This window comes from Poecilia formosa, unplaced genomic scaffold (assembly GCF_000485575.1).
Source record: "Poecilia formosa unplaced genomic scaffold, Poecilia_formosa-5.1.2 Scaffold72, whole genome shotgun sequence".
Lineage (NCBI taxonomy): Eukaryota > Metazoa > Chordata > Actinopteri > Cyprinodontiformes > Poeciliidae > Poecilia > Poecilia formosa.
The window spans coordinates 789,433-933,611 of NW_006800011.1; the positions used below are offsets into that span (position 1 = coordinate 789,433).

General features: G+C 38.3%; 1 protein-coding gene across 2 annotated transcripts; it reads left to right on the forward strand.

The window, feature by feature from the left end:
- The first annotated feature begins 1,961 nt into the window (after window positions 1–1,961).
- Window positions 1,962–98,737, forward strand: LOC103140512 (cadherin-18). 2 transcript variants are annotated; one of them, XM_007555690.2, is made up of 11 exons: window positions 1,963–2,528; window positions 21,598–21,892; window positions 28,787–28,906; window positions 45,273–45,440; window positions 46,355–46,542; window positions 48,181–48,434; window positions 57,899–58,035; window positions 71,328–71,449; window positions 73,877–73,994; window positions 87,297–87,548; window positions 97,911–98,737. In XM_007555690.2, the coding sequence occupies exons 1-11, from the start codon at window positions 2,298–2,300 to the stop codon at window positions 98,411–98,413; spliced, it is 2,388 nt and encodes a 795-aa protein (XP_007555752.1). In that variant the 5' UTR covers window positions 1,963–2,297; the 3' UTR covers window positions 98,414–98,737. The 2 variants fall into 2 exon arrangements, with proteins under 2 accessions (XP_016528758.1, XP_007555752.1); XM_016673272.1 differs by lacking the exons at window positions 87,297–87,548; window positions 97,911–98,737 and adding an exon at window positions 76,903–77,181 and having other exon boundaries at window positions 1,962–2,528.
- Window positions 98,738–144,179: the final 45,442 nt, after the last annotated feature.

A 144,179-nucleotide genomic window follows, 5' to 3' on the forward strand; every position in this document is an offset into this window, starting at 1 on the left:
GAGAACTTGTCCTGAATGCTCACCAAGACAGAATTTCAATTGTTCTTCTCATTAGTCTTTAGAAATTTCTCTTTTTTTCTTTTTTTTGTTAATGTCGACTTAAGATGCACTTTTTTTAATCACATTTGAGAAATTTGATACATGTCACTATAGGAAAAGGGTCTATTTCAACCATGCATATACTGCCTATCTAAACTCTTTGTACTCATAGAGAATATTTCTTATATTTGGTCACATTTTGACAAAAAAAAAAACAACTTTGTCCCTGCTATTTGATTTGATGGACCAACACAATGTAGTGAATAATTATGAAGTTGAAGGAAATGACTTTTAAATGCTTTTAGGAGAAATTTTAAATGACCAGCACTAGTACTGGACTCCTTTTATAATTATACCCCTAAATAAAATTAAGTGCGTCTAACTGCTTTCTGAAGTGACCAAAGCACCATTCTGTTGTCCCAAAATATAAATACACTGGCTCAGCTGCAGTCAGGGATGCAAGTTATGGATTATTTTTTAATCTAAAGTTGCTTGAATTTATCAATCGACTAATGATTAAATGAGAAAACCTGAGTTTTCTCTTTTATCAAGACGGCTGATTGTATTTCGATAACATGAAGAGTTATATTTTTGATAATATGCAGAATTTAAAAAAAAGGACACATCAATACATCTTAATTTCTTGAGTCAGCTGTATTCATGTAAAACTTAAGGATCGGACTCTGTTGGGACCGTTTCTCATTCCTATTCTAGTATGGCCCTGCCATCTTTGTTTCTGTAGCAACTGACTCCACTTAAGGATGACCAACAGTGCCCTCTGCTGGAATACAGCCACACTACAACACTGACAGAAGGTCTAAACTGCCATTATAGTTAATCAAAAGGAACTAATTGCTGATAAACTATTAATCATAATTTGATTAATTGTTACATCCCTACTGCAAAGCAATCAAGACATGGCTGTCCACTTAAACTGATAGACTGGGCAAGTAGAGCAATAATGAAAGAAGCAATCAAGAGGCCCACAGTAACTTCAGCAAGTCTTGAACACACTATCCCCACGGTGGTGGCAGTGTCATCATGTGGGGATGGGAGAACATCTGTTAGAGCTGTAAGAGACTTAAAACTAGACCATGAAATGTTATATAATGGAATAGTAATGGAAGGGTTTAAGTTGAAGCATATTCATGTGTGAGAATGGTCCAGTTAAAGTCTGCACCTAAATCCATTGTACAATTTTGGCAAACCTGAAGACAGATTTTTCTCCAGAGGCTCTCCATCCATTATATTTGAGATTTAAATGTTTTGCATGTAATTCTGGGTAGGGTTTATAGTCTCATAGTGTTGCAGACATACCCAAGAAGAGAGTTATTTGCAGAGAATGAAGGCGCTACAGAATATTGACTCAAAGTGATTGAACATAAACGCCAACTCTTGAATTCTTATTGGTAAAAACATAAAAAAGTTAAAAACGATCAGCATTTTCTATTCACTCACTACTCGTGTAATATCCTACTTAAAGGTTTTGCAGCCAATTTGTAAAAACTTACATTTGTATTACTCACCATGCATCAGAAACACACTAATTTTTCTTGTTAAAACGTCCAAATCAAAACACATGGAGTTACTTTTAATAAAATCAAGTCAGGCTTTGAGGCAGATTCCCAAGGCTTCATGGTTGTGACTCATGATGTCGATCTCATCAGGCGATATCAGTGACCAAGCAGACCTCTGACGGTACAGGCTGAGACAACCTTCTTAATAGCAGCTCTACTCTTTAAGTCAGAAGATATTTCCATCATGTGCGTAATGAGAGAAACAGCTGAGATATTGCAGCAGGATTCCTTGTTCCCTTTGTGTGCTCTCTCAGTCAGACAGCTTGACGTGTGTGTCCTCGTCTAGAAGGATTTATGAGCCGCAATTTAATTGGAGGAATTAGTGGACATTTAGACTCTAATATCCATCAAATTAATCTGTGTTTCCTCTGTTTTCTCTTTCAGGACATCCAGAATGGCTTCCTGGAATAACCCCTTCTCTTAGGGAGAGCTACCCAGAAGTTGGCGTTCCTTTGAAAAGTCGATCAGAGTCTGGGAAATTCCATAATGTAAATGTACCTTGGCTTTGGACCATGAACCTTAGAGGATCCCCTTCGAAGATCGTTTCTGTAGTTTGGATTTAAACTGTCGTTTTCTCTGGACCACTGCAGCGGTGGCTGTTGGAGGCGGCTGCTGCGGCAGTGGTGGGAGGACCTCGCCGCCTCGGAGTAAAGGAATACAGCTGCACAGCGCCGTGCCACCATGAGGATACCCACCACCTCTTGCCTCTGTCCCTTCTTGGTTTGCCTCTGCTTCATCCAGAGGTGCTCTGGGACGGGCCATCACGTCCCTACCAAAGTGCCCTCCAAGAACCAGACCAGATTGGCCAACGGGGAGACAGAGGTGCACCACAGACCCAAGCGTGGCTGGATCTGGAACCAATTCTTTGTTTTAGAAGAACACATAGGACCGGATGCACAGTATGTGGGAAAGGTAGGAGTTTCACTGAACAGATTCAGAGTGTAAAAATGAATTATTTCCATCCCATGGAGCCTGCGTTTTGAACAGCTTATTTGGCATTTTTCTCGCTCCTCTTGTTTATTGAGAAATGGGTTACAAACAGAACAAGCTGTTCTGCTGTTTCAGATTATCATGTCAGCATTATGCAAGCTTTTGTTGTCTTGTGATTTGGGTGTTATGTGTGAGCGTTTTTTTTTAAAAGATATTTCTTCTAGTTTAATGGTTCTTTTCTGAAAATGTTTTATTCTGAGTTCTTCAGAAGCACATCCTGGTGTCTCTGTCATTTTAGCTCTTCAAAATGCATTAAATCTGAAAATGGCTTTCCTTATCAAGCCATTTTTCATTTAAGATGCATAATTTGCTCTGTTGAGGGAAAGAAACTAAGATTAGACCATGAAAGCTGCTTGTCACACAATGCTTTCTGTTGGTAAAACCACAAACTTCAACATACTGTATATGAATTTATGTGACTGACCAACAAACTAAAGCATAATTGTGAATTAGAGGGAAAAACATTAGTGGTATTAGAGTATGTTTGAACCTCTTTGCACATTCCTCCTTGCAAACAAACTCAAACTCAGTCAGACTGGATGAAGAGATTTTGTTTTGATAAAAATCAGTTTTCAAGTCTTGTCTAACTGGACCGAGGTCTGATCTGAGCCTTGGGATGAAGCTACACACAGCTTTGGTATTTAAAACAACATTCAGAGGAGACTTGTAGACTGAACAGGATGTGGCTGTTGTTTCTCACTATGACTTGGCCAACCTTGCTGTTTTTCTTCCCTTTACACTCTTTAGGAATGGATCATTGACAGTCAAGTAGAAAATATATAAAAGTCTGGCAAACAGATGAGCTAAGCTAACACCGAGCCTAGCAAAACTTTGTCATACCTTTCTGACCTACTTGAGGAGCTCAAAGTGTAGATATAAAATCCTCCTTCACCAATCTGGAAGGTAGAAAGATTCAGGCCAGACATGGACAACATCTGATCGACCATGAGGAGCAACTTTGATATCATCCTGGGGCTAAATGATTAGTAAATATTGAGATGCTGTTATCAATCACAACAAATCAACATTTTCCTCCACCCTGCATTTCTAATTTGTGCAGCCAGCACATCTTGTCAACTATCAGTAGCTGCATTTCCTGATGCCTTAAATGTGATTCTTAATGGATTCACAGCAGTTTTGAAAAAAAAGAAAGTTTTTTTTTAATCAAGTTCTTGCTTTGGTTTTTCAGTTGTATCAAAATTTGTGTATTTCTCAAAACTGCAGTGGAAAAAGTGTTTTTGCATCACGAGTCACATGATCAACAACCAGATGTTGCTGCCGACAGAAACATGAAGACGGCGACATACAGTGGTGGGAGGATGACGGCGCAGCATGCTGATTGTTGACTTGTTGCAAACCTTTTCATGTGTGACTTCAGTTGTGATTCTAATTTTAACAGAAACACCACAACAGTGAAATTGTGCATTTTTGACATTAGCGGAATATCACCAACATTTTGCACATTTGTAATGGAAACACAGCTCCTGTCAGGTGCAGGCATCCACTGCTGTCCTTCCAACTTGCACTTTCACTCTTGCATGTAATATATTGTGCAAACCTCTAGAAAACAAGGTGATTTCTCCATTTTGTTTATGGGCATCAGAGTAGAAGAAAGTGTCCCACACCATTTTTTTAGGTTTTTATTCGTGAATGTTTTGGAAGCCATGTTTTTACCTGCATTGTGAAAAAAAGTTCAAGGGATAAAAATACTTTTGCAAGGCACTGCTTAGACCTTCAGAGCCTTTTTCAGAGTGACTTATACTCCTTTGGGTCCAAAAAATATGAGTACTGAGACGGCTTCCTGCTGGTGCATGGTACATTGAAGACCAGTTATTGGCTGTTGGTGGTGACTTTTCTGTTAGCTTCACAATAAGCCACAGGGAGCCGGGTAAATCCTCTGCTTGCAGATTGCCTACCCCTTATCTCCTGGAATGTGAAAATGTGGTTCTCTGCTGCAGTGATCATTATTCTAGGCACTCAGGCACAGACTAATCCTCAACTGCACTCAGAGAAAAAAGAATGAGAAGCGCTCAACGCTTCTCTGGCTACACATATGTCTGTATTTTAACTATCATTTGATAGCACCAAAGAGCGAGAGAGAAGGGGAGATGGAGACGATGATCCGCTTGGACATGGGTCCTGGAAAAGAACAGCAAACATCACTTTGCGCTTCAGATGTGTGCTTATTGAATCAACCTGGGGATTTAATCGCATATCGCCTCGTTGGGCTGACAGAGAAATGTTGTTTACTGTTGAAACATGGATAATCTGCCAGTCTTTGATGCAAAAATGAACCATGAAATCTTCCGCGTCAAAAAACAACTGAGCAGGCATTGTGTCCTCGGTGAAAGCTACAACGAGGATGTTCGCAGCATATTCAAAGTGCCAGCTTAGCGATGCCCTGACTGCATAAATATGCAATTATTTATACATTAAATTGTTGGGCTGCTTTGAACTTCATTATGTCAGCTTTGCTGGTTGTGTTGTGCTGGTGCTGCAAACTACCTCAAGGGTTCTGTTGTTCCAAGCGTGCTGTGTGTGTATGGCTGCGTGCGATGGTGCTGCTGATGAAAGCAAAATAAACATAAACAGCTAAGGCTGGATGATAACAAAGCGGTGAAAAGAAATATAAACATTATTAGGAAATCAATTTGACATGCATGTTTAAAGAGATGAGGTCTCCAGATGGCAAGCACAAAGAAACATTTAATTATGTGGGTTGAGATGGGTGTGCAGTGTCCTAATGTGGCCAGGAGACAGAATGACCCTTAATTAGATGAAAATAGCAGAGAGGAAGGAGGAGGAGGATTAATACACTCTGCATGGCCCACACTGTATTTTTTTTTTCCTTCGTCGTCTCTTTGCTTGATTAAAAACTCTGGACATTAGCGAGAAGCAAATGAACGGCTCGACTGCAGGGAATCGCAAACAGCCCCTTCGACGATAATTGGTTCATCAAAAGTTGGAAAGTATAGGAGAAAGTTGGTGATAAGAGGTGAAATGTGGATAACAAATTAAAGAGGTGCTGAGGCATAAAGTGAAAACAATCACATTATAATGTATGAAATGGAAATTGGAAATAGGAGGCACAACGCTATCGATAATTATATTTAAAGTTGTGTGAAAAGCCAGAAGCTATGGAATAATCTTCTATTGCAACATAATCTCACTGTGAAACATTTGGAAAAACCCAAACTTTATTTTAAGTACAGTTATCCAGTTGGGGACATGCCAGTGTTATCAAATACCCAATGGAGTATATTAAATAGAGCTGCCTGATGAATAAACACATCATTACAGTGACATAATTTACTGAATAAAAACCAATTAATGGTGGTTGAAAATATTGATTTTAATGTTTTGACTCAGTGAGTGGGATGAGAGGCCATGATATGTGATGACAGAAATATGAACCTTTGCATCATCAGCACCCATGTACCAAGAGGTACTGTAAAACTCCATAATCAGAACAAGAGCAAGGGCATAAAATTGTCACGAGAATGGAGCCATGAGGAACGCCGCATGTAATCGTTCACCCAGATTGTTTACAGAAAGATCAAACCAACACAGACGTTTAGATCCTTTGCTGTCACGACTGATGTGTCATTCACTTCTTTTGCTGCTGTGGGTTAAAGCCAAAGATCGTTTGCCTTTCCAATAATCTTTGGAAAACATGTTATGTAAGATATGATAATTACTTATAAGTGAAGCATTAGGTTTGATTTTTGCATTTTTCAAGTTCAATGGGAACTGATCTGTGTCAAGAAAAGAATTTACTACAGCATGTCGATGATAACTAAGAGCAGTTTAATAGACTTGGTAACCACAAGATTTGGCTTTTTGTTAGTCAGTAGAAGGTGTTAGCCGTTTTTCTTAAGATCCTCCTTATTAGATCTGGTCATTGGTCCTTTATGATCTTTTTTTGTGACAGAGTTGATTTCATCATCCTTCCTGTAGAAATGATCACATTTAAGCAAATATCTATTTTCTTGTCACCATTTCAGTCTGTCACAACTTATGCTCTCTTCTCTTTCCTGTTTTGAAGAGTGGATAAAAACTGGCATTGTTTCACATGCAAGAATAGGGCTTACATTAAGGATTGACTTTTCAAATCTTTTTAATGTGTGGCATAGTGATACTGCTATAAAAAAACCCTCTATGAACAAGTGAAGAAAAACTTTTCTTCACTTGCCTATAAAGGGTCTTGACTGTGCCGTATTAGTTGCATTTCTGCCAATACTTTCCCACAAACAAAAAATACAAATAAAGTTTTGGAACAAGTGAAGCGGCCAGTCTGTCAAGAACACTTTAATCCCCCTTAGGCTTCTCCTAATCCCTTGTGACACCTTTCTGGTGGGCTGACGCATTGGGGAAATGACAGCTTCGTGCATGAGTGAGACGCAAATGCTCAGTAAAGGACAGGACTTGTCCAGATACCAGACAGCAGACAACCCATTCTCCCAATGGGAGGTATGAATGTCTCTGTGTCAATCAGCTCAGCATGCTGTTTTGAAGTAGTCAGAGAACAGATTGGATGGTAATTTTGGATGATGCAAATACCCACACCCTGGAAGACGGTGTGCTGCTGTGAACTAGCAGCAGGATGAGGTTGAATGTTTGGAGAAGAGGAACTTGGCTGTTGGGCAGAAAACATTGATATATCTCTGGATATCATTCTGCTACTGAACAAGACAGTAAGCTGTACGATATATGACAGAATGGGTGCTTCAGCTCGGACTTGGAGTAATGCTCCTTGTCTTATGTTGTGTTCATTTGCATAACAAACCCGCAGTTTTGAAGAAAGGTGCCTGAATGTTTTATTCACGCATCTGAAAATGGGTTGCTCTGTGACAGAATCAGGCAACAACGTTGTGTGTGTGTAGTAAGATCTGAACAATAGGAAGGAAAAGTCATGTGCTTCTCAAAGCACTTTTCTTCCTGAACCCGCAGTTCATGCAACAAGTCCCTGCAAACTGGACCGTTTGGAAGTGTGACAAGGAACAATTCACAACCTGAACCACGATAATTAACAGCATGGATGGAATAGGAAACCATACAAAACACACAGAAACTTTTAATGTCTTTAAGACTGGAATTTAAAGGTTGCAACGGGAAAGTTAAAATAACCAACACCTCATGCTGCAGCAAGGATTTGCTGCCTTACATATTTGATCTGTTTTTGCTTTTTTATCACATTCATGTGCTTTAAGTCATCAGATTTTCATACCAAGCAAAGATAACCTGATTACAGTGAACCATAATCTGTAAACACTCATCACTTCCTATTTTAATGGTTTTACACACCAGATATATCTTGATATGCATTAATACACACATTGGAAACCATCTTAGCACTACTGCAGAAACTAATATCTCTATCCTTCCTTATCTCTCCTCTTTGGTACCACCAGTCAGCACCAGAGAGAATAAATGGCACTTCTGGATGGACGGCTTCGCAAACGTCAAGTAGTTTAGCTTCCCAGGATGCATTTCATTTGTTTCTTTGAATAATTTTTATTTCCATTCCACAGAGAAATGTGAGTATATGCAAATCTGTGAAATCTGAACCACGAACAGGTGGAGGTTCTCTGTGTACATCTGAGGTCAGAATTATTAGCCCTGATAAAATTACATAAGACTCTTCATGTTTTTATGGAAATTACCATAAGAAAAACTGTTCATGCAAAGAAAAACCTCCATATGCTTTGATCAGCACATTTTATTCATGTGCTGAATTGTAACAAGAAAACTGAACAATGACAAGATTTAAGTTCTTTCCCAAGTCTGGATAGGTATGAAAAATATACATTTCTAGTCTGTATTACAGTTGCACCGTCTGAACTTTCCATCCATTCGTTTGTCTATATTTCTTTCACTTCACAGATTTTATCTGCATTTATTTTTATGGTATAATTTTGAAAATGGAAAGTTATGATTGAGACTTCTAGGATGTTAACTGTACAAAAGTATGTATAATGAACCCTTGTTTTCCAAATACAATAAAGATTTACAGTTAATTTGTTTTTTTCAGCTTTACTCAGATTTTTAAATATGGTCTTAATTCCTAAAGAGCCTCTGGGAATCATTTTGGTGAAATAGAAGCTGCTTATTCCATGCCCACTTTGTTGCTGTGACTACAGGCTAAAACAGAAAACAAAATTGTTCTTTTATACATTTACAGCAATAAAATGTATTGGTTTAAATAATCATGGATGGATTTGAAAGAATTAAATGAAAATCAGATGCTAACTTCAGCATCAGTGCCTGAGTTGTTGGCCTTTAGCCGTGCATGTCGCTGCCCGTCTTTCCTAAAAGTCTTCAAACAACCTTTTTGTCTCCTGTGCTACCAAGCATTGCTATGCAAACTAAAATGTGGGCTTCCTAAGTGGTAATTTAGCCTAAAATACTTCAGCTAAAGGCTTCAGGAGAACGATGACTCATAACTGTCGTTCTTTTGGTGCATGTATTCTCTTTTGGGTCGATATTTCTCATTGTTTGAGGTCACTGCTTCTGCACTTTTAAGCATGCTTTTATTTGTCTCCGTCTATTTTTCCTTGTATTTTGCTCCTTGATCTCAGTCTGTGATTTTTCTGAAGCCTTGGATATTATGAATTTTGCCAAGCCCTCCAGGTTTGGAGGGAGCTTAGCCAAGGTGCTGGACTGCTCATTTCAATTTTTCTGGCCTTTGCTTAGACACAGAATCAGAACAGGAAGGGGAAATTGAAATACAAAAAGGATATAAATGCAACACAGCACTGCAAAAACACAAATCTTACCAGTTCATTTTGGTTTAATTCCCAATATAAATATCTTACTACACTTAAAAAAAAAAAAGACTTAAAATTAACTTTTTCAGCAAGAAATATGAGTTTGTTTTAAATAGTTAATATTGGTGAAAAGGTGCTTATTAGACTTGCAGATGTTTTTTGCAGATTTACCCATATTATATATGAAATAATCTGTCAATGGAGCAAGTACTTTTTCATCAATATTAATTATTTAAAATAAGCAATTGAAAAATTGTTTCAAGACTAAATTAAATCCTAGTATTTTGTAAATAGGATATTTACAAAATTACTGAAAAAGGAAGGGCAAAAATAACTGTTAAACTTTTATTGTTGTTTGATTTGATTCAAAATCAAATATTAATTTAGGCTGTATCTTTGATTTAGTCCAGATTAGCTAAATCTGTGTAACGGAAACTATAATGTATAATTTCAAAAGTGATTTGCTCTGTTTTTTTTATGTGCAACAGAAAAACAAGCTCCACTTTGACACTTAAGACAATTTCTCTTTGCCTCTGACTCCGCATGAGGTAACAACCTCTGATCTGGCAGCTTGATTTTTACAGTGTGCTAAACTTCAGCAGCTGCTACCAAGTTGCTCCCAGGACTCAGAGCATCTCATCAGCATAAATAAATATAACAATCCTCCCTGTTGGGGAAAACAGCAACTCGTTTCCATTTTTCCTCTCAGATGTCAAAATAGAGGACAACTGTTGGGGCGGATCGGCGCGATGTGCATTAACGGCGTGTCTTCAGCACGCCCCTCATCACTTCCTCTTGATGTATGGTCATTAGGCAGGCGCTCCGTCATCAGGGCTCGCTGTGACTGTTGCAAATCAATCAAAGCGAAGGGGCGCTCACAGGAGTTGATTGGAAGGGAGTATGGCCGAAAGGTGGTGATAATCAGTCAATCAAGCACACCCACATAAGAAAGAAATAGATTAAGTCCCCTTGAGTTAAGTATGGGAGCCCGGATTTAATCAACAACAAACCCTCCCCTTTAAAACGAGAAGCCAAGAAACGGATCATCACATTTGGTTGGATGTTCAGTCGTCTTTTTATTTCTCCCTCCCGTCTGCTACCTGGCCCAGCGTGTGCTGCTGGAATACCAAGATTTCCACTTTTAACGTTTCAATTCTAGACAAAAGCTTTAAAGAGACGTTCAGATTCTGTGTTTAAAGATTTACAAAGTTGCAATAAACAAACCTGTAGAGTAGGTGGGTAATAGTAATGTTTATTTAAAAAGTCTTGCAGCAAATTTTTCGGACCAAAGTTGAAATTATGTAATTGTGCAAAGACAATGTGCTTACATATTATCATGTTGTATAATTCTCAAAAACTCATGAAAGTTGTGCATATAGTGGATTTGTTCATGTTTCATCCTCATTAAAAAAGCCTCAGTTTCCTGTTAGTTGACAGAAATGGATCTGTGTGTTTTACCTTCGTTATGATTAACAGGTAATTGAGTTAATGTAGCCCTTCTGTAACCTCAAGCCAACCTACTCTGTGTCCTCTGACCACTCAGAGCATTTTAGCCTGTATACTGTAAACCTGACATGGTTGAGTGAAAATCACCAGTTTCTGAAATACTTCACTGTCATTTAACTCTCCGTTCCAATCCATCCGGATGCTTCATTTGAACTTCAGGAAGTCTTTCTTAAGTCTAGAAGCCTGAAATGATCAATAATATATTGACTGTGGCTGTCATAATAAGTAAAAAGTGCATGTTTCTCTTTTATTATAGTAAATTAAGGTGAAATTTGACTAAAATGCTCCATATATCAGACAAAATCCCCACCTAGTCCAAGTAGACGTAATGAGGAGGAATGTATTAATGTTTAGCTCTAAAACAGTTTGAAATATTGGCTTGTTCCACCTTAAATGTTGCTCAGGATTGTAACCCTAATTGGATCATGAAACAAACATGAAGTCCAGGATCTCTGTGGGTATAACTGCTGCAAAATCGATTAGAAATCAATACAGGTTTGATTAGGAAAGGCATTGCCAATGTAATGTAATTTCTTTTTCATCTCAGATTCTGCTTTCACCAGCATTTTTTTCCTGCATAATATTCTAGTTCTCTCTCTTATATTCCAGCAGTAAAGGAAGCGCCTCTTTAAATTAACACAAAGCAAACAATCCAAGGCAGGCGCACACGCCGAGCGTCGTACGCCCAGTTCAGCCAAGTCGTTACAAAGAACGTCCACCAGTAAAGCAGTCCAACAATTCAGGGTCTGTACAACAGGAAGCACAAAGCCAGGGCGGTTGAAAACAGAAACGGAGTGTAAAAGAGAATTCATGGCACCTAAACACATTTATATGATCCTCCACAGAGCATTTTTACACCAGTCTGCTGGATTCTAAAGACTATATTATGTGCGGTGAGTCTCTTTTAAACAGCTATTCTTCATATTCCAATAAAATTTTCAGTCAGACTAAGTAATTTCCTTGACTTCACCTGAAATGGCTGCTGTGTCTCTTTGAATTGCTGCCACTCCTAAAGCTTTTGGCTGATGGCTCCAGAGGCAGGTGGCCACTCAGCCTTATATTTGTTCAGCAGACAAATTGGCAGGAATAGCATAATTGGCATGGTGCTTATGTCTGAAGTAAGATTAAATGCTGGAAATGTGCAGCCGGCTCTCTTTGTGCATAAACAGAGAATTTTATCCGTTATGTTTTATTGTCGAATAGGGTTGTTGGTAGACGCCGCCCCCACCGGCTGCACACTTTTTATTTTTTTTCCTTCTGAGGATGTTCATAACAAATGGTGCTTTTTTTTTAATTTACTGGTAGGAAGATGGAGGTATTGATGGTTCTTTGTAATGGAATCCATTTCAACGTATAGTGATGAAAAGACTGAATGACTCAGTGATTATTCTGTTGGCAGAATTCATATCTGGCTCTTTACACCGAGTGTGTCATCACTTTTCTTAAACTTTTACAGTCAGGTGGAAATCTAATAAAGATGCATTCTTCTGCTGCCTCGTATGGGAATGTTTCAGATCATACAAAGAGATTCCAGAAAGAAGAATAAAAACATTCAACACATCCAACCTGGCCTTATGTAACATCTAATATACAATACTGCACTTAACAGGGCAAGCAATTACTAGAATTTGATTTATTGGTATTCAGATGCAATAAAATAGAGATAGCCTTTATCAGAGAGTCGTTACGTTTCTGAATTAAGGATTTAAAGGAAAATACCAGCACCGACCGGCTCTGCTGTGGCTCTTGTGTCTAAGAGTTCTTTGAGGGGATTACCCAAACCCTTCAAAGTGTGAGGAAATTTACATATTTATGTCTAAATGTGCTGCATAAGACTAAATGTGCTTTAGTGTTGGTGCTTTTTGAGCGAGAACCCACACAGGAAGCATGACATGCATGTTTCTCATCTCTGCACTTTTCCAATAATACCAGCCCTAGATTATAACTAAAAGTCCACATGCATGGAGAGAGGCATTGCTACGTAAAGGCAGCAGCAGCTAAGCAGCATGGTGAACATGCACACGTAAAACAGGAACAACTCGCCAGAGCAGAAATGGAGAAAAAAAAGATAAAACTACGTTGACTTTTCTTCTTTCGCAAAATATACCATTTGCGGTTATGCAGAATCCACCCTGTGCTTTATATTTTAGTTTGGCATGTTTTAAAATGATAAACTTTGTGTTTGAATTCAGCTTGTTCAGCTTAATATACCATTTTTTTATTTTTTTGACTATTCACGCGCTTTTATTGGTTTCGTCCAGAAAGTCACTATCTTCAAGTAAACACCTGGATCATCAACATGTGATTAATTCAGGCCCCCTGCCCGTCACCTGGCCACGCAAACTGAGCTCCATTGTATTGTTCAATGGCTGCTGGAAAAGTTATTAAAGTCTGCTTTCTTGTTGGTTGTGCAGGCGGCTCTACTTTTGCTTTTCAAAGATGTATGATTGCATAGCTGCACATGGGTTTGCATCCATTTTCACATGAGAGTGTAAATGTTGAGCTGGGGGCGTGGCCAGCAGCAGTTAATCTGAATTTAGAGTTGATTAAACTCATCCTGAAAGGAGATTAAAAAAGGCAGAACTGACAGAATAAAATCTGATAATCTAAGAATAATTTTGTGCAAAATATCTAATGAATATTTTTTGTGTAGCCCATAGACCTATTATTTTTAACAATAAAAGATGTGATTAATGCAGATGACAAATATTTAAAAGATTGAACAAAACTCTGTAATATATGTTTAGATTCATTTAGAATCAATATTAAGCAGCAATAATCAATTCAGCCATTAAAGATTACTCTAATTCTTCCTCTCTGAAATTGTATTTTTTTCATTTTGACCTCGGTTGTGATGAGATGTGACATCCACTGATTGGCTGTGCAGCTGTAATCACAAGAGCCAGCTTAAGTTTCATTATCAAAATGAGCAGAATTACCGCTTTGCCTTGCAGAAGTAACATTATTCGCACAGATTTCTGTCGGGTTTGATTTCTCCCTCAAATCTGTTGCCTTCCTGTAATTGACTTAGGCACCTGACAAGTGGCACTGGCAGTAAGCCGTTTGGTTGCAAGTACCGATTAGCTTGTGAACACAAACAATGTAAGTCTAGTTGTTGGCAAAGACTTTGCTGAATCTTCACTGTGAGAGAGGGAGAGAGGCGAAGATGAAAACTTTTGGGCCTGCTGCTTTGAGCTTGGAGTGCTCTTTTTCTGTCATGTGGCCTTGGAACCTCATACTCTGCTGATTACTTTTATCTCCACAGAAATGCATTTCCACCTGCCAGCTGCCAGCCTCATACCAGTCACCTATCCCACTAGTCTTTAATAAAGTCGCCCATAGAGACCTGGAGATAAACACAATCCCTTGTTTTGATGCCCTGTAGATGAAATGGATTTCTCAAAGTCTTTGTGTAGATATGACAACACAACATGGTGGCAGAGGTTATATATCAAGTTCATTATAAAGCTGCGATGCCTCTGCTCTCACCAGCATGAATATGATTCTCAGAAATTCTCATGTATTATTTACAGCATAACGTCATTATCTTAGTTTTGTTTTTTTACTCCCCATCTTTTCCACTGTCCTGCACTTAGTCCTGATGTATGTTAAACTTACATCAGTTCAGCTGTGTAGCTTAAAAAACTGACTCTAACTGGGGTAAAGCTTTCTACCAGGAAATTTTCTGTGTGGCTAAAATGAACTTTGATTAAATAAAACATTGTGGTGGCGCTGTGTGAAGATAAATGGACATTTTTCTGCAGCTGTTCAGATGTGTTTTATTGTTAAAGCAGGAATGTGGATTATATTTATTATTAATACCTGCTGTAATGTGATTATCCCCCAATAATCTAACTTTTAGAAGCAGCCATTTTACATTAAAAATATTTTATTGCACTTCAATACTACCCAAAAAAGTCTCCAGATGTTAGCTTCTGCAGTATTGCTAAGATGGTTTCCTCTCTGCGCATCAATGCACATTAAGGTATATCTGATGTTTGAAATATTAAAATAAGCCGTTATGAACTTCAGCTGTTTGCAGGCGACTGTTTAACATACAACTAACAATTAATGTTTAATTTATGTTTATTTTCTAGAAAAGGCTTGAGTGACTAATTGGCACTGGGGATCTTGTTGAAGACAATCATGTCTTACGGTGGGATTTTCTCCACATGGCGCTCAGATTAAACATGCAGTTTTTAAAAATGTTTTTAGTGAGATTATTTTTGCTGCAATAAATGGTTTACTTTAAGGGTTTTAACAAATCTCTGTGTACCGAATGTGGTGTGAACTAAATGGACGCTGTTGTGAAAATAAGAAATCCTCAGGCTATATTTAAAGACGGGTGTTATTTCCATCAAAAGATTGCAGACTTGAATCACAAAACTTGCATGCACACACACAAAGAATCTGAAATGTTAATGTACTCATACGTGGAAAACCAACTGTGTTTTCATTTTGCATCCAGATCCCTGCAGTGCAAATGAGGGAACAGCATCCAGGTTAAATTGACTCCTCTCCAGTTCTTCTGCCGACTCCTTCAGAAATGCTTCCCTTTGCCGTAGGAATCCCTAGAATTACATTTGCATTATTTTTTACTTCAGATTGGGTAGTAAAACTATTGCTTAAAATAACTTTTGTTTATTTTCACCACTTATAAAATCCTTCTCTAAAAGCAATAAAATCAGGAAATGTTTCTAGGACCTAACATTTGATTTAAAAAATATCATTTTTAGACTCACACAGTCACCATGCACCCAGGCTGATGTGTGTGCTGTAAATGCAGAGCAATGTAAACTAGGATAAAATGTATTGTTTGTGTAACATTGTGAACAATCAAATAGAAATGCTCTGAGAAAAATTCAGTGGTATATTTACAACGCAATGCAATTTGCTCATTTTTTGCACAAACTTGATGCTTTAATTTTGCTCTGGATTCTCCAACTACATGCAGAAACAAACACATTCCAACTCCAGCACATGTGCATCTGTCTTTGGATCCAGTTACAGTTTTTTTTTTCAAATAGATAAGAGAAAAAAATATATTTTTGTCCTAACAAATACTTAAAACTGTACAAACTGTACAAGTTAGACTGTTTTAGTCTAATCCATACTGTTGTAGCTTCATATTAGAAATTGATTTATTTAAAACTAGCAACTAATGCTCATTTTTTTAACATAGCTGCAGAGTGGGAATGATATACTCCTTTGACTCACTAAAAAGGAAGTGTATTTAGTAAAAAAATATACATATGTAATTATTATATTTAGACATTGCAATAATATGCTTCAACAATTAGTGATATAAAGTTAAACTGGAACATCAATGCTTGTGTTTTCTTCACATTTTTACAGCCTCTTAATTTTACTCAGTAACAGAAAAACTTAACTTATTTAGATCAAGTTTCTCCAGAACACTTCAGCCAGATTGTGTGATGAAAAGTAAAACAAAAACAAAACAATAAAAACCAAAAACAGAACTTTAACACAGATTTTGATAACTTTTTTGATGCAGTAATTAATTTTGAAGAACTATTAAACTCTGATCACTCGGTATGATGAACAGTTTCAGCAGGCATTAGGTGTTTCATGCTGATGGTGTCATAAACAGCGCTGGTCTTTCATAATAGCATGCTGCTTCCTTTGGGTTTAAGTTTTACAAGAGCTTTCTGAGTAAATTGGACAATTTCTGAATCCTCTCAGCTATTGTTGAAACACAAGGATTTATTTGCTGTGAAAGGAGAAACAAAGACTGAGAGAATTTGTCAATAAAAATGCTGAAAAGATTACTAGCTTCGGCTAGTTTTTTCTCCAAAATTTTTACTATTTCATAATTCTGCTTAATGTACATAAAAACGGAGATTCCCCAAAATACATCAGTTGTACTTCTGTTACTGGAGAGTGATTAGATTTGCTTTTTAGCAATGCTTTAAGGTTTATGTTGATTTGTATTCTTTGCATTTCTGAATTAGACAGTGTGTTGTTATGCAAAGTCTTTGTAAATTAAAAAAAGTTGATTGGAAAAATTCCTCTAAACTCTGTTCCTGATGGAATTTGTCTATAAATTGCTTGGACTCCTGTAAAAGTGATTTATTCATCTTTTTAAATAAGCTCTTGGTATAATGGCACAAACTGACATATTTGAGTCTAATCCAGTTTTTCCTAGTGTAAACAAAGCCACACACAGATTCATCACAATGCCTGCACTGCCTTACATTAAGCCTGTAACATTTATGTAATAGCATGCAACCTGTTGACTCTTTTATCACCAATAGATTTGGGAAGGCAATAGCCTGTGAATACATCATTGGTTCGAATTTTGCGGTTCATGATTTATTGACTCTTGCAAAGGAAGTCAATAGCTAAATTAGCAGTCTGTCTGAAGGCAAAATTACATTTATGAGGTGGAGTGGAGGCTGCTGAGCTGAAGTGGATATATGCTTTTAGCAGGTATGGATTTGGATTGTTGTTAAGTAATAACTCTAATTCTTTGACCTGAAATCATAAATTTAGAGTTGGGAATTGATTATCCAACTCAAGCCAGCGGTGGAACATGAATTTTTCTGCGAAAGTGACAATAAATCAAAAGAGAGTAGGCAGTAGGCATTCACAGGCTGCAGTCCACCAACAAAGCAACAGGGTAATGGGGCTCTCCCTCACTGCTGCTGTATGCAAACAATGTCCAATTCATTTTCCCTTGCACTCTGTAAGTTGTGTTTCTTATTAGTTATATCTAGCCTCTAATTAAATACCTGATTCATCGGGATCTATGACTCCTTATCTAATTACAGGCTGGATATTTACAACAGGAAGGACAGCCGGCTCATCAGGAGTCAGGCCCAGAATACACAGCAGCTCTCTAATTGGAAATTCATTTAGTAGTTCAGGTTTTGATTGGAAGTGGCCCTCAGACCTTTCGATATGTTAAGTACCCACTGTCTGTGCATTGAAATAGATATTGAGTTTAGTCTGTTATTAAACATCCACCTAGATGCACTTTAATGCGTTTTTTTAATATTTACTCATCAGCCAGGAGAAACGTTCATGACGTGGATCTGCAGAGGAAGTTATCAGTGTTTCCATGCAGTTTGGGGATTTATGGAAAAGCATAACATGTTAAGGTTTACAGGTCTGGATAAGTATGAAAAATAAAAGGAAATATTTGTATTTCCTTTTTTCTCCAAATTTTTTACTATTTCATAATTCTGCTTAATGTACATAAAAACATTATGTTTTATGTACAACATACATATATTTGCAAATATATATATTTCCATCCATCCATCCATCCATCCATTCTGGCTGCGCAATATATCGTAAATATAACGTCATCACAGTATTAGTGTCTGATTAGGACTATTTTGACTATTTGGAGTGTTAGCTAATATATTTCAACTGTTATGAACTTGTATTTAATGCTGATGCTAAGCTAAGCCTGTTGGACCAGACCTCATGGCTGAACATTTGCATTCTTTGTTTGAAATGGACAAAATGAATCAAACTCCTGGGTTCAGCTCCCGGTCTCAGGCTGTTGGTGCATGTCTACTCCTCCTCTGTCTTCCCCATAGTCTGCCTTTTCAATGTTCAATAAAGCCCACAAGTACAGAAAAAAAATCTTACAACAACAATGAAAAAATACTACCATGATCAGTTTTACTGCTGCTCTTCATTGTACAATGGCTGCTGGAAAAGACGTGCGTTTTGTTGTTGACTTACGATTCAGAAACTATCTACTTCAATCTTGTTGGTTGTGTAGGAGGCTCCACTTCTGCTTTTTAAAGATGTACGGTTGTATAATTGCAGCCATTTTCATGTGTGAGTGTAAACGTACTTCTTCAAAGAAGCATAATGGGTCACCTGTAGCAAGAGTCAAGCTGTTGTGTTAGAGCCTCGCCGTATGGTGCAACTATATCAACATCTCTGTACGCTTGTAATATTAATATTGCAAAGGATTGCTTGAAATGGAGTAATTGCTGAGTAAGATACTACAGCTGCAATGAGGTCACATTTTTCTTTCCACTGTAATCATGGGAATGTTAAATAGAGCTTCACAGCAGTAGATTTCCCAACCGGACATAGATTACAGACATGGCTGAAAAGGAAAGTATATGGGACACAGAAGCAGTGGGGAAATTTTGAATTTATGGCCATCACAATTATTTCCAAATATATCTTCATTATGTAATTTCCTTACATTATGCAGCCATATTTGTAGTCGTAAAACTAACAGCCACAGTAGCAGATGGAGGTCAAGCTAAGGAAATGCTAAACATGAAACAATGAGAGCGGAGAAAAGCTCCTGCACAAAGCTTCATTATAACAGGGTGGTCTCTTTAAGACTGTCACACTGGACCAGTACCCCATAATGATAGATAGCCTCTATATTTAGATTACTGTGAAAGTAGACTGTCTTGTCCTTCGCTCTATCCTGGGCTCTAAAATATTGTCCCAATTTGAACAGTGCCCTGATTACAGAAACAAATTTAAAAAGATCAAGAAACTATCAGAATGAAATTTTGAGACATAATAAATGAAAGACGTTCAAACTTTGTGTCTCCATTTGTTACAGTTTTCCAGCCATTTTAGATCCTCTAATGTCATAAAACCAACCACATGTTCAATTTCAATAGTATTTATTTAATTAAATTAAGTATTAAATAACAACAAATACCACGTAGCTAATTTGCACAGTTGGTCTTCTGGTTATATAAAACAAAAACATTGTACAAAATCTTGTCTGATGCAGAATGTCTTTTTTTAGAGCCGTTCAGCTTCATTATGCATTTCAGGGAATTAGTCTAACTGCTCCTAATTTACAATAATCACTCGCTCAGCAGGGCTGCACAGTGGTTAGACAGTTAGCACAATCACCTGAAGATCAACAAGATCTAGATTTAGTTTCAGATTTTCTCTGTGCATGTGGAGCTTTTAGGTGCTCTTGAACTTTTAAGTGAGTTTATTTTTTTGCTACCCTAATGGGTTTGTGTAACCATTATGGATGGCCCAGTTACAGGAGAGAAACACACGGACTTCATGGAATTACAGTGTTAAAATGTAAGTTTTTTTTAACAAAAATGTACAATTAAAAAGAAAATCAGTGCAACTTTTATTACTGCTAAAAGACACATCTCAAACTATAGCATAACATAAATTATAATAATTTCAGGAGTTTGATTGTTTATGCATGTTTTCTACCCCACTGTTTTTGCTAAGTACCATTAAAACACAGGAGCTGATGATTGTCAGGTATTTAGCATTTGTAGCTAGCTTTCAGTGGGTTGTTTATTTTACCAATAGACTCTAACTCATATATTATTCCAAAGGTTGTTTGATTGACAGTGATTTTTTTGCTGCAACGTTTCACTCAGTTAATAAAATACTTCTTATATTTAATAGTATTAGCATGCCACCTTTATTTTGAAATTCAGCTTCACTGGAAAAATGTAAAACTGCTTCCCTGCTGAGCTTTTGGCATAAAAGTCTTAATCCTCTTGGTATCAATTATGGCTGAACCAATGGTTTAGCTTCTGCTTTATTCCTGTGGGTTCTGGTTAGAGAAAAAAGGGAACACTTGTAAGGATTTCCTTCAAACCTTTAATCTCTAAAGATGCGGTTCTACAGGGATGCTTGGGTATAGTAGCGCCTGAGAGAGGTATATTGAATAATGTGATGCCTGAGTTTGATGTCTGACCGATTTTTAAAGGGGAGGAATGTGGGCCAGAGACCACCATGCAGTGAATTAATCCTGTAAAGCCTACTACTCTACGGAGTTCAGAGCCTCTACATAAAGTACAGCTTATTGAGATGCAACTCATAGCCTTTTTCTCTTCATTAGTTTCTGTCCTGAGGAGGAAAATGCCCATGGCTCTCCCAATTTTTCTAAGTGGTGAATAAATGATAAATGTTTTGTATTCTAAGTAGCTTTAAATGTCCATTGCAAAAATGTTTATACTTCTTGAATGTTTAGAGCTCTTTTAGATCCATTAACTAACAATAGAAAGATGGATGGAAAACCTGTACAGGCTGCAAAAAAACTGCTGTCTGGGGTAAAGGTTTACCTTCCAGCTGAACAACAACCCAAACATACAGCCAGAGTTATAATGTAATGGTGTAGCTAAGTGTTTCTTTACCCAGAGTTCCTCTTGTTTTACATGCTCCATCACGCCTGGTTCGAAACACCCAAGTCTTGTTAGTTGGTCCTTTCAGTATGCAGACATAAATCCACTGGGAATCAGGCATACAACTTATAGACCTGTGTGAATAAATGGTTTCTATAGAATATGACTGAGATTTGAAAGAAAGGAGATAAATTCAAGGTTTGTTGTGTGCAAAGCTGGTAGAGACATCAGCATGAAAAGTTCTTCTGTAATTACTGCGAAACCCGATTCTACAAGGTATCGAGTCGGGAGCGTCGAATGCAAACGCATGATATACTGTTTACATTTTATTTATGAAAGATTTGAAACCCATGTGACTTTTTTTTGTGCTCTACTATTATGCTCTACATTTTGTTGGTCTGTGTTTAAAAACCTACTAAACAACATGGATGTTTGTAGTTGTCTCATTAAAAAGTGAAAGGCGTGTGAAGACTTTTACAAGCTGCTGTATTTTCCATCGCAACATTTCAGTTGATTTAAAAAAATAAAAGCATTTAAATGTTTTAGGAACATCTTGTCCTCCACATTCTTACACCCTTTCTTTGTCTGCTTTCCATGCAGCTTCACTCAAACTCAGATAAAGGCGATGGATCCGTCCGATACATTCTGAGTGGAGAGGGAGCCGGGTCTATATTCATCATCGACGAGGTGACGGGTGATATTCATGCCACCAAGAGCCTGGATCGAGAGAGGAAAGGACATTATGTCCTGCATGCTCAAGCCTTGGACCGCAACACGCAGGAGGCCCTGGAACCGATGTCGGAATTCATCATCAAAGTCCAAGACATCAACGACAACGCACCTCAGTTTCCAGATGGACCCTTTGTAGCTACGGTGCCCGAGATGTCTGAAGTGGGTGAGTAGTGCAGCTTAATAACCTGGAGCTCTACATGATTGTCCTCTCTTGTCAATTGCCATAAGTCAGAGAGAGAGAATGGAAAAGACAGTCAGAAATGAACTTGAGTGGTTTTATTTGCTACTTTTTATGTAACACTCATGCCATCATTACGTTTGTGCTCTGCAGTAAAAAGGGAAAATATCAAGGGAGGACCTTTGGCTTCACCCTTGTGTATAATTTAAAACTACTCAGAGTAAAATGCCCCAGTGGAAAAGACGGTATTAATGTGAAAAAGTGCAATCAAACATTTACCCTGTGCTGCATTCTGGTTTGACAATCTTCTCCAGTATGTTTGATCTTTTCTAAGCCCGAGTCCTCTTTTTCATCTCTCTCTCTCTCTCTCTTGGGTGGGCAGGTCTTTATGAGCACTCAATAGTGCCTCCACCATCACCACTGTAGAGTTACCCCACACTACGGAGGAATGTAAAGCCTCCAACCTCTTTCGCTGAGACAGCCACTCTTCTCATGCCCTAGCATCATGTGGCCAAACATCCATGTTTTATTTCTTTTTTTTTCTGCTTCCTTTTATAGCTCTGGTGAACAAAAGCTGCTGCTTTTTTTTTTGTTTTGTTTTGTTTTTCTCAGTCCAGTGGATTTTGCCTCACGGCGCAACAGCTTTAAAGTATGACGCTCTAATACTTTAAAATGATATGTTGCTGGCCCAAACTGCAGCCAAACTGCTGTCAGAGTGATTTTGCTTCAAATGCAACATAAAGAAGCAGGTTTGTGGAACTGACAGTGAGGTGGAAGCATCCCGTTTATTTCTGTCCTGTATAAAATCACCCACAGAAATATATCAGAGGATGAACGGCTTCATCTGGGTCGGAGGAGATGCAGGAATCCGATTAAACATGCAGAGCTCGACAGGTCTGTCAGAGCCCTCTTTATATACGGTCAATATCTCGATGGTTGCTGTCATGAATATTCATGAGCAGGCCAGACCTGATGCACACAGAGCTCTGCTTGTTACTGTGTAGGTTTCTGACTAAAGCATGTCAAATAAATGTTTCATAATCGCAGGTGATAAATATTTAGGTGTTGGTTTAGGGATAAATGTGTTGGGTACTACCAGGGGAGAGAATCATACATTTTTAACCAACTGTGAAGGAGTTTAATTTTTCTATCCTGACCTCTAGATTGAATGGAAAGCAAAGTGGCTGTGTTATGCAAAAGTATTTATACCGTCTCTGCTTTATTACATACATGATGATGTCGGAACTACAAATTTACAAGTACAGTGCTGGAAAACAATAGTTAGACCACTTAAATATTTATTCAGTTTTGGGGGTTTTTTGGTCACAGTTCAGATTATTAAACTGATTTTAATAGCCGATAACTAGAATGGATACATTCACCATCAGGTGAATTAATTAGAGGTTATTTAATTAAGAAGTCAAGCATAACCAAGGACTGCATATTCTTAGACCTGTTGAACCAAGACTGATTTAAATCAGGATTTCTGCAGGTTTTACTAACTCAAATTTAAGACTTTTTAAGACCGCTATGAATGAAATGTAAAACTTGTATCACAACAGAAATCTACAAAAGAAAACCGCAAAATTGTATATTTCAGTAGTGCCTGGCTTTTTAGTAAGGAATGCATGTAGAGTTGTATGGGTTGGAAACAACAGAGGCAGAGAAGAATGTCATCCAGCCAATTAAAACTATTTATCTAGCTAACAAGGGTTTATTAGCTGCTAGTTAGCAATAGCCACAACCGACTGTGAAGATGTCTGTGCGTGACTCAAACGTTTGCTTGACAGAAAAGTCCTGTGAGAAAAATAAACTATGTAGAGTGCAAGGTTAAATAGTCTGTTGAGTTTTTCTTAAACTCAACAGTTTGGTTTTATAATTTCAGCCACTTGGTGTGAACACATACTGGGAGAGCTTGTGTGAGATTTAAATGCTAACTTCCCAAATTCTTTGTTCACATAGACGCATGCAGTCACAGCAGTCTCACAGCACGCTCAGAACAGTGGCACAAATGTAATACCATAAAGTTTTTTTTAACTAAATGCATAAAACGTGAGGGTGTTTAATCCTGTCACCGGGAAAAGTGAAGGGTGTTAAAACACGGATGTGACGTCCGTGTGAAGGTGACACCGACGACTCAACTGGCGTTACCTTAAAAAAGACGTGTCTGCTTCAAAACCATCCAATATGGCTGAAATGAAACAATTCTGCAAAGACAAGAGGGTAAAATTTATCCTCCGTCATGTAAGAAACACTTGATGGCAGGTGATGTTCAGAGGACAATTACCTGTTTGTGCATTCAGGTTCTTTGATGCAAACATTTTGCGCCCTGAAAAACATGCAAGTGTGACAAACGATAGCTGCAGATTGTTTTCACTTTGCAGGATTCCCTTTCAAACTATGTTAAAGTTTAAGGTTGTGGGTGTCAATACTTCAGAATGTCTGTTTTCTTGAGTTAATCTCTCAGTTTTCATCCTTACCTATTCCAAGGTTTTGGCACAAACTCAATCATCAGTTGCATGTGATAAAATCAATCACCACTGACATCCCAAAGAAATAAGTCATTTTTACCCACTGATGGGTAAAGCAATTATCCTTTTTGCCCGCCCCCATTATACTTTTGCCCATGGTCATTAAAGTAAATCGGCTTCAGCCGAGTGTCTTCAGCGTCAAATCGGCTGTAACAATCAACTGTCCTCACACTCCACAGCACTAATCCCCCCTCCACATTTGTCAATACTAAATCTCCTAAGTGTAGGAATGGTCTGTGTTGGACTGTGGCAGCTAATTGCTTGTGATGTTCCTTTTCCCCCGTCTTAAGTGATTAGCTGGGTACATGTCAGGTAGTTCAGCTGCATGATCTTTACTATATTCACTGGGGACATAGTATTGTAGTGAGTGCTGGTTTAAAGGGGATCAAGTCAGCAGTAGTTGTTTTCCAGCAGTGGTTTAAAGATGCATTTAGCTTCTGTGACAAGATGAAGAACTACTGAAGGATCATAAGATCGAGGGAGAACAATCTGTGTCAAGAATTTCAATCAGAAATGTTGATGCACTTGTTGGATTTAAGCTTGTGGGTGGGAATGAAAACTTCAAAACACAAAGGAAGATCTTGAGCACGGCTAAAGGAGTGCTAGGCACATGAATATATTCTTCCTAACCAGCTGCGTGTTATTTGGCACTCTTTTGCTGCAAGCATTAACTTTTTTAGCATATATTTGAAGTTTGTTGGAAACAGAATCATTATATATTAATGGTGTTTAAAGAAAACATATTAAACATAATCTAGTTGGGTCTGAGCCCCACTTTGGATATCTGTCAGCTTGGTAATATTTGAATGTTTTTTCTAAAGTGGAAGTTGTTGAAGATCCTCTTGACTAGAGCAGTGGTGTCCAAGGGCAACTGTCCTGCATGTTTTAGGTGATTTCCTGGTTCAACAAAAGTGAACTTAATGAGTGATTAACTAGTAAGCCTCTGCAGACCTCAGTGACATACTGAGGGGGTAAATTGAATTTGAATTAGATGTGTTGGAGGAGGCACAAATCTAACGATGCAGGATGTTGACAGGACATATTAACGACTCATAAACTCTCCGCTGAGCCCGACCACCAGAAATCTTTAAGGTGTCTTTAGTATCACAATACATTCATCTGAAGTAAGTTAAAAGATTTAGAAGTGTTTCCATGCTGGCACTCATCGTAAAACCCAAAATAGGACTTGTCTGTTTATATTTCAGTTATGAAATATAAATGGAAAAATAACTGAAGGCAGATCTCTCCAAAAGAACAGCTGTTTCCTTTGTAAATACACATTTTATCTTATCAAAATGACACCTAGTTTTGACCTATAAAGTCTCAAATAACATCTCACTGGGAGTTCATGTCAGTGCAGCAGATTTTAAAAAAATTCAAGCTTGATGCCTTGATTCTGGTTGCAGAAGGATGATAAGAACCCGCGATCCATTTTCAGAGACCAGCTTTGATCTTTTAAAAGGCCATTATGCATCTCTGTGCGACTGCTGACTTTAGTAAGTGCTGAAGAAGTGGATAAATTGATGTTTGTCAGTAGGTGTGATAAGTGGATGTAAAAATGTGCCGAATTAAATGGACATTTAAAATACATTTTTGAAAGAAATTAAGAAAAGATCATTCTGATTTTTACAGCAGTTTGGCTTTAAAACCTGCTATTGACCACATTATTTACTTTTCTTTGCAATATTACAGTTCAAGGGCTGAGTAGATCATTGAACAAGTCAATGTGTGAATGTGCTTTCTCCAGCTGAAAAAGACCCAAAACTGACATTTTTTGTACAAAAAGATTAAAGATCAATAGTCAACTTGCAGCTTCAGCCATCACTGCCAGAAACTCCTGATCAGGCCTGAAATCTGGGTGTAGTCATGGACTTAGATCTCTGCATCCAGAGAGAAAAAGACAAACACATAAGGCACAAAATACAATGACATGGAAAGTCTTACACGTACTTAAAACACCCAGCAGGACTTGGATTTATCTTTATTATAAAATAAGGTTTATTTCCTCATGTTCTAGCCAATTTACGTGTCGACATGAGACACAGTTTGTTGGCATCTTTATCTCTGAAAACACTCTAAGATTCTACAACATTGTGTGTTTCTGTTTCCTTACACTTGACGCTGCTCAGAGTAAAACCTGCAACTACAAACGCTTCCATTTTTAATCCCATCCAATCTAAACTCCAAAGCAGAGAGTAAACAGGCTCCTCACGATGAGTCACTGATAATGATGTTGTTGGAAAATGTTCTGAAAATTCCCAAATGAAGGCCTGTTTAATTCGCCGCAACTAAAAATAAGCACAGAAAATACTACATTCATTTTATTCACATAAACACTGATTTTCCTCTTTGGGCTGAGTGTGCTTCTATTGAAAAGAACAAAAACATGTTTGTTGGCTTTTGCTTTGTGTCTCACCCAGAGACTGTAAAAGGATGTTTTAATGAGGTGAAAAGTTGATTGTTTTTCATTATGATGCACCAAGGTTTTCCTCATCCCTCCTTCTTTTGTTATTTAGCTTTATTTTTGAATAATAGTTTATAAAAACAGGCACACAGAACATTGAGTTTAATGACTACAAACCTTTTATTATCACCATCTTGTTGACTGTAAATATAAAGCGCTATGGCTGATTTCACATTTCCATTTAAACCTGCAGTATGTAACATTTATAAGCAATGCTTCACAAGTAACCTGTCAAAAAAATCAAGCTCATCTACCTCCTCCCTGTGGTCTGAAGAAGTGCACCGCTCCCGGTCAGAAACGGCCAGTCAGAGTCAGGAGGAAGGTCTTGGCGCTGGCAATCAACCTCATGTATACGCTGCACCTGTACTGATGGCAGAGAAACGACTTACTGTTCCAGGAAAACCATTTATCCACTGTCATCGGTGGTCATGCTAACTAGCTGTAGCGTAGCAGAGAGTAAGGGGAAGGATGGTGTGAGTAGCGCATACACAGGAGTAATTAACAGCACTAAGACCCACCTCCTGGCTCTGATTGGTTGTTTCTCATTGTGTATTTCTGTAGATGTCAGTAGAGCTACATGTAGAAAGCTGAGGAGCATGATTTTTACTTTTTTACAAACATAGCAACAGTTTTAACAAATTTGTAAAAACATTGTCTATAAAAGTTGTACACTGCAGCTTTAAGTCTAAGTGTGAATATCTAATGAATGCACTGTTATCTTATGCAGCCTGCACAGATACTGTTCATTAAAGATGAATTCATAAAAGCAGGAGTAAAGCTGTCTGTGTTAAATATTGGATTCTAACTTTTATTCATTTAGAACATATTTAGATTGCAAAGCAATAAAGGAGTTGATGGTTTCCACTAAAACCATCCCTGCATGGCTGCTTGCATTCACAGCTAACCGGCATGCTGTGTACTGTTTATGATTTATGGTGGCTGACATTGCACTCTGCTCCACCGGGTAACTGAAAAAAGGGAAAAAAATCACATCTGGTAGGACTCAGAGGAGTTTCACTGTGTGATTTCCTAAGAAGCTCAGGAAAGCAAGGCGAGAGTCCAGGCAGCTGCAGGATGCATCATTCTGCTTACGTCAGATCGCACCGTCGTGCTTCCATATATAAATACAGCAGTGCATCAAATAAGCCAGTTGTGCAATTACAGCGCACTCATCATGTGATTAAAAGGGGTCAATGAAGCCTGTAATGCCATGTGAGCAACACTTGGTGTGTAAAATTGAACCTCAATTGCTTTTACAATGAGCTGCTAAGTAAAAGGTCAGCATTAGTTCAGCTTTTTAATCACGTGTCTTTGTTTTATGGTGCTTTTTTAATTCATTAAAGCAATTGCATTCATAATATTTTCTCATTTGGAAAAGGCTGTTAAAAACATTCTCAACAACTTGCATGTGATGGAGGTCATGCACAGTACAAAACGATTTTTTAAATGTTCCCATTACATTTGTTGCACAGACTGAAAAATCTGTTTTTTCTTTCTTGATGATTATTCATAAGCTCTGACTATTTAGTATATTTTTTTCTTTGCATCTTGCATCTCCACCACAGACTCACTGCAGGCATCAAAGAACCTCAGAGGATTTTTCCAGCCATATGTTAACCAGGGCTGAAACATGCTAAATCAGCTCCTTGTTTCCTTACATTACACAGGGTGACTTTGTTTAAAGTCTGACTAGTATTTAAACTGTTCTTCTGTTTCCAGCCATGTGACCTTAAATCTTCTGGGATCTTAATGTTCTAGAAGTGGTTGCTAGGAGATTTCAAACCAACGCACAATTATACACGAGTGTCCCTACGTTGCCATTCGAAAACCTTTTTACAAAGAAAGCAGGAAATCACTTCTGCTTCTCTTTTCTTCTATTTTTAGGTACGTCCGTGTTGCAAGTCACAGCGACAGATGCTGACGACCCAACCTACGGAAACAGCGCCAGGATAGTCTACAGTATTTTACAAGGACAGCCATATTTCTCCGTGGATCCCAAAACAGGTGCCGTATTCCTGCTTGCTGGGGATAAAATGTTGCAGTAAACGCCTATTTGCATAGAAGCACTAAAAACAATGTTCAAAAGTATTATCACTCCTTGAACTTCTTTACATTTTGGCAACTACAAACCTGAATGTTTTTACTGGGACATTGACAAAAGGAACAGGTGACTTTCAAAGATCTTTCTGACTTGACAAGCATATTTTTTCTTCAGCTCCCGTTACTCTGATGCTTCTGAATAAAATCCAATGAGCAGCTAAGAGGCTGTGTTACATTCATAGCTCAGGTGGACGAATATGCAGATGAGATCATTATTAGTTTGCTATCTAAAAATCTGGAAAATTTCACTGTTGTCACTTTTCAGAGATTTTTCAGTAGATTATATATAAAATATTCAAAAGAAGCCACTTGACATGCTACTGGTTAGCATTTGCAAATCAGACAATCTAGTTGATTAAATGCAGGAGCAGAAATAAGGAAAACTGCAGATATGAGATTCCGTGGTGCCATTACGGTTTCTAACATGGACATTGTGTATATTAATGTTTTAACTTAAAATAGGCAGTTCTAGTCGTTTTTAGAGGAGGCCTGAAGGTAATTGAAGTTGATGGAAGATGACTCTTGATCCCCTCACAGGTCCACTGCACATTTTGTTGTTCTATCATCTAAAATTGTAGTAAAATACAACATAGATTGCTGTCTTAATGTAACCCAGTGATTGTTGGGTAAAAATGCTCTTGCAAGGTATTGTTCAACTATTGTTGTTTATCTCTTAAAGTGTGAGAAATCTTTGCTGTGGACGTTCTGGTGCTATTTTCACCACATCTGACATCATAAAAGTTAAAGCTACAGTTATGGCTGAGTCATGTTGTGCAGCACGCGAACCTCACTGTGGACCATAAGTAAGTTCTCCTGGGACCAAGCAGACATTTGCAGAACTCTCTCCAGAAAGCCATTGTTTCCTGCTCAGCGGTGCTCAGTCTTTTAAAGTTCATCCTTTGTTTGAGAGGCGTCTTCTATAATCTATTAAACATTAATAAGCCTTCTAAGGTACAACACATATAACTTTTATATGATGTAAAAAATGCAACATTTTCAGCGTGTATAGGTCTTTTTTATTTCTTATCTCTGAACCTTACACGGTCATTTGTCCTGGCGCTGCTCTTGCATCTAAAGTTTGCGCTGCTGTTGGGTAACCTGAACAACTCGTCTCTTGTATGACTTGATTCATTGCCGTCTGGGACACACTGCCACCTCCGGAGAGACCGCACCGCCCATGTGAAACGGGAATTTTCATGCTGAATGAATAATACAAATGAACAGCTGTACGATTTGACTTTACCATGAGGAAAAGAAAGACGATTGGGAATTAATGAAACCGTTCCACAGCGGCAGATTTTTAGAGTGAATACACATCCTGTGTTTTGTTATTGCAGTGGAAACCCAATGTTTTCACACACTTCAACACATTGTTCACTTTAACATCCCATACTTTCTGTCCTCTTGAGGCACTTTTCAGTTCAATCACACAAACATTTCAAACGGTACATTTAGTTCACTTCATTATTCAAATCAGTTTAAAAGGTTTGTTTCTGAGGAAGCCCAGCTGATTGCATCAAGTTTTTGCCTTTTTGACTTAATACAAAGTTATTAATTCAACTTTTTTGTAACTTTATGTAACATATTTCTACAATATAAAACTTGCAAAGATATGGATGGTTGGTTGGTTGGTTGGTTGGTTGGTTGGTTAGTTGGTTGGTTGGAGCCTGTCGCAATCAGCAATAAATCAATTAATCAATTAATCATATGATAAATTAAAATGAGCTCAATAATATCCATTTGCATAATTTACTTCACTCGGGTGTTTTGGTCTCATTTAGCCCCGTTTTTGTTTACAGACACTTTATAATTCATTTTATTTGTTGCTTTTTTCATTTATTTTGGAGATTGAAAAGCCCCTCCAGTTCCAGTGTTAAACGTTCAGGTGTACTTGGACTATTATACATATTACTTGAAAATGGTCTCAAAACAACAATATTAATATTGTCTTTGAAGTTATTGCAATAACTTCAATAACTTCACCCAGCAAAATGTGTTATTGTGGCAAGCCGACTTGTAACCTGATGTTTTTTAATCATTCTTTATGGAGATAAAAGGATGATATGTGCAGTTTTTCCCTCCGTTTGCCCATAAACTGAGACCTTCTGGATGAATCCGATGCCTCACTTTGCCTGAGCTGACGCTGCAGCTTGTCTGACTTCTAATTGGGCGTGGGGCGTGCAGAGGATGGGGACGTGATGGAAGGCCTCAGCCAGTTGCTCTCTCCACACAGCACTACTCCACCCACACATATTAATTTATACAAGTAGGCCTGCTGCCTTTTTTTTGTCACTGGCACACCGGCCTTGTCTCTAAAATTAGCAGCCGGACTCCTGTTGGTCAGCGGAGGACGCACGCATGCGGCGAGCTGCACTTTGGTTTGATGCTTTACACGCTCGGCTCGGGTATTAAAGCGGTTGTGCTGGCGCAGCGCCACGTTCCAGCCCCCCGCCGGAGAGATGAAGCCACTTCTGCAGATGTCTCACGGTGCATTAGCATGCTTACACGTCCTCACATCCTCCTGTACTCGGCGTCCATTATGCTTAACCTGCAAAGACACCTTCATGGGAAATTCACAGACTATTCGGGGGGCGCTATATGAGCGCTCACACATGCAACGTATTCCCCTCTGAGCAAAGGCTGGCATCCTGACATAGAAGTGACTGAAGATTATTTAAGCACAGAAGGTAATCATGGCATTTGGCACACACACATGGCGCTGAAGAAAGACATAAGGGATTTCCTCGGACTTGACCCAAATCCTCAGCAGGAGTCAAAGTGACCACTTTCACTCAGTTTTGTTTCTCCTGCCCTGGCTGGTGTGATAACATCCCCTCAGATCCAAGAATGACTGGAGAAGCAGAAGCAGACGTGTCTGACTGCTGACAAACTGCATGAAACGGCAGAGATCTCTTCAACATGGGAAGATGTCACAAATAGAGATGGAGTTATCTCCAAAGCAATCATGAACGTTTATTACAGCTCTGGAAATGCTCACTAAATATGGCTTTAATATCCGTAATGGCTTGCAGCTGCTTAATGAAGTTAAGCTATTGCAGCTAAGAGCCAATGCAGATGCTACTGTAACTCTGATTCATTCTTCAGTTTACATATGTGAGCTTTTCAGCTGTTTAGGCTTATAATTCAGAGTAGCTGGAAATTAAAATTCAACACATCTGTCTTGACATATGTACCAAAACATGCTGCTTCTCACAATCAAGAGCAAAATGAGTCCAGGCTTCTTACGAGGTGGAATTTGGTTGAAGTGCGTTTTGTTTTTACTTTGCTCTGAGTAGTCCATGTGTGTTGGGATCAAGGATGTTAAACTTAATGTTCTTCATCATCTGGACAAGATATGTTAGTTTTTTTCATGACGTCACTTTCTTCATTTATGAATACAGTCAGTTTCAGTTTCAAGCATGTGGTTTGTTGAAGGAATGAAGGAATCTTGATAGTCCAGACAGCACTGGATGCTGTGAGAATAATCCATGTTATTGTTGGGTCACTGCGTCGTCATGGAGTTTTTCCAACGTGTCCTAAAAATCTGTGGCAGGTTTTGTTTGCTTACAGTTTAAGCTGCATGATAAGGTGATGCTGCAGCATGTTTTCTGGCATCATGTCATCCAACATTATTATTGCACAAGGCAGATGGACTATAGTGTGAAACTCCCTGAAGTTATCAACTGTAAATCTTTTCTTCCCAGTGGAAATGTGGAATCTCTGCTTACACAACCCACACCTGTTATGGTCACACTATAAATGAAATTAACATAGAAAACAGCTTAATCCCTGGCAGTAACGTTGAACTGTTTAATCAGAATTGATTTTGTGTGTGTGGACGAAGTCTGTCCCTGTAGAGCCATTCTTTCCTCTGCGTGTCCCAGGCAAGGCGTACTGTTTAATTACGCCTTGCCTCATGTACACTTTGCTTTGCATACAGTGTCTCCAGGTTGACCGTCAAGGCTGTTGACTTAGCTGTCCATACGGACGCATGCATTTACAGTGCAAACACTGGGTGTTTGTTTTTTGTTGAAGGAATTGAACCCACATATGTCTGAGGCAGCAAGCATCAATAAAAACAATATTTTTTTCTTTCCTCCTGCTGCATGCTGACATTATGCACAGTGTTGGGATTAATGCTGCACCATCAGCAGCTCAAGGTGTTTTTTTTTTTTTATTTGTTTTGTTCCCATTGCATGCCAGGAACCAGCTGCAGTCAAGGTTGCAACGCTTTCATGTTCATTTAAAGCACAAAGCACCTGTCTGCACCCAGATATTCATTCACACTTTCCCTCCTGGATGCTGTGAAATGACAATATATTGTAAGGGAACTTTCTCAATGCCATTTTAAAACACTGCATATACTGAATATATTTTCTCACACTTGCTGCAAATTAGAGCCCACGGAATAAAAAGGTTCCACGTTCAGTCAGTGTTTTCAGAAGGCTGCTCACTTCAGAAAATGAACAAAGACAAACTTTGAAAGAAATTGGACCAAAATGGTATTTTTGTTCACAATTTTGTGTAGCAGTGGTAAATTGTGACATTATATGATGTGCCCATTATCTATTGTTTGAAATAAAAAATATGTTTTCAGAATGCGTTGAGCTAATAATAATTTTTGCCTCAGTTTGATTAGCAGACATTAATTGTGTAACAGTCAAACGGGCCTATTTGCTAAATCAAAGGCTAATTCTTTTAGACGGTTGACATCTCAAAGTCACTTACAGATGTGCTAAAGGGTGAGAAGAAATGAGTTCATACTTCTTTATAATTACGGCTGAAATCACACGGAGGCATTTTCTCATCCCTACAAGAAAAAGAACCAAAGCCATGATGGAATCACAACTGACAGGACTGTGATGGTTTCATCTAAAATGCAGAAACAGGCGGAAACTTGGGATACGATTGAATTTGTTATGGACCTAAGTGAAGATGGCACAGACCTTCAGCTGGCGTGTAGCCAGTGATGCTTGTATTGGAAATTATTGAGGAGCCAAGAGGGGAAAGTATAGTCCTTTGACTTGAGACTGTCAGAACATATACGGCTGTGGACTTTTAAAAAAACAATTTACGCTGGCCTCTGTTCACTGCAGAAAGCATTCACAATATTTGAGGCGCTCTATTGATTCATATATACACACCCACAGGGAGGAGAGGAAGAGTCCACTCAGGAAGACCCCTGGCCAGGATTCAAACCCAGGACTTTTGCTTTCAAACTGCTGTGATTCTTCATAACAGATTCAACAATGTGTCTGAAAAATTACTCACACTTTTTATTCCTGATTTTTAAAAAAATTTACATAAAAAGGTTTAGGTTAATTGTTTTCCAGCTTCTTTCTCCAGACTATTTTTTTTTTCTTGTCATCTCTTCTTGGTAACATGGTTCACTTATTTACACAGACATCTACTTCTGAGTAAGAACTTTTATTTGATCAAATTTACATAGTTATGAAAATACAAGTACTTTTTTATATGAAAAGGAAGGCCTCACCTGTTCAAAAAGAGGAAATTTGTCCTAAAAGGGACCCACTGTCGACAAAACGCTTGTGCAATTTTAAACCTTTCTCTCTCCTCTTCTAATGAATAAACATGTAAAGTGCTAGATGATATTAAACTACTTCAGGGAGAGTCAGCCTTGCAGCTTGACCAAACATCATCATCTGCATTAGAACAGGGGACTGAACAGGATTTGGTCTTTTCTGCAGTCCCAGCATAAATCCAGTGTCCCAACACCTAAAAAAAGCTCACTGAGGAAACACACCGATTTGCACAAATACAGTGTCAGCACTGCGCTTCAAACGGCTGCAGCTAAATTCACAGAAAAATAAAAACAAAAACCAGTCACTATAACTGGCCAAACTGGTGACTTGTAATCACCAGCGAGTCAACATAAAACACCGGGAGCCATGACAGCAAGCTGCTCACATGAAACCACAGCCACCCTGACAGACAGATTAGCTGCACTTCTCTGCAGCAGGTGCAGCTGATTGTTGGCGCCTGATTAGAGCCCGGTACTGTGACTCGGGTCCAATCAGTCATGCTGGTAGGCAGGATGTGGTGCGAGCGAAGGCAGCGGTCCTGAACGTTGGTTTGCACATGCTGATTTGCATTCGAGAAAGACTCCCAAAAACCCGACTGGGGAAGAGAAAAGTGGGCGAGGCAGAGGTGACAGCCGAGCAGGGAACTCAACTCCTTCAGTCAGTGCTAATGAACAGTTTCAGCTTCCAGTTTCTCTGTTTGGCTGCCTGAACTACATTTGAAACCACACGTTAACTTACAGTGTATGAAAAAACAAACATTTTTAGATATGCTTTAAGGAAACGTCCCAAATAAACATTCCTTGTGTGACATCATCAGTCAACATGTCAGGAAGAGAACCAAGCCGATCCGCCTTTTATTTTCCAAAAGCTTAATGGGAGTATGATAATCCATAATCAGGAACAGATTTTTGTTTCAGAGATGAGCAAAGTGTGCATTTCAACCCCAGAACAAAAGCAAGACTCATGTGTAAACCCTGGACTGGGAAGGCGGTCCCACACAGGATGTGGCCATTGCTCAAAAACCAACAAACTCTTACACCAAATGCATGTATGGAGAAAACCCTGAATTAAAAAAATAAATAAATTCAATTCTGAGGTGTGATAAAACATAAGTTGAATTGTTTTGTCATACAGCAATCTCCAACCTATTCACAATTTGATTTCTCTGTGGAAAGTAACACCAAATTATTCACAGAAAATTTGTTAATTTCTTTATTTGTATTTTTTTCATTCTGTTGAGCATATCTATAATATGCAGAAGACAACGCAGTTTGGGATGGTGGAATAAAAAAGTGCAATGCTACTTGACATGCTATTGGCTGGCATTGCAGGGATTGCTGTTTGTTTTCCTTAGGAATCATCATTGGAAAGTAAATCAAATCATTTAGTTTACTTCATTTGGTGCTTCAGTTTTGGAAAAAACACCAAATATTACTCAGTATTTGGTCCAGTTTTTAGTGTAAATATCTTAGTACACTTGAAATAAGACTAAACTGACTTATATGTACATTTTCAGCATCATATAGGAGCTTGTTATAAGTCATTAGTTCCTTAATATTGATGAAAAGTTGCTAGTTCCTCTGGAAATTGTTTCACTTTCAAAAAGGCATTTTTTCATGTTCAGGTGAAGTAATCTGTCAGTGGAACTAATAGTTTTTCAATAATATTAGGGAATTGCTGACTTAAAACAAACTCCCATTTCTTGCTTAAGTTACTTTCAAGTTGCCTTATTTCAAATGCACTAAGATATTTGCTCAAGAAACTAGACCAATACTTGGTAAAAGTTTGTTTTTTTTGCATATTCAATCAGGGTAGTTTTGAAAAACGGTTAAAAATCATCATTTTGGGTGAAGATCCATAAACTTGCCGCCTGCAGTACATGTTGAGACTCATCGCGACGCACAAGGAGAGCAGAGAATTAGTGACGACCAACGAATGCAAACCAGTCCAGAGGAAATATTGTATTTGCAAATATAACTGGGCTGTTGTAGCAAGATTAGTGACATTCAAACTGTGTTCAACAACATTCACTGCAGAGGATTTACTTGATTACATGGTTTGCAAATCTCAAAACTGCAAGCCAGCGGAATTTGGTGAAGCACTTTCTATATCTCAGCTGAAAGCACATCTGAGACGTGGTGCTGCATTCATCCTTTTTATAGTTTGGCCATAACTCCTGTCTTCCCCTTCACCACTGTGCATCTGTCACTTACCCGCCGAGACATCAAGGCTGTTCCTCTCAAGACTCACGCTCGAATACCCCTTAACCGCGCTTCACATCTGTACTCCATCACACACACCCGCGCATGCAAAGACTCTCTACATTACCGAAGCCCAGAGTCCCCTTTCAATCCTAAATAGGCTAATTTGACTGCTGATCTGGGATTTGTGAGTGTTTGAGTTTATTGAAGGAGCTGACACAGATCAGGATGTTTCTGCACTTAGTGGATTAAGCGTTTGCTCTGGTTAAATCAAGGAAAATCTTTCCCGACGCCAATCATTGGTGATGTAGTCCAAGCAGTTCCTTCCAAGACTTATTACTACTAAAATATATTTTACCCATTACAGGTTTATTTTGTTTTAAAATTTTAATCACATCAGCACTTTCAAATTATAAAAAGAATAAAAGTAATCCTAAACAACCCGGCTTGATTTGAAAACTGAATTGTCCTTTAAACCCAGAAACTAACTGTACCTCTCTTGGTAGCAGTAGCAAAACTTTAAGTGTTTACAGTAACCAGCTATGCGTCTTTAACATAACTGTGGAGGAATTTATTTTATTTTCTAGAATTGCTTAAAGGGTTTAAAGGTATTAGGATGGCACATTATCCACAGTTAAAACCATAAGTTTGCATAAACCCAACAGAACAACACACCTTTTATCCTCACCGTCTGATCAGACCAAACGTGTTGGTCAGTCAGTATTTGGTAGAATTGCCTTCAACATGTCAAACATTTTGGGTTTTCTTCCACAGACTTCTCATAGTAATGTCCCTGCATTCTGTTTGGCTGTGATGCTTTCTTGGAGGTTCTAGCTGCGAACAACTAAACCTTCTCCCTCTCCTGTTATTAGCATTTTACTTTCCATTAACATAGAAACTACCACCATCAGTTATTCTGTTTTTTGAGTATCTGCTGTCTTCTCTAACCCCCTGTCAGACGTGGCAGACGGTTGCTGACACGTAGCCAGGTTCTGGTTCTTCTTCAGGTTTCTTCCTGTGTGAGGGGAGTTTTTCCTCCCCACTGTCACCACATGCTTTAATATAAAAGATCTCTCTAAAGTCAATGACACGATGCAATCGATTATATACTGTCTCGTGTCCAGGAAGAATAAATGGCACAAGTCAAGGACTTGATGCAATCCAGGGATAGAAAACCTTTTAAACAAATTTGAATAAACTGAATTAAATGCAATGTTTGAGAACTAAGATTATTTAGAGTATTTGGTCGATTTAATTGAAATTGTTTATAAAGTGATTCCAGACGACATTTGCACTTTGATGAACAGAGAGGGATGGACGGTCCGGTCGTCCATCTTGATGTGGATTTTACTGTAAAAAATCGACCTTTTTCTAAGTAGTTTGTCTCTCTGATGACAAAGTATATAAATAAAGTAATTAAATAAATAAACTGATTTCTTTAGATACTAATAAATAAATATCTGACATTTACTTTTTCTCATTAGCAAATTGAAATAATTGTAGTAATTTTAACAAATCTAAAAGAGAAGTTTGGTTGATTTAACTTTGGACAGTGAGGGAAAAAGTGTCTTTTTATTTGGTGTACATCCTTGTTTCCTTTTTTTAATGGTTTCTTTTTTCAATGGTATTTCACTTTGAATAGGCAACTGAACCTTATTTCTGCACATTGTACATGAAATATTCTTTTGAAAAAGTGCAGTTTGTAGTTCATTTAATCCTAACTCGGATCAAATTTTCTCTGCAGTCATTTATAGATTATTTATAGATGAACATAATTGCATGTGCAAGCTTATTATTTTATTTATATTCAGTCATTTGAAATACTTGCGTCACTCTTAGGTATATGTATGTATTTCACCAATTTCATCGCTTATTATATTTGTATTATTAATATTTAACACCTAGCTTAACTAGTAAATGATTTATTATTGGAGATCAATATTCTATTCTATTCTATTTTAAACATTTAAGTGTGATGTAAAAGCCAAAAAAGAGGAATAAATCTTCAGAGACTCTCACTTCTCCTGGCTTTGTATTTATATAATAACTGTATAAAAATGTCTTTATTGTACCTGTTAGGAGGAGAATGCTCTCATGACTTCTTAAATTCAGCTGCTGCTTTCATCCAACATTTTCCCCTCAAACTCCAACTGTACTCGCATGAAGACTGTATTAGATGAGCCAAAAAACCAAGATTCCTAGAGCTGGAGATTGAAGAGTGCTTTAGTAATCTCCTATAATCCTTTTTGTTCACTTGGGAGATTGTTCTCCTTTAGAAGTTTCCCGCCAGACAAAGAGGTGGATAGTGCGATAGTATCGACTATAATAGACTGAGGAGGTTGAGGAAAAGGCTAACCACCTCACCGTGTCAGATGAGGCCAGGTTCATGGAAGTCGGCTCTTTCTCAATTATTTTCTGAATTAACGTTGGGGCACCGTAGAGATTTAGGAGAGACGGTCTGAGGCGATGCGGCTCAGAGCTGAGCTGGGAAGAGAGATCAGAGGTCTGATCTTTGTGTCAGAACACTGATGTGTGTTTCCTGCTTCCTTCCTAAGAATGCCCCAGTGACTTTTTCAGTGTTGGAAGATAATTTGATTTACGAATGAAGAGGCTGCAGAGAAAACTTTGCAACCAAACCTTGATGACATTTTTACAGTGTTAAAAGTATTCAAACCCCTTGAACTTCAGTGTCATTTGCATTTTCTGTGACACACCAACACCAATCAATCAGTCTTTTCCAAAGTGTGAAAGGTGCTTTTGTATTCAGACCCCTGAGTCAATACTTTACACAAGCATTACAGCTACAAGTCCTTTCAGGTATGGAGCCTGAATTATCTGCTTACACTGCAAAAACACAAAATCTTATCAAGTATTTTTGGTTCACTTGAAATGAGACACAACTGTCTTCAAGTCGATATTCCTTACATGTTGATGAAAAGCTCCACTGGCAGAATATTTCACTTGTAAAATGAGAAAATGCCTTAATGTATTTAATGAAAGTTATGTAAAACGAGCTCCTATATCTAGCTGAAAAATTTCCTGTCAATTAGTTTTGTCTTATTTCAAGTGTATTAAGATATTTGTACTAGAAACCAGATGAAAACACTTCATATCATTGAATACAATAGTAATATTGCACGGTAAAAAATATGATATACTTTATTACATCCAGAATGTTGGATTTAATTTAACTGCAGTGGATTCTCATACTCGACACACATAATTGTACCAAACACATTAAAGGACACAGAGAGTGATGCCAATGTTATAATCATAGATGTGAAAGAATGTAATATGAGCACCTCGTAGTATTTTTTTATTTTTCAATTGTTGCAACACTTGTTTTGGGAAATATGCAGTTTAATATATCCACCACACAAACCAAACATGGTAGATTTGAGTCTCATCTAATGAGAGAAACCTTTTCTACATTTTTAGCTTGTGGTGTTTTCGTCTTGCAATGTTTTTCCTCCTAACCAAAAACTCTTAGACGTCCCGTCAGTAGACTCTCCACCTGCGATGTTGTTTTAAAAACATCTCTAATTCGAGCGTCTCCTCATCTTTCTCCCTGACCTGCTGTGCTGCTGATCTTCTAGATTCTCAGTGTACATTTTGGGATTCAACATGGAAAAAAGTCTGAAAAAGTCTGAAGGTGTGAAAACCTTTAAGACTATTTGTTTTACTTTGTGTGACTCACAGTTGGTCATTCTCTCTGCTGGTGGATAAAAGCAAAATTCTCGTAGCCACAGAAAGAAAATCTCTTTTTTTTTTTTTGTATGTGCTTATTGGTTTGGTTCCAGCTGTGAAATATTGTTCAGGAATGTCACACCTTTATGAACAAAGAGGTAATATGAAATTTGAAAGGTCAGGTCGTCCATCTTAGAGTGGATTTTACTCAAAAAGTTTGACCACTTTCCAAGTAGTGTGTCTCAAGGACTTAAGGTCAAATGTTGCTAAGGCTGAGGGTAATAACTAGGGACTCTCAGTGCAGTTTGCAGGGCTTGTATCATTACAGGAAAGTTGTTAGCAGCACTTTGATTAGTTTTTGGAACAAAGAACAGCAGCAGATCCCTGCTGAGACCTGGCATTTCAGCAGAACGCTTTGACGCCAATACGCTACTCAGGTTGTGAGTCTTGAAAATGTTTGGTTGAAAATGTGTTTTCATTCCCTGTGGGAGTTGGAAAAACTGCATTGTATTATATAAAGCATTGCATCTTTTCTTTTTCTTAGAAGCCATTACCCTTTCAGTCTGTCAGTTTATCAAAGTCTTGAACGTATGACAGAATTTCATGATGTCTTTTCGCATTATTGAACTTTACCAGCAGTAATAATTTGCTGTTTTTATGTGTCATTAAAGGATGGGTTGTGTCTTCAGACTTTCCTTCTATAAACTAATGAAATCATCATTTTTCATCAATATTAAGGAATTATTTACTTAAAATAAGCTCCTATGTCTGGTTGAAAAGTTACTTTAAAGTTAGTTTTGTTTTATTTCACATGTACTTGATATTTTCGCTGGAAACTAACTAGACCAAAATTAGTTGGTAAAATGTCATGTTTTTGCAATGTATGTCCACATCTTGGAGGGTACGACACCATTTTTGTTATGTTCTGGGAACATAATGAAAATGAAGCATAGAAAAGTTTAATGTCTTATCCTCAGCTCAGGTTTAAGATCATCTCTGGATGGAGCGTTCTGTCTTTTCCATGGCTGCCTCTTGTCTTGGATCCTTTATGAAGTTCATTAACAGGATTTTAGGGTGTAGTTGTAAAAGTTAGGATGTCTGATTTGGAAATGTCAAGGTCTTTTTTTCTTTCAATCTCTTTAGTTTTCTGTTTTCTGTTTGTAAGCTTGACCTAAATGCTTGGTAAGTTTGTGTTTGTCTTGCAGTGTGAATCAGAAAGTAAAATGGATCTGCAGTTGACTACAAAAATCAACCTTCGTTAGTGAGGATTCTCCTTGTAGGCCAAAGTAAATTAAATTCTGTCACATGCCTTGAAATAAAAGCAGCTTCCTTTGCTGCCCTACTTATTGCTGTATCTTCTCAAGCAGAGGTAATATGCACAGAACCACACTGTTAAAGCAGTTGTTGCTACTTGAGAATGAACTGCCACCATATAGTTCCATGGACTTTATTAAGAGCGAAAGTGGTTCAACCTATTATTCCTTTATTTTACACAACGCAGCCTCTGGTTCTACTTGTGGCCTTGAGGTAGAAGTTTATGAATGGAGTGTTTTGTCTCATTTTATATTGAAAACTTGTCTTTTTCATCAGCTGCACTCCAGTCCCCCTTTTTATTGTATCATAAAGAGGATGAATCCTTATTCGTACTAATACAAGAGTAGAAAATTCTGTTTACTGCTCACTTGCTGGAATATCTTCAACTTGACAGGTTTATATTTGAAAGGTTACATTAAAATTGCAAATTCATCTGACAGGTGAAATCTTGATTACAGCTTTCTAAGTTTTCTGTTTAGACAGACCTACATCCACCACCTATATTTAGCCCTTTCTGTTGATTACCTCCTGGTAAATCCAGGTTCACTATCAGTGGCCTGGACGTCAGCCAGCCTCACCGTGACGGATGATGTGTAACCTCAGATCTTAATACTGTTGCCTGCCTGGCTTCTTGACCCACTTTTAATGATTATTCAGCCTGATGCGAAAGGATTACTTTCTGTCTATAGAGTCCTGAAAGCACAAGAGAGGAAAATGATCTATTGTGTAACACGCCAATGTCTGGCTCTTTTGTGAAGTACAGGAAATAATAAAACTGAATCCATTAACTCCTAAATGGGGTTTGGTGAAATTCAAGCTGCTTGGATTGAAACGGAGAACCATGAAATAGTTTGAGTTTTAGCTTGACAGAGTATTTCAAAGACATCTTAATAAATTTGATGTACTTTCATTTTATTGTAAAAAAAAAAAAAAGAATAATTGCAAATGCTGTAAATGATTATGACCTAAACAAGGCCACAAAAATGTATTTACTATTTTGACTAACCAATATTATACAAGTGCAGAAATTGTGTAAGGTGTGAATAATGGTATGAATAATCAGCTTGATTTCTCAAATATATCAAACGTATTGTCAAAACTGACAGGCTCAAAAAAGACCAGCGTTAATCAGAAAAAAGCCAAGTTGAATATGAAAACTCTGGAGGACCTGAAGTGATCTACAGCTCAGGATGGACAACGGCTGGTTGTAAGCTCTACCGTTACTACTACACACAGAAATCCTTAAGAAATCTTACTTAAACTTTGCCTTGAAGCCATTCTGAGAGCCAGCTTAGATGGGACAAAACGTGGTTGAGTCAGGTGGAACCGAAATGTAGAGAATATTTGAACTGTGTGGTTTTTGGTTGTAACAAGTTCAAGACATTGCAAACTGGGCTGTATATAAAACATCAGAGCATTACTTTTGGGGAACAAGTCATAACATCCCTTTGCAATGTTCTGCTCTGAGTTCTAAATATTATGCCTCAAGATCAATCAATCAATCAATCAATTCAGTGTATTTGTGCAGCACATTCGAGTTCCAAGGCACTTCAAAGTGTTTTACTTCATAAAACCACAACAGTACAAAGTCATAAAACATCATACAGTCACCATAATATTTCAGGATTCTTAGGGCCAAGATAGAGTCACAGAATGTTTGGGATAATTATTCTCACATAATTATCAACATACCAATAAGAAAAGAATTATGGTCTATAGTTTTTTACACGTTTTGGTGCGCTGACATCCATTTAGTCATTGTATCCGTGTTTTGTTTACCTCAAGGTCTCAATGTTTCTGTATAATCTCTAAATCTGTTGCAGGCACAAGGTCAGCGGTGACCACAATGTCCTGGCGCCAGTCAAAAACACAATTTACAACAAAACAAGTGTGAACATATGGATTCTTGTCCTATGTGGTGTTTTTTTTTCTTTCTTTTTTTGTGCAAAAGCCAAGGCTGTAAATTCCCCTGTTAACAGTTGTTGGAAGACATAAAGTAGCACACATTGACCTTATAAGATCCTGCTGCACCTCTGCCCATTTCCTGTCTGGTTTCTGCAAATAGAGGCCACTCGTGCCACAAAACCCTTATTTAAAAAGTCAACACAGGGAGCAAACTCATCTTTTGTTTTAGGCTCCTGCTGTGTCGCAGGGACGGTTTCTTTTTAGTCAGAGATCCAATCGTATATCATATTATGAAGGTTCACGGCTGAGCATCCTGTTTTCTGCATTATGAATAAATGTGATAGTGCAAGAGCCTCAGGGTGTTACAGTATAATATGATTGAAGATTGCAAAGCATATTTAGCTGTAATAGAATCGGAAGGAAAAGGCGATCAAGGATCTACAGAATTAAAGATGAAAGAGGCTCATTATTACATTCAGTACTATGAAATAAACCTGAAAATTTGGGAGGAAAGAAATATCTGTCTTACGAACAATATTATTTACAAAATGTGAAGTATATATACAGTCAGTATATTAACACATATATTTTATTATTCTTTTATGATAATAAAAATAATATTCTTATTCATCAAAAAAAGAAGATACCCCCAGTATCAATTTGATAGTTTTAGTATATAAATGATCCATTAGCATTCTGTTAAAACCTGAATGTAAAGTTTGAATTTTGTTTTTATTTTTTTATATGTACCAAAAATCTTCTCCTAAAATACAGCAGCTTCTCTGCTGCTGTCACCAGGTTTTTACTACATTTTAATTCTACAATAGGCAAGGGGTTTTATTTGTATTGCACATGTCAATAAAGCAAATTAAATTGATTTGCATGATGAAAACATAAAACGGCAAACAAGCATGAAACATTACACTGCAGTGGAAAAATAAAGGGAAGTGACGAAAAGATGGAATACAGTTATGGATGAGTTTTATTAACCTGTTACCAGATTATGTGTTGATCATATTCTGAGCAGTAACACAGTGTTAATCACTGTATAGTAACTTATTCAATACATTTGATGATTCGAAAATCATAGTTTGTGAAAATGTACACCCCAAAACTTGTAGATAGATGCAAAATGCACAAAGCTCCGACGTTTAACCGTCTTATTTTGTGTTCAGTCTGGATGGTAATTATGAAAATGAACCTTTTAACTTTATCTAGACTCTCTAAAGCATGGCCCAGTTTTTCATTCACTCTGTTCTATTACAGAATCTTTTGGGTCCGTTTTTTGTTTCCTTTGTGGGAAATGTGTGAAACGAGGCTTTAGTTGATCTCAGATACTCTATTTACAAAAAAGTAATTATTTTTTCTTCCTCGACTCTTGAAGTGACTCAGGTTTTCTCTTCTTTTGAATGGGAGTCAGACTGTAGTGCATGGATCCTCATGACCTGACATAAATGAACAAATTCATATCACATAAGCAGAGTTTAAGCTGTAACCTCCTTCATAAGAACCAGAATGGGGGTGCATTGGTCTTGCAATTTTCAAACAACAAATGAATGTTTAGATGTTCCACATGTTATCTTTATCATCTTAAATTGCTTTTTTGCATTAAATTTGCAGGAATTGTCAGAACCGCCTTACCAAAAATGGACAGAGAAGCCAAAGAACACTATACGGTTGTGATTCAAGCCAAAGACATGGCAGGCCAAGTTGGAGGGCTCTCTGGCTCCACCACCATCAACGTCACCCTGACAGACGTCAATGACAACCCACCCAAGTTTCCCCAAAGTAAGTACTGTAACAGTGGAGTTATCAACAAAAAAAGCAGATTTCTCTATACGTGGCTTACCAAACTTGAAGAAATTGTCCCATTTAGGTTGGATATGTGAAGCTTATGGTTGAGCTGAAGTATTTTCTGCTTTTCCCTTCCTGCTTAAAATCATTTTTCAAAGCCATGCTTGTTGTCAAACCGAGCACGGCACCGCTCTGAAACATCTCCAGCCTTGAGCTGAAAGAAGTTTTCAACAAGAATTACCTGGTGCAGTTTTATAACCTAAAAAGTATTTTTACAAACCGTGCAATCCTTTCATCGGTAAAAGATGAAAGGATCGCCTCTGAAATAAAAAGTTTAAAAATTAATTTAAGCAAGAAACAAGCTCCAGTAATAGGGACAGAGTGACTAGCAGCTTTTTGCTGAAGAACATGAACATTAATGAATAATATCAGTCAGTAATTCTTATTGTAATTTATCAAAACTTTTGAACTCAGAAGTCTAAATTTATTTTGTTTTCTATAATTTGCAAAACCAGATGAATATTGCTCAAACCACTCTGTTTTCCAGGCTGAATTCTCTCGATTATAATGAAAAATGTAAGTAACGACAGAGCATCATCAAGAATATTGCCCTTCAGCAACGAGCTTCCCATTTATTCTGCAGCAAAGAACCATCAACATTTCCCTGAATAAATATCTGCTTCATTGCAGTGCTATCAACCACAGTTTAGCGCTTAATGTCAATTGAAGCACTGCAGAGTATTTTTAATGACATTCCCTCAGGAACAAATAGTGACAGAGTCAAACTGCTTAGCCAAGCTTTTCGGTAAACAGTCAGATAGATATTCAACTGTTTGGTGCAGTAGAGATTTTTAAGTTGATTTGTTTTTTCTTTCTCTAAGTGAATATAAATGGATGTTCATTCACAGAAAATTACCAGCTGTATGTCCCAGAATCTGCTCAAGTTGGGAAACCAGTGGGGAAGATCAAAGCCAACGATGAAGACCTCGGTGTTAACGCGGACATTAGGTACAGCATCGTCAACTCGGAGGGCGCCAACATGTTCTCCATATCCACAGACAGAGACACAAAGGAGGGAATCATCAGCCTGAGAAAGGTAAGCGGCTGGTGTCCATGGTTTGTTCACAGGCATCAAATGAAAGGAAGTTTTTATGGAGATACAAATACCTGGAGGGATAATTTGACCCAGAACCATAAAGTTTTAGCCTTCAGTATCTGTGCTGACTTTAAAGTCAGGCCCATCATGTCAGGACAGGCTGTATGTACAGTTTGGGTTCTTTTTTTTACTCTGACGTCTAATAAAAATGTACTGTGGCTATTTGTACTTGGATGGTAAAAGAAATTTTATCAGATTTTTGAAATGAAAAGTTGCTTAAATACTCTGTAGTGTAAGATTTTTGACCACAAGAAGAAAGTAGTAATTTTTTTTACAAGAGTCTTGGAGATATACTTTTACATTTTAATTAAATGTTCTCGTTTTGTATGTTGGATCCCCGTTTATTTGTGGTTCAGTATTTGTAGAGTCACTTATTTGTGGATTTCTTGTATTAGGATATCTAAAATTTTCAAATGAAATACCTGGGTCCAATGCTACTTGACTCTATAGGACCATTTACTGCTGATTAAGTGGACCTGGGAAAACAAGAATTTAGCTTGTGCAGTAGTGTTCACATGGTTTCCATAGAGGGTATTAATGCTTACTGGGGGATATTTGGTGTTTGAACTATTAAAATAGCCGGAAGCGTTTTAAGAGGGGGTTTCACATATCCCCAGATTTCAGCCATTCATCTGTGGCTTTGTCCCTCAGCCACACAAACACCGGCTGCTCTCCGAATCCATCTGTCTGTCCATCAGTTTTCCAAACCAGTTCTGTCAAGTTCAAGGAGAAAGTATTTCTCAGAATTTCAGAGCACATGATGAACAATTTTGACTTAGAAATGAATGTTCCCAGGTGGTGCTCTTGGTATATGAGTTTTTTTTGTTGTTTTTTTCATTTAGTTTTGACCAATAGCGCCTTGTTAAGAATCCTCACCATGGTGAGGTCCTCATATTGTGCTTATCAAATGTTCTTGGATCCGACATGCTTTATAAGACACCTACAATGTTCACACAGCGAATGAAATACTCTTTAAAGGTTATTTTGATGAAATATCATCCTGAGTGGCAGCCATTTTACAAAAGAAATATGTACACTTCAATCAGTTTATTCACTTGAATACAACACATTTCATTATTAATTTAATCTACATTCTCTTACATTTACCATTTAATCTTGAATCAACCTGTGTCTTCCTCAATTGTAAAATAAAAAAAATGTGTAAATTAAAATATGAGTTGCAAACAGTAGATCATTCTCATTTTACCTCAAAAGTGTTTGACTTAAGCATTTTTTCCTCATAAAGTGTTTTGAATTGATTTATGGTAGAACATTTTCAACTCATCATTCAAAAAATCCATAATTTTACTCCATGCACTAAAATGCACATTTGTTTTAAAGCAGGTTTGCTTTGAAATCACATTTCCTTCCTTTATTTCTGTCACTTGAGCTTAAGGCAGAACTTTTGTCAATTAATTGCCAATAGTCTCTTTCTGTCTTTACCAAATCACTTAGTTTCAAGGTATTTGATTGAGTTGACAGTTTGTTTGTTCTCTTGCATTCATTTTTATACAGAATTCTCACAGCTTTCTTTTGTGCCACAAACAAAGGTTTAGTGTCGTTTTATTTTCCCTGCAGCCCCTGAACTATGAGAGGAAGAAGACCTACATGCTGCACATCGAAGGAGTGAATACACATGTGGATCCACGGTTTTCCTACCTGGGCGCTTTCAAAGACACGGCTACCCTTAAAATCACAGTGGGCGATGTGGACGAAGCCCCCGTCTTCTCTATGGATTATTATATCCTGGATGTTTACGAGAACTCACCGAGTGGAACTGAAGTGGGATCGGTTACGGCCCGGGATCCAGACAGCAGACACAGTCCTGTAAGGTAGGAGACTCGGTCACATTAAATCTGAACGTACAGTCTGAGCAAAAACTTCTGAAAAATTTATTGTTTGTTCCTTTAGACTTACACACTGCAAACGCAAAGAAAGCCCAGCCTTGATAAAGCAGTTTGGTTATTTTGAGGCTCAGCACTTTTTCTGCTGACTTGCAGCAGATAAACAGCATTTGGGTGATTTGATTTTAAATCAAAAGGTGTTTTGTATTTGCAGATTGGAGGATATGTGAACCAAACAGATTATTTTTATCTCAAAAATAGTTTTATATAACCAAAGCTCACACTTGCAGGATGTTTTCAGCAATGGACGATTTTTAAAAAATCCCAGCTCCCCAGAATATATATACACATAAATACACACTCTCAAATACAAACATGGGTACACAATATGTATGTATACATCATAACAGTATAAACATTTATAATTCAACATTTTAAGGCTCTTTTAAAGCTCACTAACAAAAGCACCTAATTTGAGATCATCATTCCGTTTATTCCACTGAAACATCCACATTTTAATTGACATCTTAATAATTTCTGAATACAAAATTATTCATTGAAGCCTTTTACATCAACGTATAAAGCATTAGGATTATTGTCATATTCAGTGACTTTAGATTTTAAAATATTACTCTAATTTAAAAGTGTATTAGTTGGTTCCTGATATTCCACTTTATTAATAAGCCTTATAGCTTTTTTTTTGTAGCTTATGTAAAATGTGAATAGACGTTTTATTCTCTTCAGTCTTACAAGGTGTTCTGCATCAGTTGTTCTCCAGATGATGAATTTCAGAGAAGTAAATGAGTCGGGAACAAAACAGGAATTGTCTGTCTTGGAAAAACATTTCTAGTTTCTGAAAATCATTTTTAAAAAACAGAACATAGGTGTGACACAGTACCTGACAGTTTCATCATCCTTTGATAGTCTACTCCTGTACGCCATGTTTTCAGTGACTTTGACATTAAAATTGTACTTTCTCCTCCAAACTGTGCTTCCCTTTGTATTTTTTGATAAATTCAAGCTGGTGACATCATCTTGGCTTCGCACAGGATCTTCTTTTTGACAGGTTCTAAATTTGTCATTGTTTTTCAGTGAAGTAAAACTTGTAATGTTATAAAATAAATTCTTTACTGTTATATTCCCTTTTATTTAACTTCCAGATCATCCAGAGGGTTCACAGGGAGTTCTGCAGTGTTCCCTGTAAATCATGTTAGTTTTTTGGCTTCACCAGGAATCTGCTTATTTTTCCTGCAAGCTTGAGAAGTAACCTGAGGCAAGACAATTACTCTGCACATTTATATGCACTCTAAACAGATGCTTGTATGCTGGTGGGAAATGGGGGGAGGAAAAAATAAAAATTCATGCTAGCCTTAGGCAGCGTGCTGAACAGGTGCCTTGTTCCTTGGCAGTACACTCCAGCAACTACAGCGCCTGTAATGATTTGAATTTGCTTCATGTTCTTGACAAAATTGATGGAATAGTTGTGAACCTGATACTCCTTAAGAGGTAATGCATTGGTCTTATATCAATAAGAAACAGTCTTCTGTTGCTGCAGCGTGTAATGGGAGATTATTTGGTATGTTTAGCGGTGCTGCAGAGGCCAGAGGGTCCATAAAAAGCATTTAAGATTTATGAACAGAAAGACATAACCTGTTGGTGGTTGATGTATCATTGGGTTATTTGCAAGAAAATATACCCACTGTCATTCCATAACGGGATTCTCTTTATTATTCGATTGCTGCAGCAGAAAATAGCAACATAAAAACTTTGCTTCCAGAAGTGTTCGCCTCCCAGATCCTGGTGTTGCTTCATAGCATTTGTGTCAAAGTCAAGCTCGGGGGCCAAATTCTGCCTGCAGTCTAATCCTAATTGACCTTCACATTATTTTTAAGAGTCTAATATAGCTAGTTTGCTAACAGACACCTGAAAACTGCTATTGCAGATCTGAGAATGCTCTGCTGGTACAGGGTAGAGTCCACCAAAATGGTCAAGCAGAAGTTGGAAAGCAGAATCTTTCTGGACCAGTGGGAAGCCATCTGCAGTGGACACCCAGTGTTTACAGGAGGCAAACCAATAATTAAAATGAATAGTTAATAACACTAATATTTTGCATTAATGCTCACAGTGGAGACTATCTTAGCAGAATCTACAGACAACAGTCAGTCAGCAGCATGGAAAATGCAGCTCTTTTTGGATTGGCTGCTTATCAAATGCCAGCCAGTAGTATGATATTATATATGCTCCATAAAAAGCATATGTCTAGATTTGTCTTCATTTCGGCACATTGAGTTTGATTCTCTTGCTCAATAGTAAGAAATAACTTGACTTTAATGCAACTTTTGTGACCTTTATGAACAGGAATCAGAAGGGAGATGTAGGAAACCAGAAGGATGGAAGACATGCAGCTAAGGTCTTCAGGTCAGGACTTGACCCCATAGTAACCTCTGCATACGTGGCACCGGTTGGACCCAGCATGCACAACATGCCCCTCCATAATGGAAGATCTTTCTAAATAACACACATTAACAAACACAGGTGTAAAGCTTGTACCTTGTGACAAAATGTTGTGAACATAAACAGCCTGGCAGCCACAGGAGTCCGGCGGGACCCAGAACTTCCTGGAGCTCTGTATGGCGGTCTGTGTCGCTCACGCTGTGGTAGTGGATGTTTCTGAAACGCTGAGGGCAGTGAAAGTGTGTGACAGGTAGCATGACAGCTAGTGGCACCGTCAGCCAAGTCAGGCATTTATCCTTCTGCTTTTTGAGCTGCCGTAACACCAAGAAATCACAACTATGTGAAGCAACAGGTGGAAGCCTCTGTACCAGGCGGTTAACTCCCACTTCCATTAAACAAGGAGCATTTTATCACGCTGAGTTCAAACATGTTTGAGGGTGTTTTTGACAGATCATTCCTTCTGTAACTGACAGGCAGCTTGGGACAAATAAAAGGAAAACATCATAGAGGCATAAAGGGAAAAGGCAGGGATCACAAGATCGGCATAGTCTAGTTTAAGAAGCTCAGTATTAAAAAATGTCACAATTTCATGTTTCTTCAGTAACAAAATGTGCTTATTGCTACTAGTGTTTTGATTTATTTTGCATATACAGTAGACATGTTGGGATGAAAGTGTCATTTTAATACCATCATTCTTTTTTTTCTACATACACAGGAGAAAAAAATACAAATGTACCTATTTTAGTGGTAGTTTTTATTTATGTATTGTTTAAAATGGAACTTAAATAATTAGTATAATAAATCATATTTATGTAATATGAGTTATATAATTTATAAATTGAGTTTGTGGATGTTAAGATTACTCATTCTGTCAAATTAAGTACACAATCAAAGACTACTCATCTGTTGGCCTAAAGTGTATTTCCTTGTGAATTAATTAATAAAAATTTAAACAAATGAGGTAATAAAACTAAGCGAAGGTAGTTTTAGGAATAAAAAACTACCTCCTGATAATATTCAGAATATTATCTAAGGTGACTACAGGTTTCTCAAAACTTTTCTTGGTCTTCTCTGAAGTTTAAAGAAGTCCAGACTAATTCTGAGTTATAATATCGAACTGTAATTTCAGGGTTCATGAGTGGAGAAAATAAAGAAAGGAAAGTTTCAGGAAGCGCCTGCCTGGGCGTTCATCGAACTCAACCGGAACCTCAGAGAAAGATCAGGAATACTGTGGGTCAAACGAAGCTGGTTATTGATTTGGAACCACTTAAATATCTGCTTTGTTGTTCTGCCAACTTGAGAGTGACTTTGGCCTCAGCAGAGGTTCAGTCGGCCCTGAGGTCGCTCCTTGCGGGACCAGTTACCTGACCTCTTCTGGCTTTTGCTTTGGGTTGCCTCCCTTTGGATTTGGAGCAGCAGTAAATATAACAGAAATGTTCCGTAAGAATGTCACTGAGGAATGTCAAAGACGTACCGATAAAAGGAAACTACTCTCAGGAACTTCATATTAAAGTAAGCAAACTGACAAAAACATTGTGTCTCCCACCAGAATGGGTGCAGTTTACCAGGCTTGGTTTCAGATTATTTTGTAGCAACCCTGCTGTTTGCCTTCAGCTTCTCTGCTCCTCACTGAGTCGGGACACTCGGGTCAGCTGCTGGGTGCTGGAGATCCTGGAGTTTCTGCAAAACTGTTTAATCAGGAAAGGATATGTGACCATGTTACATTGTACAACCAGTTATTCAGATGTTTAAGCTAAAGAGAGAGCAGAAAGGGTTAAACAAACATCACCAGGTAAAGAGATACATGAAAACTTTTGGCTTTGCTGTTGGAGGTTTTGTTGAATAAAACGTCAGGCTGATATTGACCCTCTAATACGTTAATTACTGTTTAAAATTAGCTAAACGTGAATCATTTGCAAAAGCTTTTTTAAATTTTTAAATTAGAAAAGTAATTACATGAAAGATCCTTTGCCGCCTGTTATTTTGAGCAGAACAAATCTGTCACAACATTTGAGATTCAGGACATCAATAATGGAAGCCGAGGACAAAATTGCATAAATGACTCGACGTCTGCCTGCCTTTTCGAACATTTTCATCGTGTTGGTTAATTAATGTGACTCCATTCACAGCACATACACGCCTCAGACTTCCATCAAACATGTGATCTTAGAAGTTAGAAGTGAATTTCTATAAACTTTTAAAATTAATTGGAGTACTAACCAGGCGTTTGTGGCCAGTTTTCAACGTCCTGCTCTGCGACGTTTGACCTGCCAGCACTACTGAATCTAATTTATTTCTCTTTTTAAAAAATAGATAATAAATAATATTCAGAATATTATTTTCAGTCATTCCTCTTATGAGCATTAAGCTGTTTATGTTATGAACAATTTTACCAGTATTTGTAAACAAAGGCAACATTATATTTGGACTTTTTGGCATATTAAGTAGTGCTTTCGGTTAGCTGTACAGTGGACCTGCCTCTTTCACTTCAGTATTTTTCTGTTGACCATAACTATATTGTTTGTGAAAAATTCACCTATTTTTAGATTTTTGCATATTCGCAGTTATTTTAGCCTTTTCTGATTCAACAAGTAAGTAAACTCGTCATGTTGTCTGAGATTTAACTGTAATGATACACGACTGTATAAACACAGTTCAACTAAATATTGACTGAAATATTCAGAAAATAAGTACCACTTCCATTCTTCGCCCACTTAAAGCATTTACCATAATGGGAATCTTCATCAGTGCCGACAGAGTTTCTGCATAGCACAGCATGAAATGAGCAAACGTTTATATCTGGTCGTTGCCGAGGCGTTTAAATGAACCTTTTTGTTCAAAACCTTAGATTTGGTCTATACACATTTTATATTGTGTCTCTGAATTGCAGTAAAGCCAAATACTGTTTTAAAATACCCCAAAATCTATGGCAATGTGGCTTAGTTATTACACAAAATTCACATTTGTACTTTTTGTTCTTCCATTTGGGTTTTCTGCTACTTATAAAAACAGCCCAAGCGCTTAAAAAACCCACCCAGCTGTTTTTTGCCGACAAGTTAATGTTTTCTGGTGTCAATAACAGATTTGCGTCCCAAAATGATGATTACACAAAGCTGGTTTTGGTTTGCAGTTTTCACCACAGAACATTTCTGCTTGGTTGACTCTCACAGATTTGATATCTACTGTTGTTTCTGTTTCACTTTTTATCTCTGTTGTAGTAAAATTAGCTGCCATTTCTGTCTGCTTTATGGAGTGGGCGGCAGCAGCACAAGCTGTGGCGAGGGAGAAAACTTGCAAGTGAAAAAAGAAAAAAGCAGTAAACAGAAAATATATAGATTTCTTTTGCAAGAGTCGACTTTGGGAGGACATGTGAAACACTCGGCCCAGCTCTGAATAAAGATATAATGTTGTTTTATCTTTTCTGTTGTTGTTTTGCCACCCTAACCTTTGACCTCTTTATATTGAAGAGATAAAAAACCCTGCAGGACTAACGGCGCCATGTGTTTGTGGGTCAAAAGCTGGATTAGTATTAGGCCTTTAGGACATTTACTTTGTTTCTGTCTTCTCCTGAATCTCCTAACCTGAGCATGTGAGGATGGAATGCATGAATGTGGAAGGTTTAAGTCCATACACATATTTTTTTATGCTTTATCTCCCCTTTTCTGTTTTATAAAGATATTTTCTTTCAGAGGAGAAATAAATTCAAACGGTTCTGCTCGCTGTCAGATAAACCTTTGCTGTGTGTATATCTCTTCCCACTCAGACTGCAGACCTCCTTTTGTTTTCTCTCTGTGCCTCGAAGAAACGCGATGACTTGCAGAATCACAGCGTCTCATTGTTTACAATTTAGCTACTTTGTCTGTTTTCAGCATCTGACTTGAAATCCATTAATGTGCAGGACAAGCTATAAAAGCCCTCTCTGAGAATGAGGGGGTAAAAAAACAAAGTCCATAAAATGCAGGGACTGACTGGCTTTTCCTCCTTTATCTCAGTTTGCTCTGCAGAGCAGCCGAGTCCTGATAGGTGGGTTATGAAGTGCGCATATGAACCAACTTTCTGAAAATCATTTTATACGCAAATTCAGCTGCTGGTTTGGTGATTTCTATCAGACGCTGCCTCGTTTGTAAAATCAGTCACTGCCGAGTTTTGCGTTGTCTCTAAGGAAGGAGGCTGCATTTCATTTCCGTTACTATTTTAGGCCTGTTTAAAATCCTGAAAACAAACACAGACAAAACAAAGTAAGCATGACTTCAGTGAGAAATTAATATTTTATATTAGTATCGGTGAAACCCATTGGACTTTTACACAGTATAATAATGAAAAACAAAGAGATTTTACAAAGAAAAACAAACTCTTGTCCAGAATTTCACAGCTGTGGAGTTAACTGGAGCTGTACAATTTATGAATCTTTTGCACAGATCAGCTGCACACTCTTTTGTTTTCATATATTACATAAAATCTATATAAAATAATTAAGATTTTAGGTGAGAAATGTTGAAGGGGGGTGAATGTTTCTGCAGGGTTCTGTGTTAGAGGTCAGAGTTGAACTGAAGCAGTTATTAAAACTCAAACTTTTCTTGCGTCTTGCTCCAGAAGATAATATTTGTCTGTATAAATATGGCTACTGAAAATGTCCTCACATGTTAATAACGTCTGTTTGTTCCTTAACATGGAGCAACAAACACTCCTCCAGATTTACACATGCCTCTTACAAACCAACACTTTGTGCTTTAACAACATTTTTATATTCCACGCGTTCAGTTTTCCTGCAGTCTTGAAGCGAAACCCATTTCCCTGAGTTAGAATCAAATCATTTGTGCGTCTGGTTGCACTGTTGAGCTCATTCACTTCACCTGACTTTTACTGCGCCTGTGAAATGCCCTGTGGTTGTTGTGGCCTTTTAAAACCGGACGGAGGCTGGTGCTGAACGCGGCGTGACAACAGGACAGTATAATTGCCTGAGACCACAGATATTTGTCCTGCAGTTCTGTTGAGTGAGACTATTGTCAGGCAGCAGAGCTGCCCAGCTCAACATGCATTTCACATGTTTGTTAAAGCTTTTACTAGTCAACACTGATTGTAACCAATTCTGATTTCACTTTTAAAACTTTAGCTTCTTACTGTTTCAATATAGGCTGCATACTTTTATTGTATATATTAAAAATTAGAAACTATAACATAAAATAGCTGTTTGGACTTTTATTGCCAAAGTCTAAATTAAGGAGAAATGTTACATTTTAATGTAAATCAAGCAATGAATGAAACATTTGGTGCATTAAAACACCTTTATATCTGAAATCCATGGATACATCAAACCCCCCACTAAAAATGCATTTAGCTATTAAAATATGTCAATTTTAGCAGTTCAAACCCCAAATACACCCAAACATGCATAAATACACACAGAGGAAACCCCATTAGAAGCTAACTACTGTCTTTCTTATCTCTATGGGGGCACAGCCAATCAGCACCAAGGAAAATAAATGGCGTTCCTGGATTGGCTGCTTTGCAAACAGCAGCCAATAGCATGTCAAGTAGCTTTGTGCAAAAGTGTTTCAGGACTTGTCCGGCACAACGCCATAAAGTTAATGAGGAGTTCTCCCTGAGGTACATGAGGGAGACGTGAGACCGTGTGTGAAAATATAAAGCAGTGAGATGCTTTGTCATTTACTTTGTTGTTGAGCCAGGCTGAAGTCACCTCACAGCATCTGAGGGAGTTTTTGTTTGGCCTTGGACTTTCCTTTTCTTAATCCTCAGCCTCTCTTTGGTGGGTTAGTTGATCTGTTTTCGGATATCGTAATGTTTCAGGGTCCAGTTCTTCTTTCTCTACAGAGAGTTTCACATTTTCCCCAAACAGCCTTTGGAAGCAGGAAAACTTTCCCACTCATCTGACCAACATCAGAGAAGCTGAAAATACCATATTTTAATCAAATGATTGTAGGTCCTCCTTGATAATAAGGTTATTTTTGATACTTACTTATAAATTAATTAGATTCTTATGAGATGAAAAAACATAACCACTGAAAAAAGAAGAGAAAAAAGTTGATCTCTCATATGCTCATGTTCATGAGAGAATAATGGGAAATTAAATGAGATATATTTAATTTTTCTTCTGTGAGTTTTTGGATAACATCATCAGATATATTTGGTGTTTTCAGAAAGTTGGACTTTATTTTTCCACAGCCGTTTTAATGGTCTGAATTTGTGACTTCAAAAAGCATTTGGTGTGTGTGGTATTCATGTGTTTGAATGTTTTTTGTTTTTGTTTTTTGTTTTTTCCATCAAACCAAAGACTTAACGAAGTATCTTAACATTACTACGCTTTGCTAAATATCCATAAAACTCCAAATTATAGAAAAGTGTGTGATGCAGATTTTTAATTACACTATATGTGTAATAATATATGAGATTTTGTTACTATATTAGCAGATTATTGTTGAAGCATTAGGAATTTAATTGAATGTTTATGAAAGCCAGAAGAGAGCAATCACAGCAATAATCATAGACATTGTGGTTTTAATTAAACACAACTTTATTAGATTTTTAGTTTGTGTAAATACTTTCATACTATGAACTTGTGGTAATTTTACTCAGCAGTCATGCTGTCAGATCGTTGCTTCGTCTGGACCAGCCTCTCTGTCAAACCTTTCAACCTGAGACTGAGAGCAGAAAACCGCAACCAGATACTTCTGAGACAAAGCAGACATAGAGATTTGTTTGGTTTTAATGAGCATTATTAATCACTGTGTATTATTTAATATCATCAGCAGCTCTAAGGAGCGCTTCCCAGAGGTAATGACTCAAAGAAAGCACAGCATTTATATATATTTATATATATGTATGTGTATGCATTTTGCACTTTGGCACATATGTTTACGCTCAAATGAATCTGTGTACGCCTCTTTTTTTTAATCTTTGGGACAATGACTGCCTGATGCGTATGTACACCTAAATGCTTTTTAATTCAGTACCTGAAAATGCATTTATCTTTTTGACAGATATTACTTGGACAGCAAAGAGGACGGAGTGAGATACTTCCGGATTGATGAAAGCAGCGGAGTCATACGTACAACACAGCCTCTGGATAGAGAAGACATACCTTGGCACAACATCACTGTAATGGCCTCGGAGGTTGGTAGGTACCCAGGTGTATGAAAAACATATTGCACTGACTTACTCATAAACATCTAGACTGCATCTTTGTGCTGGTCTAGAAATTGGCTGATATTTCCTAAGAACAGCTTTATTCTTCCTCTAAGCGTCTGCAGACATGCTTAACTCCCGTTTAGCTTCCTTCACAATGGATTAAATGTCCTGTGATCTTCAGGATATTCAAGTTGCTGCTTTTCAATCTGAACCTTTACTATTGGTGCCAGATTTTACCAAGAATCTTTGCTGAAATTCTTCAGAATCTCCTCGTAAATGTTGAGGTCGTTTCTGCATCTCTGCAAAACCTTTAGCAGAAAGAAAACGGTGCTTCTACTACTTCAGTTTCCTTGATTAACTTGGTGAGTAAGAATAAAAAATACCCCCAAATGATTGATGATCTCACAATAGCAACTTTTTCTAGAGACCCTACATTTATCCTGATGATTGTCCTGAAAACTAGAATTTATAAAAATAAGCAAAATGAGGAGGAATGAATCTGAGTTTTGAAGGTGATTACTACATGCTTTTCTGTTTCCCATGCAGTGTTTACATCTTTTTCTTCAGAGATGCTTTCAAATAGAAGTCCTTCACCATGGCAGCATGATTTAGATAGAAACAATTAAGTGGAAAAAGGCCCTGCCTATTGCTCTGCCTCTTTTTTCTCTCTCCCTCTAGATAACAGGACACCCTGAGGGGATCGTATAGTCAGAGGGCAGCGCGGGTTCAAATTCATAGAGAGTAACACAGGAGTCAGAATCAATATCAATAAAAGAGGGGATCCATAAAAAGCAATGAGTACATGAATCAGCAGCACACATGCTCCCCTCAGCTACAGAATCAAATCTGTTGCACATCGTATAAGTACAGAGCACTTGATAGTGTTTGTGTTATTTAAAGACACTCTGGTTAGATTGCATGCTGACAGATGTAGCATCTTTGGAAAGAACATGCTTAATCATACCATAATCAGCTCCCATGAACACCTGTTGTGACCCGTTTTCCCATGTTAATGGAGCTTGGCAGGTTTGATTTGTGGACGCTCTGGACAGGCGATTAAAAAAATCTAACTGTGGTGCAGTAAAGATGAAAGATGGTGCAGTATTTGTGACTGAAAATGACAAAACCAGGAACAAGTCTCCCCGGGGGCATTTTGAGTTATTTATGGATTCTGAAAGTGACGGGTTTAAGCGCTCTAATGAAGTCAAACACACAGAAATAAAAGTAAAATGAAAAAGAAGATTCAAAACATCCATTTTTTAAAATACATATTTTAGCTTTAAAATAGTTTGGCAGAAGCAAACATCCTCTTCTGCATCATTAAATATAAGAATTATCCTCCGCTCTTCTGCATTGTATTTATTTGGCAGTAAAATAAATACAATTTTAAATGACATAAAATAGTAACATCTATTGGTGTGTGTGCAGAACATTAACACCGAGCTGAGTCATAAAAAACAAAGAACAGTTCTCACTGGCTGAGACTCAACTCCTGTTGTTCAGTCTAAAGAGCCGTTCAGAAGAATCGGATCGCTCATGAACGTCAGTGCTACTCTCAACAGGTGTGACTTGTCTTATCTAGTGAGAAATATATATTTCCAGACGTTTTCAGGTTTTGTTCCATTTTCCAACCAGGCTGACAGCGACCGTCTTGTGAAACGTCTTGTGAGTTCAGATTTACTCTAAAAACAGGCTGAATTCAGACACAAAGTTTGTCATTTTAAAACTATTTAAAGCATCGAGTCCCTTCTTCATAGCTTCAGCAAGTACATTTTGCAAAAAAACAAGAAACTCATCATTCTCTCAGTAATTGCTGGCCTTTATCGTGTCACATCAGTTTACATAAATGTCCAGTTGCAAGTAAAATTATACATTTAAAGCATTGTATAGTTCACATATTTATGAAGATATTAGGTAAAGAAAGTATTGGGTTGATTTAATTTGCACATTGTTTATCCTGTATTTATACATGTTGCAGGTCATTTCTCTTGGATTGCCTATAAAATCGAACCGGTCTCTACTGTTCAAATGTCCTTTCCTAGTCTGGTAACTAATTAAATCAGCGAAGCCCCCTAACCTCCGGTGAGTTGGATCATTTGTAATCACAATTAGGCAAATCTCCAGCCAATGGTCATGCATGCTAATGTTTCTTTATCTCTTCATCTCTCTTTAGTGTTCAGCAATATAAGCCCAGGCACAGTAATGCAGCTACATTAAGAAAACCAAGACAGTTTCCGTTATGTTGCAAACTGTCTTATAGAGGTTAGAAGTTCATAGACGAAGACAGAAGTGGAAAAGGAATTAGAGAGTTTAAATTTAGGTCATTGCTAAAGAAGATGCTGGTTCACAGAGTCTTTTATTGAGGCATGTTATTGGAAAGTTGAATCAGAAAATCCTGGTGTGAAAACAGATGCAGAAGCAGCAGGAATAACCATGAGTTGGAGAAGAAAACTCCTTTTAGAGTCTGAAGGGAATTCACAATGTTTGCAGTTTTACCTTGGATAAATTATTGACGCATTTAATTTTAATATTGAAGAACATTGAACTTATTTCAATCTAAAATATAAATATAGAATATGTAGAAATTAATTATTTTCCTCTTTTATTTGTTATTTGTGTTCAATGCTTCTGGATCCCCATTGCAGACATTGAACTGTGAAAACAGCAGATCCTATTTTAAATATTTATTAGACTTTGGAGAAAAAAAAGAGACACACACACACGCACACACACGCATATATGTATATATATATATATATATATATATATATATATATATATAGATATAGATATCTGTATATGTTTTTCAGCCTAGGATTTCTAGCTTCAGGGTGATTCAGCAGCTGAGATTGAGTCCAAAATCCGATGCGAGATTCATCGATGCTGCAGAGAATCCGTCTCTCTTTAAAGGAAGCTCTTTGATTGTGACTCTGTGGCACGCAGCAGATAAGCTAAAAGAGTTACTGTGAGATGATGTGGGGCCTACAATATTCCAGCCCTATGCTGTGCGGACAGCATAGGGTTCACCTTCTCCTAAGATGACCTGCCTTGGAGCTAATGCCTTGGAACAGTTGTAGCTAATTAACAGCCCAACTTCACATTCTAGCTGTGGGGGGATCCCATTCACTATTACCTTGAGATGATCCCATTGCCTTGCCATTTCACAGGAAGGAATGTGAGAGCAGTTAACCAGTATACAGTCTTTAGTGTAAGCAGGAGGGAGTTAAATTATGTCTGAAGAGTTGTATCCTCTCACCTTGAGACCTGAGACACGCTCGCTTGGCACAACTGCATCCTTACCAAGCATTGTAGTAAGTTTTAACCTTATTGGGGTTGCGTTAGTTTTGAGAGCGTTAGACACATCACAGTCAATGAACACTGTATCACTTTGGGTGTCCAAGAGTGCATAAACAAGCCTTTCTTTACTTGGTTGTTGCTCTGAAGAAACCCATACTGGTACGATCATAGAGGTGCTTATACATTGTTCATTGGTTCTTGCATTGAGAGACAGGGTTGTTGCAGTCTGTTCCGTGCTCATTTGAAATTGGTTTGTCTGTGATTTGTTGTTGTCATAGTTAAAGTCATGCAGGCAGGTAGGGTGTTTTTTCTTGCATATTTCACATACATGTCTGTAACAACAGTCCTTTAAACCCAGACACGGCGCAAGACACCCATGACAAAGTCTTTTGTCTCTTATGTATTTCCTTCGTTCCTCGAGTGGTTTGTCTTTGAACTGAGGGCAACTGTGAAGTTTGTGTCCTTGACAGAGCATGCATGTTGGTTTAACATTTGACCTTTGTTTTGTGCCTTCTGTTTCTGTTACCACTTGCATATGGAGAACACTGGAGATGGGCCTTTTTTCTTTCTGGTTAACTTTGCTGGTTATTTTGGTGAAGTCTGTTGAGTGAAAAGCCTGAAATGACGTAATTGGATTACACACAATCTCAGCTTCAGTGGACATGAACTCAGTAAAGTGCCTTAAACTTGGAAAGTTCCCATTTTCTTTCATGTACTGAGTAGCCTGACGATTCCACCTTGCAGCTGCCCAGTTTGGTAATACAGTGTAATGCGAACACAACAGGGCTGGAACCGTACCATTCCGTGCAAAAGCGCCTTTAGTGGTTTTAACCTTTTACCTTAACCTATAAACCTTACTTTATGTAATAACATTAAATTTACAATGCATGTATTTAATTAACTAACATTTCTATATTACAAATTAACTAAAATGTATTCCAACTGTTTCAACTGTTCGACAGTTAATCAAATATTAACACCATTTCATATTGAAACATAAACATCACATTTAATAAACACAATACTCTCAAATCATTAGAACTTAACTTAACAAGTGGAGTGATAATGATTTCTTATAGTTAAACAGTCTCTAATACCGTGTATCCCCGATAGTAAGACACCCCCAATTGTAAGACGTATCGGGGGCTTCAGGGGGGTCGGCTAATATAAGCCGTACCCCCAAAGTAAGACATATGTCTTACTTTTCGGGGAAACACCTCTCATCTAGCTGCGTGCCGCCTCCCGCCCACTTCCGCGCCGCCCCCCCTCCATACGTCACCGTGTCTGCCGCCTCCGTCTGATCCAAATGAGCGCCGCCTCCTGCCCACGCCTGCGCCGTCCCCCTCTCCATACATCACCGCGCCGTTTTGTGGTGAATACAATACTGTTCAGGTTGTTAATAAATGTTAATTTTATGGCTAAAACAAAAAATTCAACAATTCTTTTCCAATATAAGACATACCCCGAAAGTAAGACATAGTGGGGCTTTTGGGGATAAAAAGAAAGTAAGATACTGTCTTACTTTCGGTAGTAGAACCAGTTTCTGCACTGGACGTTCCACTATAGAAGCTTTGCTGGAACATTGTCCTTTCTCCATCTTCCGTTCTCCAAAACGAATCTTCGCTTTTCTTACAAGTCCGTCCTTATCAGTTACTGTGCTTATCACACGTGCTAATCTCCATTCATTACGAGGTAAGTCATCCGTCTCCTCCATGACAACATCTCTGACCTTCAAGTTTCTTCTTGGAGTGTGCCATTTCTGCCTTGTTGCAATGTTGGATAGATACTCCCTTTTCCAACTTGACCAAAACTGCTCTGCTAAATATTGCATCCGCCGCCACCTTTTCCGTGCATAAATGTCTTCTTTGATGAATTTACCTGGAGGAGGCAGGGCTACCTTTGACTTCATAGTGAGCAAGTGATTTGGAGTCAATGGATCGGGACTGTTTGGGTCACTGAGGTTATCCACTGTAAGAGGTCTGCTGTTCACAATCAACATTGCTTCATAAAAGAATGTCCTTAAAGATGCATCGTCCATCCTGTCTGAAGAAAGTGAAGCTGTTGAGCGTAGAATATTTCGAACAGTTCTGATTTGTGTGCATTTTGAAGTCACACTGCTTTTCGGCTAGAAATGTGGTAATGCGGTTAGAGTCCAGTTGTTTTAAAGCTTTCTGCAGTTCATTTTTAGCTCCAACGAAGTTGCTTCCTTGATCACACCTTATCTCACTGACTGTTCCTCTTATGGCTATAAAACAACAGAGCGCGTTGATAAACGCGATTGTAGTCAAGTCGTCTAGCATTTCTATATGTATCGCTCTGCAACATAGACAAGTAAGAAGTAATCCATAACGTTTATGCACCTTTCGAGCTTGTTTGGTTATAAAAGGACCAAAAGAATCCATTCCACAGAATTTAAACGGTCGCGATGGCTCTAAGCGTGTTGTTGGTAGATCAGACATTTTCTGTTGTTCTATTCCTCTTCTGAGTCTGCGACACTTTACACATTGGTGTATAAACTTTGCTACGGCTTTGTTGATGCCTGGAATCCAAATTCCATTTGATCTGATCTCATTAATTGTCAGTCCTTTCCCTTGATGTTGCACTTTATCGTGGAAATGAGCAATTAGAAGCTGAGTGACATGGTGACCTTTTGGAACTATTATTGGATGTTTCAGTGAGGAAGAGAAAGAAGCATCCTTTAACCTTCCTCCCACCTTAAGGAGTCCGTCACTATCGAGAAAAGTGTCCATTTGAAACAGTTTGTTTTTATGATGAGGAAGAGCCTTTCCATGTTTCAGCATCCTTATTTCCTTGGCGTATTCTTTTACTTGTACGTCCTTTAGAATAACACTTTGATCGTTTTGCCTCTCTTGTACTGTGCTATGACTCGTTGTTTTATCTCCTTGGGCGCAACGAATCAGTCTAGCAGTGACTTGGGTGGCTTTGTACCAAGAAGAAAACTTTAACTTGTCTGCCAAACCCTTTTTTTCTGTTTTGAAGGTGCTTAGTACTTGTGCCTTTTTAACTTCTGGATCTCCAAGTGGCAAGTTTACATCTATCTTTGCAGATGGAGGAATTTCTTTGTCCCACAGAATCTGTGGCCCTTTGAACCAGTCAGATGAAATGAGCTCACTTGCACTTGAGCCTCGGGAGGCAATATCTGCTGGGTTTTGTTCAGAAGAGACATATCTCCACTGCTGGGGTGTGCTATTGAGCCTTATTCTTTGAACTCGATTTGAAACAAAGGTATGAAAACGGCGTGCCTCACAATTGATGTAGCCTAAAACTGGAGTCTGTCCAGAAATATTAATTAATCTGTGTCAATCCAAGCTCATCATTTAATACGTTGCTCGCAGTAATGGAGATCACAGCGGCTGTCAATTCGAGTCTGGGTATTGTTGTTACTTTAATAGGAGCAACTCTGGTCTTTCCTGTTACCAAAACACAATGCACCTTAGCATCTTCGTTTGTATATCTTAAATACGAACACTGACCATAACCATATGAACTGGCATCAGAAAAGTGATGTAACTCAATTTTTACTATTTGGCCAAAGTCTTTAGGAACATAACAGGGTGGTATTGTTATTTTCTCCAAGTTCCTTAAGTCATCCTTCCATTTATTCCACATTGGCTTTAGTTTACTGGGAAGGGGATTGTCCCAGCTTGTACCTTGTTTGCATGTCTCTTGAAGCACTCTTTTACCTGTGAGCACAAAAGGGGAGATGAATCCTAACGGGTCGTACAACGATGCAACTATAGAACTATAGAATGCCACGCCTTGTATCAGGTTGGTTGTTGGGGCGAAAGCGAAACCATAAAGTGTCTGAGTCAATGTGCCAGTGAATACCTAGCACTCTCTCAAGTTTAGAGTCATTAAACGCTAGGTCACATGCTTGCTGTGGAGAGGCCCGTTCAGATGGTGGAATGCTTTCTAACACTGTTTTGTCATTGCTTACAAACTTGTGGAGTCTGAGGCCACCTGAAGCACAAAGTGTCTGAGTTTCCTGGATGAGCTTAATAGCTTCCTTGATGCTTGTAGTACTTGTTACACCATCATCCACATAGAAATATTTCATTATGAACTGAGATGCAAGGGGAAACTGAGTCTTGTTTTCATTTGCAAGATGTTTTAGTCCATAATTTGCACATCCTGGTGAAGATGTGGCTCCGAAGAGATGTACCTTCATTTGAAACTCTTGGGGTTCCGTGTCTAAGTTTTTCCACCATAAAAATCTTAAATAGTCTCTATCTGCTTCGTGCACATGAAATTGATGGAACATTTTTTCAATGTCGCATAGTAATGCAACTCGATGTCGTCGAAATCTCATTAGAACACCAATTAGATTGTTCAGCAAATCTGGGCCTGACATTAAATGATCATTGAGACTGTTTCCTTTGTATTTTTGATGAGGCGTCAAAGACTACTCTGAGTTTGTCTGGTTTTTGAGGATGATATATTCTGTGATGAGGAATATACCACTTTTCTCCTTCTTCTGCTTCATTGTGAACTTCCTCTGCCTCACCCTTCTCTATGACTTTGTCCATAAACTTTACATATTGTTCCTTGTATCTTTGGTCTTTTGACAGTTTGTTTTTGAGGCTTTACAGTCATACAGTGGCCATTTTTTTATTGTCTGGTAACAGAGGTCTTTCCTTAAATGGAAGTGGCATTTCATAATGTCCTTCATAGTTTTTATAAATGCCTTGCTCTAGTGTATTCAGAAAGAGAATGTCATCTTGAGACACTGATTTGTTATCCTTGTTATCATCCTTAAAGTCAGACTAGAGAACCTTGAGTCCGTCAGCGGGTGTCATTAAGTCAAATGGGTCTGAAAACTCTCAGCAAACTTCCCCGGCTGGGAAAGTTTACGGTGAGTCCTGCGCCGGAACAGCCAGTGCTCTTATATTATGTCTGTGGTGCTGAGGCTGCCGTTAGCTGAAACTAAAAAGCTGAATCTCCCATAAAATCATATCTTACTGCTGTTCCTGGGTGTTGCACAACGTGGTGAGAGATTATTTTTTTGTCATCTGTTCTAAACGGGCGCTTGGTGAATTTGCTAGAGCTAATTAGCCAAATGCTAGCTGTTGTATTTGAATGTCGGTGTTTATTTACAAAATGTTCTAAGAGTAAACTTGGCTTTATAACCGGCTAGTCAAGCTTGCAAGGCAGAGCCTGGAAACTTTATGCCCAGCTCCTCTATTGTTTATGTTTCCGCACTGTACAGAACAAATGTGTTTGAGTGGGTCGTTTACAACCCATCAAATATGGAGCGGCAACTCCATTTCTTTGGGATCATACTTTAATCTATTTTTATGCTAACATGCAAAATTATGAAACCAAAATTATTTCTTTGTAGTTCTTCTCCAAACAGGCAAAATTTCTTGTCACAGCAAATGTTTGTACATTGCATTTAATTTTACGTTTAAGATATTTTTAAGTCAAGTATGATTCAAAATTTTAAACTTGATAGAATGATGAAAAATACTACTTAACTTAATGGTTTTAATATATCATTGTCAATCTAAACTTAATATTTAACCATTAAAATCCCTGTTTTAATCCCTAGCCTCCTGAAATATACCCTTCTGAAGTCCGTCATGGCGCCCGAATGATTAAGTGATGCAGTTGCAAAGGGCTAATAGTTTGAGTCATGCAGAACTGGTTTGACCGTTTCCATAGCAACGATCAGAAGCAAGACATTCCCCCAGAACTACAGTGACTCATTGTAGCTATGACCTCATCTATGACATAGATCAAAGAACATCTGAGGTTATGAATACTTGGATCTCAAAACAGGAGGTTATATCCAAGCCTCTCTTTGACTCTTATCTCTGTGTTTTTTAGCGATTTTACGGATGGAACAGGTTGTAGCTACCGTGTTTTTCCCCTTGACTTTTAGTGCAGGATATTTGATCACCACAGGAGTGAGGAAGATCTTTAATAAGATCCTTCCTGGCGTAACTTTCGATATTAGTAGCTACAAGGATGAGTCCATTGAGTACGACGAATTCGACGCCTATCTTTTCAACCCTTCCCCGACCGTGACACAAACTTCCCCGAAGAGCCAAAAGTCACAGCAAACTTCCCCGGCTGGGAAAGTTTGCTGTGGCCCATCAGGCCATTGCGGGAGTTTAAAGTCAAATGGGTCTGAAAACTCTCAGCAAACTTCTCCGGCTGGAAAGGTTTGCGGTGAGTCAGACCATCGTGGGAGTTTTCAGACCAGTCACTCAGATCGGTCTGAAAACTCATTTCAGACGGCTGTGTCTGAAAACTCATTTCAGACGGCTGTGTCTGAAATGAGTTTTCAGACAGATCTGTCCCCGGCTGGGGAAGTTAGCGGTACAGAGGAGGCCGTTGAGTCTAAAAGCTCAACCTCTGCACTGACAAAAGCGGCGTTGGAAGACCGGACTCAAGAGAGAGCTGTCGTAGGGGAAGATCTGGCCAATCTTCCAAAACAGCAAACGTCCTCGGCTGAGGACGTTTGCTCTGGAAAGAGGAGACCAGACTACCAGACATTAACTTCTGTGCTCCAAAAAAGGGCAAAAGAAGAGGACATCTATGGTGTTCGTGCTCTTAATAAGTCAAAGTACGCCGCCTGCAGAACTTGCGAAGAGAGGGCTAAGTATCAGTCCAAACGCCAAGTTAGAAATCATTGTTGTTCGTTATCGTGATAACTTGAGCGAGATTTAGTCCACGAGATTTAGTCGGCGTCCCCATGTTAATTTTGAGGTGGACTGATTTAAAAATAGGATGGCGGATTTAGCTTTGTTAAATTTATAACCAAAATTATAACCAAACGCGCTAATAATTTTAAGTAGTTGAGGGATTGAGCGCTTCAGATTAGACATTAACATAATGTTATCTGAAAACAGTCAAATTTTAGATTCAATACTTTTTATTCTGACATCCCGTATGTTTTGATTGTTCCTTAAGGCAAAACCCAATGGTTCAATTGCCAGAATAACGAAGGGGTGAGAGGGGACACCCTTGACGTGTTCCCCTAGCTAGATTAAATGAATCTGATATAATATTATTCGTTATAACTGAGGCTGTGGGTTTATTATTAATTATTTTAATCCAGGTTATGAAATAACTACCCAAGCCAAATTGAGATAAAACATTGTATAGATAATTATGTTCCACTCTATCGAATGCTTTTTCTGCATCAAGGGAAAGTAAAGCTGTATCGGGATGTTCATATTTAGCATAGATTATATTCAGCACACGACGTACACCACGGTGGGCTTGCCGCCCCTTTATAAATCCGTTCTGATCAGGTTCAGAAAGAGATGGTAAAAATTTCTCAAGCCCAAACACAAATAAATAATGATTACTTTAGATATTATTTTGGCGTCAGAATTTATAAGAGAGATCGGTCGAAAAGATTCGCATCTGGTGCGTGGTTTTCCAGGTTTGGGTAGTACTGTTATGATTGCATTTCGTAGAGAAGGAGGTCATTCTTTAAGGGTATAACTTTCTGCAAGCATTTTTTAGAGGGGCTGTAGTAGTTTGTTTTTAAATATTTTATAGAGGTCCAAAGGGATCCCGTCCGGACCGGGTGTTTTTCCTGATTTTAATTTATCTATTGCATTTGAAATTTCATCTATAGATATCGGGATATCCAGCTCTGATTTAACTGTTTCACTAAGTGTGGGGATATTTATAGAGTTAAAAAAATGAATCAAGTGATATTTGCAGTACGTGTCTTTTAGATGTATATAATTTTGACTAATAATCTTTAAAGGGTTAGGGTATAATTGGGTAATTGTACCATCAATGTGGCCCGTAGAGGGTGGCCAATATGCTGAAGTGGCCCTTGGTGAAATTGAGTTTGACATCCCTGCACTAGAGGGCTCTATAGTTGCTTTGTATCGGTACGTGAATTAACGTGTAGAGGAAGAAAACTGACGGCAGACTAGTAGAGTGCTGAGTATAGACATAATATAAGGATAGACGCCTCATGGACCGCTCTCGCCTATTGTCGCTGACGAGATTTAGGGCGGCCATCTTGGAGCGGTACACCACTCCACTCAGCGTTATGTGTTTAGCAGCACAATGACGTATCAGGGGATTTAATCGATCATAACACACTTTTTTGTTACTGTAAACCATATTTAAACATCTATCAAAGCAACATTTATAAACAATTGTATTTTTTAAGTATTTTTTTTATACATATTTCAGCATATTTAAATATGCTTAGTGGCTATAACAATAGAATAGGAATGGAATATTCTGATATCGATGTATGATGAGCATATTACAAAGCACACAGCCGTTCATAATTTATTTAATAAATTTAATAAATTATTTAGTAACACACACACACACACACACACACACACACACACACAGACACGCACGCATGCACACGCAAACACACATATTCCTAAAGACAAAATAAAAAGTAAACATGTAGAACCAGGAATTCCCTCGGGGATTTGAGCACCTGAAGATAGTTTTTTTTTTTTTTCTTTTTTCTCGTTAGTGATATTTTTCGCTGAGCAAACGCAGTGTTTCACCTCAGCCGTTCTACTGCACACTCATACCGTAAATCATTATCTCTCCTGGAAGCCACCCAGTAAAAGCACTCTGCAGTCCTGGACAGAGGTGCTTCACGGGTCGACAGGCAGCTGCATTCCTCAAGGACCCTTACTTCAGGGCCACAGAAGGTCCTGCATACTCCGAGTTGTTTAAGCAGTTTGTTTGAGTCTACCACAGTCTGCTAGTGATAAAAAGTGAACCTTGCAGTATATCTGATACTGGTTGATTTACTATTACATAATTTGTGGGCAGCTACTGTAAATTAGTGATAATTGTAGGAACCTTTCTTTGAGCCAGGTGAACAGCAGTACCCAGCAACAAGTAGGGGAGGGGCACTGCTAGGTTAATTTTAGGCTTTCTAATTTTAACCAAACGTGAGGAATCTGCTTTGTAACCTTTGAGTTGCCGTCTGTCCTCTGGTGCACAGCAACAAGTCAATAGCACCGGTTACTGCATTACTCATCAATATATTCAAATTCAAGGTCACGTTTGTCAGTCTGGAAGGTGACAAGTTTACTTTAAGAGCCTTTTCTCAATGCAGATAAACTGACACAATTGGTGGAAAATCACTGCAGCTTTGTATTCTTTAATCATACAGTAGATATTTCTACGTAACAAAAAGTCGCTGGCTTATAAGCAACAAGTGAGTGTTTTACTTTGTGTTCATACTTTTCATAAAATAGTAAAACTCAGATGAGTTTAGAAGCTTTATTTTTGTCCAGTTTCAGGAACAAGTGAGAAAGTGGTGTAGCTGAATTACTTAAACTATAATGAAAAACATTAAAACATTTTTAAAATATGAAAAAAATGCTTATTTTGCACATTTTTATGCTTCCAGTTTCAACAGTATCTTAAAAACACCCAGCAATAAGTTGTTCAATTAGTTATTGCTTTTTGGTGTTTCAAAAATGTTCAGTCTCAATTGAGACTGGATCCAGTTAGTTTGGTCAGCTGGTTGTACTGTATGCACTGTACAATGGCTGCTGGAAAAGACACGTGTTTCGTTTTTGACTTACTATTTAGAAACCACTTTCTGTTGGCTGTGCAGGAGTCCTTACTAATGTTTTTCAAGTTTGCAGCCATTTTCACCTGTGGTTGTAAACATTGAGTCGGGGAGTGTGGCCAGCAGCAGCTTATCTGAATTTAAAGAGACAGAATCCATAAAAAGCTCATGTTGAAATGAGCTCAAACTAGGCAGAACTGACCAGACTGAAATCTGATTATCTAACACTGAGTTTGTACAAAAACGTTAATGGACATGTTTTATTTGCCATAGACCTATCTTAACACGTTGAACCAGATATTTGACCCTCAATAGGGCACCTTTAAAGCTTTGGCATTCCTTGTTTCCAGTATCTCTACCTGTTTTTAAAATGTTTACAATGAAAGCCTAAATTTGGCTTCTCTCCCTCTGCCTCCTACTCTCTCTGCTTACAGACAACCCCAGTCTGCTCAGGCACATTCCTGTTACCGTGCAGGTGCTGGACATGAACGACAATCCACCAGAAATAGCAACCAACGAGGAAGTCATTGTGTGCGAGAGCTCAAAGCTCGACCAGGTGAGTGTCTGGAACCCATCTGGGGAAGGAAAAAAATGCTAAACACCCCTTTACAGTTTTTCTCCCTATCTCTGGCCTCACATGTTCAAAACTTCCTTGAACTCAAAAGAAGAAAGTGTGGAGAGCTGCACATTAACCACAGCCGTTTCCCTGACCGCACCTCTTTGTGCTGAACTCTTGTTTCCCTCAGCAATTTTTGAGTTGCTCAGCGAGACCAGAGCTGTAGAGACGGGGCTGCAGAGAAGCTGCTTAATCATCCCTTATACAAAATGAGTATCTCAGCAGCAAACCATGACAGCTCTAAATCGAAGCTTGTTCCAATTTGCTCACAGTAGTCTTTGATTCATTCAAATTAAGAAGGTTGTTGAGATATAGAGCAATCAGCAGCTTGGAAATGGCTGAAAGTGTGGTTTTGCAAAGGATGATGGAGTAAAGCAGCGAAAGACGCAACCAAATACATTTTTAATAGTTAGGAGCTGGTTTAAGATGAGTCTAAAAGAAAGTTTGGATTAAATTTAAATTAAGGTTTGCAAGCTCAGGGTTCCTGCCTCGGAGGATTAAATAGAAAGAATCACAATGTTTTGCATGCAGTAAAACTTTTGCATTCAGCAGGAAATGTGCATGGGGCAACATTATATTCATTTTGTGGTAATTATTTGGAAATGATTCACATTTACATCAGAAAGTGCAACTGAATCAAATATTTTTTGCAAATCTGGAGAAGCTAATTCAAACTATAAAATGCTATTTTAAGGAACTGCTTATGACTTACTAGACTCCAAAACTCCTCCAACCACCTGAGTGTCAGATGTCATGATATTAGACTAACTGTGCATCACTCGATAAATATGAGCAACAATGTATCTGTACACACTGCCTCCACATTAGAGCAAAGTATTTCATAATCTGAATCCTTCACCAAGCATGGATGTGATGTACGGAAACTGAATCTGTCCTTTAGCCTGATAAAGTTCACATTTGACTAATTAAGGGTTAATGTTGTGTACCACTTGGTTGTGTGTTGGATACCTAAACTTTTTATACTACACAAAAATGGGATGCATCATGAATTAAATGTCATTTTTAAAAGTTCTGCAGATAAACAAAAAGGAACTGACTGTCAGACAAAAATGGTTTGGAAATTATAAAATTACCTAAATTTTCTCAAGAAAAATGCTATATTTAGGAATAACCAATTTTATGATGAGGCCAGTCTTTTTCTAATTGTAAGAGTTTGTTAAACCAGATATTTGACCCTCAGTTGTACTAAAAACTTATTTTAGCATTTTAGTTGATGTGACTTAACACATTAAAAAAGTAAAAAATATAAAAACCTTTGCAGTATTATATAAAACAAAAGACATAATTAAAGGATAAACTGAGAAAATGGTAAATCTGTCATGGAATAAACATCTGGAATAATTCAGACAGTCTTCTTCATGAAGATTTAACAGAAAATATGTGCAAAAAAATGTGGCAAACATATGAAACTCAGCTTTGGTTGTTTTTATTCACAGTTTATTGTAAAAGAAAACGTAGAAATCCACCCCGGCTGATGATGTTTAGTCTTTGTTCTTGTTCTATAGTGGGAAAGAAGTAAATGCTGCCCTTTATGTTAAATTGATTCTAAAAAGATGTAGGCGTATCACGCTTATTCTTCTGGCTGCGCTTCGTACTCTATAATTTATATAATTTCCTTCAAATGTATTTCTGTTTGTTTACATTTGCTCAAGTATTCATAGCAATTGAAAAATGAATCCAGTCGTAAATGTTTCAATTACAAAGGTCCACAACTTACGAACGTAGTTATTGGTTGATTTTACAGTCATTGTCCTCATTTAATTATTACAACTGTAAATGTATAGAGTTACTGCCAATCATAAAGCTAATAAAGCCCAATTATCTCCCTAACAACAGAACTCATGCTGTATCACATCCAAATGATTTCAACACCTTTGGGATTTGGGGTTTTATTTCATCTTTTTGAAACTAATCAGTTCATCAACTGCTCCAGGTTGTATAAAAAAATCACCTTGTTGCCACGGTTGCACATCTGAACAACTGTATGAAGGTTAAAACAACAAGCAAGAGCAAAAATCCTTCCAGCTGCACAGCATCCAAAATCACAATTGTGTAAAAAAAATAGATAAAAGCAGAGCCTCAACTGAAAAAAACAAAAGTCTCCAAACAAATCAGAAGTAACATGAGAGCTTCTCCAATCCGCTGCCAGCTTGAGTGGAGCCATTCTAGAGTGTTAAATCGCAGCTTCTTCTTTTTTTTTAATCTTAGATGCTTCAAGCAAAGTGCACAGCTGAAGGAGAATGTTTCATGTGATTTTCTACTTTCCAGGCATGACAAAAAAAAAAAAAAAAAAAAGTAAAAATGTTGTAGTAATGATTTTAAAAGTATGTTCATGTTGTTTCTCAGTTGATCCAGACCGTCACAGCAGTGGACAAGGACGACTTTGCCAATGGACAGAGATTCTCTTTTGCTCTGCCAAGCCAACTGCCAGTTAACCCCAACTTCACCCTAAAGGACAACGGAGGTAACCGAGATGATCTTTACGTTTGTTCGTTTTGTTTCCGGGTTTTTTTTGGCCGTCTGCTCGGGTTTTAAGCATTCAGCAAGTCGTTCTGACGCTCTCGTACCCTTGTGGTGCAGTAAAACCACACGCTTTATAACAAGTGAGCATGGTAAGCTGCAGACTCAGTGGGATCCCCTCTGATTGCGTTAAGCAGAGTCACAGAGCTGTGCCGTGTTTGCGCGTCGTGTTGTCAAATGGATTACCTCGCTCAGCCGCTCCCTGTCGCCGCCTCCTGTGTATAATATCGAGCCTGCCTGTGGCTGGCGAGTGGGCGTTGCTATGGAAACCATTTTCAGTGTCAGGTGAATACCTAGCCCCGGGGTGGTCGGCAATCACAGGGCTTTTATAAGCTCTCAGCCAGAAGATCTCACGGTTACCCACAGAGAAGAGGAGTTCACGGCACTCCGGATGCCATGGAGGAGCATAAAAACAAAGATGAAGGTCACAGTAGCAAGATAAAGAAGAAAAAAAATCCCTGATCATACAAGATAGGTCGTTTTATCTCTTTGTCCAATTCCTTCCCATCATACGCCTGTCTTTGCCTCCCTCGAGTTTCTGAGGCAGGGCTTTTCTGCAGACATCCCTCACCTCTTGACCATCAGCGAGTCTCAAGGTGGAAGAGAATAAAAGCAAAGCCAAGCCTGCAAAGACTCCATGAGAACAAAGAACTACTGACTTTAAACAAACATATGGGACAAGAAGGTTGTTAAGTTCTAGTTTTACTCTTATTAACCCCCCAAAAAACGGAATTCAGTGAAACATCAGAAGTGAAAGAATGAGTGGGAAAAGTAGGGGAGAAGTACTCTAGTTACGTGGTTTTAGTTCTGAGCCATCAGTCTGTACATCAACAAATTCCTCAAAGGAAATTATGGATGTTAATCTAATTTGCAAGAGTAAAAATTTGACAAATTTCTATTACAAAAGGCAAACTGAGCCACAATCTAACAGCTTGAACAACTTCTTTGAACACAAAGCATTTGCAACAAAACAGGATTTAACTGCTTTAATTTAAAAAGGAAAAGAAATAATTTTGTATCTACAGCTACAACAAGATATTATTACAGTCATAAGTGTTGTCTATGGCTTTACCTTATTAGCATCTTGATTAAAAAAATACAGATTTTTACGTAAATATCCACTCGAATGACAGAACTTGAATGAATCAGTGATTATTGTCATGTACAGATGATTTATTTATCAACTAATTCCAGCTAAAGAGGTTTAGAAAAATCAAGAATTAAAGTCTACATCAGTGGGAATAAGCTGTGGAATTTTATTGAGCTATTATCTGGTTAATTAGTTTGGGTACTGATGTAGGTAGCTAGCCTGCAGTCCGATGCTGAACGCCTGCTGCTCTAGCCTTAGCATGCTAATTGTATTGACCATCATGCTAACTCACCTTAGTGATTCAGTTTCCCTTAATTTTTTATGCCAGGACTTTGCAATTAGCTTATTTTTTCTTCTTGTAAACAGAGGACACATGTCGAAGACAATATCCAGTAAAACTGGCAACCAGAGGAAGTTTCAGTGGACAAAACCTCGTCCACTTTGAGACCTTATCTGAAACAATCTATAATCTTTTTAAACATTGGTGTGATGACATTTAGAAGTGCTAATGTGGAAGGATGTTAATGTCTATGTATCAATCACTTTTCAGATTGGTATTTGTTATAAAAACCATTTGAAATCTTTTTTTTTTCTTTTTACTTCATAATTATGCACTGCTTTGCATCACATGAAATCTGAAAACCATCTGAATTTTTTGGTTGAAACATGAAAACAACATAAACAAGGTTAAAGGGAATTGATGCTTTTCTAAGGCTCTCCAGATATTCACACCATGAACTGAATCGATCTCTACTTAACTTTCACCTACTTGAAAAGTGATATTTTGTCTTTTCACCTTGGGTGTGATAATGATGACTGTGCTGTGACAGACATGCTATTTCTTATTTCTTGTCACCAAATTATTTTTATTTTCTGTATGCAGATAATTTTCATGTAATGCTATTTTAAAAGACAGTTGGTCACAAGTTAGCAGTTGTTCAGAGTAAGAATATCTATGAACTTAATATAAAAACTTCTTCCAGGATCATTTATATTTGGTTACCAATGTTTATTTTGTCAAAGGTTTGGTAATACTTGTTATGTTTATAACTTTCCTGAAGTTTTACTTTTGCAAAAGACGAATACATTTTTAAATCAACTGAGCTGGTCTACAGTTGATTTATTTGGTTTAATTTATTATCTTTGTTCTGTTGGAACGAGGTGACTGGACAGGGAATGAACCAGAGGCCACTAATTGGCAAACGCTCCTTTAAAACATGGACAAGATCTGCTTTAAGTGTATACAGGAGAATAAAATTATCCACTTTTTAATATTTTTGTTTTGTAAAATTTAAATCCCTGCTGTAATGTATATTCAAAGCTCTTCTCTTATGAGGGATTAATAACAGATTTTTTTTGATTTAGTGCTGTTTTGAGATACGGTGCCTTTTAATTTGTTCTTTACCTCTTCATGCATGCCAGCCCACAGGCTCTTGTTTTTCTCTGATTAGATTATTTGGTATAATCCTATGTGGGATGGGCAGGATTTCCTTTTTTAATTATTTTTCAGTGTAGATATGAGAGAACAAAAGGGTATTTTGCCCAAACCAATGTACATTGTAGAAGCTTGTGTTGTCGGCATGTTTCATCCAAAACAGCAATACATGGTGTTCTGGTTTACAAAAGTCACAGATTTAATTTGTTTATATCTCATTAACTTTCAAACCCCAACTCTGAATAAATACGGTCAGTAACACAATTAGGACATTTCCTCCAGATATCGTTTCTGTTTAGCACAACCCTCCTGCTTTTCTTGCCAGAGGACTATGAAATAACATGAATATTGGATTTAAAGCAACAGTTCATACATGAGGGAGGAAAACACCAAGGGTTAATGCTACTGCTAGGAGAGAGTCTGAGCAGGGAGTTAAAACCAGACCACTAAGGTGATGTCAGCTGTTTGTGAGCAAAGCTTATCCAGTGGACAAATATAATATGGATCCTCTCTGTGTACAAATAATGATTCTGCATGTTTGGTTATGAGAATCAGCTTACATCTCTCAGTGTCTGAGCCAAATAAAGGAGAACGTATTTGACTGCATCTCAGCAACTTTTCTTTTATCCACTGCATGTGTAGCATTGATTTGATAAAATGTTTAGGATCAAACATATACTGGATGGATATTATATTATCCTCTGATCCCTGAGATCAACTACATGGAAATACAACTATCCTGAATTTTATGACTGAATACATATAAAAAAGACAAGAATTAAGAAAATGAAGATACAGGCACTGAAATTTTACTTTGAAGTGCATTTAAGGCAGTAATGATGACATTCACTGATAGAAAATATGAATCATGTAAACCTACATAATTTATAAGAATGACATGAATTTCATACTTGCAGAGGTTAAACATGCATCGAGTTTGAGAAGTGGAATATTCTTGTTTGAACGGCCCACTGAAATAGTCAGAGTTCTGGCATTCAGTGTAGAAATGCATAACTCTTTCAGAAATGCAATGACAGTAAGTGCAGAAACTTACTGCCCTGAACAAAAGGCATAAAAAAGGAACAGATGAGTAAATCATACCTGTGTGAGTGTTGACTCAGCAGAGATAACAATAAATGGGAAAAGCAGACAGGACCATAAATTCAGCACAGCCCTGAAGCCTTTGCAGCCTAAATGGGTTATGTTCAGGAATTTTATGTTCCCAATTCAAAGAGATTTCCACTTTAAGCTGATGATGAAAGGCTACTAATTGAAAACTATAAATTTAAGGAGAGGGGGGGGGGAAAAATCCCCAAGAAACAAGTATAAAGAAAGAAGACGTTTGATATGAGATGCCGTCTTTGTTCCTCTTGATAAATGTTTTCTTCTAAACATCGGCTCCTCAGGACTCATTGCTGAAGGATTTTTATTCTGGCTGCATTCACACCAGCCTTGTTCTGTCCACTTTAATCAAACTCTAGTTCGTTTGATGTTATGAGGATTTTCTGCTTATAACTAATGAAAATCTGACATTTAGAATTATGTTACATTATATTGCATCAAATCAATAAAAATTATAAAAAATAATAAATAATAATAACATATTGGCTTAATGAAGGTAATATTTAACACTTGCTTATAGAAAAAGGAACCTTATCAGAATGCATATCCTATAACCTACCATCAAAATGTGTTCTCTACTTTGATCAGAGTGTATTTTTGTTTTTGTTACAATCTAAAACATGAAACCAGAATTGTTAAAGGGCAATTAACATTAATTAATTTAATTAATTAATTAACATTAATTAATTTAACAATTGTTAAATTGTTAAAGGGCCGGTATTGTGTATTTTTTTATGCACATAGTGTTAAAAAGTTGTTAAACAGTTAAACACCTGTTTCAGTTGTTAAACAATATATGCTTTACATATCAAATATGACTTAAAAGAAATTTAACTTCACAATTTAATGCCTGGAAATTGGGCCTCTGTCTCTTTAAGAACTCCTGCCCTTTCTGAAACCTCATCACATCGTTCCTTTTTCAACTCTTTAGCAATATTTTTACCAGCTTTGCACTGAGAAGCAGCTTGTATGATGAGCTCAGCGGATGTGCAGTTCCACCAGGTGTTTGCTAGTTGCTGCCACTAGTCTGAAGGAGCTGAGGGAGGGAGATGCGATGGAGGGTTGCTCTATGAGACAGAAACTCTGAAGCGTGAAAACTGCAACTCGAAGGTGGAGCTCAGTCCACCCACAGCTTAATGGTTGCCACGGAGATTAAAGGATTTCTTACACATGCATGTACGGGTCAAGGTAACACTCCAGGTACGTTTTTGATGAAGGGAATAACATTACAACATGATATGAAGCTGAAAAATGTCAATTTTGTTTTATATTTATATTGTTGTATTCACTGCTTACCTATTTACTTTTTCAATAATCCGTGTTCTGGTTGAATTAATGTTACTTATGTATTTGCCTTTTACTCTCTCCGGCTGCCTTATCTACATAAAGCTCCCTGTGAAAAGTTAAGCTGCTGCTCTCAGGCTTTTCCTGATATCAGTCAAATGTGCTCAATTAGAGGCTGCATTCGCACTTGAACTTGGAGAAGAAAAAATCCAGACGGCGCATCGTACTGTTGACTCCTGTGTCTGATAATTCAAGTAAGCTCTTCACACTCGGAGCAGCTTCTTTCACTCCTGTTGTTGCAGACTAACAGTTGGTGGCTTCGCTGTGCCAGGACCTAATACCGCCCTCCGTTGTTGTGCAACTGAAGAAAATCCCTTTCAGTCTCTCACACCAGTAACTCTCTCATGACCTCCTTTTCTTCTCAGTTGCAGTTTGATCATTAAAGTGTTTTCCTGAAACTTGATTCACTGCAGCAGTTTGAACTTTTCTTTTACAATAAAGAGGTAATTAGCTGTAGGTATTGATCGCTGATACCTTTTTATATCGGGAACCATCCGACCTACAGCCGTCTGTACGTCTGACCTCCATCTGTTTTTGGGCAGCTGAAAAAATTACCTTTCATCCACACCAATCGCTTCCTCGTCTCTTATGCATCTCATTTCAGGATCTTTCTGAACTTGACTTTTTGAAGTTTTTTTTTGTTGTTGCTAAATTTACAATTAGATTTTTAATTTGAGGTTCTGCTCATTTAAACCTCTGCAGTTAAATAGTCAATTATACCTGCAGTGGATTCATCCTTTCCTCTCATTTTTTGGTAATTTGACAGTAATGGGTATAAAGAGAGCCTATTAACTAAACTGTTGTGGATTTTTTTCCAGAAAATTTTTATCGCTTATTCATATTAGATTTCTTTCAAGCTATTATCTTATTACAACAGGTTAATTCTTCTGCTACTGAGACCTCTAAGAGAGCCAGCTCTTGTTCACTGAATCAGATAAGTGTAGTGGTTTAGTGCTAAATGTTAGCTTCAAAGAAACTGTAATCTTTGTTAAAATGACGTTTAGGTAGAAAGTTGGAAATCCTTCTGTGGCGAAAATCTGCTTTGGTGAAGTCAATTTAAATACATCAACCTCCCTTATCGTTTACAGTGGCTGAAATTTTGACTGGCTCTTTGATCTGCTTGATATCTGTCTCATTCTATCACATCTCACCTCAACAACCAATTAATGCTGTGATTTATAAATAAGCCTCATGTTTAAACTGATCACTTGATTTCTGACAGCATCGTCTTCCCATGCGCACAGAGAGGATCCTGTGATATTACAGCTAATAGGCCGTATTGAGAGGACGGCTGTCAGATACGTAGGATGTCAATTAGCTTTTATGTCATGCTCATTTTACTCACAGTTGATTTGCCAACACTTGATGATCTATTGAAAGAGTTGGGCTGTGTGGAGCGGCAGAGCTCCAGAGTGATGTTGGTTTTCTCAACATCACACAGGAAATAGTTGCAAATAGAGCACAATAGTTGCCTTCTGCTTAAAGGTCAGGATTATTAACTCAGATTTATGACTCCGTTTCAGAAAATAACTGTGAGTAATAACTAAGCCAGTGTTGTAAAGTGTAATTATTGTTTTCAGAATGTATGCATTCATTTTTTTTTTCTGTTTAATTATAAATTTAGTCATACACACACATGCTATGAATCAATATTAGACTCTTCTCTTCTGACTGAAAACTTACTGAAAACCATCAGGATCCTGACTTTAACTTGTCCTTTTATATCAAAATACAAATTAATGTGAGTTATGTTGATAGCATATGAAAATAATCAAATCTCTGTCCCAAAATATGTTCTTAGGTTTGAGTTTTAAAACTTGCCTGATTGTGCATAAACAATTTAAGCAAAAAAAAAGTCAGAATTCTAAGTTTTGTAAGTAAATATGAATGAAAGGATTAAATTATCGATACTAAAATCAGCTTCCTTTGTGGGATTTTTAATCTGCCACAGGGGAAAGCTTAAGCAACACACAGATTTATACTGTACAGCAGCTGTAAGCCAAAATATAATAGCACATGCAAATGGAAAATTAGAGCATCCAAGCACTGCAGCTGTGTTCATTTTCTGAATTGAAGAGTCCTAAAGAGAACCAAGTGCAAACATCAAAGTTAATATGAGAGAAATAGTTGAATTAAAGTATCAGGGAAAACTGGACTTTATTACTGACAACAAAAAAGACAAAAACAGACAGTTATGGTCCAGTTTCCAGACACCTTCCTCATTAGGGTGTTTGAAGTTTGTGTTGGCTCACAGCTGTAGCTCAAGAGACAAGTAATTGTTTTACTCATAAGAAAAATGAAGAATACTGCAGATATCCATCTGTAGAAAACAAAGGAAGTTTCTGTTCTTGGGTTTGTTTCAGCCTCTGAAGGTATCCAGGTAATTGATCCTCTCTGGGATAAATCCTGTTAGGACGTTCAGGCTGGAAACAGCTGGAGTCATACCAGGTTGGATGCATTTCATCACTTATTTCCATTTCCATAATGAGTATCAGTTATTTTTAAGAAAAGACAGCGATGACTTCAAGCAAATATGTGAACTTGTTTTCTGTTTTTATGTATTTTAAGTTTCCCTTAGTGCTACCTCCTAATTATAAATCCAATTCAAATAGATATTTTGTGGGGTGTTTGATAGAAGTACTATGTAATTAAGCAGAGCCAAACTATAAAGTCTATTTGTCTGAGGAGATGAAGCGTTTCTGCAAATGTGAAGAATATTTGTAAAAGTGGAGACTAAAAATGTAACTGGGTTTTTTTCTTGACAGTCAAACTTTAACTTGGAGAAGAAACAGCCAAAGTTTAACTTATAAACTAGGACACAACAGAGACGTTTCTTCCAGAAAGGGATTTCCACAGCTCCGTTTTTCAAGTGCAAACTGGAGTGCTGCAGATTCCAGTCATTGGCACCTACTCACTCCCACCAACGTTTACAAGAAACGCAACCGAGTGCATGTGTAGGCAACTCCGAATTCTGTAGATACGTTTGTGTCGTGTCTGTGTGCTATTGATTTATTTGACTATTTTTGATACTTTTGGCCTGAAAGTTAACTTTGCAGAAAACAGTTTCAACATTACAGTAAAGTAATTATTTTTTTTAATGAAAAATTCAATCTCAAACCTTAAACCCTGAAGGGAAAACCTAAGATGCATCCCTTGCAACGTTATTCATCTGTTTTATAAACTAGATTGTTAAAGATCTGTTGAGTTTTGTCTACAAGTTTCATCCACTTGTCATATTTTCTCTGCTCTGCCCCTCCTGTCCTGTCATCAATCCCCCTACCACACCTTTGTTCTATCTTGAGTTCCTGATCCTGAACATTACCTTTACCTGCTCCCTGATTGCTCTTACTGTATGTCTGATGTTGCCTTCAACCTCTGCTTCATGTCCCTGGATTACTGTCAAAGGCTGACGGATACTGAATCTGCTCTGCCTCGCCACCCATCTCTGCTGCCGACTTGGAGAGTTTCTGTCTAAGGAAATGCAGCAAGAAGAAACCAGAACCTGGATTAGCAGAATGAGATCGACTGGGGGTTTGAGCCCAATTTACAACAAGAAACAGATTAACTGACTGGGATTATTTTTGATGTTCACAAAAGTAAAAAGTTAACAGCAGGAGAGTGAGAATGATTAGTTGATGGCAGCATCACCAAGCTGACCTTCCTACTGGAGCTTCTGCTCCCCAAGCCTTCTCTCTCTCTCTGTCTCTCTCTCTCTCTCTCTTCTTTTCCTTCTATTTCAGCGTTACTTCCTGGTCTCCTTATCCATCACTCCTCCTATCATGCCTGTCTCCTTTGCTGATCTGAAAGCTCAGCATTTTGCATGTTAGACAAACAATATTTTAAGACTGACCCAACTGGAGAAACTTCTTCCACGTTTCCTGTCTCACCTGAATGACTTTGGCAAACGGCCAGTGGCGTTCCTTGTCTTCTTCCAACAATTTCCTTGTTTCCTCTCAGTGCTTTCATTAAGACCAGATCAGTTCATTCTCCTACGAATGTCAACAGATTCTCCCACCTGAGCTCTGGATCTGTGCATCTTCTTGTTTTTCCTGGTCAGCCTGTCAGTTTAGGTGGAAAACTATATTTAGATGAATCATTTTGGGATGTTTAAAATTTGGGTTCTTGTTTTCAAACTTTTCCTTAACCTGTCTGATGGGTTGCATAGTCTTGAGCTTATTCATGTTGTGAGTTTTTATTATTTTTTAGCTTATTTCTCAGATTTCCACACAAGATGCATGTATATTGAAAAAAGCACTTGGTTGTGCTAAACTTTTATCAGTGCGTCTGAATACGAACACACACCACACTTTTAAAACGTTTATTTTCCAAATATCTTGGACCCTTCCCCGCCTACCTCAGAATAATCTCATAAACTTAGCTGTTGTAACAAGACAAAACTGGGAGCAGCTTTGCAACATTTTGCAATGCACTGTGGGAATATGAAACCTATCCAAGTGGCTCTTGCATTGTGTTGATGGTTTTGGGGAAAAGAACCTGTTTGCCAGCGCCGAGCGGAACCAGAGCGTGAGGAGAGCCTCGCATGCAGTGCATACTAATTACTGTGTTTGTGTCGTGTGGAGGGGAAACTGCTGGGCGGCTTACTAAACTGGACCATTGTATTACCTGGTTTATGCAAAATACATAATTCTAATGATTCCAAATTATTGAACGCTGGTCATTTTTTGCGGTTGCTGCGGTCAAACTTTTGTATTCAGCGTGGTGTCCCGTGTGTGTGTGGATGCAGTTTGGCTGCAGATGGTCTGTCTCGCTGAGGCATTAATCACATTCACTCTGCAATCACACCGCTCTCCTCCTCTCACCTGTGACGAGACATGGGTTCATGTGAATTACCATAGCATAATGGATCTGAGCTTCCTCTGTGTGTTTAGTACAAGGACCTGCGCGTACACACCACACTGATTATTTCTTTTTTTTGTTGTTGAGCCTCCTCTGGTTCAGCCTCGGCTGTCACCCAGCCTGCTCTCTGCTTACTGCTCAGACGTCCAGCCTCTGAATCCCCGTCTCCTCTGTGCCATTTGCGTCTTCTGAAGCCTCCGCCCGTCTGCGTGCTGATGCGGCGGTACACGAGTCCTGGCTTAATAAAGCTTGAAGTACGTGATGTCTTTCCAACTGTCGATCATAATAATTATTCATAGATGGAGTCGAGATTGGAGTGGGAGGCGAGGTCTCAGAGCGGCAGCAGCTCGATAGTACAGCACGGCGGAGGTGTTTTCACCGGGCGGAGGGACAAAGGCTGCCCTGCTGCACGATTCAGCATTTTCAGAACTTAAATAGCGTGAACATCGAGATCAGCGCACAGTGTGTCATCAGTATGCAAACCCAAAGTTAAGTTGTCTTAAGTTTTCACCCACAGTATCTTTAAGGACTCCTGACGTTGTCATACTCCAATGAAAAGATGTGGCACGTTCAATAAACATCTGTAAATGACCTTTCTCATTCGCCGATCAAACCTTTGACAGAATCTGTGTCAAGCTTTGTGATTGCATTTGTAACAAAACAACTTAGGTGCAATTTTCCTGACAAAAACAATGTCTCATTTGAAAAAAGGACAATAGAAAATATATGTTGCACTCATCACTTGATAAATGTTAATTTAAAACTGTACAAAATTATGGATAAAAATAGATAAGGTCAAATTAACTGCTTAGCCATCATTCAGGATGGTGTAATGGGTATAAACTGTTGCTCAGCCTCTTGGTTTTAGTTTTTACAGATCTCAAACGTTTGACTGAAGGCAGGACTCCTGGGTCATGAGACTCAGACTCCCTCCCCCAATTTCAAGGCATCAAATTACAAAGTCAGATTTCTTTGAGTTATTTTTGATACATCGAGCGAGACCCCAGGATTGAACCTTGTGGTTTCCCACATATGACTTCTGTCTGGTCCAATAAGACAGAAAGAAGTCGAGACTCAAATCTGTCAAGCATTTCACCAGAGTCCCAGCTTCAAGCTGCTTTAATACGTCCTGGTCTTTGTTTAGAGGCCATGTAACTGTTAAAATAGCTTCTAAATGGATGTAAATATAAGTGACTTGTAATTAGGTCTGTCATCATTAATGCATGTAATTAATCTGAAAACTGTGTTCATATTACATAATGCAGACTATTTTGACCTAAAAGCCTCTTTCACAGTGTCACCTGGTTCACAGTGGTGTGTTATACAGTCTTGTACTGAGTTTATTCGAAAATGTGCTTATTGACATCACAATTGATTAATCAGATTTTTTTTTTTCTTTTCTAAAACTTGACCGTGCTACTTTGAACAAACTGTCCGTTCCTTTGTGAACAGAGTGTGTTAGTTTAATGAACAAGGCGCTCGGTGAACAAATTTATCCATCTGGTCAGAAGAGGATGTTCTGCACAGCTGGCTGTGATAAATTTGTTGCTCTTTAAATAATTTAGAATTCACCAGCAGAAGGAAAGAAGGCACGGAAATTAATTAGCAGCATTAAAAATACCTTAGTAGTTTAGAAAATATGTAAAATCATGATATTCTTAAAGGATATTTTCTTATTTAAAACAGATGTTTAACCTTCTTGCTTGACTTTGAGAAGTAAAATAAAAATAAGGAATGCTCTCTGTTAGCTTAGCTGAAGTTTTGCCTTCGACACCAAGAACACAGAGACCCCAGTTTTTATATAAGCAGCTAATATGAGCAAATTGTTGAATGAAATATGCCCACATATCCCGACTCTGCAATCAATACAATGAAACCTGCTGACAAATCTTATTTTATTGATTCTTCCTTCCCTTCAGCTCTCCTGTCTCACTGCTTTGCATGTTTTATTAAATTGAGGCTTACTGAGTTAGCCTAATCGTTCTACACTGTAAGAAAAAAAAAGCTGTGCAATTTATATCTGCAAAGTACATTTTTTCTGGAATTGTCTTTCATGGTAAAATGAATCCTACGGAGAGAGGACTTAAAAAAGAGCAAATGTAGGGATAAAACGTTTTAAATTGGCTTTTTAAGAAAATGTTGGCATCTTGTGTGAAAAACAGAGTTTTAAAAACTGTTAGAGAAAAACTGTCGCCACATCTTTATATTTTATATCTTTATATCTTCACTGTTGTTTCCACTGTCATGATAAGTTTTGTTTTTAGCAAAACCCAATATTTTTGGTTTGCAGAGGCATCAAACCTTTTATTTCCCTACTGATAGTTGATTATGAAGTTTCAAATGAGTCTTTGTTCCTTTAAACATTAAGTCTAAAAGCTGCGTTTCAACCCTGGGACTGTTTGTGTCATTTAGTTGTTTAACTTGTTTGACTTGATGTGATTTCTCCAATCTGTTTATGGATTTCTTTAGCTAAAGATTCATTTCTTTAACTTTAACTAAAAAAAACAAAATAAATGTTCATTTACAGTTGATTCAATATTTATTAAGGGCAGCTTGGCTAGGTTGTTCTTAAAATAATAAAATTAATAAAATCGTTGTGCCTAAATGCGGAAACAGTCATTATAAAATAAATATGTTAGTCATTTGAAACTTCAGTGGCTCAATTTAATAAATAAAGTGTGACATGGAACCTGAAGTAGCTCAAAGTTGGTGTTATTTGCCGTTTAGATGTCGGCAACGAACGAGACCGATTCACCTGACAAAGAACAGGAGACACATTTAGCCGCCTTATGAAACTCCTAAATATTATTTAGTTTATTTCTGATCAAATTGAGATCATCTCTGGTCAGGGTTCATTCAGTTTGAAACTCTTGAACTTTGTCAGTACTGTCGTTTTATAGAGTAAAATGGTGAATAATAAATGCTGGTCGTTTAGGCTCAGGTGTGAAATAATTTCCTGCTACAATCACCAAATCAAACCTTTCTCATTAACTTCAGCCCTTATACATTTGCTTGTCTGGGACAAATTGCCGATCTTGTCAGAAAATCTCCAGCGGCTGTCTTGCTCTTTTTTTGCTCCCTATTATTTCTGCTTATTTACGTGGCAATAACAGACGTGTTTGTGCAGAGATCAAGGTAAACTGTTCTTTTGTTGCATATTAGAAGAGTTAAACAAACACCTTTAAAATTAATTAGCCTTGGCAAGCCGAGAAGCTGCAGACACAGTAAATAATTCTGTATTTGGATGCTTTCAGAAGGAAAGCAACAAACAATGCCAAGACTAAGTTTAGCAAACTATTGTCACCAATATAGAAGTAATTGCATATTTCTCTGAAAGAGGTGCACAGTTAGTCTTTCAGCCCAAGGGTATGACCGTTTTTATCATTTTGTCTTTGCAGACAGCACAGCTAACATCATTGCCAGGCGGCGCCGGTTTAACCATCTGACCCAGGAGCTCTATGAGCTTCCCATCGTGGTGTGGGATGGCGGGGAGCCATCGCTCAGTGGCACCAGCACCTTGACCCTGCGGGTGTGCCCATGCCAGCGCCACGGCAAGATCCGGATCTGCCAGGGGGAAGCGTTCTTCTCCTCTGCGGGCCTCAGCACGGGGGCTCTGATCGCCATCCTGCTGTGCATCGTCATCCTGCTGGGTGAGTTGGTGGGCAGGCGCTCTGGGGAGCCGCGGGAGGCTGGGACTTCTGGGGGTTGGGGGGTATCCTGGGGCGATGGATGGAGGAGATGGACCGTGGAGGAGTTAGAGAGTGGGAGGTTGAAGGAGTATGACAAGGGCAGAGATGGGGAGGGGGCTGGATAGATATGGAGAGATATTGGTGGAATTTCAAATGAGTAAGTACAACTCAGGGAGGGTCAAAAAGTATGTGGAGGACTTAAGAGAGTGAAGAGGGAGGAGGCCGGTGGAAAGAGAAGGTTCAGCTGGAGAGTCGGTGCAATCAGGAGGGAAATATATGCAGCTGAAACCGGAGGTGTCCAGTGTTGGTCCTCAGCATCAGTGTCCTGCAGGCTTTGAACAAGTCCTTCCAAGACATTCTCTGAAGTTTCACCCAAACGGCTAAAACATGCAGGACAATGGCTATCAAAAACCAGAACCGGTCAACACCGGCTGAATGGATGCCAGGAACAATCCTACAGCGATGGGATGCTATTTTCTATTCTGTGCACCTGAAACATAAAACATAAGGTGGAAAATGTATTCAGCTGGTCGCCTGCCTGTTCTGGGTGAAACTAGAGGTGGAGATTGTTATCTTCTTTTTTTCTTTTATGCCTGTTTCATCCATCTCATCTTTAGTCTTCTTGGTTTGAATCATTTTCAGGTCACTAAACACAATCATTAGTAAATCCTGCTGGTTTCTATCTTGCATGAACAACATGGTGGCAATGAAGCCATTGCCAGAAAGAATTAAAACTAAATCTCTACCAGGGCTTTTTGAATTTATTCATAAGTACATAAAACATAAATTACAGCGGAATACCACTTGAGTATTGACATATTTTCTGTAGAACGTGACTCCAAATTGTTTGCAGAAAATTCAAATATTCACAGTTTTCCATAGACTATTTAAAACATTTTCAATAAATGCTGTATGTATTATTGCATACCAGGGTATATTTTGCATTTGAACTACTAACATGGGCAGTTAAAAGCTATTTATTGGCAGCTATCCCCTGTAAATACCAAAGGTCAACAGTAATCGGTGGTTTTGCTGTCAAGCAGATGCTAAATTTGGAAGAGATTATTGTTAACCTGGCTAAAATACACAGGTTCAGGATTTATGTAGCTAAATCAGACATAAATTAGACCACTAACTGGTGAGAAAGTGATACTAATATTTTTAGTATGTGTAAAATCTCCATCAACAGGCTTTAGTGGGATTCAAACTATCAACAATAGTCTACAAGAGTGTAAAGGGATAGTTTGGATTATTTTAAGTGAGGTTCTACAGAGTTTATGTATATTTGTACAAAAAATAACAAATGCACATGTATTATTTAAAAGTTTGTTGGCCTCTTATAACAATGAGAGTTACCAAACAGAATTTCATTATATGTGATCACATAAATACAATAAACGATTCTTGATTCATAAAATCCTCAGACCTGAAAAAGTTCTGACATAAAAGGGGCAAGTCCTGATACAACCCCAAAAATAAATTAAATCTTTCATGAACTAAAAGTGACAGTCTTACTGGGTACATCTCTAATCACACATGAATCCCCACAAAAAAGTATATTTAGCTTTAAATTATCCCCAACTCACTGAACACATGAAACATTAGGAGTGTGAATTTCATATCAAATCTTTACAATCTTTACACTAAGCACTAAATGCACAGAGGATTGTCTTATTTATCTAATATCTGCTTCTTCATTTCATCCCCCATACTCCCCACAATCTAGTCAGCAGAACCTTTTGGTTCTGATCCTAAACGGTGTCCAGAACTAAACACAGCTGTCAGAGTGAGACGCCTTAAAAGTGGAAGACAAACAGCCCAGTTGTTCTGCTGGGTTCTTTTCTAAGTTTGAGGTCAGTTTAAATAAACTGGAATGAAATGGAGATGTAAAATAAATACGTTTTTCAAACTGCTCCACAAATACAAATCTGAGATGTTTTGCTCGCTTCACCCCAAGCGTTGTATATAATCCATAAGTGTCACAGGGTGAGGAGGTATTTAATTACAACAATCCATTCAGATGAAACTCATTACTAACCCTGAACATCGCTCTTTCTCAAACGAATCAACATTTTATTTGCACAATTGTTGTTTCTGTTTGAACAAATTAAATCCCAGGAGAGACACAGGGGCTTATTTTGCCTCTTTAACAGTACAATTACATTATAATATCACCAAGAAACTGAATTTCCTAACAATGGACAAGCGAAAACAACAATCATTGAATTTAGCTGCTTATCTGGACTTGAACTAACCCAGTCAAGAAGAAAGTCTTTTGCCCTGAGCTGAGTGAAGAACTAAGACTAATACAAAAAGCACTTGGTATTTCATATATTTTTTGTTGTTTGATTCCAGCCAAATTGCTTGTCAATTGTTTTGATCTCCAAGGCAATAGGTCAGCAAGAAAAAACAAAACTAACATGCTGAAAGGGGCTTATTGACAACTGTTGTAGCAGAGGTCGACACTTTGACCAATAAATCGATTCTGCTGCTTTCAGAGGAGTCCCATTAAACAGCCTACTCCCACTATAACACATCCCACTTTTTACAAGCATGTCTGAAGGTAAAATAACTCTAAAAAAAAAAAAAAAGAAAAGAAAATTTGAGAAAAGAACAAAGTTAGTGGTGTTCAGTTTTTTCATGTTAGGGAAAAGTTATACCTGTGAATGATGATTCATGTTCATGTTTTTTTATTTTTTATTTTATGAGTCTATTCTTCAGCATTAACTGATTATTAATGGCTTCATTCACTCCACATCTACTCAGAAATTAGACCCACTGTCAGTTAGAGCCGTTTGAAAGCCCAAAGTCTGGACTGCAGCAGATCTGAAATCATCTGTTTGGTGAGTTTCCTCCTGCAAAAGTCAACACCACTGCAGGACAGGTTCTCCACAGACAGACATGTTCAAACTCAGTTGAATGTTATTTTTATTAAAGTAAAGCAGTTTCTATCTTTTACATCAATGTGAAAAGATGTACCTGTCCAATGCAAAGACAACTATTTACTAATGTTTTAACAGATTGTTCCGTAAACACATTTTTTTGGACCGTGTCTTTTACAGAAAGAAGTTAAACTGAAGTCCAAACTCTCTCCTTTTTTGTGTCGTGTTTTACAGAAATAGCTTGAAAATATACTTTTTGCATTTGGCTGCATCATCTTCACTCAAAGATGGTAGATGCAGTTTTGTAAACAAATTTAAAATTCAAAAGGACTTATAAAAAATGCATTTTCTTAGTATGACTAATAAAGTTAAGCTAAAAATGTGTAACAGCTGATTGTGCAAATCAGCTGTTCTACACCTTTAACTAAACTAAAAAGAACCACCTTTTTTAGTTTTTTTTATATTTCTAGGCTTGCTTTTAAAAGATGAACACTTTTTCCTGTTGCATTCACAGGAAAGTGCCCAGGATCTCATTATCCAGTGAAAAGCTCAGTTTTACTCTCTTGTGAGCGTGAGACGCTGCGTCCCGTCGGTCGCGCAGCAAACATCAACAACTGACGTGAGGAGCAACACGCCCTCCACTCCTGCTGATTCTGTTTCACATTCCACCGCGAATACAAAAGACCGTCAGAAATCCTGCGAAAACAGAAAACACTTTTTCAGTATTGCTTGTATTAGCAGCCAGACAGCTTTTGCCTTAGTGGGAATTTGTACTGTGTTCCTATGGCAACCCAGATTTCCAGTGACAGCAAATGATTTTTGCTTGAACTTGCAAACACGATCTCGTCTGATGGGTGGACAGTCGGTGTAGCAGGTTAAATTGGAAAAAACCCTGGAAGCGCAGGAAATGTCTACAGAAAGACCGAAATAAAAGTAAAAAAGATGAAAGGCAGCTCATTAAATTTCCACAAGTAAACAATCAGCCATCAGCTCTGTTAGGTGTTACAGCGTCTCCGCATTTGGACGTGATTAGATAAAACTGTCTAATAACTGAGTCTCTCCTCTTCCCTCCTCTCATTACTGATTGTCTGTGGACATTAGCGCGTGAAGGTTATGCGTAATCATACAGACCGTCTTCCTCCTCCAACCCGGAGCTTCTGGCTGAGGAGAACAAAAGGCCATCGCCGCTGTTTGGAGGAAACGGTCGTGGTCACGGATGCCTGCTGAATACCTAAACATCAGCACAATGCAGATATGAGGAAGGCAAACAGACATGTTGAGCCTGAGGAAGTGATAAAATCGGCTTCCTATTTATTTTTTGTAGAGGAAGATTGAATTGTGTTGCCGTTTGCATTCACTGTGTCCTCAGCCATTAAGCATACCGTAACCCCAGAGACCTGAGGCTGTCTGTAAGTGCCAGCCAAATAAATGACCTTCCATATAAGGTAACTGTCAGTAGCGTTGCTGTTATTTCCCATCTGTAAGGTATTTGCAAGAAAAATATTTGCAAATGTGGGTTAGAAAAAAAAAGGTTCATTTTTCTTGATAACTTCATGCACAGGCATTGTTTATTTTGAATGATTCTTTGCAGAGAAAGACTTGGCAGCTTGACTTACAAAATGGAGCTTTCTCAGGGTTTGTTTATGCTTATTGGTGGACATTTGGTGTGTGTGTGTGTGTGTGTGTGTGTGTGTGTGTGTCTCCTTTTAAGAATGTGAACACAGTGTTCCAGCTGCATTATCCCAGACTCAGATTAAACACACTGATTCCTCTGAATGCAGAGCTTAATAACATTTGGGAACACACATTTAGAGGAAAATCAAATGTATTGACAAGATTCTTGCTGCCCTGGATTAGTAATCTGCAACATTGCTCAGTGATCAAAATCCAAATAAGTGAAACTTTGCAAAAAGACAATAATTTGTAAACTAAACATTTAGAAATCCCAAATCATCACATTCTGTTTTTATTCATACACAGGGTCATCGTGGTTTAGTAAGGACCAATTTGTCCAGAAGCTTTTATTTCCTGCCCAATGTCTTAAAATGTTGCTTCAATATTTGCGCATACAGTTCTGTCCTTGCGATGCCATGTGTTTTGAGAGCCTTTGCTGCAGAAGAATAACCCCACAGCATGATGCCACCACCTCCTTACTTCATAGTTGGATGGTTCTATGGGTAATTGTATCTGCCTCATTCAGTTTTGATTTCATCAGATCTCAGGTTCCTGAAGATAAAAGTATTTGTCCAGGAGTGAATTTGTAAACTGTAATCTAACTGACCTAAAAGGAAAAGTTTTCCCTGATTTAATGTGGAACAGTGGGAAAAAAAAAAGTTCTGCATATTTTCATGCAGTGTAAGCATCTGTTTCTGTGTGCACAAGAAACAGACACTGGTGGGTTAACTGGTGAACACTGGGAAGCTTGAATCCTAACTGGGGACAATTTGGTTACCAAATTCACCAAACAAAGGAAAAACTGTTCAATCAGAACTGCTAGTCATGAAAATCACCTTTAAAAATGTGTTTTTCTGATTCTTTTTGAATATCTCACCTTATTGTCCCACCAGATTCAATCACACAATTTTAATTAACTAAAACAGCAAATCAGCCCACCGCAATACCGCATGGCCGTTCGATGGCAGAAAAAGTTGATTTTTTTTTATCGTATTGAGAACAAAAGTGTTACAGCATGAGCATAACATTTCCACAGCTCATACATTCAATCCCCGCTCATGTCTGAGTGTCTCTGTTATTTGTTTATGCCTGATTGTTTTCCATTTGTCTGATTAATGTCCGTGCTTTACCTATGCGCTCACTAATAAGCCGCCTTAATTAAGTCTGTGGCGGACCAGAGAGGAATACTCACTCTGAACGGCTGCGACTCGCCGGATAATGCTTTTATTTCCACGCAACTTAGATAATTTTAATAAGCAGATTCAATTACAAATACTAATTTTGTTTCAGAGAAAATGGTACAGCATCACAGTACTAATTGGTTTCAACCGGCAAATATATTAAACATCTAACCATTTATTCAATTCCAACAATTTATTACAGAGAATGAGTAGTTATGATAACTGCTACAACATTCCTTCATTTCTTTACATTTGTGTAGAAATGCATTAGTCAGTTTAATGTAATTACATTAAAGAGGATTTAAAGTGATTCTGCGCATTTCTTTAAGCCTGTTATGACTTTATCACAGTTGTTCAGATCTTTTCAAGACAGAAACACAATCATTTAAAACTTTAATAAGCTTAATCTGCTGTTTTCACACCGAGTTAAAAGCAATGGAGTAAATGTTTGTTTTCAAGTGGGACAAAAACGCGTCGCCTAAAAGAGCTTGTCTTTTTGCAGAGGCATTTTTATGCCTTCAAAATGGAGCAAAGGGTTGGACCTATATGCTGATGCAAGACTGGAAAACAAATAAAAAGACTCTTGACCAATGACCGCTGGAGACGGGAACCAACACCTTTTGCGACCCCATAAGAATAAGTGGATATAGAAAATGAAAGGAAAGCTAAGATTATTACGTCTGACTTAACTTTGGCCGTCAAGGTTAGGTACAGAATGAAACCCTGTAAAACCCAAATCTTTCATCGACGCTGCTGTTTGATAAATTCCAGTGTTTGATCGGCCTTTTTCTGCTGACAGTTTGAGGTTGTTTGTCTTTTATTCACTGCAGCAAATTCCCCTTTAGAGACGATACATTTTAACTGAACTGAAATAAGTAGGAAGCCAACAGACTTTCAGAGCACTGTTGGAGCAATTTGGACTAAATAAAACCTTTTGGTTTTACATTCAAATCAAACAATTAAGAACCATCAACAACTTGATATCACTAAACAGTCAAAAAGGGGCTGAGGAGAGCGAGCACACGGCTGCTTGGCGGGGAATAGATTTCACTTTGTCATATAAATTCAGTCGAATCCCTTTGGCAAACGTTACAGGAAAGCAAGAACATCCCCTTTAAATTAAAGTCTTATCCATTAGGATTTACAAGAAAACTGGTTTTATTTAAGCTTTTCAGTTTAATTCAAGTTCTGTTTTGTTCCTGTGTAATTTTCCATATCCAGAGGATGCTGCCTAAAAGCGACTTCAGTGATTATTGGCCCTCCTGGTGCTACAACTATTTACATCCCGCTTTAGGGAACGACGGCCCTTATTCTTCTGTGAACATTTTATGAGGCTGAAGCCTGCAGAGAGAGGATCCCTTCATCATTCCCTTCTGTACAACCTGAGCTTACTCTGCAGGTTTTCTGCAGGATTTAAGGCTGTGAACTGAGATGACCGTGGAGGAGAGCCAGTTTAATGACTCCCAAAGCCTTTCTGCATCATTTTTGTCAAATGACTAAAAACTAAGTGAGAGTTCATGATGCCGTGTTGTGGAAAAGTTCCCAGGTTGGGGGAAGAGAGAGAGAGAGAGGCCCACAGCATCATCAGTCTTTCACCGTACTTAAACGTGGGCGTGAGGAGCTTTCCCAAAAAGCACTGAACACCCTGGGTTTGCCGTCATCAGATCAAAACAGCATCAGTGAAGAAGAAGAAGAAGAGGAGGAGACATTTTGTTTCCACGTCCAGTGAAAGTTTCAGTAGCATTTAGCATCGTATACATTTTTCTTTTCCTTTTTTAGGTTTTTCAGAAAACCTTTTGGCTTCCTGTAGTCCGCTCAGCCTGACATGTGTAAGAACCTCAACCACCACACAACGAACGTCTGAATCTTATGTTCTGCAACACAAAGCAGAGTGGATAGAAAAACACAACAAACCGATGAACTGTTAACACTGCAGTCCACTTTGTGAAAACTCAGACCCGGTTTTACCAGGAACACTCTGTCACAGTCAAGTTACTTACTAATATGTGCTAAAGTGCAGATCGGAGAACGAGGAGGTGGAGAAAAACAATGTGTTGTTTCTGAAATCTGCATGATGAAGAAAATAAGGGAACAAAAGTTAAATTTTCCCCAGTGATGACCCAGTTCACCTCACGCAGCCCTACATTTCTGCATTTTGTAATTGGGTGTTTTAAACTAGCAGAGCGATGAGGGCTGTCGGAGACAAATTGCATTTTGTTACCCTCTCTGACCCCACATCGGACGGGCCAATTCAGCAGGAAGAAAGTTGGATATGATTTCTTCCTTCTCCCCACATGTGCAGGTTGTGATATGTTTCCCGAAAACACAAACCTCCAACTTCAATTAATAAATTGCCTCAAATCTAAATGATTAATTTATTTTTCTTGGGGTGCAGTCAACTTATTTATTTTTAATTAAAGCTATAAAGGAAACATTTCTTTGCTGAACTTTGTGTTTAACTTTTAATTGCATCTGTGGAAATACGTCTAAGGGTGCTCTTAAAAAAAGTAAAGAAAAAAATCTGTCATAATTTTGGGGAGTTGAAGCTACAAAACATAAAAATCTGAATTTAAGCCATGGTAAATATACTTAATATGTTAATCTGAATGATAAAAGCTAAAATGTTGTAGTGATGCTGGTTTTTACTTTGCAAAACCTTTAGAGGAAAGTTGAGTAATTGGCTAAACAATGTAATCTAGTTTAAAATCTAAATTCTCTGAATTTTATCTCTGACTATAAAGCCTAAAGCATCTTTTACCCACTTTTTCCATCTACCTGCTCTTTTCTTTCTCACCTGGCTTTAAGTGAACTGGAGAACTTGAAAGTGTTTTGTTGTTTAATAGGTTTCAATAACCACCAGATGAGAGGAATCCTAAAGGAGTTGCCTGGGTACATTTATTAGTCCAAAGCCTCCTTGTTGCTTTAGGTTAAGAGAGCTGAGTCCTATAAGTCCTTCCTCACTCCTCCTCCTTCCAGTCTCACACCTTTTAACAACTAGCAGATATCTCACCCTGACAGAATGCTCTGGCACATGTGCAATTTTCTGTTTATGTCACCTTCCAAGCAGTTTTATCAGTTATATCTCTCTTTATGTTCCTTTGTATCATTATGGGTTTTTTCCTCTTCTTCTTGCACATTTTACGATGCAACTGTGAGGCAACATTACCTCCGTAAAAAAGACGGATATATCCCACTTCTCTCAGCTAATCCTGCAAATGATCTCCTTCTAGACAATTCACCTGTACAAAAGTGTCTTCTTTGTTGCTTTTTTTTGTAAATTGATGTGAGCTTAATCTTTTTCAAAGAGGTTATCATTAGCGTGATGAAGCAGCTCAAAGCAGATCCTAATTAGAACCTGTCATTTGAAAGAAAACTTTAAACTTGGAAAGTTTGTTTTATTCCTCATTAGTCAACTCTTCCTGAGTCTTAAAGATTGATGCGTAAGACACCCAGTTTGGTAAGAAAGGAAATGCAACCTCTTTCTTTTCCCGAGTTTTGAGGGAAAAGACAAGTTGTGCGTGAGGGACTTTGGAACAGCAACTCCTCTAAAAAGGCTTATAACTATTTATTTTAAACATTCAAACACCAAATATACATTTGCACAGAACCAACCATTTTAGCTCTACCACGGATTGCCCAATCAGCACCAAGGAAAATAAATGCTGCTTCTGGATTGGCTGCTTTGTAAATGCTAGCCGCTAGCGTGTCAAGTACTACTGCACCACGGTATTTTAGCAGCGCCTTCTTATAAATATTTTAGTTCTGTTTTATAAAATCAGGGAAATTATTTCTCAAATAACTTGGAGGTAAACTTCAAAGGAAAAATTTTGCAAAATGGTGAGATAAGTGAATCTCTGATGGGTTTCACTGGCAGGATGGTAGCTACCCTCAGTAGTAGATTTCTGTGTGAATTTTGGCCCCGTCTTCTTTTTAACATTACCTCCTCTAGGTTAGCAGACATTTGAGTCTTCCAGCTTAGACATTTAATCAAATTCATGTCTTGTCTTTGAATGGGGCATTGATTCATTTGTTTTGTAGATCTGTTGTTGTGTTTGCGATCACTGTCCTTTGACGGAAATAATCACAGAACTAAGTAGCTGAAATGTTTTACCTTTTGCTACTTTTTTTGCTTTAATTGTGCAGGGATGAGGGACAGAAGTAAAGGATTCTAGAATCTGGTGACGTACATGTTTGTGTTTTTAGTTCCTGGAATGTTAAACCTTCATGTTACATGAGTGGCACCTTGTGTGACCTGAAGTTTACATACTATGTACTATTAAAAAGTTTGCATTGTAACCACAGAAAGCTTAGATTTAAAGAATGCTAATGACAGCCACTGCCTGGTATTGACTTCAATGCTCAACCCATTTCAGAGTCCTGACAGAGTCACATAATCACACTTTAATTGATTGGAGTTCAGAGCAATTTCTTTGTAGTGAAACAACTCAAAGGTCAGCATTTCCTCACATCAATGGAGAAAATAGTCATTCCTGTTGCTGATTGCTCCAAAGTAAATGTTTTCTTTTACCTATAAGGCAGCTTTATCTTTCAATCAATACCAAAAATTGTATTTCTCTGTCTTGCAGCAATCGTGGTTCTCTTTGTTACACTGAAGCGGAGCAAGAAGGAACCCCTCATCATCGCTGAAGAGGACATCAGAGAAAACGTGGTGACGTACGACGACGAGGGCGGAGGAGAGGAGGACACAGAGGCCTTTGACATCATTGCTTTGCGAAATCCAGCTGCTGCCGAGGAGCTCAAGTTCCGACGAGACATTCGCCCAGACGCGAGGAATCACTGTGGCATGCCCCCCTGCAGGAGCCCGACGGTGGAGCTGGACGAGGTGGACGTGCATGAATTCATCAAACAGAGACTAGTGGAGGCGGACATGGACACCAGCGTGCCGCCCTACGACTCGCTCCAGACCTACGCTTACGAGGGGCAGGGCTCGTCCACAGGGTCCATAAGCCCGTTGGACTCTGCCGGCGTGCAGTCGGAGCAGGAGTACACCTACCTGGAGGACTGGGGACCCGAGTTCCAGAAACTAGCAGAACTCTACGAAGAAGCAGAGTCGGATGTGACCACTTAGTCTGTGATTTCACTCCCGTTCAAACCAAATCCGCTCCAAACCTGTTCTTTTTTTCAGATTTTCAATGAATAACACGGACACAGACAGTCTCAGTGGTCCTCAACTTTTACTGGTGAACTAAATCGACTGCTCTATATTTTCTTTTTTGTTTTTTTATTTTGTCACATTGGATCATGGATTATTCGTCTGGAATTGTCAGATTTTAAAAATTAAGAGAAGATCAAATATGAGGAAAAAGGGAAATGATGATATTTTCCTTGGTGTATATTTTTTATTGATCAATAAAGTCCTGAAATCCATTTGAGTGGATATGTGAAAAATTGGTACATTTGTCTTATTCCTGTAAGATGAAATGTTGAGCATCATGGATCATCAGTGCAGAGAGAAAACTTTACTTTGGCCCTTTTTCTTATTTATTTTAACCAGTTTATTTTTTTCCCCAGAGTGGAATGATTGCAGAACAAACATCTGTAATCATTTTTTTTAAATTCACATGGCCTCAAAATTATGCTTACAGGCTCAAATGTCTTCCCATACATCCACTAACCCTGATAGAAATGCCTTACCAAGTTCATCTCAACCACACGTTTCAGAATTAGAAGAACTAAAAGGAAACATATGTTCTGTTGTATTACCATCTGTATGGCTGCATTCACACCAGCCCTGTCCAGTCAGTTTTCATCAGACAGGACCTTGTCTACCTATGAGGTCCAGCTTGATTGGGGAGGTGTGAATATGCGATTGAACTCTGATGCGGACCAAAATGGTGAACTTCGGTCTGTCTAAAAACTGTTGGCTGAGTTGAAGTGAAGTTTGAATGCATGGAAGTGGATTATAGCACAGGGCACTCAGAGATCTTTGTGTTGTTTCCTTTAGTGGTTCATGTTGCAGCGCCCCCACAGGACAAGGGGGGAACAGGTTGCTCAAAGGGTTTGGCTTGTTTGGCACAGAACAGTGTGAAAGCGAACCGCACCAGATGAAAATGTAACAATTTTGGTCGCCAATCGAACCATCATGTGTTAAAACACCTCGTGTTTCATGCGCTAATTCAGTTTGATATAATTTTTTCACTGAAATCTTTGATTGTCTTTAAAACTATGATGATGAATATTTAAGGTCACCCATTTATTCAGTTTGTAATTATCACTGTGAGAGTCCTCTGTCTTTTTATTCATTAATTTCCAGAGCAAAAGGCTGAGAAATCTCACCAGCATGTGCTTTGTGCCTGCGGCTGGCCCACGGCAAAGGTCATTTAAGTTAGCCAATGGCAAGAATGGAAGTTCCCAGACTGCACAATTAGTGTTTGTTTATTTCATCACACTTTACTGAAACACAGGAAGCAGCTTAAACTGCAATAACTGTGTTTGACTTAAAGCCAATATGACTCAATTATCAGGCTAAGGCACTAGTTAATGTCCGTCATGTTTTCCTCTTTTACTTTCACCCTCATGTTCGCTCTTTCCTGGTGTGGTTGCCAAGGATGGTAAAGCCTGCAACACCTCGGTTTACTGATGTCATCCGAGTCAAGATATATTTCTTTAGGCAACAGATGTTCCTGTAACTGCCCCAGAGAGCTGGGTCTGTACACAGACAAGAACTGGAAGTACTTCTGTCTTTCTCTACAGGTGAATCTCGGTTAATTCCAACAGAAGTGAACAGTTTATCATTTCAGTAACTCACACACATACAGATTAATTACACACATGCTGATGTCCTACACACTTTAATTAAATGGCCACACTAGCATGCTGTGCTAGTGAGGCTAATGAGCTAATACTGGAGTCAGGTGTGCAGAAGCAGAGAGACATGTAAAAGCTGCAGGACAGCGTCCCTTGAGGGCTGGAGTGTGATAGACACCTGCCTCTATCGCCAAACTGGGATTCTGTTCCAGTTCTGCAATGATTAGTGCTTCAGTCTGTCAGTGGCATGTCTTACTATGATATTTCCTCCTGATTCTTCTCTTGCACATTGGATTTCTGCTGCCTTAAACATTTAGGTAGCAGGCCAGTAGCGGGGGCCATCTTTGTAATAATTCCAGGATCTTTATTGGTTTATACTGGACAGTGGTTCTAAAACTTGCTAGACTTTAAACTTTATGTTCGGATAGAATCTCAGGTTGCAGGATTTTGGGTGAAATTATCCAATAAATAAACAGCTTTTGCACTGCATGAGTCCCATTAATAATCAGCCTTCAGGCTGTAGATCATTTATTTCTACTAAATTATTTCAGAGCACAATCAACTGATTTTATTATGTGTAATTAAAGATCTCATTTAATTTGAGAGAAATACATTTGACCCTTTATGGATGGCGTGTTCTCTGTCCAACACTGCCATCTTTCTTTGCTGAGCTAATGATGTTGATCAACATAATTCCCTCATCTGATTCTGTATCGTCCGTTAGTGCAGCACTCAGCTAATCCATAGGCATGCAATCTGTGTGGAGGATAAATCTGGTGGACAAGAAAGCTTTTTAAAAGCACAGACTGGGGAGCGCAGATTTTTCCATCTGTGACTGGCAAAACTAATCTCCAGGCAATTACTGGCATACATGACACTTAGACTCACAGCTCAAGCTGAGAAATGTAATCAAATGTTAATTAATTAAAAAGTGGTGTAAAGTTTCCTGAAAGCTAAGCTGTGCTTCTTCACAAAAACAAAGTGCAGTGAGAGATGAACGATAGACACTATAAGAGGTTTAGGTGGATTAAAGCGTCGCTTTCTGACTAAAGATTGCTTTTTATGGAGACACAATCTATCAAAGCTTTTCCCATATGTTTCTGAGATAAGACAAGGGTAATGTCTCACATGCTGAATGAGAATATTTGTTGTGGAAACAGCTCCCCAGGTTTTATCTGTCGACAAAAGAAGCACAATGGATTATTTGAGAGAGTAACAGTCCCAATGCAAGTGTTAATGGATTCCATGATGTTTTACTGCCTCCTTCACTCCTAACTCCCTCTTATCTGCTGGAATTGCATCGTGGGGCGTATCAGTGGAGTTTGTTTACAGGGCGCATGTTCGCATACCAAAACAGCTTTAATTGCAGTTTGCATATCAGGTCAAGGATGAATATGTGTTTGCGTTTGCATATCTGAGAGGTGTGGTGGGTATTTTTGTCTTATTTGTTTTGGTTTGTTTATTTTGGAAGCGAGACCTGAGGCCCGGCACATCCAGGCGGGGGCAAGACGCTTTTTATAGCGCTTGACGTCATCGGCCTCCAAGAAGGTTTGTTAAATCGCACCCAACATGAAAGCTTCAGAGGAAGGTTTTGCATATTATAAATGTTCATGACTCTGCAGTATGAGAAGGTGAACTGGAAATAAATGAGATCAAAGGAACTAAAAATGATGTGTGATCATTAAAGCTGTTTTACCTGAAAGCCTGAGCAGCAGGAGGCTGTGTACCATTTGAAAACAAAATCGGTTCCCTAAATAAACACACTAAGCTGAATTTTGTGGCTTTTCACTGCCATAAATAAGCCAGTTTCTTAATTAGAAGTTTAATTTTTCATACTTTCCCACTACTGGATCATGCATATTCTAGTAAAATGACTGAATGAACAATAAAGGCCTAAAAGAACCATGATTCACAGCAGCAGCATCACTGAGACAACTGACCTACATAGACATGAAAAGTTATGCAGGGAGGGGAGTGGAAGCAGGCTGCTGCAAGTGACTTGCTTTTTGTGTGATTAAGTTAAAGTTACATGATGTAACTGAAACCTCTTTATGAATTTGAGACAGATCGTGTGCTAAATGCATATGAAAGAAAAGCTTTTTATGGAGGCTGGCAGACAAATCACAAAGCTCCAATTTGAAATGTTACATTTTTGCACCCAAATTTGAAGGTTATTTGTCCTTTTGAGTCATTTTAGGATACATTTAATTTTGTTCTGTCTGTGCCCCCTTAAATATGCCTCATAAGGAAGACATATTTCTCATGTGATCCAAATTTAAATGACATATTTTGTGTACATTTTTATGGGAATGTTTATGTAAAGTTATAGTCATGCGAAAAAGCATCCAATTGTCAAAGACCAATGCTGTTGAAAAGTGGAATTATTCATCAATCCCCACTTGACAAAGAGTGCAGCAGGTCAGCGCCTTCTCATCCAGGACAGAAACTAAAACTTCCTTCTGGGTGAGAGGAAATAACAGGTGGGAATGACTGTAAACAAAGTTCAAGTGGCTGGCCTTAGTGGTCCAAAGGGTTAATTTCAAAGTGGCCTACAACAGATAACATATCCAAATATGGGAAGTACAATCAGTACAATACTGGGTACATCAACGTCACACATTCAGCTCTCAAGAGGGATCGACTTATCCATACACTCACTGGAAAGCACTTCTGGTCAGATGTTTCCATCTACTTCTCCCCAAGAATGCTGAATTATGATTATTGGGCAACCTTGACTGACATGCTTCTTTTGCTACAACTGAAATAACAAATGTAAAGAGGCAGAGTGAGGGATTGGTTGTGCTTTATGGCAGCAGTGACCCCTGTGCCCTCCAGACTAAAACAAAATTACAAAGATCTGAATGTCAATTATTGCACTTGTGCTTTTGTTTTGAAAGTGGTGTTGAGCCAACTACACTACACATGTGTTACTTCAGAGATCCTGCGAGACTTCGAGAAAAAAACTCAGGAAAAAATGAGCTCAGGTACTCGTGTTGGTGGTCCCTTCGGAAAGGCTCTCACAAATCCAGTAAAGATCTGCAAGTTGTCCTTGTTCATCTGCAGACTCTCTAAACGACAAAGTGACAGCCTCTCTGGACTATGAAGGAAACTATGAGGAAAGAAAGACCACAAGAGAACACAGCTGAATGTTTCCTCTGAGAAACGGAGGACTACTGTGCTGCTTATGAATTACAAAACATCCTCTTTCCTTCTACATTAAGGTTTCAAAGCCCCCTAATGTGAGTGTGTTACAGCAGTCGCTATCTGGTTGAGTCTGTTACGCTTCAGTTGAAGTGTGAAAACACTGATTCATCCGCTGAAAGCACTCCCCACAGACACCAACATTGTTCCTTTTGTTTGCCATTGAAGAAGTTTGGAAAGAGTTGCCCTCCTTTTGATGTTCACAGTTACAGCTCAAGTGACAAATCCTCCGAAATCAAACAAGATAACGTGTTAGATGATTGAATTGAATCCCTTATTTAATAATTCAAAACCTGAGGTTTGTGCAACCGATGTGTGCAGTTCTTCTGATACCTTATCCACTCACAAAAAACCCATACACAAAACAAAAGATTACTGAAGGTGCTTTGCAGACACTAACAATTAATCTAGCTGCTGCAGTACCCCCGACTGTTTCAAGTTGTTGAAAGGATCAACAGTATAAATTATAAAATGTGAAATAAGCCACATGTACCACACATGAAATAACTTATTTATTCCTAGTGCTCAGTTGGTACGCTGTGGTTTCTGCACTGAATTAAAATGAGTTGATGTCTTTGGCTGCTTGTGGGTTTAATGTAGGTCAGTGAACTGTAAGCTAGGATGCTTATCTGAGATACCAAAAGGAAGACGGATCCATCTTAAAATGTTTAGTATACATGTATTTTATAGTTTGCAAAATAGGTCAAACACTGTAAAGTAAATATGAATTACTTATACCAAAGTGCTTTGTGGAATGAGAGCAAGCTTCCATTTCTTCCCTCCAGAAATCCTAATTACACCCCCACATCCATACACAGCAGATAGTTAAAGTGTTTGAGATGTCAACACAGAGCTCCACTGGAGGAAACATCATCGTTACTCTACAAAGACACACAGGAGAATGAAAAGTACAAATAAGCCAAGGGCAAAGATGCACTGGAGCAACAAGACCAGGACTGAGTGTCCTTTTCTAAGGTGGACTGGGCGATATGAACCATCTCTACCCAGTAAACCTTCAGACATTCAGGCAGATTTATGTCGTCCTCCCAAAGGGCTTTGGGTCGACCATGAGGTCTTCCTCCAGTTGGATGTGATAAAAACCTCCAAAGGCATCCAGTGGACATCCGGATTGAACGACAGAAGAATCTCAGCTGACTGTTTGGATGTAGGAGCTCCTCCTCACCGTAGCTCAAAGGTTGAGTCCAGCCATCCTGCTCTTTGTTTCTTTCAGGTACTTGTGTACAAGACCTGTTTCTTTCAGTCAACATTCATATCTCATATCCATTGTTGTGGGTCAGAATGACAGACCAGAGCAGAGCTGCAGATAAAGGCTTAACTCATTCTTATGCCTCATTTGGAACAGGGTGTCCATCAAAACTGAGCTCAGTTCATGAAGAGATGAGGAAGGGAAGTAATTTTAGCTCTGACACTACCTGGACTGACAAAATCTACGTCAAATATTGGGGGAACAGGAAGTTATGATGAGAAGTACACCAGAACAAGATTTACATAGACCAGAGCAGAGAAGACCAATGTTGGAGTGGTAATACACAGTGAAGTCCAGTGAAAAAGGCTGTAGGAATAGGATGTGAAACCTATAGAAACTTAAAAATTGAACATACAAACTGACTGAGAAACACCTTCTGACCCTGTGTCCCAAAATTTACAAGAAAAATTTGCTTTTGCATGTTGAAGTTGACATGGTTCAAGGATACAAAGTGGAACAAGAATGACAAGCCAAGGAGTTTGGAGGGATAAATCACCATCCCAACTGTCTACTGCCTCCAAAGGTCATGTTGAGCTGCCCTTTGCCCTCGCTTAGTGAAGAAGCCTGGGCAAATGGCAAGTTAGGCACTGGAATGTCATTGGGAAATGGATGAGATCCTGCAGGAATTTGGCCTCAACAAAGTACCAACAGAGACTAAAGCAGTTCCTTAAATGTTAGCTGATTGGAAAGAACACAGTCCCAGCTGTGGCCACATGCAGCTGTTTGCCAGTCATCTGATACCCTGGTGGTACTGAACTAAATACTCCTGTCTCAAATAGTTTATTTCTATCTTTACTGCAGATATTTGATAACAGATATTTGTGACCTTGTTTCAAAACTGACCCAAGCTGATCAAATCAGGCTGCATCACAAAAACACAGCATCAGTAAATTAATGAGAAATAAATGAACCTGCGAATGCAAAACAAAGGATTCATTGAAAAGAGGGAAATTCTAGTTGGAATAAAAAAAAAAGAGTCTTGATCATCGTCCCATTTATCTCCAGCGAGGGAGGTGAGGATGGCTCGGTGCTCCATGTTCGTCATTGACAGGGTTGCTTAGGATGCCAGGTCTCCTCATTTGTCTTTGAAATAATTGGAAATTAAGAGGATAATGAGGTCTTTAGGGAGACATTGACGAGTGCTTCTGACATTCAGCTGTCGGAGGGACGGAAGATTTTTAAAACAGTATCTGATTTTCTTCCAAAACCCAGGATTTCTCAAGCTGATGCTTCTGAAAGGAGGCCACTGCAGAATTTTACTTCTAATAACACATATAAAGGATAAACCTAACAAAGGAGCCTTGTTTGATAAGTTACCCTTGTTGAAAGGATGAGGTCTTCTGATGAAGTGCAGTGGTGTGGTTTTGTCTTGCATTTTAAAAAAAAGTCATTGTTAAAAATGTTATTGTTGAAAGGTGTAAAACCTGGTGCTTGTTAAGCAACAATAGTAACAATGATTTTCAGTTTAGCACATTATGAAGCTCCTCTTTTCTGCCAGCTGATTGTCTGTTAATGTGAATGATCTGGACTCCAGTGTGATGGTAGAGACTGTCTGTAGAAACTCATCATTTTCTCTGAGATCTTCCTCAAACACACTTAGAATATTTCACTGTCAAAAAAGGAATAAATGAACTCAAGTGAATGTTATATCAGTTCATTACAAATAAAAATAAAACTGAAAGAGAAATTCTTCATGAAAATGATGCTGTTCCTTTTTATAATGAGGCTAAACCACAGCAGCTAAGAAGGCAGCACTAACATGTATTTGACCTGATCCAAGAAGTCCAGAAAGTTTGACAGTAGACACAACAGTGGGCAGACTATTAAATAAAGTATTAGGCGACATCACATCTAATTACTGTCAGCATAAGTAGCTCATTTTAAGCTGACTAAAACTATCTGTCTATTATGTTTTTACCTTAACAACTTTATGAAAGTATTTTTTATTCACAAGAAAGGATCATTGTACTGCTGTGCAAACATGTTTGTCAGAAATCCCTTTAAAACTTTTCTTTGGACATTTGTTAATTTTCAGTAACTTTCACAATGTTTTTTTTGGGCAATTTTTAAAATGTTTTAAAATTTGACAAATTAGGTTTTAAGGTATTAAAAAGCTCCCACAATAAAGGGATAAATGAGTGTTTTACACCTGGTAAATAACCAGTTTTAAATTAGATCTTTTGATCTAATTACTAGCAGGTAAATATGAAGTCAGGACAGTGGGCAATAACAGATCCAGATTGAGGTAATCACAACATCGGCAGGTGTTTTCAGGAACAAATTAGAATCAAGTGAGAGTTAAAAACACAAACGCAAACTTTAGCAAAACATTTAGCATGAATGCTGCTACTCCTGCAGGGCTTCTCCTGTTGCTGTGACTACTGGGATTATTGCCTCCTGCTGTGATCAAGGTACTACTTCTGTTTGTATTGCTAAAGCTGCTGTCACTAGTGCTGCTGGTATTGCTTCTCTTGCTATAAGCATTTCTACAATAACCTAAAGTCCTACGGCATTTACAGAGCACTTTTACTGCTAATGTTTTTGATCCTGGTGCTATTGGTATAGTTACTGCTTTGATTGCTAGTATTGCTGTAGCTACTGGCACAACTGCTACTTCATTGGTAAAGTTACTGCTTTTGCTGCTAGCTATTGCAAGTCCCACTTTTAGTTTTACTACACTACTGCTAACAGTGCTGCTGTTTTTGCTGCTGCCGCCATTAGCCACTGGTATTATTATGACTGCTTCTGTTGTTACTAATGATACAGTCACTTAAATCATGCTGTTATTGCTACTGCCACTAAAGATGCTATGACTACTGTTGCTAGTAGTGCTGCTGCTGCTATTGTTGTTTTAGCTACTGCTGCTATTAGCACTGCTTCTTTGCTTGCTAGGACTACTGTTGACATTCCTACTGCTACTTCAGATTTTACTGCCACTCCTACTTCTGCTGCAAGTACTGATGGTACTACAGTGGCTACTGATACCAGCTCTGCTTTTATTGCTTTTCCCCCAGTATTAGTACTAATATTGCTAGCATTTTCTACCACTTTCTTCATTGTTGCTATTGCTACTAATTTGTCTAGTACTGTCTGAAACTGTTACATTCCTAATGCTATCACTGTTGGTACAAGTGCTACTGATACTGCTTCTGCTAAACCACCATAACTAGTTTTATTGCTGTTGCTACTATCATTGCTACTCCTATTAAGGTATTTCTCCTGCTGCTAGCCCTGCTACTGCTGTTATTGCTGCTGCTATTGTTGTCATTAGGGCTGCTAATATCGCTACTGCTGTTGCAAAGGTGACCACTGCCACTTTTATTGCTACTGATGTTTCCAGTGCTGCTACTGTTTTTGCCACTGGTGCCAGTGATATTACACTGCTGCTATTGCTACCACTGCTACATTTGTTGCTGCTAGTACAGCTTGCGCTTGTATTTACTGCTTGCGCTGTCAGTATTGCTAATACTCCTAACAACAAACAGCAGCTGCTCTCACTGTTGTTTGATGATTTTACGACCCTTTTCAGTCTGATGGACGTCAATGACTTTGATAGTCATCCGTTCTTGAGTTTCTTTCGACCAGGGCGATGTATGTTGCTCTTTGAGCTTTTCCAGCCTACTTTATGTTGTCAGACATGTTGCATTTAAGTGATCTCTTGACTTTCTAAGTCTGGCATTAACCCAGATGTGGGTAGTGTGAATTTTTTAGATCCTGTGCTTAAAGACCATTAATTTATTGCTTAACTGGGCTTTAATTGTTAGATTTTAAAACTGCATTAAGCCCTCCTGCCCCCCATTTATTCATATTTTTGCCTGATGTGAGTATGACCAAGAAAATAAAAGAAGAAATATATGACACCTTTTTGGGATACAAAATAATTTTCTTCTACAAGATATTATAAGGTTAATTTTGGTGTTGAAAAGCCTCATTTTATTTAAACTTATCTGTAACCCTTAAAAGGGAGCAACTGTAATGTTATCTGCAACACAGACTGTCTCAGGAAATCAAGTGAAGCTTTGCTGGTTTTTTTCTATTCGACCTGGTTAGCCTTATTTATCGTCACTCTGTGAATAAAATGGGCTTACAGACAGTTCAAATCTTCTGAGTTTGTTGGTATGAAAGAAACCCCTGTGTAATATTGTCAATTGGTTGACAGCCATAATAAAGAAAAAAAAAACAGAATTCATAGCAGCAGTTTAAATAAAAAAGCATAAAGTATTCCTTTGGGTAACAGGTCCCCCTCAGCAATGTTTGCACTGTGGTGGTATTATTTATAGAGCTGAGAAGCAGTAGAGATACCGTGATCTGTGAAAACCTGCTGAGCAAAACAGCAAGTCAGAGCTAATGCAGATTCCTGGTGTTCATTCCTGTTTGCAGTTTTATGATTATGCATATTTATGTGGGTCTTGAGATGAATCTGTATTATTCTTGATCTGTGGATAAAAAGACAAACTGAGACCAGCCTCAGGGGACGTTCAGCTGCTGATCCTGCCCGGTCTCATGCCGCGTTTGAATGTTTATCTGATTAGCATATGAGCTTTTCATTACACTAAATATATTCTCATTGTTTCAGAAATCAGCCAGAACCTTGAAGAATGGAAGGAAAACACCATTACATGAACAGATATTATGAAAGAAAGTAAACCTTGTTGATATGGAACGCAGTTGAATGTTTCACCATGGCAGCCAAGAAAATGACCTTCATTAGGATGATGCTGGTGTAATTTGCTTTAGCCCGAATCAATATAATATTATCTTAAAAACTAATAAAAAGCCAGAGGAGTTTAGGAGACATGGTGTTGCAACACACAAACAAAACCTAAACGTAAAATGCTTTTGTAAACACCGTCATGGTTCATCATGCTAATGCTAATTCAATCCAATCCTAGAGCAGTTTTCTTATCAACAGTTTCTCAATCCCTAAGCTGTGGATCTCTGTTCATACACAGATGACACAACTTACTTCTGAATGAAGCTGTTTGAACTGTATCTGAAAACAAATGCATGAGACATTAATCAGATTGTTTGTAAAAGGAATGTGAAAACCAAGAATATTTTATTCTTCTATACAATTCTGCATTACCTTAGATTGTCTCACAAGAAATATTTTGGTTAAATATCCTATTTATGGATGAAACATAGCTGTGTGAAAAGGCTCAAGAAGTGTGTATTCTGTTGGAAGGCATTGTTTCTTGGATTGACTCGCTGAAGAGAGAAAAAGTTTTAGTATTGAGAGTTTGCTGCATCAGTAGCAAAAGGGAGGGCGGGTAGATATGAACGGTAGTAGATATGGAAAAAAAAAAATTCAAGGTCAGACTGTTTTGTGGTGTGTTTGCACAGAATAAGGCTAAATCAATTTATCAAGAGTAAATCACGTAGGGAAAACTGCAGCTCCATGAACGCTGTTGCTAAAGCTCTGGGGAAATTCAAAGCACACGTGTGAGTTACATGCTGAATTCATACAGCAGCATGGAGTTATGTCCTGGTTGTTCTGCAGATTATACATGTTACCTCCAGTTTGGCTGCCTGATAGTACAGCTATGCCCTTGCAGATGAGACAAAATTGCAAAGAAGGTTGGTTTAATATAAAGCTAAAGGATGAATAAACAATTCGCTTTCCAACACTTTTTATTATCCTTCCCTGGATGATGGTAATATTTAAGAAGGAAGATGTAAATACAAGTGACTAATTCCTTATGAAACATCCACTATCAAATACAACAAATAAAATTAAAAAGGATTTTTCTGGCCCATGGTGTGAAATTGCATCCGTTTACAATCTTCTCAGAAAATAACTTATGTCCACAAAAGTAGGTTTTACTACATCAGCTGTTTTAGGAATCGGCTTTAAACCTTGTTACGGGAAACTTTTCTTGCAAAATTGAGTGCAGGTGTTATGATTTCCCCTTAGACCAAACAGAAAGTGGAAGTTTTTTTAAAAAAAGATCCTGATTTTGTGCTTTGCAAAGAAATTCTTCAGTTTTTCTCATGTAGTAAAACGGTTCACAAACTTTTTGTGGAAATACAAACATATTTAAATCTTACCAATTTGACATTTTGTAATTAATGCGCGAGACTAACTGTTTTTAGCTTTTGTTTTTGACACAACGCTTCCTGACGCACCATTGGCTGGCATTTGCAAAGCAGCCAATCCAGGAGCACCATTCAGTTTCTGTGCTGCTGATTAGAGATGGAGAAGGCAGTGGATGAAGGCTAAGGCTGTTTCTGCTGTTCAAATTAATTAATATTAAGGTGTATTCGGTGTCTGAGTGATCAAAGTAGGCAATTCTAAGCATTATTAGAGGGGCTGCAAGTACAGCCATTCACAGGTGGTTATATAACGGCTGTATACATGTTGGTAGCATTAAAAAATGACTTAAAACCTTAACCTGCTGTTGGCTTCAATAATTTTGACTCTAGGTCAGTCTTCCTGTTATCTATTCATAGTCTTGCTCTCTTGCAACCAGTTTTAGTTTTATTTTACACAACACCTTCCATCTCTGTTCCTCTGACTTTANTTTTACTGCCTCCTTCACTCCTAACTCCCTCTTATCTGCTGGAATTGCATCGTGGGGCGTATCAGTGGAGTTTGTTTACAGGGCGCATGTTCGCATACCAAAACAGCTTTAATTGCAGTTTGCATATCAGGTCAAGGATGAATATGTGTTTGCGTTTGCATATCTGAGAGGTGTGGTGGGTATTTTTGTCTTTATTTGTTTTCGTTTGTTTATTTTGGAAGCGAGACCTGAGGCCCGGCACATCCAGGCGGGGGCAAGACGCTTTTTATAGCGCTTGACGTCATCGGCCTCCAAGAAGGTTTGTTAAATCGCACCCAACATGAAAGCTTCAGAGGAAGGTTTTGCATATTATAAATGTTCATGACTCTGCAGTATGAGAAGGTGAACTGGAAATAAATGAGATCAAAGGAACTAAAAATGATGTGTGATCATTAAAGCTGTTTTACCTGAAAGCCTGAGCAGCAGGAGGCTGTGTACCATTTGAAAACAAAATCGGTTCCCTAAATAAACACACTAAGCTGAATTTTGTGGCTTTTCACTGCCATAAATAAGCCAGTTTCTTAATTAGAAGTTTAATTTTTCATACTTTCCCACTACTGGATCATGCATATTCTAGTAAAATGACTGAATGAACAATAAAGGCCTAAAAGAACCGTGATTCACAGCAGCAGCATCACTGAGACAACTGACCTACATAGACATGAAAAGTTATGCAGGGAGGGGAGTGGAAGCAGGCTGCTGCAAGTGACTTGCTTTTTGTGTGATTAAGTTAAAGTTACATGATGTAACTGAAACCTCTTTATGAATTTGAGACAGATCGTGTGCTAAATGCATATGAAAGAAAAGCTTTTTATGGAGGCTGGCAGACAAATCACAAAGCTCCAATTTGAAATGTTACATTTTTGCACCCAAATTTGAAGGTTATTTGTCCTTTTGAGTCATTTTAGGATACATTTAATTTTGTTCTGTCTGTGCCCCCTTAAATATGCCTCATAAGGAAGACATATTTCTCATGTGATCCAAATTTAAATGACATATTTTGTGTACATTTTTATGGGAATGTTTATGTAAAGTTATAGTCATGCTAAAAAACATCCAGTTGTCAAAGACCAATGCTGTTGAAAAGTGGAATTATTCATCAATCCCCACTTGACAAAGAGTGCAGCAGGTCAGCGCCTTCTCATCCAGGACAGAAACTAAAACTTCCTTCTGGGTGAGAGGAAATAACAGGTGGGAATGACTGTAAACAAAGTTCAAGTGGCTGGCCTTAGTGGTCCAAAAGGTTAATTTCAAAGTGGACTACAACAGATAACATATCCAAATATGGGAAGTACAATCAGTACAATACTGGGTACATCAACGTCACACATTCAGCTCTCAAGAGGGATCGACTTATCCATACACTCACTGGAAAGCACTTCTGGTCAGATGTTTTCATCTACTTCTCCCCAAGAATGCTGAATTATGATTATTGGGCAACCTTGACTGACATGCTTCTTTTGCTACAACTGAAATAACAAATGTAAAGAGGCAGAGTGAGGGATTGGTTGTGCTTTATGGCAGCAGTGACCCCTGTGCCCTCCAGACTAAAACAAAATTACAAAGATCTGAATGTCAATTATTGCACTTGTGCTTTTGTTTTGAAAGTGGTGTTGAGCCAACTACACTACACATGTGTTACTTCAGAGATCCTGCGAGACTTCGAGAAAAAAACTCAGGAAAAAATGAGCTCAGGTACTCGTGTCGGTGGTCCCTTCGGAAAGGCTCTCACAAATCCAGTAAAGATCTGCAAGTTGTCCTTGTTCATCTGCAGACTCTCTAAACGACAAAGTGACAGCCTCTCTGGACTATGAAGGAAACTATGAGGAAAGAAAGACCACAAGAGAACACAGCTGAATGTTTCCTCTGAGAAACGGAGGACTACTGTGCTGCTTATGAATTACAAAACATCCTCTTTCCTTCTACATTAAGGTTTCAAAGCCCCCTAATGTGAGTGTGTTACAGCAGTCGCTATCTGGTTGAGTCTGTTACGCTTCAGTTGAAGTGTGAAAACACTGATTCATCCGCTGAAAGCACTCCCCACAGACACCAACATTGTTCCTTTTGTTTGCCATTGAAGAAGTTTGGAAAGAGTTGCCCTCCTTTTGATGTTCACAGTTACAGCTCAAGTGACAAATCCTCCGAAATCAAACAAGATAACGTGTTAGATGATTGAATTGAATCCCTTATTTAATAATTCAAAACCTGAGGTTTGTGCAACCGATGTGTGCAGTTCTTCTGATACCTTATCCACTCACAAAAAACCCATACACAAAACAAAAGATTACTGAAGGTGCTTTGCAGACACTAACAATTAATCTAGCTGCTGCAGTACCCCCGACTGTTTCAAGTTGTTGAAAGGATCAACAGTATAAATTATAAAATGTGAAATAAGCCACATGTACCACACATGAAATAACTTATTTATTCCTAGTGCTCAGTTGGTACGCTGTGGTTTCTGCACTGAATTAAAATGAGTTGATGTCTTTGGCTGCTTGTGGGTTTAATGTAGGTCAGTGAACTGTAAGCTAGGATGCTTATCTGAGATACCAAAAGGAAGACGGATCCATCTTAAAATGTTTAGTATACATGTATTTTATAGTTTGCAAAATAGGTCAAACACTGTAAAGTAAATATGAATTACTTATACCAAAGTGCTTTGTGGAATGAGAGCAAGCTTCCATTTCTTCCCTCCAGAAATCCTAATTACACCCCCACATCCATACACAGCAGATAGTTAAAGTGTTTGAGATGTCAACACAGAGCTCCACTGGAGGAAACATCATCGTTACTCTACAAAGACACACAGGAGAATGAAAAGTACAAATAAGCCAAGGGCAAAGATGCACTGGAGCAACAAGACCAGGACTGAGTGTCCTTTTCTAAGGTGGACTGGGCGATATGAACCATCTCTACCCAGTAAACCTTCAGACATTCAGGCAGATTTATGTCGTCCTCCCAAAGGGCTTTGGGTCGACCATGAGGTCTTCCTCCAGTTGGATGTGATAAAAACCTCCAAAGGCATCCAGTGGACATCCGGATTGAACGACAGAAGAATCTCAGCTGACTGTTTGGATGTAGGAGCTCCTCCTCACCGTAGCTCAAAGGTTGAGTCCAGCCATCCTGCTCTTTGTTTCTTTCAGGTACTTGTGTACAAGACCTGTTTCTTTCAGTCAACATTCATATCTCATATCCATTGTTGTGGGTCAGAATGACAGACCAGAGCAGAGCTGCAGATAAAGGCTTAACTCATTCTTATGCCTCATTTGGAACAGGGTGTCCATCAAAACTGAGCTCAGTTCATGAAGAGATGAGGAAGGGAAGTAATTTTAGCTCTGACACTACCTGGACTGACAAAATCTACGTCAAATATTGGGGGAACAGGAAGTTATGATGAGAAGTACACCAGAACAAGATTTACATAGACCAGAGCAGAGAAGACCAATGTTGGAGTGGTAATACACAGTGAAGTCCAGTGAAAAAGGCTGTAGGAATAGGATGTGAAACCTATAGAAACTTAAAAATTGAACATACAAACTGACTGAGAAACACCTTCTGACCCTGTGTCCCAAAATTTACAAGAAAAATTTGCTTTTGCATGTTGAAGTTGACATGGTTCAAGGATACAAAGTGGAACAAGAATGACAAGCCAAGGAGTTTGGAGGGATAAATCACCATCCCAACTGTCTACTGCCTCCAAAGGTCATGTTGAGCTGCCCTTTGCCCTCGCTTAGTGAAGAAGCCTGGGCAAATGGCAAGTTAGGCACTGGAATGTCATTGGGAAATGGATGAGATCCTGCAGGAATTTGGCCTCAACAAAGTACCAACAGAGACTAAAGCAGTTCCTTAAATGTTAGCTGATTGGAAAGAACACAGTCCCAGCTGTGGCCACATGCAGCTGTTTGCCAGTCATCTGATACCCTGGTGGTACTGAACTAAATACTCCTGTCTCAAATAGTTTATTTCTATCTTTACTGCAGATATTTGATAACAGATATTTGTGACCTTGTTTCAAAACTGACCCAAGCTGATCAAATCAGGCTGCATCACAAAAACACAGCATCAGTAAATTAATGAGAAATAAATGAACCTGCGAATGCAAAACAAAGGATTCATTGAAAAGAGGGAAATTCTAGTTGGAATAAAAAAAAAAGAGTCTTGATCATCGTCCCATTTATCTCCAGCGAGGGAGGTGAGGATGGCTCGGTGCTCCATGTTCGTCATTGACAGGGTTGCTTAGGATGCCAGGTCTCCTCATTTGTCTTTGAAATAATTGGAAATTAAGAGGATAATGAGGTCTTTAGGGAGACATTGACGAGTGCTTCTGACATTCAGCTGTCGGAGGGACGGAAGATTTTTAAAACAGTATCTGATTTTCTTCCAAAACCCAGGATTTCTCAAGCTGATGCTTCTGAAAGGAGGCCACTGCAGAATTTTACTTCTAATAACACATATAAAGGATAAACCTAACAAAGGAGCCTTGTTTGATAAGTTACCCTTGTTGAAAGGATGAGGTCTTCTGATGAAGTGCAGTGGTGTGGTTTTGTCTTGCATTTTAAAAAAAAGTCATTGTTAAAAATGTTATTGTTGAAAGGTGTAAAACCTGGTGCTTGTTAAGCAACAATAGTAACAATGATTTTCAGTTTAGCACATTATGAAGCTCCTCTTTTCTGCCAGCTGATTGTCTGTTAATGTGAATGATCTGGACTCCAGTGTGATGGTAGAGACTGTCTGTAGAAACTCATCATTTTCTCTGAGATCTTCCTCAAACACACTTAGAATATTTCACTGTCAAAAAAGGAATAAATGAACTCAAGTGAATGTTATATCAGTTCATTACAAATAAAAATAAAACTGAAAGAGAAATTCTTCATGAAAATGATGCTGTTCCTTTTTATAATGAGGCTAAACCACAGCAGCTAAGAAGGCAGCACTAACATGTATTTGACCTGATCCAAGAAGTCCAGAAAGTTTGACAGTAGACACAACAGTGGGCAGACTATTAAATAAAGTATTAGGCGACATCACATCTAATTACTGTCAGCATAAGTAGCTCATTTTAAGCTGACTAAAACTATCTGTCTATTATGTTTTTACCTTAACAACTTTATGAAAGTATTTTTTATTCACAAGAAAGGATCATTGTACTGCTGTGCAAACATGTTTGTCAGAAATCCCTTTAAAACTTTTCTTTGGACATTTGTTAATTTTCAGTAACTTTCACAATGTTTTTTTTGGGCAATTTTTAAAATGTTTTAAAATTTGACAAATTAGGTTTTAAGGTATTAAAAAGCTCCCACAATAAAGGGATAAATGAGTGTTTTACACCTGGTAAATAACCAGTTTTAAATTAGATCTTTTGATCTAATTACTAGCAGGTAAATATGAAGTCAGGACAGTGGGCAATAACAGATCCAGATTGAGGTAATCACAACATCGGCAGGTGTTTTCAGGAACAAATTAGAATCAAGTGAGAGTTAAAAACACAAACGCAAACTTTAGCAAAACATTTAGCATGAATGCTGCTACTCCTGCAGGGCTTCTCCTGTTGCTGTGACTACTGGGATTATTGCCTCCTGCTGTGATCAAGGTACTACTTCTGTTTGTATTGCTAAAGCTGCTGTCACTAGTGCTGCTGGTATTGCTTCTCTTGCTATAAGCATTTCTACAATAACCTAAAGTCCTACGGCATTTACAGAGCACTTTTACTGCTAATGTTTTTGATCCTGGTGCTATTGGTATAGTTACTGCTTTGATTGCTAGTATTGCTGTAGCTACTGGCACAACTGCTACTTCATTGGTAAAGTTACTGCTTTTGCTGCTAGCTATTGCAAGTCCCACTTTTAGTTTTACTACACTACTGCTAACAGTGCTGCTGTTTTTGCTGCTGCCGCCATTAGCCACTGGTATTATTATGACTGCTTCTGTTGTTACTAATGATACAGTCACTTAAATCATGCTGTTATTGCTACTGCCACTAAAGATGCTATGACTACTGTTGCTAGTAGTGCTGCTGCTGCTATTGTTGTTTTAGCTACTGCTGCTATTAGCACTGCTTCTTTGCTTGCTAGGACTACTGTTGACATTCCTACTGCTACTTCAGATTTTACTGCCACTCCTACTTCTGCTGCAAGTACTGATGGTACTACAGTGGCTACTGATACCAGCTCTGCTTTTATTGCTTTTCCCCCAGTATTAGTACTAATATTGCTAGCATTTTCTACCACTTTCTTCATTGTTGCTATTGCTACTAATTTGTCTAGTACTGTCTGAAACTGTTACATTCCTAATGCTATCACTGTTGGTACAAGTGCTACTGATACTGCTTCTGCTAAACCACCATAACTAGTTTTATTGCTGTTGCTACTATCATTGCTACTCCTATTAAGGTATTTCTCCTGCTGCTAGCCCTGCTACTGCTGTTATTGCTGCTGCTATTGTTGTCATTAGGGCTGCTAATATCGCTACTGCTGTTGCAAAGGTGACCACTGCCACTTTTATTGCTACTGATGTTTCCAGTGCTGCTACTGTTTTTGCCACTGGTGCCAGTGATATTACACTGCTGCTATTGCTACCACTGCTACATTTGTTGCTGCTAGTACAGCTTGCGCTTGTATTTACTGCTTGCGCTGTCAGTATTGCTAATACTCCTAACAACAAACAGCAGCTGCTCTCACTGTTGTTTGATGATTTTACGACCCTTTTCAGTCTGATGGACGTCAATGACTTTGATAGTCATCCGTTCTTGAGTTTCTTTCGACCAGGGCGATGTATGTTGCTCTTTGAGCTTTTCCAGCCTACTTTATGTTGTCAGACATGTTGCATTTAAGTGATCTCTTGACTTTCTAAGTCTGGCATTAACCCAGATGTGGGTAGTGTGAATTTTTTAGATCCTGTGCTTAAAGACCATTAATTTATTGCTTAACTGGGCTTTAATTGTTAGATTTTAAAACTGCATTAAGCCCTCCTGCCCCCCATTTATTCATATTTTTGCCTGATGTGAGTATGACCAAGAAAATAAAAGAAGAAATATATGACACCTTTTTGGGATACAAAATAATTTTCTTCTACAAGATATTATAAGGTTAATTTTGGTGTTGAAAAGCCTCATTTTATTTAAACTTATCTGTAACCCTTAAAAGGGAGCAACTGTAATGTTATCTGCAACACAGACTGTCTCAGGAAATCAAGTGAAGCTTTGCTGGTTTTTTTCTATTCGACCTGGTTAGCCTTATTTATCGTCACTCTGTGAATAAAATGGGCTTACAGACAGTTCAAATCTTCTGAGTTTGTTGGTATGAAAGAAACCCCTGTGTAATATTGTCAATTGGTTGACAGCCATAATAAAGAAAAAAAAAACAGAATTCATAGCAGCAGTTTAAATAAAAAAGCATAAAGTATTCCTTTGGGTAACAGGTCCCCCTCAGCAATGTTTGCACTGTGGTGGTATTATTTATAGAGCTGAGAAGCAGTAGAGATACCGTGATCTGTGAAAACCTGCTGAGCAAAACAGCAAGTCAGAGCTAATGCAGATTCCTGGTGTTCATTCCTGTTTGCAGTTTTATGATTATGCATATTTATGTGGGTCTTGAGATGAATCTGTATTATTCTTGATCTGTGGATAAAAAGACAAACTGAGACCAGCCTCAGGGGACGTTCAGCTGCTGATCCTGCCCGGTCTCATGCCGCGTTTGAATGTTTATCTGATTAGCATATGAGCTTTTCATTACACTAAATATATTCTCATTGTTTCAGAAATCAGCCAGAACCTTGAAGAATGGAAGGAAAACACCATTACATGAACAGATATTATGAAAGAAAGTAAACCTTGTTGATATGGAACGCAGTTGAATGTTTCACCATGGCAGCCAAGAAAATGACCTTCATTAGGATGATGCTGGTGTAATTTGCTTTAGCCCGAATCAATATAATATTATCTTAAAAACTAATAAAAAGCCAGAGGAGTTTAGGAGACATGGTGTTGCAACACACAAACAAAACCTAAACGTAAAATGCTTTTGTAAACACCGTCATGGTTCATCATGCTAATGCTAATTCAATCCAATCCTAGAGCAGTTTTCTTATCAACAGTTTCTCAATCCCTAAGCTGTGGATCTCTGTTCATACACAGATGACACAACTTACTTCTGAATGAAGCTGTTTGAACTGTATCTGAAAACAAATGCATGAGACATTAATCAGATTGTTTGTAAAAGGAATGTGAAAACCAAGAATATTTTATTCTTCTATACAATTCTGCATTACCTTAGATTGTCTCACAAGAAATATTTTGGTTAAATATCCTATTTATGGATGAAACATAGCTGTGTGAAAAGGCTCAAGAAGTGTGTATTCTGTTGGAAGGCATTGTTTCTTGGATTGACTCGCTGAAGAGAGAAAAAGTTTTAGTATTGAGAGTTTGCTGCATCAGTAGCAAAAGGGAGGGCGGGTAGATATGAACGGTAGTAGATATGGAAAAAAAAAAATTCAAGGTCAGACTGTTTTGTGGTGTGTTTGCACAGAATAAGGCTAAATCAATTTATCAAGAGTAAATCACGTAGGGAAAACTGCAGCTCCATGAACGCTGTTGCTAAAGCTCTGGGGAAATTCAAAGCACACGTGTGAGTTACATGCTGAATTCATACAGCAGCATGGAGTTATGTCCTGGTTGTTCTGCAGATTATACATGTTACCTCCAGTTTGGCTGCCTGATAGTACAGCTATGCCCTTGCAGATGAGACAAAATTGCAAAGAAGGTTGGTTTAATATAAAGCTAAAGGATGAATAAACAATTCGCTTTCCAACACTTTTTATTATCCTTCCCTGGATGATGGTAATATTTAAGAAGGAAGATGTAAATACAAGTGACTAATTCCTTATGAAACATCCACTATCAAATACAACAAATAAAATTAAAAAGGATTTTTCTGGCCCATGGTGTGAAATTGCATCCGTTTACAATCTTCTCAGAAAATAACTTATGTCCACAAAAGTAGGTTTTACTACATCAGCTGTTTTAGGAATCGGCTTTAAACCTTGTTACGGGAAACTTTTCTTGCAAAATTGAGTGCAGGTGTTATGATTTCCCCTTAGACCAAACAGAAAGTGGAAGTTTTTTTAAAAAAAGATCCTGATTTTGTGCTTTGCAAAGAAATTCTTCAGTTTTTCTCATGTAGTAAAACGGTTCACAAACTTTTTGTGGAAATACAAACATATTTAAATCTTACCAATTTGACATTTTGTAATTAATGCGCGAGACTAACTGTTTTTAGCTTTTGTTTTTGACACAACGCTTCCTGACGCACCATTGGCTGGCATTCGCAAAGCAGCCAATCCAGGAGCACCATTCAGTTTCTGTGCTGCTGATTAGAGATGGAGAAGACAGTGGATGAAGGCTAAGGCTGTTTCTGCTGTTCAAATTAATTAATATTAAGGTATATTTGGTGTCTGGGTGATCAAAATAGGCAATTCTAAGCATTATTAGAGGGGCTGCAAGTATAGCCATTCACAGGTGGTTATATAATGGCTGTATACATGTTGGTAGCATTAAAAAATGACTTAAAACCTTAACCTGCCGTCGGCTTCAATAATTTTGACTCTAGGTCAGTCTTTGATAGGTACTTTTCTCGAACCTACATAAAAAGACCACAGACAACGTATATGAATTTTATAGACAAAGCTTTTGCAAAAGGAGAACTCTCCATCAACAGCTCATCAGCCGTTCACAGAGAATTCTGATCTCCTTCCACGCGAGCCCCTGTTTTATTGTCCGGCAGAACAACCAAAAGGGGCAGTCAGGAAGAACAACAAAGGTCGTAAAACTTCTAACCTAAACAAACCAGCAACTCAGTTCCAGGTGTGATATCTGATCTACGGTCTGAGCCCAGTTCAGCTCTAGGTCAAACTAACAATAAAGATGTAGATTAACATCTTAAGTTAGGAGGTATTCTGGTTGTTAAGGTCTGAGAAACACAGAGTTAACTGTTTCACATGGAGATGAAACAGACAGTCGTAACCTCCAGGTCAGTTTATACACACATAAGGAAGAGAACACTTTAAACTCAAAATCACAATAATACTGATTAACATTAGACTGAATATGAACTAAAGTAATAATGATAATACCAAAAAATATCTAACAGTCTTCCTGTTATCTATTCATAGTCTTGCTCTCTTGCAACCAGTTTTAGTTTTATTTTACACAGCACCTTCCATCTCTGTTCCTCTGACTTTATTGTCAAATGTTACATCGATAACTAAATTTTAATTGTTTTTACCCAACAACCATCATCCACAACAGAAGTTCACCAGTGGAAAGATGAACTAATGTACCAGGACATAAATCTGCCAATGTATAATTTCACTGAGATTTATTTTACCATCGTTTTTCAACATACATAGTCCCACAAAGGAGATTTTTCACTTCACTGGGTGGTACAGATGTAAAAATTCCTATTACACCATTGGTTGCACAGCAGTGTTGTATAAGTACTGATATATCTGTCAGGTGCCTTGTAAATTTCGGCTGCAACATATGTTTAAGATTTTTCAATAAAAAAGCCTTCCCTCTATAAAATAAATTGAAAATGTCTTGCAGTAAAAAATCAGACATGCTGTGAATTTATGCCTCAAAAAGTTGATGATCTCAAACCAGTTTTTTTTCTTTAAGCATATTCAAAGTAGATATGATGAAAAAATGAAGTGTGATCAAATTAAATGATGAAAAGCTGCTGGTAGGAAGATTGCTGTTGATTGCCCTCGGTTGTTTATTGTAAATCACCGCCCTGTCTCTGGTTGGATCTAAAACCATGTGATTGCAGGCCTGTATAAACATCTTCTCTGGTCTGATTACTGCATTAGACGCCGAGGCGTTCCTGTTGCTGCTGCTGCATGATGCGCCACTTCCTCGGCCGCACACAGGCCTCCCACTCAGGATACTTCACAATTTTACACATCTGAGAAAATAATCCTCCATTGAGAACCATCAAATTCACCAAGGCAGTACATTCAGCGCTATTCACAGATCAAAGACTGACAAATTGCAACAAAATAGGCTTGACTTTGAAAAAAAACTCTCAAATTCCACCTGAGTCAGAAAAAAATGAGTGAGCAGTCTTAATGTAGCACTTAAGGTGAAACTCTTTTGCTTCTGCAGTTCTCATCAAAGTGGGATAAAAACGATCAGCGTTGCTCACTCTGACCACCAGGTAAAGAGGTGACTCATAAAGTTTCTTTATTCTTTTTTTTTTAATGAGGTTTTGTGGATTCTTTCTAGAGGAATAACAAATGACACCATTTCCTGTTGCATATAAAAGAGGAACAGAGCAGCAGCACAGCTGGCTAAGACAGGAAGTTAGAATAGTGGCTATCATGGCCTGTATGTCAGCGACAGCATCAGAAGCACCAGGAATTTTGGGTCCCATGACAAAATATAAAACTTTTTTATGTAACCTTTAATTCACTATTAAAAGCAGATGAAAAGATTGTGCTAAAGGTCATATTTAAGTCTATATTAATTACCAAAATAAAGCAATTCTTCTAACATTCTTGAAAGCTAATGACACAAAGACACCTATTCATTTGTAACCATATAACCTTTTTAAAATTACAACTTGTAAGATGTGTAGCTTCACAATTAAACTAAAATGTATTGGCATCAAAGTTACAGCACTCAAATTAAATTAAAACATATTAACATCAAGATTACAGCAAGAGTTTTCACTGCTTGCTGTTTTCAAAGTAGTGGAAACAGAATATTTTTGAAGAAGACAAGAACAAATAACTTCTGAAACCCAAACTTTTCCCTCAGATATGCTATTTGACTCTTGCTCAGCCTGACTCAACAAGACCCAGAGCTGAGCCTTCTTCCTAGTGAAGTGATTGATCAAGTCTTTCTATCCAACTGACTTTCAATGGTCAACTTGGCAAAACTGTAAAGCCTTTGAGACGCAGTGAACCTCAAATAGTTTATCTGTTTTAGCTTACTGATGTTTTTTTCCCCACCTGCAGCAGTCGCAGGCGATGTACCGACTGTATGTGAAGCAGCACAGACTTCTCCATAAATGCTTTGTAGTTGCATTTAGGTGAAACTCCTCTACGGGGGGTTAAGTTACGATATGTCTGTAGTGTGCTTACAAGCTGCCCACACAGGAGGCTGTTTTGTTTTAAATTATTATTTCATGATTGTTTGAATTTCTGTCAGTCATAAATATTTCAGCTTTGCTCTGATGGAGCAAAGAGAAACCCCACAGATTACTTCCACTGATGCTAACTAGCATGTTATTGAACACAGTTTTGCTAAACTTTTTATGCTGGTGTGGGAAGTTATGGCTCCTGCTGATCTCATCTGTTCAATGTAGAAAAAGGTGCAGGGAATGGATAAATATGAATGTTTTGCTAAATATTTGCCTTCGCTGACTAAATGCTGGTGAAATGAAGGCTAAGACTAGCATGTTAAAATATTTTACCCACCTCTCTGAGAAAATCTGTGTTGCAAATGGACACTTTTGGATTTAAAGCTTCAAGGGAATATCCGTCTCATTCTCCTGTATGCGATTACGTGTACAATAAAATAACGACAAACAAATTTTGTTAGATTAATTTTGACAAAGCGGCTCTCTTTGCTTTTTGGAAACGATGCATCAACATATCCAAGTCTTAGAATCCAATAAGCTTCTGTTGCAAGTGTATTTACATTTGAGTTTATTACTTCCAGTTGCTTTTTATCCCGTTGCAGTTTACATCCGAGGGCAGAGGTTTTCACACTCTATTATTTCCAACAAGCTGTTCAATTTCTGCCGGATGCGTTGCCGCAGCGATCAGGTGGCCATCCTGCATGTGCGATTGTAGGAACATGATGCCTTATTAGACCTACGGTGCCCTGACTTGCCACATACCCATACATGCACAATGGCCCTTCTTATTATATCCATCTCTTAGCCACCTGACCGCTCCAGTGAAAGGCCCGGCAGCCGCAGTCAAGCTGTTCCAGTTCATAAGTGACCAGGACCTTCTCTGCTTTGTAACATTTGCAGACTGGCTGCCTTGGATGTCAGGTGCTGCGATCTCCTTTGAGAATTTGTCCAGCCTTTTTCTTTTTTAAAGCTCTCTTTTCCCTTAACGCCTAACGCTGCATGACTGAAGCTTAACGTTTCAGAAAAAAATGCACAAGGAACACAATCCAAATGTGTTAGACCTTGAGGAAGTTTTCCCACACTTTTCATGTTACCACATGTGGAAACCTGTGTGCAAAATGTGCTTGGCATGTTGTGACACAATGTAATTTACACATGGAGGTTTTTGACCTTTCTGATATGATTTTGCTCTTATCTGTTTAAAAACGTATCGAAAGATGGAGCAGCTGTGAGAACATGCATGCTAAATAACCCTTTTTTATTGCATTAAGAGACATTCTTACTGGCTAGCAAACTGCAATTGCAGAAGAATTTAAATGCGTTTTCAAGAAATCTTATGACCATTTAATTAGAAGGTTTCTAAAGTAGAATTGTGTGTTCAAAAGTATCTATGTGCAACCAATAGCCCCTAATTCCTTGTTTAAGTCATTACAAGAAAAAACACTGAGCTAGTTGTCAAAATGTGCCATGTACATTTTATTCATTTCTTTATCCTTTCCAGAAATGCCTCCCAGATTACATGGTCTCTCTCAGTGGACCTGAACTTTCTCGCTGGTTGTAAATAAATTTGTAATTTGCTTCTGCAAAATGCTGTGACTAAATTAGAACTGCAAAGAACATGTGCAGTAAAAATGCATAACATTTGTATTAAGTGTCTTATGCAACCAACTTCTCACTTTTTTGCAGTGGACAACACTTGAGGCTGCCACATGCTCAGGCGTTCGGTGTGCTCTGTACGCTCTGCTGGGGCTGATTGGCATGACTAGAAAAGCGCTAAATAAAGTCAGTTTGTTTACCTCTTTACATGTAATCCCTACAGCTTCACATTGTAATTTTCATGACTTTCCCACATTTTACCATCAAAGTGATCCAAACATGTTTTTTTTGTGTGCACAATGCTTAACATAATACTTCAAAACATCCCAAAATTCACCTGCAATAGAGCACATGTGAAATTAAATATTTATGGGTTTTTTCCCCCCTGTAAATAACCAGAAATACCAAGAATCAAAGAATATTTTCTCTTCCTTCTTACTCTCTTGGGTTCTGCTTTTTTCTGTTTTTCTCCTTCACCACGAGCATTTCTGTGTGTTCTTGTCTGTACATATAAGCATCTTCACTCAACAACACACCCGCACATCTTTTGTCTGCTCCATCTTCCTCTACCTCAAGTGTGAAAACTGTCTGGCTCCTCACCTGGATGTTCCTTGAAAGATTTCGACTTGAAGTTCCTTATGTTCTGGATTCTTCACTATGGAGACATACTAACTTACAGAACTGCGAAGGGTCGGTGACTACGTTGAAGTTATTATATATGAGCGGCTGAAGTGATGAAACAAGTAAGTTTGGCATGTTTGGACTATGTAGGTCCAGGCCATCAATGTTTTAACAGTTTCATCACTTCAAGAGAGATTTCACAGCCATGGCAACGAGGGTAGAAAAAAATAGAGATTCAGTCTCTTGTAGGAAAAAAAATTAACATTAAAACTTTTGGGGTTATTGTGCAGATGTTGACTCATGAAATGAAACCCAAAACCACATTACAAAATCTATCAAGGTCAAACATGGGCTTGATTAATGTAGTCCTAATTGGTTTGAGCACAGGAGAAAGTAAATCACAGCGAAGAAGTCAGACACTCCATCATGCTGGGCTGAACTCCAATTTGTTGTGACACACCCCTGCTGACAGAGCCTGTGGCAACATGACGGATTGCAGCCACTACGTGTGATAAACAAGCAACTTGAAGAAGTTTGTGATGCTGGTTGGCCCTGCTTTACATGCAGGTGGCAGCAGAAAGTATTAGTAACATAAATATCATCTTGATGGTATTAAAACTGTAATCACTTGTTGCCATCATAATCTCCAATTCATATTATTAGAATTTTGTGTGACGTACCAACACATTTAAAAGTTTAAAGGTTTTTTAATGACTTTGAAAAACCATTAAAAGCCCCTTAACTGTGAAATCCATGAATGAAATCCGAAATGATCTTTGAATGGTAAATAGCTTCTGAATGGTGAGCTTCTACTTCACAAAGCACCTCTTTCTGCCTCTCCCCCCCCTGGGCTCCTCCAGACTAGCAGCAGCAAGTAGCAAACCTGGTGGCACTGCTGAGCTTACTATACAAACTCAGTCTCACTCCAAAGCGTGATTATTGATGTCTAGAAGAGAAAATTGTGATGACGTGCTGAAGGAGGAGCATCTGGAAAGAGTGGGAGCTTCTTAAAGAGACAGAGGCCCAATTTCAAGACGTCAAATTTCCTTTAAGTCACGTTTGATATATGCATGTTTATAATTGAAGGTAACATTGCTATATGCCTGGAAAATGTATAATGCTGTTCCCTTGAACCTTTTTCATGTTGATGACTGAAGCCAGGAATGTCTCATTGCATAAAATCCTTTGTTTCCATGTCGTCACGAATGTTGATTTAGAGACTAATCAATGAAAGCAATTACTTATTTAAATCTTTTTACTGTAAACCATCAACCCATTACCATATTCCCACCCCCATGTGGGTTGTGGGGTCTTTCTGACCGATTTCTGTGTTTAGAGAAAAATACCATAATTTATTCTTTCAACTTCAAACTCACTCGCCTTGTCTCATTCTGGAAAGAAGCAGCTAAAGAACGTGTTTTAATTGAGTGCACACTGTGTGCAGTGTTTTGGTTAGTTGGACCCTCGGGTAAAGTCTGAGACCTGTGGGTGGACATAAGTAATGATGTTGACAATTAAAGAAACGGTAACCTCATTCTGTCTGCTTCTCCTCCTCCTATTGTTGTCCGCACGTTTTCCTACAGTTACATAATATTTAATTCATACAACGCAACTCTTTATTTTTTTAATTGTCCTACACTTACTCTAAAGTTCATCAAATTGGATTTTTGTTTTGTATAAATTTTTATATTCTTATCTGGTACGAACTATTGCTGTTCTACTACAACCAATGGGACCAAGCTAGTGACTTTAAACATTGCAATCCGATGCATTTTATACATGAAACACGTTAACAACATATGAACTGCCAGAGCTCGTACAGTACTAAGACTGGTGGCTAATGTTATACGCAGTCATCAAGGAAAGTTAATGGGTACTAAAAAAGATAAGAGAAAATACATTTATCCACTTGATGTTGTAGAAAGTTTTTTATGTATGACTTCCACATTTTTATGGTCAATGGTTATTTTTATGGCCTCTTCAAATGCATGGAAGACGGGTGAGGTGAGGTTATGATGAGCTGCGCCTCACCTCAGGCGCACTGTGTGCGTCACGCTGAGTGATGCAGGCAGTTCGTCGTGCACAACATGCATCTTATTACTAATTTCATACTGAACTGTGGCATCAACGCATCATTTTTACTAGTTATTTTTCTGTTCTTCTTCTTGTTTAACTTTTAGGTAATTAGTTTCATTATTCTTTCCCTTTTACTTTGGCTGAGTGGAACTGTGTTCGTCAGTTTGAGCATTTTATCTGGAAGGTTGAATTAGTTTTAAGCTCATACATATGAGAAAGAAGCTGTTTATTTACATACATGCATTATGTGCAGATGCATTTTATTTGAGCATGTCGATGCCAAACTTAAATCCTTCATGTGTTGATATTTAATATCTAGGCAGATAATTAATAGTTAAGTGCCGATTATCTGCATTGGACCCCATATGGAAAAAAGATTCTAGATTGGATATCAGTGACGATGATCATTTTGTGCCTGTGTTATGAATGATGCAATGCTTATTTTTTTTACATTATATTTATTATTCCTAATTCCACTTTCTGAACAATTTGACAGAAGTTTTGTTGCAGTTTATTTTTTTTACGTTTGGTCAACCTGTTTTGCCAGTTTCTTTATTCCACATTGCTGTTAAAATCTGATTGCAGTGACTAAACAAATTAAAGTTGTTTTTCATGTTTGACCAACTTTGTGAAGCTGTGGTGTATTTAAGTGAGCTGGACTGGTGAAGAGTTAACAAATAAATGTGTAATTCAGTACATTTATTAAATATTTTAAGTCAATTCTGAACGTTTTTCTGTGTTGTATCGGTACTGAACCTCAGATATCTGAAAACTATTTGACTATTATTCCCTAATAATCCGGCGATGCCCCTACTTGGTCATTTTGATCTAAATGACTAAATGAGTCAGTAACTGATGAACCGAAGCTGCTGTTGCACAACAACAAAGTTGAATTGTCTTCTAACTAATTCTGAGGCGTTTTCTTCGGTTTGTTCTGACACATTTGTCAATTCTTGACTGACAGATGTTGTCACCTGGACGTGAGCTTCTTTCCATCTCTGCAACAACCTCATCAAGCAGAGCACATACTGGCGACGCTCTCCTGTGTCATTATGATGTTGATTCTGTATGTGTAAACTCTTGGCTTCCTGTCGTCCCGCTCTCGGTGCGCTCCATGATTAATGACTCATTAAGTCCGGGAGGGGACATCTCGGCTCGTGTCAATGACACCGAACCGTGTGTGTGTGTCTCTGCGTGTGTGTGAGTGTGTCTCTGTGTGCGTTTGTTTGTAATACCTTGTGGGGACGATTTTCCTGACATATACTATGTTGTGGGGACCAATTGCTCCTTGTGGGGACCGGAGCCTGGTCCCCATAAGGGGAAACCCTGTTTTTGGGTCAGGGGTCAGAGTTAGGGCTAAGGTATGAATTGAGTTTTGGTTAGGGTTTGGTATGTGATGGTTAGGAAAAGGGTAAAGGTAAGGTTTAGGCTGTAGAAATGAATGGAAGTCAATGGAAAGTCCCCACAAAGATAGCAAAACAAACATGTGTGTGCATGCTCGTCCTCCCTGCACTCCGTCACACACACTGCCCACTATTCGCCCATCTTTGCACAGTTCAAACAATCCAACAGAACAACCTGTCTGCAGTAGATGTCCCAACTAATTACCAGCTAGGAGAGTATTGTTAGGAAAACATACCACTCCCAGTGGCAAAGGTTTAAATTAACATCAGCCATGGATGGAGTGAAGAGAAGCTGTGTCTCACTTCCTCCTGTCTGATAATGGCACCCAGTGTCTGCTGGTAATGGCCTCTGTGTGTCATGCAGAAAGCATCCACATATTAATGAGCTCCACCATTTGTATGAATAAGCAGCTTCTGAGGGTGTAACAGAGTAAACTGCTTCATGTGGAGTCAATGTGACCCCACCAATGACTTGGGTTTGCAAATAGGCAATTACAGTGTTGTGGGAAAGGTATTTGCTCCCTTACATATTCTTTAACTTAAAAACAAAGGTATTCTGAGCAAATACAAAAAGTAGTTTTTAATGATTTTATTTTTTTTTCATGCAGGGGGTTGCATCTGTCCTAACAATTCTCAGTCTATCTGGGATGAAAGTGGCCGAAATGTAATTGGTTGAGCCTCATTTGCAGATTTTTACTTTTTAATTATTATTATTATTATTTCAGCAACATTGGATACTTTTAAAATATCAGCAAATATGGCACCTGGCAAATAAATGAAACAAAACTGCAAATATTTACTTTACTTGCCAAACACAAAGTATGGTGAAAACCTAGAGCTACTCAGCATCCTGAACTCAGTGGAAAACGGTGAGCAGCAACATGGTGGGGATGCTTCCTTCAGCAGCAACAGGGAACCTGGATGAGGTTTATGAGGTTAAATGGAGCTAAATGCAGGACATCCTGGAAGGAAACATGTCGGAGACTGAAAGGAGGAATGGCATCCAGCAGGAAAACAATCTAAACATACAGACAGGACTGCAGATGGTTTGGATCAAAACTTTCAGAGGCCTCGGTATGATTAGGAATCATCTGCAAGACCTAAGAAATTAATGTTTAAAGACAGGAAGCCAGTAAGGACTTTAGAAATGGGTGATTTGCTCTTCCTTCCTGGTTTCAGTGAGAAGGCAGAAGATTTTTTTTAGTTTTTTTTTTTTAAAGCGTGAATGAGTTTCTTTAAATCTTGTTGGGACATCAATCCTTTAATCCTGTAAATGTTCTTTCTTAAGGAAACGTGGGTCAGATGAGACGGCAGGAGGAGCTTAATTGTATAATTTTATTGTTTGTTTTCTCTATAGAGAAAAGAAACTATTAGCATTGGTACTAAATTTGATGATGTGTAGATTAGTCCTCTAATTCTTCAAATGCTGTCTATATTGAAGGTCATCAAAGTCATTAGATCCTGGTAGAGTGCGGTTTACTATTGTCTAAAATCCTTGTTTCGTCGAAGTTGAAGGCTGCACAGTGTTCCCACACATGGAGCTGTTTTTCCTGATCCTATTACAAGCTTGTGGCTTTTCAGGACAAATCTTTGGTGGATTAACCTACCTGACTGATTTGTGAATAACCAAGAAGGAAGGGTCTTGTAATAGTGGAGGTGTTTACATGTGTTTGGGGGACAAGCGGCTGAATGAATGAGCCATCGTATCATCAGGTGAGTGTGAAACTGAGGGAAAAGAAGAGGCGGAGGGAAGCCTGCCTGCTCCATTTCCATGTTGCTGATGATCAGCGTGTTATCACAGAGCCACTGTGTTTAGGAGTGTCATAACTAATTAGATGTTCCCAGCTTTGCTCGTTGGTATATTCTGTCTGCTACCACTGTGAACTGTAAATGGTCTAATTAGACTGTTAACATGGAGAATGTGTGTTAGTTAAAAATGTTTTTCTATCTCCAGCAAATCAGGAAAACAGTCTCCCAATAAATGTTGTCATAAATAATAACTTCTATTAAAATTAAACATTTTATGTTTTTTTTATAAAAAATGTTATTTGTTAAAACTGCTTGTTCCAAATAAAGCTGCTATTTGCTGGTTTGAGTCCCTCATGCAGAAAAATAAGCAGACATGGTGAAGGACGTTTAATCCAGGCTTCAGTACCTCGTCACTGAAATGTTCTTTTCTTCCTTCCTGCAGTGCATAAAAAGAGTCACTGCAACTTTATAGGACTTCCTGTTTTCATACTGCTTCTGTCAGTCTAATAAAGGCTTGCTTGAGAAGCCGTTTTAAGAAAAACTTTCTACCTGTAACTGTGTTCATTAGTCATTAGCATCTAATTGATTTCACAATTTAAACCAATTTCAGAGATTAAGTTTCCAAAAGTTTCTTTTGCTGCAAGATATAAAGCTAAATGTGATATCTTAGTGCTACAATCCATATCAGAAGCTAGTAGAAAAGCTTTGGACCCATTAGCATTTTAAAAACTGAGGTTTTCCAGTTCAGTCATTTTGTATGCTTTGGATTATGATGGAGAGAAAATGTTGTTTCACGATGTTTATTGATTTATTTACAAAAAAAGAAAACTGAAACTACAACTAAAGGGAAAAATGTTTTAATATATTATGCAACAAAATGCTTGCACAATATTTCATGTTTCATTTTTTTGTGCTCTTTTTCAATGATTTCATACTGCAGTGAAATCTGTAACAGCCACACTGAGTTGATAGAAACTGTGGCTTCTTAACTGGCATTGACTCTAGCTTGAGATATTTGCTTTAGCTGAATGGGAATGTTAAAAAAAAAATATGCAGATTTGTCTTTGATGATTTTAATAACATTTTCCACTCAAGCCTTGTGTGTTTGTGGTCATTTCCATAGTGATGCTAAGCTCCTTCAGAAGCTAAACTTTGAAAATAAAAGGTTTTGTAGAACTCAGTCAACACTATAGAACTGCTATAGACTGGCAGATAGATGGTAATAAAGTTCTATACAAAAAAGTAGAAATAATTTCCCCCTGTTAGCATAAACCTTTAATAATTTGACCTGATTGGCCACAACAGACTGTAGGAGCTTTTGTTTGTATCCTGGTGGTAAAATGTATGTTCGTTATTTTTGAATCTTTTGCATTTTCATTTGTATTCTGAAAAAGAGAATAAAAAGAACAAAAACACACAAGTCTAAAACTTAAAATGTGTTGGTTTGGATTTAATTTGAGTCACATTTGAATGAAAGCTAAATCTATTCTGGATGTCACGTCTGGGTTTCCAGCTGTAATTTCACAGGGTTTTTGGTTTGTGAACAGTCACGCAATGTCTAACAAAGAAACCTTAAAAATGACGTGCTGGCGTGACCACTTAGGTCTCGGCACAAACAGGAGAAGATTACATTAAATACAGTCTGGAGAAGGAACATGCTCTGCATTGTGAACGCTCATTCATCCCATTCAGTTTCATGGACTTGGCAGCAAAATTAACATGATACTCTGGCACGTAAACATCTGCATTCATTGTACAGATGGTGTTGGGTTAACGCTTTGAGCTACAATGAAACAACACGTCTAAATAAAAGAAGAGTACAAAGGGAAAAGTGCTTTACAAGAGGCTGAAAACAGAGATTATGGGTCAGGATTCAGGATCCAAACCGGCAATTAGAAGCATAAGAATGCAAAGCATGATGCCTCCTGTGTCTGTGGTAAATGAAGCTGGGGGGCGGAGAGGAGGGAGCACAGGCGCTGCCTTTGTGTTCTAAACAAAGTGATAATACCCTGGTTGTGCTTCACCTGCATTTAATGTCTGTGCAGGCAGGCAGATATGCTAATGAGGCTTGGATGTGAGGAGTATGAGCAATTGTTCAGCCAAGCCCTGCTCCCTGGGCGCGATGCTGCGCTGTGGAGAGCTGCTCGACTTCCTGCTATATATTTTTTTTAATATATATTTATTTTGAAAACAGCCAGGACGCACCAAGCATTCTGAAGTGGTGATTAATTAAATGCAAAAGCGGGATTAGAGCAGAATACCCAAATTCCCAGATTCTGTGTGTTGCAGGCCGACTAAAGCCAGGGATGAAAGTAATGGGTGTGTGGTGCAGCAGGAAGATTACTTAAGATTAGTAACATGAATATTTTTGCACATATTTACAACTCCTGACAATTTCTACAGTTACCGAACATTTCTATGAGACGGTGTTCAGTGTGGGAAATGAATCCTGTTGGCGTCCATCTGGTGCTTTGAGCTATTACTGTAGCATCTTTAGAGGACGTTTGAAGTGTTTGGAGACTGTAACGGTTTGTTCACTGTTTGTTTGAGAGCTTACAATGAGGTTAAATTAGGCAAATGTGGTTGATCTTTACTGATTAGGCAAACCCTGAGGGGTTTTTTTTTTTTTTTGGCAAATGTGGTTGATCTTTACTGATTAGGCAAACACTGAGGGGAGATTTTTTTTTTTTTTGCACTGAATTTCATTGAGGGGTATCAGGAACAGGGGGCTGAATATGATTCCAGTCAGACTTCCCAGATCTTTACTGGTAGAGAAGTTTTGAACTATGCACATTTTTAATTTCAGCAGAGAAAAATGCTATGTCCTGAGCAGGCCTGTCACATAAAATGTTAGTGAAATACAACAAGGTTTCCAGTTGTTACAAGGTGTGAAATTGTTTTACTTTTAAAGGATCCGAACTCTTTTTTTTTTTTTAATTACAGACGTTCAAGGAACTGTATGTGCTGCAGATGTAGAGAGATTTATAGAGCACAGTCTATTACAATTGCCCCTAATAACTCTCACATCCTGCAGATGAAGACAAGAGCGATTTTAAATTAGCATGGAAGTCCTTTATTACAAACCTATTTCTTGTAATATATCAAAGACAAGCAGGTCCCTGGAAGTGTGGGGCTGATAAAGGCTGCCGCTTTTATGCATTCGTCTTAAAAGGTTATCGAGCCTCCAACTCCTCTCTTGATTAGAGCAGATTTTAATTTATACTATTGTAAAAGTCTTATCTATTAATACAGAAAGAATGTATTACACAGTGGATTGAAAGTCTATAAATGGTGAGATACAAAATCTGCCTCAGCTTAGATGTTGTATTCAGATAAAAAATAAAAATAAAACAAAACCTTTTGGAGAGTTATAAAATTGCGCGCTGTGAAAACCCACTCAGCCTTTGAATATTGCAGCACACGCCGGTCTGGCTCTGTCTGACCATGACTCTTGGTTTCCAGCCCAGCGTGTTGCAGCCGCATCAAGAAGGAGTCAGCGGTCATTATCGGCAAATAGAAACTGTCTGTCCGGCTGAGTTGCATTCCTCCTGTGTTTTCTGTCACGTCCTCTGGCTGCCGGTTATTGCCCAGCCTCACCTGGCTTCTCTTGTATTTCTGGAGGGTATGCAGGTGCAATTTAAGGATGGCTCCCCTGCATCACGACAGCTCTACTGATGCACAGTGCATTACACGCACAAAAGCAAAACAATAAATACAAATAAACAAACGGAAATCCTGTGTTGTCCATTATTCTCAGGTTTAAGGTCAGTGGGAGCTGGAGAAAAAGAGAAAAGTGACAAATTTATGCCGATGAAAGGTGGCTTTGTTCCCCCCCTCAGACGTGTGAAGTGATGTGAGGAAGAGGTTTGAAGCTATCCAAGCATATAATCGGTAATCAAAATCTATGCTGGCTGTAATAGCCTTTGCCTGCTGGTAGATTGAATTTCAATGTGCCATAATGACTGCGATTGGAAAGCCTTTCACAGTGCTTAATCACTTTGGATAATTAAGACTAAACTCTGGAAATGTACAGACATTTGTCTGGTGGCAGGCAACACATTAGAGATCCACATTCATTGAAAATAATAACTGTTACCTTTTGGATGTCTTTATAATGGGGCCCATCAGGTGTGTATTGCCTGTTTAATTGTTTTCAGCTTTTGGATTTTTTTGTGTTTTGCATAATGATACATCATTTTCAACAAAACAGTTATCATACAGCATACATTTGCAATTATGATTGAGACATACACACATCCCCACTAATGTTTGGTTAAATAGCAAGTTGCACAGGAAATGCTTCCTTATATAGCCGTCGACCAGGTCCTGGAATAACTCTGGCTGGTTCATGGCTCCTCAGGGAAGAACTGGAAGGATTCATGCAAATCAGTCGCTTTCCAAGACTTTTAAACATGGTCGACAAATTTTCAGTGTGACTTTGGTGGCATTGACAAACCTAATGTTATTCTGCTTTGCCCATTCCAACCATTTGTTTCTTGGATCGTTGTCCGTTTGGCACGCAGAGTTTCAATCATCTCGATGCTGATTGGAGATGAATTTGCGGCATTTGGAGGTAATGGTTCTTTATTTTGCCGTCAGTGCTGCCTCCACCATGCTTGGCAATTGGTCCAGTGTTCTTAGGTTTTCCCTTTCATTTAATACTAAAAACAAACTGCAGCCTGGGAAGCTGAGATGCCTGGACATAATGCTACTTCTCATGCAACTGGCTGTCGTTTGCAAAGCTGAAACTGGGTGTTCCTACAGGAAAATGTTCCCAAAAACACATCCAAAGTGGCCTTGGAATGGAGTAGGCAGGCTAACATTGTGCTTGTAGAAAAGTCTGACCTCAACCCTGCATGAATTATGCTAAAAGCTCACTTTGTGGCAGTGACCAGCCAATTTAAATGAAATCCACAAATTTTGCCAAGACGACCAGTCAAGTGTCGAGCAGAAATTATGCCAGAAGCTTTGAGAGCCAAAGCAGCTTGACAAGAGACATGGAAAGCAGATATTAGTGGGTAAGAATATGTGTTTAAATCTTTTGGATTGGAGAAAATCCACTGTGCATTCAAACTGGGACACAAAACCCATATTTCTATTGATCAACATATGGTTGTATAAACATCCCATCCTGAGAAAAACTCACTTAACTCAACATTCATGCTCATGATGAGTGACCGTAAATTCCTAAATGCCACTTTGTGTCAAAATGCCTCATCCAGGATGTTTTCTGGTCTATTTTTTTTTCCAGTTTGGCATTTGCAACGTGCAGAAACTCTGAGTCATCACCAGTAGTGGTTGTGTAGCTATTCTTGCCTCTCTTGTTTTGACAGTTGATGAATTGCAGCCAACATTGCTGCTTTCCTCTGCATACACAACCAGCAGTCCTCATAAAGCACAGCAGTCATTAGAAATCAGAGAAAGTTTCAGATTCCTCCAAACTCATTTCTAAACTAGAGGGAAGTTCAAAAATAAGTGGGTGCTTGTTCTTGCTGGTGTCGGCACTGCTAATTATTTTGTCACTTGCTCTGCTGATATGAGAGCCTGCCAGCATCAAAGACTTGAATTTTCACTATAGATTTGATTAGGTTGCCATATTTTGTGCATAATCATCTTAAATTGGGTTCGCAGGTGACAGTGTACGTACCCTAGAGTTAAACTTGTCCTTCCGGGACGAAGAAAGTCCTTTTGCTTGTGGGCAGCAGTGACATTTGACGACAGTGTTTTCAGACTTTGCTGTTTCAAAAGTGTTCAGTTGGGTTTAATGACTGGATTGTAGAGTTTTAATGCTGGTTGGTATTTTAAGCTGACATGGTTGGATTCAATGATCAAATCAAAGGAAGGACTATCAGGGGAAACAATATGCAGAGTACAGCTAATTGTGTTGAATAGAAGAGAGTGCTGGTTGTTGCTGACTTTACTGCCTATTTCTTAAAAAATAAACTCAGATTTAATGACGCCAAATAAAGCATCAGTATATTAATTTGGTTCTTTTCTGACCCTCATTTGGTGGGATACCAGGTGTTGTGGAAAAGCTGCTGGTCAATAACAGATCCAACAAAGACACAAGATGAACAATCCACTTCTCTAAAAGCTTCGTTGAATTTTCTTGACTGGAATTACAGACGTTCATTTTTTGGGTCATGAGAAAAATCAGATTTACATCGTTTTGTTCTTGAAGTTTGTATGTTATGTAAGTTTGATGAACACTGGGAATCCTGTACATTTTAAATAAGCAGTACTCCGCCTTTGCATTTCTATATGTCCCATAATGCTTAGAGGCTCTACTAAAATTAAATATAACTACAGTTGAAATCTGATATCTACATACACTGAATATTTTTTTAAGATTTTAGGTTTCTCACCAGCTTCTTTAACTTTACTTTCTTATCCACATTTGAACCAGATTATTCAGGCCACAATCAAATATTATGATAACAGGTGATTTATTGTAGTCAAATTATCAGATCAGTTTTATTTAAACTGTTGTTTCTCCAAGCATGTATGAAATGAAGCTGAGAACTAATAAAGTGGAAAAAGGGTTTCTTGTTTTTCACCTAAAAAAGTAAGAATTGTATTTTTGGTACTGTGAGACTGTCGACATTAGGCGTGGGAACCAGGAGATATGGGAGCCTATTAGTGGCAACTCCACCGGACATGGAGACAGTTCTAACAACAAATATGTAACAAAAACAAAAAAAACAACACATTTATAAAAGTTACCTGCAGCTTTAACAGGAAGACAGGAACGCAAAGAGAGGACTAAATGTGAAGGTCGGCAAAATGCCAACATTTTCTTTCAGTGCTTGTTTTTGTCCCATGAAATATAAAATATCTGGGACTGGAGATAAGTTGTTTGACCTACAATACATAATTCCCATTATTGCTTTTCTTTTATCTGTGACCAATACTCAATCATAAGACCCAACTGTCCTTGTAAAATCAGCTGCTAAAATATAACTCTTTGACATCTTTTCACAACATTTGAAGCAAATGATTGTCTAACATTCTATGCTGTGGATGCAGGAAGATTTTGCACTGATAAACATTTCCTCCTCCTGTTCCAAGGTCGGCCTTGAAGAGAATGAGTGCTACTTTCTGGAGGGCAATGCTACAGTTCTCCTTCCAATAAATGCTTTAATTAAAAACCCATTGAGGCAGCCACAATTGCATCCTCTCCTGCTATCAGCTGCCTGATGTGGTGAGTGACCCTGCGGTTGTCACCCCCTCTGCCAGGACCATCGATCCTAGTGACCGTTTCAGTGGTCAGGAGAGAGAAGGAAACATTTTGTGTTCTAATACAGTTGTGTATATTGCCATTGCATCCCTCAGAGGAGAACTTAAATGAGCAATGAGAACAATAAAGCCCAGACACACACACACACCCCCACACACACGCACACACACACACACGGTGACTGCCAGGAGCTGGTGATCATGCAGTGAGTCACCAGAGAGAAGAAAGCCTTTGTAGTCAATGGGTAATGAAGCCGAGGCAGAGATGGAGTAAAAAGCCAGAGAGGCTAACTGTAAGTCACAGAGGTGCAGGAGAGCAGTGGCCCGTTCAGCTGGCTCCTTTCTGCTTTGGGGGAAGAAGACGGGCTCGTTGTGTCGCCACCTTTAGGTTTTCTGTCCACGCGCTTAAACATTAAAACCGTTTATTGACAAGTGATCTTAGATTGAACACTTTGTTCAATAGATCTTAGCATTTCAAATTATATTACAGCTGTTTTTTTCTCTTTATTGAAAGTCAAAACAGGATTCTAGTGTCTATCTGGATCTGTCTTTATTCATATATTATATATCTATTTAGATTAGATTTTTCTTAGTCCAAAATGGCCTCCTTTTATTCTAAATAACCCTCCTTCTTAACTCATTAAATTCTGGACCATATTCTGACTGATGGACCAAATCTTGTCTAATTAGAACGTCTTACTGTCGACGCAGTCGAGACCTACGGAGTTTCTAAACCATGGAGCCAACATTTAAATGTTTTTAACCCCTTCATCCATTTGGCCAGATAACACACTGATCATCACCAAGCTGTGCCTCAGTTGTTAAAATAACTCACTCCTGGAGAATACTTTGACTCTCTGGGATGAAAAGCAACTCCAATGTGAAATATGTCAGGATGCTTCAGTGTTGGCACTACAGCTCTCGTGGGGGTGCTCAACTTAATTTCTGCACAAAAGCTTGTCCAGATGTCCCAAACAATCAGGATTTACTGGAGGTGATTGTTTTTGCTCTAGTCTTCTGTTCTTCGTTGTTTTTGCTGCTGGGTTTCAGTCTTTGTTGGTTTTCTTGGACTGGAGGGACTTCCTAATTGCATGATTTACTTGATTAAATCAGGATTCCCCAGAGATTCCCCAGCCTACCAAACGGGGACCAGTGACAGCACAACAATGAAGCCAAACCCTTAATCTTGAACAGTTTGTTGTTATAAAGTAAGCTTCTTCTTTTTGCTCCGTCTCCAACACAAACACTTTCATTGCAATTGCTTTCCATCCTGAATTGGAAAACTGTTTCGCTTTATGGGAATAATTATCATAAGATTTCCTTGTGAATCTGAGATGGTTTAAGTATAAACAACAAATCCACACCTGTATAGCTGAGACAAAAAAAAACAATGCTTCAGGACAATTTAACATGTGCTGCCTTTCTAATTCAGTTTGTTTACACACTTACATGTAATGACTTGGAACATCGCCTGGAACAACTGCATCCAGTTTGTTACAGGATATATTTGTGCTTGGTGATGATCTGCAGATCATTATGTTTATTCTGGGGATGTTCATCGCCGTTAAGTGGAGCCCAGTCATCGCCCGGGCCTCAGCGTAACTTAGTTTAGATGCATCCAGCCTTGCAGTGTTTGACACGCTGCTCGACGCTGAGAGCACAGGCAGATGCAGGGAGGCCAATTCAAGAGGAAATGGGAATATTTTATAATCATAGGAAGAAAAACAGAAACGGTGAGGAGGTTTTAGGGGGGTTTTAATCAAGGATCTGCTAAATACTTTTCCTACAAACGCACTCGAGTGCAATATATGAGGATGTTAAGGGAGATGCATCTGTCTGACATTGTAATTAACCAATGAACCATGTGTTAATAATTAATGCTTTGTGCTTCTTTGCTTTATTTCCTTTACACCCAGGCTTTTATGTGAGCCATGTGCTTTCTCCATTAGAGAACCAGCTTTCTGGCCAAAAAAAACCATTTTGTTGGGATTAATTCATCCATCAGCCTGATCAGTCTACTTCCACATCTGACAGGTTTCGAGGAGCAATGAAAAGGCTCAACAGGCTGAAGCTAACAGGGTCATGCCATTCTCTGATCAGGTTTGGTTCTGTGGCAGACATCAGGCAGAACGTAAAGCTGATCAGGAGCTTCCTTGTGAACCAACCTGCATGCAACTCGTCCTATGTAAAACTGTCACACTCGATTAAAAAAGCTAAATCTGTTTCACTTAAACTCATATCCAATGACAGTTTTCCTGTATGTGGCCAACAAATTGGACAAATGTCATGGTGACAGGTTCTTGAGGTGTTTTTCCAGTTAATTTTTTCTTTTCAAACCACAATTTTCAAATGTTTTTGGAGTTGTTAGGAACCAAAATGGAACTGGGTTAACTTCTTGGGCTAGAGAGTAGCGGTTTTAGAATTAGACATTGATTGGTATTAAATTAAGTTATTTATTTTCTTTCCAGTTTTATTTATATAGCAAAATTACAGCCAGTTTCATCCCCTGCCACTTTATAATACTAAAATGTTAAATTCATATTTGGTTGTAAATCCTCTGAATTCACCTGGGAACATTAAACTGAAAAATAAGAATAGAAGTAGCATAACTGTAATAACTGTGGACACGGTGATCTGAGGCCTCTTTCTTCAACAAACCAGTTTAGATCTGATGTTTCTTTCTTAGTTATCTTGTAATTATTTATATAAGAGAATTACATCATAGGCTATCTTTGCTCCTTAATTTTCCAGTTAGAGCATTTGGCAACAATAACAATGCTATGCACTCCAAAGCCTGCCTATAGCTGTAATCAGTGGGTACTTGGAATCCCCTCTAAATACACCTATAAGTGCAGATTTTAATAATTCAAACACCAAATATAAAATCATTTTTGCACTACCACAGAAGCCACACAGTCCTCCTAACTCTGCTCCTGGCTGTTCAGCCAATCGGCATCAAGGAAAATCAATGGCACTTCTGGATTGGCTGCTTTGTAAATGCCTCCCAGTAGCATGTTAAGTATCTTTGTGCCGAGATATTTTAGCTTCCCAAACTGCATTTTCTTCCTTATATTTGTAGATTCACCTATTCATAGATTTTTCTGTCTGAACCTGTATTTACCTGTTCACTATATACTGTAACAAAGATTCACAATATACAACTCCTCTTTCCAGACCTTCAGGAATAGATCATACTTGATGAAAGAAGGAGAACATTTACTTGGTCTCCATTTTATGGCATCCATGTAGGAGCCTCTGAATATTTATTACACGGTTTATGTTTGATTTTCTTTTTTAAAAATTCCTTAAACATGACAGCGTGACATTAGGTCTCAGAAAATCTGGTGTGACAAGCCTTCAGTCATCTCAACCCGGCTGACACATCTACGCTGACGTTACCGTGGCGTCTCGGGGTCTCCACGGTGACTCCTGTCTGAAAAACTTGTGACACTCAAGAACTGTGCTTACAGTTAAATGAATTAAGTTTTTTAAGGAGCTGAACTTTTTCAGCTTTTATCTTTCATTTCCACTTTCCTGCCTGTTCTTAACTCGCTCAGTTCTGCAGTAACTAAACAAGTGTCACCTCTCTTTTCACGGAGCGACACAGTTTGCAAGGTGATGAAGGGCAAACAGCTGAGGAAAGTGCTTGAGGTTCTGTTGTCAACAAAGCCACAAGGACGACCATGGAAACTTTACTCTGTACTCCTCCATAGACAGTCTATGGGGAAGCTGCTGGTAGGTGAACATACTGTTGTGTCATGGTGGTGCTTTATAGAGTTAGAGAATGTCAACAGCAAGACGTACTCTTTTAATATCTAAGGAAATGTTCTAGTGCTGTACCGAGACTCAGACATCCTACTGATCCTTTGAAAACACTTTCCAAAAGCCCAGTAGGGTGACTCCTGTTCACCAACATGCAGACTACAAAAGTGTCAAGAAGCTGTTGCACTTCAGTTTATGTCTGTTTCACTGCAGTGTTGTGGTTCTGTGTTGTTGAGAAGAAAGTCGCCGCTGCACTGCTGCTACTCGTTTGGATAACTTTGACAGATTCCATCGACGGCGGAGCGGCTTGCGCCACGAGAGTCGTAGTTTTGGCGATAGTTTGACCCGGTCGTCGAGTCATCACAATTTGGCTCTTGCTGAAAAGCTAATCATTACAGAGCGTCACCGGTTTATTCAATTCCCAGAACCTAAATTGAGCCTGGAAAAATGAGTGAGGGATAAATGCTTGTGACCGACCTCATGACCAGCTGAATACTACAGTGATTAAACAGCCACATGTTCATCTGTATGAAGGTTTTTGTTATCATTGCATCGTAGTGGTTAAATCAAAATGAATGCATCAAGCCGAGTCCAGTACAGTAAAAGTGTGCAGTGGCTACAAATGGCTGGTTTCTGCTGACTTTACGTTTATTAAGTAATTACTCACCTACATTTTGCAAGAGCAAAATGCATCACAACTATGACTAGAAGAACATATAAACACAATAACGGAAAACATGACTGGTCAAATATTTGGAAGTTTAAAAAAAATACATCATAATAATAATTATAAGATGGGTTACAACTTTCATATCTTTCACCCAAGCATGAGTTGTTTCAGGAGTGTTACTACTTTAATATACTTTTTTTTAAAAGAGCTATTGAAGTAAGATTACCAATAGTTTAAAAAAGCTGTATATATTTTTATTTGAATTAAAACAGAAGTTTATACCTGAACTCACTAGATCCACTCAACACTTTTCACAGCAGCTCCACAAAAGCTGGATGGATCATCATCGTTTTTACACCTAAATAAAAATTCAAGCAGAAGAACAAGGTGTCATGCTCTCTGCAAACAGTGCCACATGTGCAGTGCAACTCCCCATAATAAGTTTCTAATTAAAATGTATCATGCACAATTAGAGCTCAAAATTCATGACCTAATAAAGTCAGGGCATCAAGCATGATATTATCTTCCTCCAAAGTGAAAGGGCAAAGGACACATATATTATCTATCTGGCAGAGTAATTATAATGATAACTGGGTAGCTTTTCAACACTGCAGACATGGTAGTGCATTAATACAAGAAATGATGGTAATGGGCCCAAAACCGACAGGGGGTGGAATATTAACTGGAATGTTTTTGTCCACTTTCCTAAATCACAAAAGTTCATGCAAACTGCCTTAATGGAGAATTGATGAGATCAGGAGGGTTCAGAGCGATGAAGATAGAAATCTTCAGAGCAAAGATGGTTGAATTGGCCATACAGCATTTACAGAGCCACCATTATAATTCGTATTAGCAAGACGTGGATTGTTGGCCTCTCCAGTTAAACTAGATTAGCTTTGCCAAGTTTTACAAGTGGGCATGAGGAAGCATTTCATCCATGTATGAATTTAAAAAAAGAAAAAAATCCCACACTGAGTCAGGTTACCCAGGTGTCATTCCACCCAGATGAACTCTGAATGCTTGTCTTGATCTGAGGTAACACCTGTAAACCCTTTATCCTGATGGCCTTTTGGTATTTTCCATCAAATCTTGTTGCTGCAGCTGCCAACAGAAAAATTCTGCCTGTCTTGGTATAAGCTTCAACAACCGACAACTGATATTGAAGCAAGAGCAGAAATGGCTCCTACATGCACTTTGCTTTTTTAACCAGTGGAACACGAAGCCTGAGGCCTGTGGCCTTGTTATTTTGACAGAGCTAAACCAGCTTTGCCCATGTGAGTCTGCAAAATGACTTTAAAAAAAAAAAAAAAAGACATCAGTCATTTTTTCCATGCACACAGAGACCTGCTGCAGCACATTATTCTTCCTCTCAGCATCACTCCTCTAAAATAAAATCCGCCCTCAAAGCACCAAAAGCTCCTGGTAGGAATATTTTAAGCAAAAGATCTCCAACAAGGTTAAAGTGGCAAGTCCTTTCATTACCTGTTGGAAAAAAAAATTCCTGAAAGTATTGCATTTCACATGTTCAGTCTCCTCGCAATGTGGTTTCCTGTCTTCCTTTCAACTTCCTAGTTAGAGCTGGAGGACTGATGGCGTTTGAAATCATCATCCCTGTGGAAGATGATGGGAAACCCACAGGAGTCCCACTGAAGACAGGAGACGGTGGTGTGCACCACAAATCTGCCTTCACTGTGAGTCTACATGTATAAATTGGTCTCGCATCTTTAAATTAGGCCCCACTGCTGCTGAAAGGAAGGAGCAGAAAAGAGATGCGCTCCAAAAGAAAGTCAATTTTGGCGTCAACGGAGTACA

Excerpts from the sequence above, each read along its gene's own strand:
- LOC103140512 (XM_007555690.2), top strand. The coding sequence starts at position 2,298 with ATGAGGATACCCACCACCTCTTGCCTCTGTCCCTTCTTGGTTTGCCTC. Across the intron at positions 48,435-57,898 it reads AGCAGACACAGTCCTGTAAG|ATATTACTTGGACAGCAAAG; the intron begins GTAGGAGACTCG and ends TCTTTTTGACAG. Across the intron at positions 58,036-71,327 it reads TGTAATGGCCTCGGAGGTTG|ACAACCCCAGTCTGCTCAGG; the intron begins GTAGGTACCCAG and ends CTCTGCTTACAG.